Source organism: Centroberyx gerrardi, chromosome 11 (assembly GCF_048128805.1).
Source record: "Centroberyx gerrardi isolate f3 chromosome 11, fCenGer3.hap1.cur.20231027, whole genome shotgun sequence".
NCBI classification, from domain to species: Eukaryota; Metazoa; Chordata; class Actinopteri; order Beryciformes; family Berycidae; genus Centroberyx; species Centroberyx gerrardi.
The window spans coordinates 8,249,522-8,371,533 of NC_136007.1; the positions used below are offsets into that span (position 1 = coordinate 8,249,522).

At 40.7% G+C, this 122,012-nt stretch overlaps 3 protein-coding genes across 6 annotated transcripts; 2 read left to right on the top strand and 1 right to left on the bottom strand.

The window, feature by feature from the left end:
- Positions 1-28,907: 28,907 nt before the first annotated feature.
- Positions 28,908-60,412, top strand: p4ha2 (procollagen-proline, 2-oxoglutarate 4-dioxygenase (proline 4-hydroxylase), alpha polypeptide 2). 2 transcript variants are annotated; one of them, XM_071916335.2, is made up of 15 exons: positions 28,908-28,978; positions 39,176-39,275; positions 40,927-41,023; positions 42,088-42,239; positions 43,742-43,879; positions 46,169-46,408; positions 49,342-49,538; positions 50,532-50,708; positions 51,006-51,076; positions 51,495-51,594; positions 52,842-52,895; positions 53,784-53,843; positions 55,990-56,058; positions 57,914-58,010; positions 59,206-60,412. In XM_071916335.2, exons 2-15 carry the CDS (start codon positions 39,194-39,196, stop codon positions 59,274-59,276), a joined length of 1,605 nt encoding a protein of 534 aa, XP_071772436.2. In that variant the 5' UTR covers positions 28,908-28,978; positions 39,176-39,193; the 3' UTR covers positions 59,277-60,412. The 2 variants fall into 2 exon arrangements, with proteins under 2 accessions (XP_071772436.2, XP_071772435.2); XM_071916334.2 differs by lacking the exon at positions 53,784-53,843 and adding an exon at positions 53,919-53,984.
- Positions 60,413-66,834: 6,422 nt separating this feature from the next.
- On the bottom strand, positions 66,835-85,925 carry LOC139925093 (sodium- and chloride-dependent GABA transporter 2-like). The gene is made up of 15 exons (XM_071916327.2): positions 85,811-85,925; positions 78,652-78,846; positions 78,383-78,517; positions 77,520-77,660; positions 76,965-77,052; positions 76,516-76,648; positions 73,449-73,583; positions 72,767-72,870; positions 72,328-72,452; positions 70,885-70,997; positions 69,811-69,948; positions 69,406-69,508; positions 68,532-68,632; positions 67,578-67,748; positions 66,835-66,975 (listed from the first exon to the last, which is right to left on the bottom strand). The coding sequence occupies exons 1-15, from the start codon at positions 85,923-85,925 to the stop codon at positions 66,835-66,837; spliced, it is 1,938 nt and encodes a 645-aa protein (XP_071772428.1).
- A 17,162-nt stretch (positions 85,926-103,087) lies between these two features.
- jakmip2 (janus kinase and microtubule interacting protein 2) lies at positions 103,088-121,572 on the top strand. 3 transcript variants are annotated; one of them, XM_071916315.2, is made up of 22 exons: positions 103,088-103,216; positions 105,220-105,474; positions 106,254-106,496; positions 106,841-107,074; positions 107,617-107,715; positions 107,922-108,068; positions 109,048-109,188; positions 109,409-109,465; positions 110,475-110,597; positions 111,334-111,462; positions 112,086-112,169; positions 113,113-113,175; positions 113,879-113,977; positions 116,404-116,505; positions 116,727-116,780; positions 117,392-117,457; positions 117,566-117,634; positions 118,096-118,173; positions 118,270-118,320; positions 119,580-119,732; positions 120,304-120,369; positions 121,522-121,572. In XM_071916315.2, the coding sequence occupies exons 1-22, from the start codon at positions 103,088-103,090 to the stop codon at positions 121,570-121,572; spliced, it is 2,493 nt and encodes an 830-aa protein (XP_071772416.1). The 3 variants fall into 3 exon arrangements, with proteins under 3 accessions (XP_071772416.1, XP_071772417.1, XP_071772418.1); XM_071916316.2 differs by having other exon boundaries at positions 106,841-107,050; XM_071916317.2 differs by lacking the exon at positions 113,113-113,175 and having other exon boundaries at positions 106,841-107,050.
- The last annotated feature ends 440 nt before the right edge of the window (positions 121,573-122,012 follow it).

Here is a 122,012-nt window from a genome sequence, read left to right on the forward strand (position 1 = left end):
TGTGTGTGTGTGTGTGTGTGGGGGGGGGGGGGGGGTATGTTTTTTGCCTTTTAGTGGTGTCCTTGTTGTTGTTGTTGTTGTTGTATTGCTGTTTGTAATGTGTTTTCTGTTGCCTTCTGCAAACTGCCTTATTTTTACTAATAATAACAATAACAAATAGATAATTAATAGATAATTATAATATAAGTACTGTTATTAATCAATTAACAGATTATTATCTAATAATAATATTATTATCATTATTATTTCTTTGTTTTATTCTATTTAATTCCTTTCTTTCTTTCTTTCTTTCTTTCTTCATTCTCCCCTTTCCCCCATTTCCCCATCAAGAGGCACTTCATTGTAAATAACAATTTATTCTTAAGTGGCTAAAAAATGAAAATAATAGTTGGGTGGGGGCCCATAGCACAGAACAGACTAAGGCCCCTATAGTGGAACAATCTGGGCATGCACTTAATAAAAGTAGAACACCCCAAGACAGTCAACAGCTTTATCCTGAAACTGAGCCAGGTAGTCTTCAGCAAAGTGCCAAAGGCTTCACTCTCATCGTCAACAATGAAGATGTTGCGCTGTAATTTGGACACCTCACTGGCAGAAAAAGACCTCTCCTGTGTGTCGGCGGATAGTGTAGTATTCTGTCTGCCCCACTTCTTGCTTGGGTCTTTCATTTCCCCAGCCAATTATACAGTGAGTCATTGCGCTGGAGTATGATTTTTCTACTCCAGAAGGTATGATCTCATTCCTGGCCGTCCCTGTTTCAGACAACTGCAGGCATGTGCAGCTCCGTCTGAAGGTCTGAGTCAACTCGAGTCAGACACTAACCTATCCCAGTTATGGCACCGATGTCAAATCAGAGGGATCTCAACATCAGCTGGCATCATCATCAGCGCATCATCAGCGATAATGTTTTTTGAAGTCTTGTCTAAACTTTGCGCAATGAGCTGCGGTGATGCAACGGCGCCGGTTGGGAAAGTAGGAGCTGATGCATACGGCAATAATGACGCAAAGCGATGTGACTGCTTCAACAAAAGAAAAGAAAATAAACAAGTGAAAGAGTGTGAGTCAGGTGAAGTCGCTCCAATGTCTTCGAGGCAGAGCGTCAACCAAACCATATATCAATATAAGGTACAAACCTACAAACCTCTCCTCAGAACATTGGTTTCAGACAAGCACACATTTATTGACAGATAAATAAATGTATTGACATATAATCAGGCAGCAGTAGAAATAAAAGGTCTTGTGTGTGCAATTCAGGACTTCAGGACTAAAAGAGAGCGAAAAAGGAGTCAGGAGGCAATATCCCATGTTGGTTGTATCTGGATTAGGTCAACGTTTCGGTCTGCAGACCTTTTTCAAGACATACAGAGTACAACAATGATGAAGTGCAATGAAGTACAACAATGAGGCCATCACATAGTTTACCCTATATAGGTTGACAGCCAGGAGGTAACCATCACTTTTCAATTAGATGATTACAGAGGGAGTGTCCTCTTTATATATCTTTTACATCTATTTTACATCCATTTTTCAAACATGGAAGGCCAGGGATTCCCGTTAAACTACCTTGGAACAAGCAGTAGCAAAAATATACACACATAATGAGTAGTTTACAAGTGTCAAGAAAGTCTTGAGAAAGGTCTGCAGACGGAAACGCTCACCCAATACAGTTACAGCCAATATGCAATATTGCCTCTTGACTTTTTTTTTTTTTCACTTTGTTTTAGGGATAGTCGCTTTTTAGGAGGCTTTTGCTACTCCCATGTAGCACTGTGACATATTCCTTGTATTAAAAATACATCCAAACATTTATTTTCCCATCTAAATTCATATGTTCTGGAATTGTTGTAGGTGGAAAACAAGCTCTTTGGCACTTCCTTAACCTATAATAACTGGAAATGCAGGTCTGTTTCACTGCAGTACCTGAAAATACATTTAAGCCTCTTGTTTAGCTTCACAAAAAAAAGCTCAGGCAATATATTGTATGTCAGAGTGAAAAAAACTGTCTTCAGTCTAGTAATTTTCGATGTAAACAAAGCCAGTAGTGGGACAGTCGTGTTTCAACAGGTGTTGCCACATTACATTTACAGACTGTTCCTTTAAAATGACTTCTTACCCAGGATACATCAAAGGACGACTATCCAAAGAACAAGAAGAGATGAGAGGACTGTACTCTGCGTCTGCGAGATTTATTGGGCAGATGAACGGGCTGACATTTCGGATATGCATCTTCTTCTGAGCCTGTTCCCAATAAATCTGAGTCAGACTACAGAGAGTTCCCATCTCTCTGTTCTTTTCGCCCTGGACGCTCATCATTTGAAATACCATTGGTAGCGGCTAAGAAGTCCTTTTAAATCTCCACAAATCTGTTTGCGTTATGAATTTTCCTCTGTGTGTTTTTCTTACGGAGCCAACGTGAACCTGAGGGGAAGCAGGTAGGACAAGCGGTGTGTGTTGTAATCATGAGCTGTTCTGCCTCCGTCTGGATTATCTCTGCTGCCTGTCTGGGAGAATGATGTCACCCAAACTGTTGCACAAACTGTGACGGCTCCGCTCCCTCTCTGGAGGTAAACACAGTGTAATAATAATCACTGTTGTCAGACGAAAACCACTAATCTCTAATAAATTCGTTCTCACGAATTAAGAAAGATTACTGATTTTGACTTTGTATTTTTAATCTTATACGATGGGTTTTTAACTTCTTTCATGGGGCCAAGGGTCATGAAAGCCATCCAGCATATAAATGAACATGTCAAATTGCAATTTAGGTCAGAATCAAAGCCAGAATTGCTTTAATTTGCCAAGTACGACGTTTACATAAAGAATTTGACCTGGTTAATTGGTGCTGACACATTGTGAGAAAGTTACTCAGTGCAGGATTAACACAGTAGGTGCAGGACAAAATGTGACAGGAACTCGCATATACTGCAGACAATATGTACTATATGATAAAACAGAACATAAACACACTACAAATATGCATTCAAAATCACAGATGTGCAAAGTACATCTGTAGTATTATAGTGATAGAAACACCAAAATTGGAGTTGCAAGTTTTTACCTGACCTTAAGCTCATTTTTAATTAAAAACACATTTATTATTTTAATTTCACAATCCCGTTTGGCTGTTGCAATAGTTGGCAATTTTGCAATTGCCTGTGGTTTAGAATCACGACCACAAATTTGGGTGAGGTCCAGAAGTGTGCTGCAGGCAACTGTAGCAGCAGATGTAGCTCCCAATTGGTAACATTTTTGCTGCATAAAAAAAAAATACAGTGCTTGTTAGTTCAGTTTTTCAGCTCACATACCATTTGTTAAATTGATGTCCCCTGCGTTGAAAACGGTTGGCTCCTCAGTATGACACAGGCTGGAAACAATGGTGCCACTAACAGTGCCGCTGCCTGGAGCGCCCCGTGGGGAAGCCAGTACTTTTAGGGAAATCATGAAGCTTAATTCATGTGGTTGAAATATTGCTGAGTTGAAAATGAAAAACAGATGAACTCATAGAGTAAGACGACCACAGGCACAAAGCTATCTCATAAGAATGCTGCAGTGTTACATGCTCATCATCAGCGAGGAAATAGAGGAAACCGAGTTGATCTTATTAATATAATCTATTGATACAGGAGGAAAAAGTTAACTTCATCTGTGGAATCGCCTTCCATAAGTGTATCTAATGCTTTCCTCTCCATCAGCAATTACCGATGAGGTGCACTTGAATGAGCTTAACCCCCAGCTGTTCCAGTGGAGCTGCTCAGTGGCTACAAACAGCGGGGTATAAAATATGATAATTTATTTTGTTTACATGTTATCAGCCATTTTCAGTAGCATGTATAGGCATACTTTGGAAGGAAGGATGTGGATTTGGATGGTGTTGACTGTGTGACGTTGTGTGTCACAGTGTGTGCAAGGTCAGATCTTTACAGTAGTCGGTCTGCAGGTTTGTGGTTTCAACATTAAAGATGCACTAGGCAGCTTGGCATCATAGCGAAAGGTAACTGTTATGAATTTTGTGACTTCAAAACCCAGAAATCATGTAAATGTTGCCAAACACCAAAGCAACAGTTTTAGTTTGCAAAGCTGGTAAGAAGATTGGTAAAAGCATAGAAAACATTCTCTCTGCTGTTATCCATCACTTGACATGTAAACAAATGGCTCTCTTTTCCAGCCACACACACACACACACACACACACTGACCAGATGCCAGCAATGAATATTTAATGCAGTGCTTCAGTTATCGTTGTCAGAATAACAAACAGATGTGAAAGGATCTCCAAGTACAGCCATTAATTTTAGATGCAATCAAACAAGAGTAATGCATTCACTCACTGTTCAGGCAGCATGGAGTCACAGCTAGAGAGACCATACTTCCATCGAATGACTTGGGTTCAAGTGCCCAAATGAAATGTCCTTGAGTGAGACATGCTGAGCCTGACCTCTGACCTGCCTGTGAAGATCACTAAAGTATCACATATTCTTATCCTCAAGGATGGAAGTAACTAATTACATTTACTCCCATTACTGTAATTGAGTAGTTTTTTGTGTACGTGTACGTTTTTAAAGTCAATAAGTTTGCAGCCATTCGCAGCGAACGATCAGTCAGCAAAGAAGAGAAGAATAATCTGGCTTTACTGTGCACTTTTTTTGTATGTTTGAATTTTTCCAGTTAAAAAAAAAAAGTTTGAACTCTGTCCTCATCCTTTTAGAGTTACATGGAAAAGATGTAACGTGTTATCTTTCCTAAAAAGTAAATCAGTAACTTTTATTACACAAGTTGTCGATATGTCAACTCAAATTGCAGCTGAACCGACTGGGCATGTTGGCCACACCTTCGCACATCACCTGAAACCTGAAACAATGCGGATAGCACTGCAGCTACGTAGATGGTTGATGTGTCTCTGTCCAGGATTGACTGAAAGAACAGGAAGTGGAACCTCTGGCGAATTCTGTTGTTTTTTTTTCTCTTGTTGGAGGGTTTGGAAAGCAGAATTTTCCTACAGCACCACTAGAGTAAAAGCGTTTCCAGGCGCGTGGTTGTCGTAAAAACATGAGAAGCATGAATTCCAAGACGTGCGTTTCTGTGTGTAGCCACACAGAAAGCATGAAGCAGCCATTAGGTAGTTTTTGGTCTGTGTCACATATTGTCAGGGGGCCCAGAATTCCTAGCGGCGGCCCTGGCTGTAGTTGTGGTTGACCTCTTTACATACATTTTACATTTTAGGCATGTAGCCGACTCTCGGCTACATGCCGTGCAACAGTAGAATGAGCTTAAATTCCTGGATCAAAAAAATTACAAGCGACCAGTAGCAACAAAGCAAAAAGATCAGCGCTATAGAGACCTGACAATATTCCTGTTGCCGTAGAATGATCATTTAAGCGAGAAGATAGGAGCTTAGAAGAGAGAGAGATGAAAGTTTTTTGAGTGCAATTGGAGGCCAACTGGAGGCAGAACACAGAGCTGGGGGCTGGACTGTGACCTGGAGGTAACTGACATGTTACAGCATGTCTCCTCATTATGTCCATAGTTGCTCTGTAATAACACCTTGCAAAGCAGTGGTAGTTCCAAGATCATATAGTATAATAGAAAATGTTCTATTAAAGCTGCACAAGGCAAGATTTTATGTAAAAAATACACCTGTCTTATCAGCCTAAATCACAAAGTGGGGCTGCAACAGAGAAAAAACAATCCCATCCCCACCGAGTGAGAAGCTGTAGATTTCCCGTATTTGCAGAAATTTAATTCTGCTGGCATGGACACTTCTTCCCACACAGGAAGTGATGAATCAGAATTTAACAGCGAAATCCAAACGGTCTCCTAAACAGCAGAGAGCAGCGCTCCGTCCAGAGAAAGCTGGACTCTTCTGCCTCTCTCATCACGTTGGTTTCCTTTTGTATGAAGCATCACAGACCGGCCGGGTTGGTAAACATGAGAGTGCTGTGTGCAGTTTACTGATGTCATGTTAAAGGATTTCTGGGTATTGAAGTTCCAACAGTTTTCAAACCATTACCTCTTGCTGCCTGTCAAACACAGAGCCAGAAAATAATAATAAAAAAAACCCCAATAAAAAACAAATATGGAAACACAGGAAAAAGCAGCTAAAATAAACATCTTTACTTCCTTGGTCTGGTTACACAGATCGGTCTGACCTGCCTTGCACAAGGTGGCAACAATTTTGCAATATGTGATTGTTCCCTTCAAGCAGCGCACCACAAAGGAATGTTCCAGACAAACTGCATCTTTTACACCCACCCTGCCCCCACTGTGGTGACGTTAGGCCACCGTGGAAGAGCCAGGGCATGAATAAAACTACTGTAGTACTGGTTAGAGTTAAATCATATTGTATATAGCAGTGGCTATTTGTTTTTGTTTTTTTACATTTTAGTCATTTAGCAGACATTCTTGTCCAGACCGACTTAGAATGAGTGCAATAGCAGAATAAGCGTAAATTCCTATTTCACCAAAATTGCAAAAAGCATCTATTCTATTCTATTCTATTCTATTCTATTCTATTCTTAAAAGCAACCAATAGTAAGGAGTGCAAAGTGTGCTGACAATATTCCTGTGAAGGAGAGAGGATATGATTCAGTGGGCAGAGTGTGATGTGAAGTACGTCTTTAAAAGATGAATAATTCCAAGGCACACTTATTAATCATATAATTGCTCACAAATGTCACAACCTGTAAAACCCTGTTATGATTACACACCTCACTGCCAATAGCAGTGGTTCTCAAACTGTTTAACATCTGTGTTTGACATCTGACACACTTCCAAGACAAACCTACTGTATCTCAAATCAACATCTCAAAAATGTCACACACTGTAAAACCTGGTATGATCACACAAGAGGAGACAGAAAAATGTATGGATTTGCGGAACAAGTGAAAAAAAAAGCTTTAATAAAGAGGAAAAATGTGATCAACCCTGAATCCATTTCACAATTAGCTTTGCATAGCAGTTTAGGACCATTGGAGAGTAATCCTATGCCACAGAGGAAAGAATATTGGTTTGTCATGCATTTATTTGTAGGCTCACTCTTTGCTTTCTTATATTGTCTCCATAGATTGTGGCATCATTGAATGCAAAAGCACATAGAAGTGTAACACACTCTTTACCTTGCCCTTTTGGTTAATCTCTCTCTCATTCGCTCACTATTTTAGAGAAACACTGAAATCAAGCCAGATCGCTCTCACTCTTTTTGTCTGTATCTCTCTCTCCTCCTCTCTCTTTTACACTAACACACACGTGCACAAACAAATCTACTATTTTTGTGAATAGTCTGTCTCTCTTCATCCTCTCTCTCTGTCTCTCTCACACACTGACTACCTCATTTAGCACCCCGGGATGAGTCATTCAAACCATTTCCACCAAATGATGCATTAGAGCCAAAAGGAGCTGCTGATAACCTCTCTCCAGTGTCACAAACATAAACCCTGAACAGCGAGCCCTCTCATTAACGAAAAGGCTGCTGGATGCTATGAATAAACCTAGAGGAGTTGTGCTGCACTCTCTTGTAAACAAACACATGCAACCAGCGCACAGGCGTATCACAATCAGACGTACAGGAGTATCATTGGGAATTTAAGAGGGCAGTTGATAAATCAAACATGAAGCTGGCTGTAAATGTTTATGAACCACTGAATTCACTTGAGTGGTACATAAATAGTTAGGCTACATGTCAGCAAACTAGCTAGCTGATTACCCTCACTGATGTTGACATTTTACACCTTGACGTCAGATTTTTTGTGCCAGGCTAATTGACTGACTACAATTTTGGTTGCATGTGGAAGACATCAACCGCATAAACCCCAAAGAATTGTGGGATACATCACAACCACTGACCCTCTGTTGCTTTATGGAATAAACCAAGGAACCAATGGCTCCCTTTACACCTGGCATTAACATGCGTCCTGGGTGATCGAATTGTGATCAGATAGCGCAAATAAACACATAAAATCCAGATGTAAATGCATGTAAATGTCATTTGACCACATTACCAAAGCATGCAATGCGTCTTCAATCCGCATACATCAGCTACATTAACAGAAATACGTTTTCTACACAAATCCAAATGAGAAGCACAAGCGAAAGGCAGCTTGGATGGTAACATACTACCAAAAAATGGATTGTCATGGCACAGGAACATGCAAGACAAGGTATTTACTGTCAATTTTTAAGGATGTATGATGATGAAATATTACAAGAGGAAGTGACATACTACACGTACATGACAATGTAGTGAAGGAAAGAGAAATCCAACCACAATATGGATGCATGAGACGCATTTTAACATCAGGTGTAAGTGTAATCTAGCTAAAAGATATGTGGATGCAATCCGGATACGGGACGCATGTTAAAGCCAGGTGTAAATGGGGCCTATAAATTCCCTGGAATAAACCAGGAACTAAAGCCATGCAGTTGGAGAGGAAGAGAGGTGAAAGGAAGGGAACTGATGCCCCCGGCCTAGAATCAGCTGATCTTGATTAAGGCCTAGTTTAATCATTACTAAATGCTCCGTACACACACATTACATTAGATCAACACTGTAACAATGCATTCTCTGTACTCCGCTGGGTGTTTCTAACTAGCGAACGTACACCCACACACACACGCACACACACACGCACACACATATGTTTCACACATGCACACATGCCAGCTATTGACAGCTGAGTTCAGCACTCTCACCGCTTTGTTTTATTTACAAAACCACAGAGTTGAGCGTCGCCGCCACTGATGCCAGCATGCATGCCTGCCTCTCTGCCTCTCTGCCTCTCTGCCTGCCTGTCTGTCTGTCTCTCTGCCTGCCTGTCTGCCTGCCTCTCTGCCTCTCTGCCTCTCTGCCTCTCTGCCTCTCTGCCTCTCTGCCTGCCTGTCTGTCTGCCTCTCTGCCTCGCTATCTGCCTCTCTGCCTGCCTGTCTGCCTCTCTGCCTGCCTGTCTGTCTGTCTGCCTGTCTGTCTGTCTGCCTGCCTGTCTGTCTGTCTGTCTCTCTGCCTGCCTGTCTGTCTGCCTCTCTGCCTCTCTGCCTGCCTGTCTGTCTGTCTGCCTCTCTGCCTCTCTGTCTGCCTGTCTGTCTGTCTGTCTGCCTCTCTGCCTGTCTGTCTGCCTGCCTGTCTGTCTGTCTGTCTCTCTGCCTGTCTGTCTGCCTCTCTGCCTCTCTGCCTGCCTGTCTGTCTGCCTCTCTGCCTGTCTGTCTGCCTCTCTGCCTCTCTGCCTGCCTCTGTGCCTGCCTGTCTGCCTGCTTGCCTGCCTCTCTGCCTGTCTGTCTGTCTGTCTGTCTGTCTGTCTGTCTGTCTGTCTGTCTGCCTGTCTGCCTCTCTGCCTGCCTGTCTGTCTATCTGTCTGTCTGTCTGTCTGTCTCTCTGCCTGCCTGTCTGTCTGCCTCTCTGCCTGCCTGTCTGTCTATCTGTCTGTCTGTCTGTCTGTCTCTCTGCCTGCCTGCCTGTCTGCCTCTCTGCCTGCCTGTCTGTCTATCTGTCTGTCTGCCTCTCTGCCTCTCTGCCTGCCTGTCTGTCTGTCTGTCTCTCTGCCTGTCTGTCTGCCTCTCTGCCTCTCTGTCTGCCTGTCTGTCTGTCTGTCTGTCTCTCTGCCTGTCTGTCTGCCTCTCTGCCTCTCTGCCTGCCTGTCTGTCTGCCTCTCTGCCTGTCTGTCTGCCTCTCTGCCTCTCTGCCTGCCTCTGTGCCTGCCTGTCTGCCTGCTTGCCTGCCTCTCTGCCTGTCTGTCTGTCTGTCTGTCTGTCTGTCTGTCTGTCTGTCTGTCTGTCTGCCTGTCTGCCTCTCTGCCTGCCTGTCTGTCTATCTGTCTGTCTGTCTGTCTGTCTCTCTGCCTGCCTGTCTGTCTGCCTCTCTGCCTCTCTGCCTGCCTGTCTGTCTGTCTGTCTGTCTGTCTGTCTGCCTGTCTGCCTCTCTGTCTGTCTGTCTGCCTCTCTGCCTGTCTGTCTGCCTCTCTGCCTCTCTGCCTGCCTCTGTGCCTGCCTGTCTGCCTGCTTGCCTGCCTCTCTGCCTGTCTCTCTGCCTGTCTGTCTGCCTCTCTGCCTCTCTGTCTGCCTGTCTGTCTGTCTGTCTGCCTCTCTGCCTGTCTGTCTGTCTGTCTGTCTGTCTGCCTGTCTGCCTCTCTGCCTGCCTGTCTGTCTATCTGTCTGTCTGTCTGTCTGCCTGTCTGCCTCTCTGTCTGCCTCTCTGCCTGCCTCTGTGCCTGCCTGTCTGCCTGCTTGCCTGCCTCTCTGCCTGTCTGTCTGTCTGCCTGTCTGCCTCTCTGTCTGTCTGTCTGCCTCTCTGCCTGTCTGTCTGTCTGTCTGTCTGTCTGTCTGCCTCTCTGTCTGTCTGTCTGCCTGTCTGCCTCTCTGCCTCTCTGCCTGCCTCTGTGCCTGCCTGTCTGCCTGCTTGCCTGCCTCTCTGCCTGTCTGTCTGTCTGCCTGTCTGCCTCTCTGTCTGTCTGTCTGCCTCTCTGCCTGTCTGTCTGTCTGTCTGTCTGTCTGCCTCTCTGTCTGTCTGTCTGCCTGTCTGCCTCTCTGCCTGCCTCTGTGCCTGCCTGTCTGCCTGCTTGCCTGCCTCTCTGCCTGTCTGTCTGTCTGTCTGCCTGCCTCTGTGCCTGCCTGTCTGCCTGCTTGCCTGCCTCTCTGCCTGTCTGTCTGTCTGCCTCTCTGCCTGTCTGTCTGTCTGTCTGTCTGTCTGTCTGTCTGTCTGCCTGTCTGCCTGCCTGCCTGTGTGTGTGTGTGTGTCTCAACATTGTGTAACTGTAAGTGTAATTTATCAAGCAATCAACAGAAAAGCATGAACAAATGTAATCAAAACAATTAGGCATCTGTATACTAAACAATGTTAGTATGTATGTTTTATGGCATGCGTGTTTATAGAAATCTTGATAATGAAGCCTGGTGCATGAGTTTGTGTGTGTGTGTGTGTGTGAGACCACCTTCAGGTGTCATCAAGGGTGTCCGAACCGAAAAAGCCATTTATTTTACAGTGAAAAGACTGAATAACCTCAGTACCATACAGTGTGAACTAGGTATAAACTACATTTTCTAACTTTAAGTTGGCAGTTTCTTCACCAGACGCAGGTTTAAAGCCAAAACAAAGGAGTATGCAAAAGTGATCACACAAATCAAACTGTTATTCACATTACAGTGTAATTGCATGAGGTATTTAAATGTAGTTGTGTGTTCTCTGTTCTGTAAATGGGTCTTAAGGGATTTAACAAGCTCATTGTTCTTTAATCCCTCTGTCTGCTAATTGTGGTAAGTAATTGCAAACTGCTTTGTTGGTTACGGGAATGTTACATAGCTCATATTGTAGCTTTGTATTTCATTTGCCTCTAAAACTTCTATGCTTGTACCGTGTTGTAAGTGTTGTGTGTAGTGTGTGTTATGAGAAAGCACAGTGTGTGTGTGTGTGTGTAGGTGCTAGGTACTGCAGAATATCGCCTCTAAAGGAGTATGGTTTGTGTCTACAAAGAGCGTGTTCTCCGCAATACATTTTTTCAAAACCACATCATGGTTTCACTTTGCCCGCTTCAAAGGACGAGCACAAACCGCCAAACAGCGTTATCTTTGACGGCGAGGCCTCACAAAAGGAACAGGTGCTGTGAAGCGGCGCTAAAAGATTACACACATCATAAACCAAAGGGGAAGTCCCCGATAAGCATGTGAGTGCATCAGATTATCCTGTTCATTTGAACCATACAAGGCAATCGTGAATACAGTGCTGAAGCCGTGCCGAGATAAGGGGCGAGCGGCACAGGCGAGATGCTCACAATTTATTTCAAACCTAATTTTAAACCTTTACTAGGAAGTCAACTGATGGATATTAAGAGTCTGTTTTTCAAGAGAGGCCCAAAAAGCCTCTAAAAGTCAATATAAAGATTACAGACAAACAACATGTGACAACGTAAATGAGCAAAAAATAATGGTTAAATAAATGAGTTTATTACATGAAGAGCTGCTAATTTGATTTCCCTATCCAGATGGGAAAATCGGGGCAGGAGAAGTGAATGAGATTTGCTCTCCCCTCCATCAATAACTACTGGAAAAAAATGCCTGTAAGGATTTTTAAATGTTATCTTTATAATATCTCTACTTTTTAAATTCAAGATGGGAGAAAGAGATTGGATGTGAGCAGGATTTGAGCCTGTGAGGTTTAAAATACATTGTATGCGACTTAATGGTTCCCAAACTGGGGTCCAGGGCCCAGTAGGAGGCCGTAAGGGGGTTCCAGCGGTTCCCCAACAAAAGGAGGATTAGTTCAGTTTTATTATTACTTCATTCACACCAAGTTAGCCCAATGAGACGATGTATGACTATTCTGATCAGAGGTTTCACGCTCCCCCCTGTTGTTTCCTCACCTACAGAATTGACAGACAAAATAAAACTAAAATCCAAACAAAACACCTTTATCAAATTGGGGTCTGTGGTCTGAATTGTATCTATTTGGGAAAACATTTGGGGACACCTGCCTTAGCCCACTGGCCCAAACACACATCCCTTCTCCACACCATCAACCGGTCGATTTATTAAAGAGAATGCGGTCACATTCACTGCTTAATAGACGTTTCATGTAAAAATAATCACCGACTGGTCTGAGTGCACCTACAAACTAAGCAATTCCAGTCAATTTAACTACTGGTAGCTGCTAGAAAAGTTCTTACAACTTACGGTACGTCTCAACTAGCTACAGACACATGACCACCCACTGGTGATGACAGACACACACACACACACACACACACATACAGCAGGACATCAGCATCAAGGGTTTGTTGGGCAAGTCTGGTCCTGAATTTGAGACAAGCAATTATATGGTAGACTTAACAGGAAGACCAGGAGGGAGGAGCGGGACTTTCACAGAGAGACAGGACTGCTACTGCCTCAGTGTCAGAAACCAGTGTCCACACACACAGAGACACACACACACACACACACACACAGAGGGGTCGTGTTACCCCTGGGGCACAGCCATAACAGAAATGGCCAGCTAGCAAAAACCATTTCCTACCCTCCTTGAAGACAAAGTGCTTCATGCTAAGTTTTTGCTTTCACAGGAGAATTTTCTTGGTATGGGACCAACTCAACAAGACACCACTGGTATAGAGCCAATCATTTAACATTTCTGTCAACATATTTTAGTGTTGATGCTCTTCAATGAAATAAAAATAGTCCTGGACTCAGTTTAAAGGCCCAGTTTGGAAACGTTACCCCTTCCTGAAACTCTGTCTCCCCCCCCGACTGGATTTGTTTATGTTTTACTGAAGACACTGACTGAGCTTTTGATACAAGGAGTGACAGTGAAATATTTTATGTGTATTTTTAAGATGGAACTGGTTTCTTCTTGTTACCTCCGTCTGTCAGCAGAATATCTCAAAAACGCATGAACGGATTTCCATGAAATTTGGTGGACAGGTCAGCCTTGGGCCAAGGAACGATTGATTAGATTTTGGCGGTGATCCGGATCTGGGATTTCTGCCATTTGTATGTTTAAGGGTATGTTTGCTGATTCAAGATATCAATTTAGCGTAATATTAAAGTGATCTTTCCTGTCACTATTCACTTGCATCTGTCTAATAAAAGCAAAACATGCCCCAAAAAGAATCTAAAGTGACAGGAATGATGACTTTTGATGTAACAGCAAGATGGAGAATTGTTAAGCGTTGAAGGTTTGCACTCTCTGGTTGATCATGTTTCTTAAACAGCAAAGTAACTCAGACTTGTATTTTGCATTTTACAATGAGTTAGGAAACTTCAAATATCAATGTGAATATTTTGATTTGATTTGATTTGATTAATTATGACCAGTTCACCACAAAATGCTTTTTGGCAACAACAAATTCCTTAAAGGATCATTTTGTTTTTATAATTGTGATGGAGTTGGTGGTAAGTGAACCCTGTCCTGTAGTGGAACTCAGGTTAAAGTAAAGCATTTCCCATCAGACTCCTAAATATCTCTGATGTCAACAGACATGCAGTCAGTAGTATGTTCAGCAGTAGCAATGTCCGCAGCATTAGATCATAGTCTGTCTCTCTGAGGAGAACTGCAGTGAAACCAGCAACACTGATGAATTACAGCCAGTGGTCAGCAGCTGCTGTTGAGCACCCGCCCCCCCAAAACACACACACACACACACACACACACACACACATTGATGCATGTAAGTATATGAACACAGAAACATAAATGCAAGTGCGCACACACAAATATACACATGCCTGCACACACATAAACACACACACGTGCGCTAACAAGGACGCACACACACACACACACACACACACACACACACACACACACACACACACACACACACACACACACACACACCGGCAAGCAGACCAATTAAAAACACTCAGGGAGTCCTTGTTTCAACAGAGTTTAGTGTCACAGTTAACAAGGTTTGGCTTCTTGCTGAGTATATTACTATTAAATCTTTCTGTGAGATTATTGGCTGAGAGAGAAAAGCATTTGTGAGGATTCTGAAGACATGAATGTTGAAAAAAGAGATGAATATAAATATGGCTGAGGGCAGAAAAAAAATGTAGTTTTTGTTTTTCCCTTTGTGTATCTTCTATCCCCTCACTTTGTCCCCCCCCCCACCACCCTCTCTCTCTTTCCCTCTCTCTCCCTCTCTCTCTCTCTCTCTCTCTCTCTCTCTCTCTCTCTCTCTCTCTCTCTCTCTCTCTTTCTAAATGCCCAGTCTTTGGTCCCAGCCTTCTTCAGGAATGCCAAACAAAGCTTGTGAGAAAGAAACATAAAAGGGTCTACCAAGAGGTAGCTCACACACACACACACACACACACACGCATGCACATGCACGCACATGTACGCACATGCACGCACATGCACAACCATCCACCCACACAAACATCCACACCCACCACACACACACAAATACACACACAGGAAATGACTTGATGTCTGGCTTTTGTTTCATTTAGTTTCTTACAAGCCTGTTTACCTGCCTTGCTGCCTTAACTCCAGAGGAATGAACCGACCTCGCTGCCTAACTGGAGCGCTGTGAGGACAGTTTCTCCCTCCAGTGACCGCACCGGTAATTTGGAAAATTTCATACACAGCTTACAGTCGAATCATTGGCTTACCTGGCAAAAATCTGATTTCCACCAGGCACAGCTGTGCATCCCTCCCTCGCCGCACATTAAATTTGGATCTGAGGAAAGTGGATAATATTTATATTTTTATACCTTTTTAGTCTGGCTTTTAACTAGGTGTGTAATGTTTGTCATGTCTTAGCTCATCTTTCGTATTCGTATTATTTTATATCATGTCTTATTTTTGCTCTTTTGTTTTACCTCTAACTGTTCTGTGCATTGGTCTCTATTGCTGTAACCTGTCCATTTCCTGTCTTATCTACTGCACTGGAAAGCACTTTGAATTGCATTAATTTGTACGAAAAATGCTCTATAAATAAAGTTTTGATTGACTGATTGATCTGAGCCTCGGTTTGACTAAGATTGTGAGTGGTGGAAGGAATCAGACTTCATTTTTGTCATGGACTGTTTTCAGAAGAACTTATGCCGGAAGAAACAAAACAACGGGATGACAGCTCGTTGCCACAATAGGAGAGAGAAGGGAAGATAGAAAGATAGATAGAGAGAGAGAGAGAGAGAGAGAGAAACTGATTGCAGCCTACTGTCGTTGGGTAATAGATTTCCTTCATCCCGTCATCTTTACTCACTGTACTGTATGTTACCAGCTGCTGCACATCCGTTCACTGATCGACTCTGAGCCATTAAAAAGGCTTGTGTGTGTATGTGTGTGTGTGTGTGTGTGTGTGTGTGTGTGTGTGTGTGTGTCTGAGACATCCTTGAGGAATGCTCCCAGGACCTGTTTACAGCCCTCCGGGGGGGTCGAGGGACTTCAGTGGCTTTAGAGGGACTTAGCGGACGGAGACTGTTTTACCTTCTTTGCATAATGACTTCCAGACTCTCGCCTGTTGCTTCCCTCTTAAGCTGCATACCTCTGTCAGGCTCCATCATCAGGTTTATCCCTCAGCGAAAGCCATCCTCAACCAACTTTATATGGTATGGCTTTAGAGTTTGACTGATACCTCAGAGTAAGGTAAAGTTATTGTAGAAGAAGTGTAGAGGCCACACACAGGGAACTCCATTCACTGCAAAAATCTCCATCTTAACAAGTCATTCAGTCTATTATTGAGTCCTAAAATCATAATTTTCTTCACTTGTTTCCAATGCAAATCAACTTGTTTCCAGAATTTTGTAGAATCAAATGTCATTTTCTTAATAGTAGTGCAGTGATCTGCCTTGTTCTGACAGAAAATTCCTCATTTGCATAATTTTTCTCTTGTTTTAAGAAAAATAAGATTTGAAGACTGAATATGAGACTAAATGACTTGTTAAGATGGATGTTTTTTGCAGTGTTCACACGTCTTTTACTGGTAATGTTTCCTTCCATGATGGATCAACGAAGCAGAAGATCCACATTGGATTCAAACGATGAATGGAGTTCAAGACAACGTGTGCAGAATTTGCTTTTTTCAATCGTCTTTAGACTTTCCAGTTGAGTAGGTCAGCGTTTCTGGAACCATGGTCAGGAGCTAAAATGGGTCAGCTTGAGTTTGAGTTTGGGTTTTGTGGTGGGTCCCCACCTGCCAAGAGTAACAACATGTTTTCATTATACTTGATCCCAGGAGAGACTAAATTTCTCAAATTTGGGTCAGCTCATGTCAAGTTAAATTTATTTCTAAAGCGCTTTTAACAAAATTAGGTTAATCACAAAGTGCTTCGCAGAGCAACGAGGGGACAGAAATAGAGATGAAAACAAAAGGCCCACACAGAAAAGCTTGTGTCCCGGGCCTCAACGTGGTTAGGAACTGTTTCAGTAGCTGAGCTTCAACAATCGGGCCACTGTGGGCCCATTGCAGTCACTAGCCACCCTTTTAATGAGATGTAATGCGGCTTCTGACATAAACATGTAATTGAGTCGCCGCTCCCTCTACCTCAAAGAATAAATTAAATTATAGGTGCACTAACATTTGCCGTTTTATTTGGGTCATTTTCCCAGCTACTTTACGTGAGTCTGCTGATGTCAGTGACATCATGTTGGGATGTTGGACAGCCAGCAGGGAAAAGGATCTCAGAGGTAGATATGACATTTTAGATTTGTGTTTTGTAAGGTTCAGAGTTACAGGATTGGATATATAGAAGGAACCTAGAATCTAACTAATTGAGTCTACACCATCATATCTGATTGGCAAGATTCAAGGCTTTTTCTCTCTCTCTCTCTCTCCCTCTCTCTCTCTCTCTCTCTCTCTCTCTCTCTCTCTCTCTCTCTCTCTCTCAATTTTTTTTCAATTTCAATTCACTGAACTTTATTGACAAGACATACATGTGTATATCTTGCCAAAGCATACAACCACAAAACAACAAATAGGCTACAACAAATGTAAGACAAGATGTGAATATTGGTACGTACATTGAACTCTCTCTCTCTCTGACCCATGATACAGGGGATCTGCGGGTCATTAAAAAGTCTGAAAAAGTCTTAAAATAAATAAATTTAAGGCTTTAAAAAGTATTAAAATGTCATAAATTATAAAATGTCAAATGTCAAATCTCACTAAAATCTTGCTAAGGTCTTGCTGCTGTCAGAAACACGCAACAGCTCTCTCTCTCTCTCTCTCTCTCTCTCTCTCTCTCTCTGTCTCTCAAATGAACTGGCCTCACGTCCTTTAACAGGCTGTGGTTTTTGAGATGCACGGTTTCTGGCCTTAAGTGGTCAAATGCGATTTAGTATGAAACGGGAAGAAGACCTGGGGGCCTGGATTCCCTCTCTAAGCTCCTCTTTGAAAGGTTGCCATCCTCCCCTCGGCTCCTTGATTGCTCCAGCACATGTCCGAGGGAGTGTATTTTTCTATGCCTCCCTTTAGCGTTACCAGTCAACCACCCTCTCCAAATGAGAACAGAGCGCTCTGGACGTCAATGTAATTTGACAGCCAGCAGCAGCACTGCAAACCCCAAGGTCACGCAAAACTATGTTGTTGTGGGTTTGGTGCGACTCATACTTTCATTGCGGAGCGTGATTTGACCTGGTGTTCGATTGTGAACCTGTTGACTTAACTGCCTGTGAGCTGTGAGTCAAGTCAAGTCAAGTTTATTTGAACAGCGCTTAATCACAGTTACAGTCTCAAAGGGCTTCATAACGCCCACATTATGAAACAATAAATGAAAATGACACCCCCGAACCTTAGACCCTCAATGAGAACAAGGAAAAACATGAAAACCTCAATTAGGAAAAAAAAAAAATGGAGGAAACCTTGGGAAGGGCCTCACAGAGAGGGATCCCCCTCTGCGTGTGTTGAACTTTGGTAGTACCTTAGCTTGTGTAGCTTCCTGGACATGATATAACCCCAAAATTGACAATTCTGTTATCTGTTGCTCCGGTAGAGACGATTAGAGAATTGCGTTTTTTTCTTTCTCCATTCACTGCCATTATATGGCTAAACAGGTCTCAAAATCACACTTCAAGCACATAAACAGACGTAAACAAAGCAGATTCTGACAATATATAAAAACAAGCCTCTCACTTTTTTCGCCTATGTACAATTACTGGTAAACGTAGTGTTTTCTTTGTTCCATCGGCATTAGTTTCCTCCAACCGGATTTCAGTGTTACACTTGTTCAAACTGAAAGGTTTAATAAACATGAAAAAAAGCGATTCACTTAACCACAATTCAGCAGCATGACTAGTTTTTTCATATATTGTCAGAATCTGCTTTGTTTGCATTTTGATTATGTGCTAGAAGTGCGATTTTGAGGCCTGTTTCTGCAATTCTCCAATCGTCTCTCACGGAGCCCCAGAGCAACAGATGACAGCAAACAGCTGATTTTGGAGTTATATCATGTCCAGGAAGCTACACAACCCAAGGTACTACCAAAGTTCAACATCACTTCAATATTGATAACCAAATAAAACATAAACAAAATAGACAGAATAGACACTATAAGAAGGCTTGGGTGAAACGCCTGGATGTGGATCTGGTCATTGAACATTATCCGTACCTCACTTCTAACAGCAGAGCGAACAGAAAGCACTCAGCCAGCGTCTGTCAGCCTGTCTTTCTCATTCACATCTTTTATTGCTGTGGGAACTACTGAAACAGCAGACAGGAGGGCGGTTTCCAGTCCTTGTGCGGTGTGGAGTCCACAGCCTGCATGCGTACCCTTTCTGGACCGAGAGAAGCCCTCCAGAGACTCAACCTCCTGGGTCATGTTTTCAAATGTTCTTGTTCTTGCTCGGGATTCCCCATGCGACGGCGGTCATGTTTATGCTATAAACCAACTTGGGGCCAGTAGTTAGAGTAGAAGGAGTGTTGGTTTCAGTGTCAGTGTCTTTCAGATCATAATAAATGATCTATAGGTCGATGTGACCTGGCCAATGATCCTGGACGGAGCACTCATTCTACTTAAGGTGAAAATAAACCCTAAAAGGAGAAGTCACAGATGTGATTTATTGGCTATCTTGTTCATCACAAATAATCTCCAAAAAAACATATTCTAAATTCTTAGCATTTTGTTTTTATCTGCTTGGAGTACCGGGGGTTTTTACAGACTTTCAAATACTTTCCTATGATTGTGTATTTTTTTGTCCTATGTGGTAAACCCCACCCATCTGGAATTCCAAATAGTTTAAAACAAATGCAAATAGTTGCAGGTTGAGAGGGGATGCTTCTCCAGAACATTAAAGTCTGTTTGGAAAAAAAAAAAAATATGTAAAAGAATATATGAAAAAAGAAGCCACAGCATTCTTGTCTTGTAACAGTTTTATAGTTTAGTTAGTTAGTTTAAATAGCCTTTGTTTTTCTATGGCCATTTTAGGGTTAGGGTTGTTTTTAACTTTTGCACACAAAAGAAGAGTCCCTTGGCTTTCTTTTATCCTTTTTTTTTTCATTTGTAAATACAATTCGACCCAAGTTTGGAATGGTAACATTGTTGTAATAACACTTCAAAGTTCCGTTTTTTGGGTGGAATTTCCCTTTAAGTAAAGGCACAAACCCTTTGAAATAGCACTAACTCGCTGCTTGGAGGGGGTTTCTGTTATACAACCCTGAGTCTGAGAGTTGCTTCAAAACAAAGCACACCCACAGGGAGAGCAGCGTTGACCTGGCAGGTCAGCAGTTGTCCTGGTGCGGGGCCGAGCCTCGCCCCTGCGTCCTTCTCTCTGTATTTCACAACTGTAATAGGTAGTGACCTGTTTGTGCTGCCTGTTCTTTTCAGCAGAAAGAGCTGTGTCAATATTGGTGAAGCTGTAACTCAGCGATATGCTGAATGGTTAGATAATGCTTGGGTGACAGGAGCCGTTAGTCAAACGAGGCGTGTGCAAACAGATACACTTCCGCACAATCACACACAAACACGTGCTTACATGCACATACACTTGTACACACAGTGAGAAAGAAGGGAAAGGGAGAAGGAGGAGGAGAGAGAGAAAGAAGGGCATGTACGCAATCAATTGCTACACAAATACAAAGCAAGTTCCTCCGAAATTCAGCATTATGCTATGCATTACGTAATTATTCGCTTTAATTGAAGGTTTATTCAGAGTTCAGGGCTACCAGTCTCTCAACACACAAATCTTTGAGTTTATTTTTCCTTCCAGGAGAGATTTAGATGACTGACAGGAAGATGAGCAATTGGCAGATCTATTGTCTGAAAGGTTGTGTGAACAAAACCTGGATCAAAAAGTATTATCAAATCATTCTTAGCATTGGTTTGAACCTGCTTGGACAGATGGATGAGGTTTTATTTAATCTGTATTATTCAGATAGTTTAAATTCAGCAACTTTCAATAACAGAGCAGTATACTTTTCAAATACTTTCCTGTGATTTCCTAAGGTATCTGCTACTCCGTTAGCAAACACCACCCATTTGGGACTCCAAGCTGCTTAAAACAAACGCTATAGGGATTACTTGCAAATGCTATTTGACATGGGTCTGGTGTGTGAACAGCACTTTGTCGCTGCTGTCCTGAGGGAGCTCATTCTGTCTGCGCTGACAGACGGCTCAAGCAACCCGATCCTCAGGTACCGAGCGGGCAGCCAGTCCTGAGTCATTACTTGGCACTGGAGTCACAGTGGATAAACACACACACACACACACACACACACACATATGAATATGAACATACACACACACATATACCAAACAGACCGCAATAAAAGGCACTGTGTGTGTTCCACGCACATTGTAATGCTTTATTTAAATCAAGTAATGGTTTAAGGACATTTAAGGATGGAAAAAAGCAGTGTCTCTTACACATTACACGAAGACCTATTACAACAGACACACACACACACACACACACACACTAGAATGTCCCCTCACACAGAGAGACTGCATGTTCCCTACTTTGTGTTTTTTATGTCTTTTCTCTGTCTAATTACTTGGCACTGGAGTCACTGGATTGGACACACACACACACACACACACACACACACACTGCATCACGTCCCTCACTGTGCTGTGGAAGCCAGGCTGAACCCCCAGGCCGGAATAAATGATACACACACACGCTAGAGTCACTGTCAAGCCCGTGAGTTCAGCTGATGAGATTTGATTAAAGCAGCTGAAACCCAAAACTCGCCGTGTGTGTGTTCACTTTCAATCACCCCAGCTCACACACAAGCAAAAGGTCACACACACCAGAAAGAAACACACACACACACCCTGTGCTCACTGTGTGTGTGTATCTGCGTGTGTGTCCTCCCTAAATCATCTCTGCAAAACAAGGAGGCATCTCTGACCCTGTGACCTCTCCAGCGCATGACTCGCCAACCGGAGCCAAGTACAGGATGAGCCTGAACGTATGGAAACACTTGAAACATCTGGAAAACCTTAAGCTCAACTAAATGAATGGGTGGAAGGAGACGCCGGCTTTTCTATAGTTATTTTGTCATCATGTGACACCCCAAAGCGCGGCGGCTCCGACTGCAGAGGAACACACAGAAAAATAAAGGTGCGAACCGGAACCGAAAAGTGATGCCACATTTCCGGTTCCACAAAGAACCTTTTTAACATCCCAAAGAACCATATGGGATATTAAAAGGTTCTTAATTCTTAGTTATTGGATGGTGGGTGATGGCATAAATGTGGAAAATAACCAAACCCCTCCATAGTATATATTGTGCAAGTGCAAATGTGGCTATACAAGGACAGATAGACAAAAACACAATGCAGGTGTCTAAGGAAAGGAGTGCAGGAATGGTTCTTTAAAGCGATGGTTCTCAACATGGGGTCCGGGAACCACCAGGGGTCCTTGAGGGGGTTCCAGGGGGTCCCCCAGCAAACTGATGAATTGTTAAACTTCAGCAATATTTCATTTAGAAGTTAACACAATTAGAGAATGTAGAGGAATGACTATTTTGATCATAGTTTGACTGTTATCTCTTTACCTACAATACAGATAGTCATGGAATTCTGGACAAAATCATATTTAGCAATAAAAATATTCTCAGATTTGAGTTTGAGAGACAAAATCTCATCAAATGGGGATCCGTGGCCCTAATGTGAACTAAATTAGGGGTCCTTGATTATGAAAAAAGGTTGAGAATCACTGCTTTAAAGAACCTTGGTTGTGATTGGTTCTTCTATGGCATCACTCTCAAGAACCATTTTCGATTCCAGTTGGCACCTTTACTTTTCTGTGTGAAGCCAGCAACATATTTCACACACTGACGTCACACGCTTGTAAAATGCTTTCCCAGCATCACCAACGCCATGTATCAAACACAAGATGACACATTCCTCGATCTCTGGCTTTCTATCTTTCCACCTCCCTCCCTAATTGGTTTCTGTGTGTCAGGATGCGTGGCATACCAGACATTCAGTTCTTCTCCGCATGCAAATTTACTAAATCACAGTTTCACGGCCGATTTCAGAGCCGGGCCGCCGCTCAGGTGTGAAAAGCACCTGATGGATGGATGGCATGTTATTCTCTGAGCAAAATACCTTTCTGTTTAGCTAAGAGCAGAGACGCCCTGTTGTGTCAACAAGGCCAGATTTATGATAGGATTCATTATTCTGCATTATTGTGGTATTTGTGGGAGAGGTGGCTCGCTATGAATGTGAAATACAACTGCAGAAATGTCTTTACAATTACTCATAATTAACAGTTAATCACAGATTCATTGCTGTAGCTGTGTAAATGTGTATTGTGTGACAGTAATTACACTGAATGTAACTTTAAATCAGTGCAGTGTGGATTGTGCAGTGAGCAAAGAGTGACACCTGCTGACCAAAGCATGTCAGGAAAACAGCAAGAAAAGTTTGTGGTTCATTCTTTGAGTCTAGTAAACTGTTCAGTGTTACTAATAATCTTATTCATTTTTCTATAACAATCCAAGGAATATTTAGTAATAATCTGTGACATTTTCATATAAATAAACATCTGTTTTGCTACCCTCAATCACCTTTTGATATAGCACAATAGTGATTCATCCTATACCCAGTTCATGAAAGATTTAACATTTGCTGTTCTACACACCCGGTGTCTGGTAGGTCTTTCCCGGGTAAAAAATCCTCTGGCGCACAGGAAGTGATGCGTTTTACATTACTGGCAGCAGCAACAGCAGTTTATTGTTTATTGTTTATTGTAGATCCCCATTAGTCGACGCACAAGCGACAGACTGTCTTCCTGGGGTCCATTTTAAAATATCAATACAAAACAGTCAAAGTTAAACATGTATACAAAATTAGAATTACCAATTACAACAAGACAACTGTTACTACCATAGTTACAACAAACTTATTAGGACATACAGAGTACTTCAAACTGCGAGAGACAATACACTGAAATCACATAACATAGAATACAACACAAAACTTGCAGTTTGTTTGAAATAATCAGAAGAAGAACTGGGTAGTTAGCATGAGCAGTGATAGTCACCATGGCTGAACAGACAAAGAAAAGAGTGACACCTACAGACACTCAAACTGCATCGACAGAAAATCAGAAGAAAAAGACGTCACAGTACTGGACACACTGTTTGATTGACAGGTGATCTGTGGAAAGTGCAATGCAGAAACACATCTTTGGTACCGATTAGTTCCAAAGATGTCACCAAAATAAAAAAAAGCAAAAAACGAGGATCTCACAGATATACCACTTTACTGGAAAAACCTAATGCTTGGTGAGAGGCATTTGTTTGAGAATTTTTAAAGAGAAGATGTGTGTTTTCATGGCTGCAGATGACTTTCGTCCATTGAATGCTGCTGACACTCAGTGGTCATTGGTGAACAGTGCAGCTCTACCTGACCAGCAGTTTAAACCCAGAGGGCCATGATCCACTGTAGCATGAACACTGGACTTGTAGAGAAATACTTCATGTTCCCCTCCAAGAGTTTTGATTATGAATCATGGGTGTACCTTAGTTTGAATGAGTCCAAATTCAATCTTGTAGTTTTTATCATTATAATAGAGAGCAAAGATTAAGCCAAATTTGACAGAATCTTTTATGGAGCCATTCAGGACCAATGTCCCCTCTAAGCTGTGTGTGTCTGTGTAAGACTAATAAGTCTAATAATTGATCACATTCACCAATAATAATATGTTGGCAGTTATCAGTAATTGCTCCACTTGTCTCCAGGCTTGTTAGTTTATTGGATGCAGGGGCTTTGCCATACCTTATAGATTTTAGGTATGAAACCCCTGTTTCCCAACTAAATCCTCCTTTACTTGCAAATTATTATGCTCTCCTGTTTTATTAAGGGAAAAAAAACAAGAAAAGAATAACTTTTTCCTACTGTTTTAGTTGGCACTTCTCTATGGTGCATGGTCATTCATTTCAGGGAGGGTATCAGGAAGCTTTTGTTTGTACCCTTGCATTCCTGAGTTTTGGTTGCTTGTAATGTTAGTGATCGTGGAATTTAAGCTCATTCTGCTGTTGCCCTCAATATAAGCTGCTCTTGAAAATTGCATAAAATGTTAAATGTAACTTAAATATCTTTCTATTACTGTAGTTTATAAGTTCACGTTCAAGTTCAAACCTCCAGCTTTTGACCTCTGACAAGAATGCACAAGTGTTAAACATTCCCATATGGGCTTGAACTCCATTTACCCTTTGTTGCTATATTTTTGCTTAGTGTAGCACACTGAGTTTGCGGAAGCTAATTGTGCAATGAATGCCTAAGCAACTCTAGTCATGAAATGTAATGAAATGCGGTTGACTGTATTGTGAAAAGAAATCTAGTAGTTGGAAAGGATTCATTAATAAAGTAATCCACTGACATACTGACATCAGTGCAGGTGAAAGCTGTGATCCCTTATTGATTTCACCTGTTGAATCTACGGGGATGAGACACATCAGACTTCAAGCCCTGAGATAATTGAGACATGATTGCACAAAAAGGAATAACTTTATGTTTATAGTCAGTGTAGGCCTGCAAATGGACAGATTGGGAAACAATCAGGCAGAAAGATGGACTTAAACAAACTCAGAATTGCTGCCAGATGAAATTCAACCACAGCAACATTCACCTTTTATATTCTTGTTGTATATGCCTGTTATATGTTTATGTGACACTGATTTTAATTCATATTACTCGGTTTTCAAGTACAGTTTATTATATTATTATTTAATGAGTTTAGTTGGGGGTTTGGGGGATTTACTTTTGAAGAACAACAGCGACACCTGCTGGTCAAATCCCTTCACAGACGTCATCTAATACAAGACATTGGGCAATGTGAAATCTATGTAGGCTATTACAAGAGAGGTGATCATGTCAGAAATCAAGTAAACCTATCCTATATATTTATATTGGAGTACATATAGGTTATATACATGCATGTATATATATATACATATGTATAGGATAGGTTTATGTGATTTTTGATCAGATCACCTCTCTTGTAATAGCCTACATAGATTTCACATTGCCCAATATGTTGTACACCACACATAAATGCATATAATATAGGCTACATGTATATAAACGGTCTATATATAATGTGCAAAATCTGCCAAATCACAAATAAAACAAAGAAGAAAAAGAAAACCAAACAAAAACAAAACTACAAAAAATACAGTGTGATAAAATCTCTCACTTTCCACTGAATAATGACTCAAAACTATCTTTTATTGCCATATTTTCAGTGAACCACACAGCAGGCTCCTTCATGGTAAAGATGATGCAAGTTCATGCTGCAATCACATCGAAAGTTTCATCAGATGTGTCCTGTCTGTGTACAGTAACAGATAGGACCACACAAGTACAACAATGTGTTGCTTTAGTAAATGTAATAATATGTCTCTCCTCTTATCCTAGTGAAGCAGTGAGGTTATGAATCTTGAGACTCATTTGAAGTTAATGTAGGTGCATAAGTACATGCAGGCTTTAATCTAGTAACATTAGGCCTCTATTTAGTTTCTGCACATAAAACAAAGCGTTCACTAACATCAGAGACATTTTCACAGAACAGCAGAAAAGTTAAAAGCCATGTGCATATTCATTTTGTCCAGATGGTGTACTATACATCCACCGACTACAAGCTCTGGAAACCAAGATCCAAAATGTAAACGTGACGGGTAGCATGAATCACATTACCGTAAATATCATAAAAGATCACACTGTAGACTTAAAAACTGGTTTTAATTTCTTCCATCCACTATAGCCTTCCTCGTGTTCTGCAAGAGCAAAATTGACCTCTTTAGCAATAGAAATGTAAAGACTTAAGTAATAACAAATAGACCTATAGGGTATTTCTACAGCAAAGAGTTGTAATGGCTGTATGATTTTAGAAAGTAGACAATATTTGGGTTTCATTACAAAACTATATATATCCATTTTGGAAAATGTTTGCTACCTGAAATTCATCTGGCAATATTGAAAAACATAAATAACTCTGAAAAAATAACTGTTTTATAAGCAAATGTCTTAAGGTGACTAATTTCAATCCTAACCCATAATGTGCAGAACTTTCATGTCAGCATTCAATATGTGACAGTCATTTTTTTAAATGGTGGATATCTCATTTTGAAGCTAAACTTCATTTTTTGCTATGGTTTTAGTCCATCACTTATACATCAATAATAATGGCATTAATGATTCCCATCATTGGTGATTTGTTGGTTTGATTGTCATTGGAAATCATCATCTCAAACACCATTTAACAGTATCCCACATACTCATTATTTAAAAATGTTGCCAGTGTGTGATAGCCTTAATTTTGACTGTGTTGTGCCACATGACCCATAATGTGGCACAACACTGCCATTATAAAATGCCATTAAAAATTGTAATGCCATTAAAAATACACTGAATGCCATTAGATGGCATTCAGTGTATTTTTTTCGTGGACACTGAAATAAATCTGTACATTTCATGTATTTATCCCTAACTGCATATTCCATGTGCATGGATGGGAGCAGATGGAAACGTGTTACAGTACATTTATTACTTTTGTAAGTAATGAGTACTGTAATGAATCACAGCACCCAAGGAGTAATAAGTAAAGTAACAACACTCCTTTTGAAAGGAGGAAAGAGTAATGAATTACTTTTGGGAGTAACTAGCCCAACACTAGATGTGAGTGAGTTCATCCAGTTGTAAATGCTGCCTTCATGTGCTGTCGGAAATATTGTACCGCAGATGGAACGCACATGAAAGAGACAGAAACACAACTATGTAAATATGACTGGGAGAGTTGTGATTTTCCAAACTACTCTAGTTGCCAAGACATTTGGGGGACAGAGAGCATGGAAGCTATGTCAACAACAGATAGTTGTCATACATTTTGGTCATGCTTATAACTTGTATTTTTAATGCTGAAGAGATAGCAGCTGCAAATAGTATTTAGACTAGAGCAGGGATGGGCAGCCATGTGCCATGGAGGGCCATGAGTCCTTCCAATAGTCAATTTTGCTATATAATTTCCGACCAAAAGCACTTGAATGCGTGATGCTGCCTTCACGTCATGTTGTAAATATCAGAATTACTGTAAGACCTGAGCTGCTGAGATGTGACCTTTAGGGAGCGGAGACCATGTAAACCATGTCAATAACTGAACAAGGTCGCAATGATATAGGTTGTGTGGAAGAAAATTTAACATACATGTAACAGCTTAACTGGTCTCCCTAGGGGAATGCACTGTTTCATGATGAATGGTTACCTCACTGTAACCTTTGGGCCATAACTTACTAGGCCAGAGGTCTCTTGTCACAAGTGGCTCCTGGATGTCCCAGACTATCTGTAGATTCTCTAAACTAAGACATAACATATGATGCTGTAACCCTTTTCTGTGACCTGTTCCCATGTCAGCACATTCTGTGCGTCCTTCGAAGATACATAAAGACCAGTTCAAATCTATTCTCCTTTGAAGAAGTGTATGTAGCCTATGTGCTGTGTGCATCTCTTCCTCTCACGAGACTCCTTTTAATAAATATATACTCAAGTAAGACGAACCTCTGACTCCAGAACTTTTTCCTCAACAGGTTGGTTAACTTATTCCTACATGCCATTCCATGTAAATATAATATCTATAATTAGTGTATGTTTCTGTTTACACTCTTTAACTTTTAGTTGTCATGGTTTTTTGTTGTAATAAAATAAGACAAGATGCCTGACATTAATTTTCTCCACCTCATTCTGTCACCGCAGCACAAAGTAGCACTGCATTGCTTGATTCCTAAAGTAAAACATCAACCACCAAAAAGCTAGTTTTATTATGGCCCCAGTTTTGTTATTATTTCCAACCAAATGCACTTGAATACACGACAAGTCATATTTACAACTTCTGATCTCGGAAGTCGGAGCTTACGAGGAGCACTTGAAGGCAGCAAAAGTAAAAGCTCGACGAGGAATGTAGCTGCGCCTCTATTAGAAGTATTACGCCAGTCCTTCAGTATGAGAGGAGGTTCTGTACGTGGCAGCGAGAAAAACCTCTATCCTTTCCCTAACAGCGGGTAGAATTGCGTTTACAGTCAAAGGTGTGACGTTAATCTGTCAAAACCAGGAAAATAAAGGTAAGATAATATTAGATAATACCTAATTTCTGCTACAAAAGTCTTTCCTTACAGAGGGGAAGCGGCTGCGTGTTGAGCTCTCGTGCCTTCCAAACATGCTGGGATGGTTGTCAATAACAACTGGGTCTAACAGTTTTTTTTTTTTTGAAGGGGGGGATAACGTGTTGCTTGATGCCTGGAGCTAGAGATTTAGGTTACCGAAATTGTGAAATAAACAGGCCGAGCTTGCTTCCCTTTTGTGTTTGTTTGATTTCCGATTTGCTTGTTACAATGTAATGTGACTCCCTGCAAGACAGTCTACAGTGTTGTAATACCGCGAAAAAGGGGAAGTTTTGAAACTTTGCGTGAACTTTGTTTCCAGGGCATCTTAGTGTCAAACTAACGTACATGACACATTACATTTATTTAAAAAAAAAAAGTGACAGTGATTTTAATCTCTAGATCAAAGGGAATCCGTTACCCTCGGTTGTTTTTTAAACCACAGTGTTGTACAGCAGGACATTCATGGGACTCAAAGAGCTGCAGTGTTGGAAATTTCTAGAAACGACACTGTCTTGGGCTGACGCCACCTACTGAGGTCCAGCTGGAGAGGAGATGAGCTAAAGGCTTGCTGTTGTTCCTACCCAGTCCTATTCTCGTAAGATATACTCAAAAAATTATACCCAATTCTACCAGTGTTAGAAAAGTACAAAGTCAAGTTCAGTCTGTCATTATTCTTTATTTGAAACAGCCTGTGGAGTGGCAGTTAAACAACAAGCAGCTAAGATTTCAGAAGGCTTACATGCTAACAGTTGTTCATAGAAAAAAAAAGGCATCAAAGGAGAAGAAACTGGTTATATCCACCTTGAACAAACAGTCCCAAATGTTCAATTCATTGCCCACAGTCCCACTACTAACTAAAGGTTGAGTGCAGGCCAGGTGAATGATGTCATGCCGTGATTTGTATGTAATACAATGGCATCAAGTGGAGTCAAGCCATTGCAGTTTGTATAAATAGAGGGCAACAAATGGAGGGAGGCCATGAAACTGTCAGCTGTAACTGAACTGTTGGGCAGGTGACAGCAGGCTTTCAGAGAGAGAAAGATGTCTGTCTCTCTGATACAGTGTTAAGTATAGATATAGTTAGAGCTATAGGCAATAATTATAGTCTGTCATTGGAATCATGATATGGTGATTTTGGGATATCCTCTAAATTGATGATAACAAGCACATTTTATTTAAAAACGCTGACAAAACCAGGTATGAAACATTTTCAGGAATATTATTTGAAAATTTCAGTTTTGTTTGACATCACACCATTATTATTTGATTACTTGACATTGTGATTTTGCATATGTGAGTCATATCTTGATAAATATCGATATAAAAGATCCTCATGATTATTGTGATATTGATTTCAACCATATCACTGAGCCCTAGATATAGTCTATTGAGTTACACATTACTATGGCAAAATGGTGTCTCTCTCTCTCCCTCTCTCTCTCTCTCTCTCTCTCTCTCTCTCTCCCCTCTCCTTAATCTAATCATTTGTAGTCTGTGTCTAGTATCTAGTATCTTTTTATCATAAATATTGGATAAGTGCCTATCTCAGTGTTTCCTCTGTATTCATTTAGCAGCATTTAGAAAATGTGAAATACAAATTAGCATTGTAATGTAGTCTTACTATCATAACTAAAAAAAGTGCAGTCCAAATGTTTTAGAAGTAATGCTTTTATTATAATTAGAACATTTTTTTTTTTAGCTCTACAGCCTCAACTTGAAACACAAATCAGACCCAAACAGTGACCCATATGGGACAAAACTAGAATTATCCCCCCCCCCCCCCCCCCCACACACACACACACACACACACACACACCACCTGCATGAAATTACAGAGGAAACACTGCTATCTACATCGAGTCGTTCATGCTTATGATAACATTCATAAGTCATTTGTTGAACATGATTTGTATGCGCACTCAATGTTGTCATAACAGAAAAGGCTTTTGATTGTGTGTACACATGCAAGCAGGCTTGTAAATAGTTGTCTGTGTGTGTGTGTGTGTGTGTGTGTGTGTGTGTGTGTGTGTCCATATGGATGCTTGCTTATGTAAGCTAACAGCCAGAGATTCCAAACTTTGAGCTTCTCTGTCTCTTCATGTTAATGAATGGCCTGAAATGAGGCAGGCAGTATAAACAGTTTCCCTGTGGTATGAATATAATTCTTCACACAGGCAGAGATGAACCTCTGTTAGCGTCACAGCCTGGCTGCCACGTCGGGATGCTTGGCGACCAGATGGGGGGTGTTGGGCTGAAAATACTCGCTGATGTGTTCCGTCACACAGCGGCGTGCACAGGCGCTCTCAGGGGCGGCGGAGGGTATATTAAAAAAGGGCAGTGCCTCAAAGTTAAATAGACCTTTTAGATATTTTAAGTTGCAGGCTGTCCATTTCGGCTGCAGAGGTTTTTTCAGCTCTCACAGCAACCAGAAACAAATTTTTCCACTTTGTCATCTACACATGCCCCGCAGAAATATTGGTTGAAAGGTTATGAACCCCTTTGCCATGCTGAGACTTTTGGTGTGTTTGTACACATTCCTTCCTGATATATAGTTTGCAGGTTAAGCTAAGCTATGTTAAAAATGCTCCAGTCTGTTGAGTCAGAGCAGAGAGAGCGAGGGGGGGGGGGGGGGTCGCACTGCTATGGCTCTGAAGGTGAGAGGAAAGAGGAAATAAGGCACTGCCCAGTGTCCGAACAATGAGTTATTCCAAATAAGCATTTATTCTGTTGTTTGATTTACAGAAACTTTGAACCTTTTAACTGGGCTGTTAAAAAAGCCTGGGTTGAAAAGAAATTAAAGATTTTTCACAATTGTAAACACAAACCGATAGTCTTCAAACAAACCAAAGTTTACAGGATACAATCTAAGGGGGGTGTGGAAAGGGGGCGTGCCAAGTTAGCATCTGAGCTACGTAAGCTGCTCATGTGTCGTGACCCAGCTGGGCCTGGCAGTTCTGGCCCAAGAACCGATTCAAACCTTTTGCCTATGATCACAGAACACATTTTTTATGGGCGGTATTCCCCTTTCATGTCTCCAATGCAGAGCGCGCTTTTCAGTCCTCAGAGTTGGAATGTGTTGCAGCACAACGCCAGCTGGCTAACAGATGATGCAGACGACTCGTATTTTGCACCGTCAGAGTGGCTGAACACCAGGTTCATGTTTAGAGAGAATCTGGTGGTCGCTGCAGTGGTGCCGAGCAGTGACCAGTCAAACAGGGAATCCCTTATCTTATTAAGTAATCTCAAATTAAAATCACACTATCCTGTCAGTTAGGTCAAAGACTTGAATCTCTCACAAAATTTGAAAAAGATTAATCTAGGTTGAGAATAGTGTCATTGTCTTCTTCCGCCTCCAGTATAACCTGACATGCACAGACCAACAGCTATGGAAATAATGCAGGTGTTTCATAGAAGTTTGAGTTTGAATCTGAAATTGTTTTGTTTCTGAGGAGAGTTAAATCTCTGAGTCTGACAGGCAGGAATTGTCTCAGCATGTTCATAGCCGGTGGATATGTTTCTGCGTGTGTGTGTGTGTGTGTGTGTGCATCTGTGTGTGCAATCATGTGCGTATGTACGTATACGTTTGTGTGTATTGCTGTGCACATGTGTCTGTATGTGTATGTCTGCATGCGTGTATGGTGTGTCCGTGTCTGTGTCTGCGTGTGGGAGGGACCACACAGTCCAGTATACTGATTAACATCAGTTACTTAGAAAAATACCTGTTTAGCATCAACCATCCCAAGTTTATCTCAGTTTATTCTCTGGTTACAGACTGTACGGTCTGTTGGGATTGTGATCTTTCCATGCTCTGTTGGATTTAATTTTTCTGGACATTCCTTATGAAAACAGATGCCTGTTTTCCACTATTGTTGTCACAATACTAAAGGTTTGTCTTTGGTGCCAATTAAATTAAATTTAATAGGTCTTGGACAGCTTTGTAGCAACTTTTGCACCGTGGGTTTGATGTGTTGGTTGGGGGTCCGTCTTTGTCGGCTCTGTAAACTAAATATTTCCATATTTAGTCAACTGGTTTAGGTGAACTGGGATTCAGGTCCAGATGTTGTGAACTGTTTGATGCTGTTGCCATGTTCAACTGATGGATTTTGCGCTGAGTGCTACAATCCACTGTCAAGAGCCAGATTGCAGCTCTGTCTGTTCCAATCTTCCTCCTCCTCCTCCTCCTTCTTCTTCTTCTTCTTCTTCTTCTTCTTCTTCTTCTTCTTCTTCTTGTCCTTCTCCTTCTTGTAAGTATTCCAATTCACATGTATACGCCCACTGGAGGTGATGTTGAAATGGAAGTTCAGCTTGCAGATCACATCTTGTGTAGATTTCTAAAATTTAGTATTGAATTCAATTGTTTGCAACATTATTGAAGTAGTAATGACATTTCAGTTATCATGACCCCAACCCCAATACTTTTTGGTGTTGCTCTGATCACGCCAGTGAGTTTGTAAAGTCAGAAAAACGATAAAAAGGAAAAGTTTTGTTGTTAAATCAGTTTTAAAAATGAATACTACCTTCCTCTTGAACCAGTTCTTTTGAAATGACCACAGCACAAGTAGAGCAAGCTTAGCCTATCCTTCTGCGGGACGCACTCTATTTATATGTTGTAACCTGTATTCTTCCCAAACTGAACAAGGGATGAATTTTAACAGCTTCCCCAGCTGGCTCTTGTCTGACCCAAGACAGCTGTTGTGTGGAACAGCCAGGATTTATCTGTGGATCTGCTGTCAGCCGAAGTCCAGCAGAACAGAGAAACGAGACCGGCTGAGATGGCAGCGATTTGACTCGCTGAGTAAACTTTTCCTGTTTTCTCAGTTGGTCAGAAAACACTTTTGCTCCCCGTTAAAACCCCCCCATCACAGACCTTGGATCCTGACTGCACTGCCAGAGAGTATGCTACTCTGGTTTGTAGCTCCATTAAGTTTTTGGAGGGCAGGTCTGCAGGACAGGAGGAGAGGCTGGACTGCATTAGGCTGCGTTCACAATGCAGCAGAAAGCGGCCTAATTCAGATTTTTCCCAGGTGACACAGATCTGATGTTTTCTTACCACCGTGAACAGCAAAAATCTGCATGGAGACAAAATCTTTTTCAATTCCAATTTAAACTACATGGATATCTAGACATGCGGCCTGCACGATACTTGTACTTGAATGCTAAAATCAGAAGTTGCCAGTGTTAGGCCCCGTGTCCACCAAAGACCTGTGAAAAAAGCGCTGGCGCTGTTCTGTCATTAATTCCAATGGAAAAGCTGCGCTTTCAGCGCCTACGACCCAAAACAGGTACCTCACCTCTTTACCGCTCACGGCGCTCAGCGCCGTGAGCGCTGGACCTGTTCTCGAGTTGAAACTAGTTCAACTTTTGTGAAGCGCACCGCTCGTCAATGTCACTTCAGAGTTCTACCAACCAATGAGGATGAAGCAGGGGCGGGACCAAGAGCCGGCATCCTGCCGTTTTGTAGCGAATGTTAGCTAGGCTAACTTTTAGCATAGCAACAACACCAGGAGACGTGTTCTCAGCGCTCCTCGCTCCAGCGCTCACCTGATGCGGCCAAAGCGCTCAGCACCAGCGCTTCAAGCGCTCAACAGGTCGGTTGGTGGACACGCCCCCTTACTGTGACAATAAGTAATTGTTATGTCATTCACCTGAGACAATAAATGTTGATGCCCACTGTTGGCTGAGCCAGCGAAAGCATGGAGGAAAACAAGACACAACGATATAAAAAATGCAAAATAGCGGACTTGATTGGTGTTTGGCATATTTGTTGATGAAGTCGGCACCGATTTGCACAAAAATTTAGCAGTATCCAAAGAGCAAAGGCCCATATTGGAGTCCCTTCCATATTAGCTAGAACAGTGATTCTCAACCTTTTTCATATCAAGGACCCCCAATTTAGTCCACATTAGGGCTACGGACCCCCATTTGATGAGATTTTGTCTCTCAGACCCAAATCTGAGAATATTTTTATTGCTAGATATGATTTTGTCCAGAATTCCAAGACTTTCTGTACTGTAGAGAGATAACAGTGAAACTATGATCAAAATAGCCATTCTTCTACATTCTCGAATTGTGTTAACTTCTTGTAAATGAAATAATGTTGAAGTTTAATAATTCATCAATTTGCTGGGGACCCTCTGGATCCCCCACAAGGACCCCTGGTGGTCCCCGGACCCCATGTTGGCAACCACTAAGCTAGAAGACTAGCCAGCGCAGAGAGTGGGATAAACTGAAGTACAAAAACAGATGTGACTTCTTTTGTTATTGTTACGTCTTTTGACATCTCTGTCGGTTCATATTGGTATCGGATGTGGGTTACATCCTAGAATAAATATGAACAGTCAGTGAATATGAAAGCCTGCGGTGTGAACTGCAAACAGTTGCCTGTCATTACAATTACGTAGTCATGTTCAGCTACAGTGAACAAATCAACACATTAGATACTGTGGTCCATGTTCTAAAAATATCATGCATGTTTCTTAAATAAAGGGTTTATTGCTTTAAGGCATGAACAGAGAAACAGATGAATATTTGGACAATAGGCTGTCATCAGTGTAATGACCTACATTGGTCAGAAATAGCAGGCGAGGTTCAGGACTCCAGAAAGGACTTGTAAATGTATCAGCCGTCTTTCCAGGAATGTGACATGGGAGTAAAAGCCTGCAACAACAGGCAAGGCTGCGTTTGGGATGGGCAATGGTTCATACAGGTTGCAACTTACCAGGAGAGAGAGGCTGTGGTCCTCCCATCTGTACTGTAAGACTGTGGTAATGGTTATCTGATCTGTAGACTCACAGCCAATGTGGCACACTCCGCCAAAATAATAGTGTGTGGTGTTATAGTTGTAAATAATAAAACTGTCTCTTAAAGGGATATGAGGGGCAGAGAAAATGCTAGACTGCTGGAAACTTCTGGTTCGTTCTTTTTCCCCAAAATAATCTCTGCTCCTTTTATTATACCACACAATGTTTTTTCAGGCTGTAGCCTAGGACTCACCTTTCAATTCATTGTTGGTTTGGCCCTGTTTTCTCACAAGACACTGGGAAGTCAGAGGCCCTTGGGATGCATGGGAATGTGGGAACTTAATTTACAGGGACTCGTTTGCACCTTGTAAAGCCATTTCACATCCCTACTCCAATAATGCCTACTGTTGGTAAATACCATTTGGCATGGTCGTCTTGGCTGTTTGCCCCATTGAAAGCATCCATTTGTCACCAACAAGCCAGATTCTGCCCACCTCACCATGTTTAAGCTTGGAGAAAGTAATTTCAATTAGTAGGCTTTACTTTGTAGCAAACGTTGCAAACAATGAGATAGTAAATAGCCTTTTCATGGTGTACTAGATATCCAAATTGCAATACTGACTGCTGCTGGATTTTTATCAGTTATTCTGGTGTTATGCAAAATTCCTGGCTGCACACCAGAGAAAATCATATATTTTATTCGGGACGCACTAATCAAACGGCCACCGATCAGGTCAGTTCTAAATTGGTCATTAGTGATCAGCTGAGCATCGTTTCAAATGCATGATCACATTATAGGCCTACATTTGTTATTCGTGATATGCTCTGTTATTAGTAGAAAGTTCAGGTAAAAGGCATTATTTCAGTAGGCAATCAGATTGGTGATCAGCTGATCACACTGTTACAAAATCGGCAGTGAGAAATCGGCCCCAAAAAACCTGATCGCCGCACTCCTGCATTTTATTCAATGGACAAAATCCTTAGCCTTAGCATCCCATTTCTCCCCTGCCCACTTTTTGGAAGATTTTAACAATGGAAAATAAATTGTATTGAAAAAGGGTATTTTATTGTCAATATTGTAAAGTCCTACTGTTTGGAAATAGAAATGATAAATCTTGATTAACATTCACTAAAGTGCTGTTTCATCCCATTTCATACCAGTTAACTTTGTAACTGCTCAGCTCTCTTTAGAGTGGACGCTACGCCCTTCTAATGTTTTAGCCCCAGGATGAATTGTCACATTGACACATACTCTATTTAATGAATGTCCTGTATGTCCTGCGTCCTTCTTTGCACACTGTTGGCTCTATTAATGTGAAGGACAGGTTTCCCTTGAGGCTGATAAAAATTCGATTTAATTTCTATTTCTATCCACAGCGGGCCAGGAAAATGGAGATGGGAAGATGTGTCAGATTTTCCTTGTACTGTTTACAACAACTGTCTCATCCTCTCTCTCATTCTTTGGAAAAAGATTATGTTTTGACTGCTGATGGATATCTTCCTCTTGGACAGCTCTAGGTGTCCACAGAGTCTCCTTGAGGCTCAAGCTTAGAGGTTTGGCTGAATAGATTATCTTTGGCATAACTGATATTGGCAGAAAATAGAAAGTAGACGTGTATTTTGTCAGCAGGTGTCAGATAAATTAAAAGATGATTCTTTTTCCCCTTGAGCAGTCTTCACTGTGTTATTATCATACTAACAATTTAGCCCAATTTTCTACTTCAGAGGGCCTTGGGTAGACCTTGGATTAGATGGTGGTGCAGACAGAAGTGTGTGTGTGGATCTGTGCGCGTGCTTGCATTTGGGATGTATGTGTATGTGTGTGTGCATGTTTAACACAGGCGGCAGTAAACAGTCATCAGTGAGGAATGATGTGGCGAAGCAGAATTACACAAAATTCAGGGGGAGAAAGTAGTGATGTTGAAACCTAAAATCACAACACAATTCTGGTCCCAGAGCTGGACTGAGAATTTTGAATTTCTGCCACATGATGATTTCATTGTCTAGTCTTGTTTTCATCAGCTTAAGCTCTGCTGTTGGCTCTTTAGAAGCTGAAAATCCATTTCAACCTATGTTTCTTTCCCCCTAGATGCCACTGTTGAATCGATAGGACTTCAAATCAGTGAAGGCAATGTGACAACCTATCACAAATAAATCAGAATAAAACTGAATAAATCTAGAAGCAGCTTTTTTTTAACAGAAGCTGGCTGCTTAAGTTTCCAGTAAATGTTGAATAAATCCATGAACACAGGACAGCACTCCAATTTATATTTTATATTCCACACGGACGTTTTGGGCTTGAAATGTCTGTGCAGCATATGAAGGAACCAGATCTGTAACCCGCCGTAATTAGAACAAGGTTAACATTTAGAGTTCCTCCAGAGCAAGCTCTATGGTTTATAATTCTGTCATATGGACACTGTCTGGGTTATATTTAGTCATGGCATTAGTCAGGAACATTTCTCAATAGGCATCTGGCGGCCATGTTGAAGTCTGATAGCATCCAGAACAGAGCAATCAGGAGAGAGGGAGGAGCCTCTGGCTTCACGAGAAACCGATGTTTGGAAAGTTGAAGACTGTGGCAATTTTTTTTTTTTACCTTGTTATTACAAAATTATTACATTTTTTCCCTCCTAGTTGCTTCTGCAAGGGCCAAACTAGAGGAAATAGTGAGGAGAGGACAGGACACCACAAGAGTCCATGATTGGGATTATATAATATATGCATGTTCAGTATGTAAATGATATGTAGATGTGTGTGCTTTAGTATGAAAACTATTTCCACTGTGCCTGTCACACCCCGGTTTTGGCACTGAGTGACGACATTGTCCTCTCGTCATTCTTTCTTCAAGCGACCGGAGCGTAGAGGGCGATGAGGCAGCGTGCCTCCCAGCAGGCACTAATGACCCATTTAGAGGAAACCCACTGGAAACTATGAGCACACAGCATCGGTAGACCATCAGCTAATTCAGCGAGGAAACACAGCATCATGCAAAAGCTGCTGGCTTAGGCTTAGTCTGGCTAACTGCATTTTGCTTGTATGTGTAGTTGAAGATTCATTATGACATTGTTGCGATCGAGAAACAATGATTGAGGTTTCTATGGTCCACTTTGTTGTGTATGTTACATGGATACATCTTTATATGGCCTTTTACATAGCTTGAATCAAAGAGTGTATCCAAAAGAGGCATCACAGTGTATCCAAAACACGTACACATCTTGGATCCGTAGTTTTATACAGCCACCAATTGGTAAAAGTCCCCTTCTGTGCTTAATGCGCTCTGACAGTCTGTATAAAAGTCTGATGAAGATGTATCCTGTCTCTATTCAGGAGTATCTTTAGCAGTAGCAGTGGAAATCTGATTAAATTGATGGAAATCTGTTGTGGCATGATGTGATTATGGTTGTAATTGCAGGTGATTGAAAGAGGCAGAATGAGGAAGTTCCTGTCGTTAGTCTGCTGGACTCTGCTCTGCTGCTGCTGGACCGCACAGGCAGACATCTTCACCTCCATAGGTAAGTATAAGGATCTATGTGAAGGAGTTCCTAGTCTCAGTTTGCCACAAAATCCCTTTTGATAGACTTGATAGACATCAAAAGCAGTAGGGAGAGAAAGTATTAGCACATAAAGAGCAACTATAGTTATCATAATAATAATAAAATGATAGTAACATAATTCCTTTGCTATTGGTTGTATGTAATATCCGTGATCTAGAAAATGAAACTTATTCTACAGCAGCACTCTGATGCTCTGGACAGGAGCATCAGCTAAATGTAACATGTAGTTTTGAGCTCATGAATGCTTGTCTTTTCCTGGCCATACTAAGGGTTTATAAGGAGGAAGTGGCGAGACTTCCCTAAATTTAGGAAGCCAGTAGACCTTGACTTTATACATAACTGCCCTGAATAACTTTAAGGAGGATAGATTTAGGTTAGGTTTTATGCACAGTGCTAAAACACAGAAGCAGCATGCTAAAACATAGTGATACGTTACAATGATAAAAGCACAGAAAGAAGAAAAGTAAATTATTGACTTGTACAGGTGAGATACAGAACCCCCAACCTCACTTCAAAAAAAGCAAACAACCAAAAAAAAGTAAAATTCCAGACTTGAAAAATCTACACACTGCTGAAACCCAAGAAAAAATCCTCTTCACAAAGGCATAGAAAAAATATATTTTGTATTTCTCATCAAAGAGGCTCTAAATATCAAGTGCAAGGTGCAAAAATGCTATACAAACTTGTCAAACATTTCGATTACATCTTCCTCAGCGCACAATATACTGTATAAGAAGAGATGTAAAAGTCTCCCATAATCAATTTCTTTGCATTTCCTGCAATTGCCTTCCTTCATCTAATATGTAAATAAGTGGAATTAACACAATTAATTTGCCCAAACTGCTTCTCAGTTTCACACTAGACCCGTCAGCCTGCATCCTATTACTTGATGCAGTCACTTTAATAGAATTGATTTATTGCATTTGGCTGCAGAGTTATTCTAGCTGCCTGCAAAATCAATGAAGCTGTTTGACTGTTCCTCTTCCCTGGCAACCGCTGCGAGTTCATCACGGTTGAGCGTTTCCATGGAATTGTTTACTGTGCAAACTACAGCAGCAGTAACATCCCAAACCCCTCCCTCAAAGGCTCATGGGTAAAACTCCCACTGTGGTTTGCTGAGTAATACTATACAATCTAAGCTTCAGAGTTAATGGGTGAGGATTTTTTTTTTAACTCAACCAAAGTCTGAGGCAAAATGGTGTTACCAGAAATACATTTTATGGGTCATCAAAGCAAAGCATATATCAAACTTTCTCTCATGACTACAAACAAATGGACAGTCCCGGCACTCCAAATATAAAAATATAACCGAGGAAGAATGACTGTCGTGATTCTCTCTTTTTTTATTCTCTCTTTTTAATGACCACGGATACAGGGGATCTGCGGGTCATTAAAAAGTCTGAAAAAGTCTTAAAATAAATCAATTTAAGGCTTTAAAAAGTATTAAAAATTAAGTATTAAAATGTCATAAAATATAAAATGTCATGTAAACATGTCATAAAATGTCAAATGTCACTAAAATCTTAGTTAAGCTCTTGCTGCTGCAACAGCATTGACACCTCATTTCTCATCTCTCTCTCTCTCTCTCTCTCTCTCTCTCTCTCTGCAGGCCAGATGACAGACCTCATTTACACAGAAAAGGAGCTGGTCCAGTCTTTGAAGGACTACATAAAAGCAGAGGAGTCCAAGCTGGCTGCGGTCAGAAGGTACATCCTGACACTTTACTGCTCCTTTGATGAGCTTCCCTGTAACTTGATGACAATCTTGATGATGACCTGTTAGTGTCTCGGTGGCAACGACAGGCTAGAGCGTGTCCCATGTGCTTGTGATGTTGTGAGTTTGAATCCCACTCCCCAGTCACGTCATCCCTCTTTTTCTCTCTGCTCTCTTTCCTATCATTTTCCACTAATCCTGAAATAAAACATTAACTATCTCACCTTTTGAGAAAAATCGTTGAAGTTTGCCATTGAAAAATCAACAAGAATCCAATTAATATCTGATTAATCAATAAAGGAGCAACACAAAACTCTAGTCTTTGTCAACCAACTGCTTTCCAGACTGTTCCTTGTGACTTTCAACAGCTGACAAAGAGCAAAACCTGCTGCTCCTTTAGCGACTGAAGCCAAATTGGTGCATTAGTTCAGCAAGCGTGTCGTTAAAAGTAGTACTTCTACAATGGCTGCATCTGCATCTGTATCGGGGGCTTTGACAGTAGTAACAACCAGAGGTGTGCCCAAGTCAACTTTGCTTGACTCCCAAGTCAGCCTCAAGTCTTGAGCCACAAGTCTCAAGTCACAAGTCTCAAGTCTAAATGTAGAACACGTCAAATCAGAGTCCAGTATCAATTTCATGTCTTAAAGAAAACAAAATATCTAGAACCTTTCAATGCAAAATGGTTTTAGTAGGATAAAAACTTGGTAACAGCATCATGAGTTTGATTTCTATAATCAGTTTCAACTTCAATAAATTCAATCATTCCATACAAATTCAGAAAACAGAATTTAAATTCAGTCGTCTGCTGGAGCAAATCTCATTACTTTCAGTCCAAGTCATTTGCACAAACAGAAGATCTTTTGTCAAGACTTTAGAAACCTTTTCAAGTCATCAAAGTACAAGTCAGAGTCAAGTCCCAAGTCACCAGAACCCAAAGTCAAGTCCCAAGTATTCTCTTCATGCATCAAGTCAAGTCTCAACGAGTCCGACTCTAGTCCATCTCATGTGACGCGAGTCCCCACCTCTGATAACAACACTTTCTCTGTCTGTGTTTCAGCTGGGCCAACAAGCTGGACGTCCTGACCAGAGTGTCGACCTCCGACCCTGAAGCCTACCTGGCCCATCCTGTCAACGCCTACAAGCTGATGAAGAGGCTCAACACAGAGTGGTCAGAACTGGAGAGCCTGGTGCTGCAGGACCCCTCTGACGGTAGGGAGGATAGGCGCGTGTGTGTGTGTGTGTGTGTGTGTGTGTGTGTGAGTAGAAGGATCTGGTTTTACCCCTGGTTACAAGCACCTCCCCCACATTAACAGAGAGAGAACACAGGCTGTCATCTTTCGAAAGCAGCTGTTCCTTATCTCTGCATATTGCATATTTTGGCCATGTTTTCTATGTGTGTGTGTGTGTGTGTGTGTGTGTGTTCGCGCGCGTGCTTGTAGCCAACATTCTAATTGCGCATGTGTGTGTGTGTTTGTGTCTATATCTGGGTGTCTGTACGTGTTTAGGCTGAAGTCCAGCTGTGTTTGGTAACCTACAGTACATGTGTGCACACGTCTCTGTGGGTGTCCATATCTGTTTGCAGATACCTTTGCAGATTTAAGTGAGTGTGACTGTCTATTGGTATGTGTGTGTGTTTGTGTGTGTGTGCGTGTTATAAAAGTCAGCTTGTATACGTGGCAAAGAGTCAGAGAGAGAGAGAAAACTTGGAGCTTTGGCAATCAGACATGATGAGTAGGCTCAATTATTTATATTCAAGGTGCCTCCTCTGAATACCATTGAGCAGCTATGAATCATACAAAATAAATATTGAAAATTTCACATCCACTGTTGAGATATTCTTCTTGTCCTTTGGGCCCAGCAACAGATGGTGATATCTGTGGGATGTCAGATGTGTGGTGATAAAGTGGGGGAGATATGTGGAGGAGAGCCCCACATCAAATTTCTCCAGAAGATTTCGTTAGTATTAGTCACTAGTTGTCCTGCACTACATGTGACTGCTTCCTACAAGCAGCATGAGCAGCTGAAATGCTTAAGGTCACACCACGGTTTGCATTCTTAAAGTAGTAATCCTCATGTTCTTGTTTGTTTTTTTTTTGTTTGTTTGTTTTTGGTAGTAAGGGGTCATTGCTGTGGTTTTTTTTTTTTTGCACTGCACTTCCCAGAGATCACTTGATAATCAAACAATCACATTTTTTCCTTGGATTTTCTGTTGATAAACTTTGAGTTTCTGTAGTTGGTGCTGTTTTCTTTGTCTGTTCAGCCATGGTGGCTGTCGCTGCTCATGCTAACTACCCGTTCTTCTTCTATTTATTCCAACAACAAACCGCTGTTGCTGCTGGCAGTGTAAGATGCCTCACTTCCCATGGATTTTTCCCAAGAAACACTGACCAGTTTGGAACAGCAAAAGCAAAAGCTTTGATGAACTGGGTATAGGGTGAATCAGTATTGTGTTTTATCAATTGTCATACAGAGTTGCGAAATTGACATTTAATTTCATGAAAATGTTGTGGATTATTACTTTAATTATCTTAATCTTAGGTACATCCCATGCTATTACAAAGGATAACTAATGCTGGGTATTATCCCTTGGTTTATTTAGTGAGTCATTGACTGACTAATAATTTATTTTTCTATCCCAAAACACCCTGACATCCCCCGCGTCTCTCTCTTACTCTCTTTCTCCTTCTCTCTCTCTCCCTCTCTCTCTCCAGGCTTCATCTCCAACATGTCGGTGCACAGACAGTACTTCCCAGATGAGGAGGACGAGAAGGGTGCAGCCAAGGCGCTGATGCGTCTCCAGGACACGTACAAACTGGACTCTGAGAGCTTCTCTAAGGGAAAGCTGCCAGGTAACCTCGGCTGCTCCCTGGAGAGCGTCCATCGATTGTGTTTGTGTGCGTGTGTTCGTGTGAGAGAGAGAATGAGCGTACTGAGAGAGGTAGAGTAGTGGGTATGTGAAAGAGAGAAAGAGAGGAAGGAAAGCTGCACCCACCCGTAATCTCTGGTGTATTTGCGAGAACCAGTTTGAGTTTTAGACCTTTGAAGTGGGGACATTTTTTCGAAGTGAGGTAATTTTGGCCGGTCAAAGTTAGTTTAGGGTTAGGACTTTGGGGTGAATGTTAGAATTAGGAATAGGTTTATGTTAAATTAGGGGATTAACAATACAATTGGTGTTGCATTATGCTTTGGCACAGGTTTTATCTTTCTCAGATTATCTAGTTGAGGAGGAAAAAAAGAGCTCCACCCACATTAACCCAAGGTCAATGGAGATAAGGAAAAAAGACAAGAGGAAGATAAATGTGAGGAGAAGGTAAGGTAAGAGTTCAGGTTGAGGTTAGTTTAGGGTTAAAGGTTAAACGTGTAATATTTCTGCTTTCCTGAAGCATAATATGACAAGTAAATATCAGCAGAGGTTCCCAAATGGGAGTAAGTGAAACAGCGCTGCAGAGATTTCTGCATTCAGAAACACAGTTGTTGTTGTTTCAAGGCCCTCCTACCACGCCAAGGTCCGTTTTTGCCTTGCTTACCGGCAAAAAACACACAGCGGAAAATATAATTTGAGACTTCATTACTAATCAGTAGGGTGTTGTGGTAAATTCCGCATGTACTGTGTATATAATCATCCTCAAATTTTAACGGGGGAAGTGGTGTTACTTCACACACAATATAGCAACTCCTTACCTTCGATATGTTCCAAAAATTCACAGACAATATGAATCGTGGTGATGTCAGTATCCTAATCACGGCAAGTGTCCATCGAATACAGTCCAACCTTTGCTGATGATGGTCTTGCTCTACGGAGGGCAGAGTGTTGTTGTCATGACAACGCTGAACGATAGAGGCCAGCATTGGACCAGAAATTACACATAAACCCTTTAAGGTTAAGATTAGATTAGGGTTAGGACTTGGGTTTAGGGCTAAAATTAGATTTAGGATTATGATTAGGTTAGGTTAAGGGTTGAGGGTTCGGGAATGAATGTAGTCAATGGAATGTGCTCATAAGCATTAAAGTACAAGGATGGGTGTGTGTGCATGTGGCTGCATGGGTGTGTGTGCATGAATGGAAAAGATAGCGAGAATGAAAGATAGAGTTCTTGTGGGAGAGAGGAAGGTGTGTATGTGTACTTCTTGTGCATGCTTCTGCCTGTACGTGTCTGTGTTGTTGAATGAGGCACACGCCTGTTTTTGCATTTGTGTAACTGTGTCACACGACTTGATGTGTTTGCATGCTGAGCTGGAATCCAGCAACATTAGTTATCAGACTCAGTGAACATATCTCAACCTGCCCACCATATACCTTTAAGCAGTGTATAATGAAGAAATTAAAATGACAAATCACATGGCTAGTGACTCAAGGTAATACATTTACATTTTTACAGTTTAGCTGACGCTCTTCTCTACAGCAGCTTACAGAGAGGGAGCAGGTGACAGGACATGATATATGTCTATTGCAGGGATCAAACCTGTGACCATTCATCACCTTGCTGCCCAAAATCCAGTGGAATCTGAGCAATAACCAAGCCTCACTTTGTTTCATATGTCAGTCAAATAAAAGCAGCTCTCATTTTAAATCCAAATACTGTTTGGAGCATGAGAAAAAAAAATGGAAGCACTGTTTGAGTAGTTTTTGTCCAAGTGGTGCCCTTCGTAATGGGTAATGATCACATAACAAAAAGTAAAGCTGTAAAATAAACAAACACATAATAGTCCTTACACACATCCCATTTGTTTGTTGCTGCGTACACCACAGGCATCTAATTTGTAGAGAAATGACTCACGACTCTCGTTGAATGATCCCAACAATTTTACCTGACGAAGGTCCTATTGGGGATTGAAACGTCAATAAACAAACACATGAATCATGAATGAGTCCCACTGATGTGGCAAAAAAAATCAAACCTTTATTTATCCATTGTTGTGAATGATTAAGATAGCAAAGCACCCAGTTGACTTCTGGATTTTAGCTCCCAAAGTGCCTTCGTTTGTAACTGCTGGACATCATTTCCTCCCTCCTCCCGTTGTTTTCTCCTTCTCGAACCCGATCAAAATACTTTTTCCAAGTAAAAAAACCCCTCAACTCATCAATATATTCAATATTCAAATTCTGTAACTGCAGTATTTAACAAATCCTGCCCCAGGTATGCACTCCAATGCCTTCCTGACGGTGGACGACTGCTTCGACATGGGAAAGACGGCCTACAACGACGCAGACTACTACCACGCTGTGCTGTGGATGCAGCAGTCCTTGAGGCAGCTGGATGCCGGGGAGGAGGCGGTGGTCTCCAAGGCCGACGTCCTGGACTACCTCAGCTACTCCGTCTACCAGATGGGAGACCTGCCTCGAGCCATCGAGCTGACGCGCCGCCTGGTGGCTATCGGTAAGGCAGAAAGTGAAGCTACACTCATAGAAGACTGTGGTCAAATCTATGTGTGCGTACATACACATTAGACATATTCAGTCATGCTCTCTCTTTCTGTCTCGAACTTTTTATTTGTTTATATAAAGAAATTATACAACCACACACTCTGAGGCTTTGTAATGTAATCAATGTAATGTAAATGTAATCACATCTATTTTCTTACAGCAAATAGGCTTATAAAAGGAGCGAACAACGCGTTTCACTTGTTGCTTCCTCAGGTTCGCTTATTTATTTGTTTGTTTATTTATTCAGTTCTTGCCCTCTGTCTCACCACTGTGTCAGCCACACTACTATTTTTTACTCTTTTCACTTTTTTTTAACATCATCAAATCATTACCACATTAACTCTGAGACAGTATAATTACTGTAAACAAACGAGACCATCAGCGAGAAGACTGGCAGCCTCTACACTGCATTTTACATTGTGTGCCACCAGGTCGGATTTTGCTTTACAGCACAAAACAGGAGCTGTTTCACTTTGCAATTAACACAACTGTGTTCCAGTTACACTATTCTAACTGCATAGTTTTCTACTTCAAGTTCGCTTTGCTCGTCCGAATACATATTTGCTGTTATCAAGAGCCATTATCGGCTCTTATCTTTCCTCTTGCTCTTAAAAACAAACACATACGGAGCGACGCCAGGGAGGGAAGGGGGACAAGTAGCAACATCAACTTTGCAACAGAAAGCATGGGAAATAATAGTCTTAAATTTGAGAAACATAAAATAGCAGCTTTAACCTTTATTTATCCAGGGAAGGTTGATGGAGCACATTTGAAATGCTTCAGCGCACTCTGTCACTCTTCTTCTACAGTAGCACACACTGACACCAGGCAGCTGACCAGTACAACCGCAGTCCTCTACTGTTGGCAACTGAGCAGACGGGTCAAGTGTCTCCCTCAAAGGGCACCTAGATGGTATTTGGTGGGCTGTCTCTCTCCTTCTGCCTGTCTTTGAGTCGCACCCATTTTCTTACCTTCCCCCCTCTCACCACAGCAGGCTCCTGTGTTTGCCAGAGTCGCAGGGTGTAGCCCGTCCAGAGAAAGTGGTCGTGGTTTCTGCTATTTTAGTCTCGGCATCAAGGTCTGTGTTGACAGCTGTAGGCCATCCTTACAGAGCCTGCGGTGTCCTCGTTTACTTGTCAAGCTAAATGGACCGAGGTGGAGCGGGCTTTGAGCTGCTTTGCACCACCAAATGCTGTCACATTTTAGGAAATGAAGAAGCATTTATACGCAATCATTTGTAAACCTTTCCAATTATTTAGAACCACTTATAAAATAAATGCTAACCTTAATGGCGAGAGAAGTGCTACTGACGGGAAGGTTGCCAGTCGAATCCCCAGACCATTTTGGTAAAACCTGATTTGGAAAAGTGAATGAGTGACGCTCTTCTCACCTTCACCAACAACTGTAGAAGTGCCCTTGAGCGAGATGCTTACAAATTTAACCCACAACTGCCCTAGTGGAGCTTTTCAATGGCCAGTAGTAGAAGACTGTGGTTGGACTGGGCAGCTAACAGGAGTGAATTTTTGTAATTATGTGAATGTGTAGTTTAAATAGTGAAAGTGTAGTATAGCATTTGTTGAAAAAAGCACACATACTCATCAAGTCTGACAATGGTAAGTAAAGGTTGAAACAAATGATTGTGTTTTGCTTTGATTTCTGTGGTCTGACTCCTTGGTATGGAGGTAATTTCAGCAGACTTTTGATTTGTAGATTTCCCTCCTCTTGGGAGCCTTGGGAACCAAACAAAGTCAGTACTTAGGGTGTTGGCATACAGTGTTTATTGTTGAGGTTCCTGTAATTTTGGTACAAGAAGCAGCTTTGCTCGCGCATGAAAATGATTGGGTGCTCTGCTACTGTAATTTCCCTGCTCAGTGAGGATTCAGTGCATTTCCTATGAAGACCACAAGGGGGTGTGCTCTCCCTGTTATCCAACTGAGTGCTTCACTCCCTCAAACACAAACCAAAACTCATGAAGGACACACTATAGCCTTGGGAGTTTTCTGTGGCTGAGTTATTACTGTTTTCCCCATTGCTTATTGTAAGTTTTAAACATATGTGTCTTCACAGATGTGTTTAATCACATCTTACAACAAATATACATTAGAGAATAGAGATGTCCACCAGAGTAATGCTTACTCAAGTAGAGGTATTGTTACTTATAGTCAAATTTTCTAAAGTCAGAGTGAGTAAGCAAGTAAGTCTAGAATATGGATGATTTATGATTTTCACTCAAACTGAACCAAGTAGTTTTAGTAACTGAACATTTTTTTTAGTGAGTCACCCTGTTACCTTTGCTGGAGTGGCTCAAGGCAAGGCAAGTTTATTTATATAGCACATTTCATACACAACAGCAATTCAAAGTGCTTTACATAAATAAAATAAAAATAAAGACATAGATAAAAAGATTTAAAAAAAAAGCTCAATAAAACATACACAAATGAAAATCATTATGATTTTGTGCAAGTTACAAAATCTTCACCCAAAAAACAAATTACCTGTTTTGGTTCTTGCAAACAATTTGATGGGTTATTATCAATCTAAAGTTTGTGGATGGTTCCCATTTAGTTCATATCAACAAAGCTTTAGTATAAGTTGTGAAAGGTAAAGTCCACAATAACTCTTTGACTGTCTTTTGTACAAAAAGTAAAACTTGCTAAAAAAAAACGCCAAACTCTACTCAAGCTTTACTCATGCACATTAATTTTAGCAATTGTAACTCATTGGTTTGCACTTCTCAAAAGTGAAAAAAATGTTTAAAACAAAGCAGTATGACATTTAACTTCAACCAATTTAATGTGATACTCCTCACCTCTAGCTTATTCCAGTACTTCTCAGCTCAGGGTAAATATTAACCAAAAGGTAACTGACCTCCTCTTGTACTGACAGACCCCAGCCACCAGAGGGCAGGAGGGAACCTGCGCTACTTTGAGCGGTTACTGACCAAGCAGCTGCTCGAGCTGAACCAGGCCCGCCAGCCCGCCTCCGAGGAGCCCATCCAGCTGGGGACCTACGCCAGGCCCAAAGACCATCTGCCCGAGAGAGAGACCTACGAGGCCCTCTGCAGAGGAGAGGGGGTCAAATTGGTGAGGCATGGCATTAAAAACTAAGAGATGTTGTTGATGGGACGGTGTGTAAAGGGGAGAAAAACAGGAGGCTTCCTATAGGAGAGAGGGAGTCAGAACACTTGACCTTTGTTTTGAAAGACATCTGACTCTACTTTTCAGTCAGTGTGATTCATGGCCGCTTGTACCTGTTTGTATCCCACTCTAAAAATCAAAAAAAGTTTTAAGTTCATTGCTCTGCATTTTGCACTTGCAAAATCAGTGTTACCTTTTAAGGGTGTGAGCACACCTAGAGTTCATTTTCTTTGGTCCAAATCATAGTGGAAAACTCTACTTTTGTATTTGCTTCTTTTAGGTTCACGCTGCCCAATTACAAGCAAACCAGGACTTAAAAACAAGTCACATGGCCTCACAAGTAGCTCATTTATTGGACAGAGTTTTGGCAACCTGTGATCCCGCAAGTTTAGAGATTTTGGCAGCAGGTGGTTGGAGTCAAAATAAATCTGATTTCCAGTCCCTGTAACTTAAGCTAAGTATGATGGACTTGACTGTACTCTTTTCCGTAATTTACCATCTCTGGTGTTCATACCAGTTCAGAACACATGAAGAATTAGCTGAATTTGAGCATCAGTTGAGACTGAATTTGTTATGCTAGGGTTTCAAGCACGAGTAACTGCTGGATGTCAACATCTACCTCCTTATACCCATAAAAACCACGAACCACACTGTATTTCGTTTGGGAGAGAACAAACACCTGCATTTTCAGGCGGTTATTTGGTGCCACCCGAGTTCGATCTGCATTGTTCTCACCTGCCCAAATGAATCGAACTAAAGGAGTAAACACTCTGGTGTTTGAATAAACCGCTCCAAACATGCTTGGTGTGAAACGCACCCTAAAACCCTTCCTAAAACACATTTTTACAGTACAGACACCCTTTTAAATAATTTGTTTTGACCTATTTGTGGAATATATTTCTATTATATTTTTAACTGTTCACCCTCTGTCTCCACCAGACCATTGCGAGGCGTAGCCGCCTGTTCTGTCGCTACCATGACGGTAACAGGAACCCTCGTCTCCTGCTGAAGCCCATGAAGGAGGAGGATGAGTGGGACAGCCCACACATCGTGCGCTACCTGGACGCCCTGTCCCACGACGAAATTGAGAAGATCAAGGAGCTGGCCAAACCCAGGGTGAGACTCAAAAGACGGCAAAATTAGCATTTTAATTTGCAATTTTTTTTATTGCAATTAAGGACAAGTAAAAAAAAAAAAGATGATACAGAACAAGACAGCAAAACAAACACATTTAAATAGATCGGCCTACATGTTAAAAAAGAAAGGGTGGTTGCAGAGGGAAAAAAGGCTTTGGATAAACCTTAAAGGAGAGTGTCAGAATCACAGAGAATGTGGACTTGAGCTGGACAAGAAACATTTGTGTAAGCTTTCATTTTGTTAATCTCTGTGGTTTTTTTTGTGTTTTTTTTCAAGCTTGCCAGAGCCACCGTCCGCGACCCCAAAACAGGCATTCTGACCACAGCTAACTACAGAGTGTCAAAAAGGTGAGTCCTTCAGGTCAGCGGTTCTTTGGCGCCCTCCTGTGGATTTCATTCATTCATTCATACTCCTATGATAAAATTATGATGTTTTGACATGGGTCATACATTTACCTGGACTATTTTATCATTGGGCAGAATTAAGGGATTTTAAGCTAAGATTCTCACCCAAATTTTCTCTTAGGGAGAATGAACTAGTACTATTACTTCCAGTTTCATATCACCTATAACACGTTACACGTCACATCACATTTAATGGCCACTCTTGCCTTCTAGACTTCCAGGTCTTGTGAAGTTAAATAGACATCACAGATTTCTGGTGCTAAGTGTATGAATGTGTGTGTGTGTGTGTGTGTGTGTGTGTGTGTGTGTGCGTGTGTATGTTTGCATGCACATGTTCACGTGTGCATGTGTGTTTCTCCAGTGCGTGGCTGGAGGGAGAGGAGGATCCCGTCATAGAGAGAGTCAACCAGAGAATACAAGACATCACCGGCCTTACAGTAGAGACTGCTGAGCTACTACAGGTGCTGTAATTTATGCTTGTAATAACAACACAGCATCATATGCTAGATGCATTCATATAAATCCGACTGACTTTTACAAAGCAATTGGATATGCCCTCTTTCACTGTTATAAACAATAATAATAATCATAATATTATTCGAAATTGTATTTATATTAAACAGAAGAAAGAGCACAACGGATGGAAGACAAATAAATATAGCAATGGACAAAAATAAATAAAAAGAAAGAATAAAAATGGATAAAAAGAATCAAAGACAGATTTAGATATGCCATTACATAGAAGAAAGTCTATAGAAATTAACCTTTTGAAGAGATTAAAAAGATGACACTCATTTAGCTAGACTGAGTTTCTTTAGCAGGTTGTTTCTCTAGTTTAGGAGCCCCGGTCAGCTTTAGTCTGAATCCAGGCCGGGGAATCACCATGCCACAGGATCTCATGGATTCAGGTTGATAGTGGGGTAAAAGGTCTTGTAATATAACTCAGCAGCTTTAAAAATAATCAGTAAAATCTTAAAATGAATTATAAAGCTGACTGCAACCAGTGTAACAATGCTAAATTGCTAAAAACGTCTATAGGAGATGATATAAAAGCAGGAATGACTGTCTCTAAGTCGTCCGAGGATAGAATTACCTTAATTTTTGATACATATCCCAATTGAAAGAAACAAGACTGTACAACATCTTAACCTGATCTTCAAAAGTCCAATCACAGTCAAAAACCAAATTTCTGGCCACTGATTCAATGTCGACAGACAGACTTCCTAGCTTCTTCTGAATCATAGTTCTGGATAGCTATATCTCAGCTAAGGGATGCTATAATAAGCAGCAATTTAAAATCTTACTCACTCATCAAAATGTCCCTACCAGGTCATATGACAAGAGAAAATACCATTAGACCTACAGTATGTTAAACCAACTAAACCTGTAATCAACCTACAGGTTAGATGCCTACAAAACAATAGACAAACTCATTTGATTAGTTCCCTCACAGGTTAGTACACACAGACTTGTTTTTCCATAAGATTACAATGAACCTGTTGAAAGGAGGGAAAAAAAGGCTTTGGATAAACTTTGGATAAACCTTAAAGGGGAGTGTCAGAATCACAGAGAATGTGGACTTGAGCTGGACAAGTATTGTTATTATCAACAAATTCTTTGCTCTTTGTTGTTTTACCAGTACATTTTTGATTGGACTGGACCATATTAGTAGTTTTTCTATAACACACCTCTGTCTGTGGCTGACCAGGTTGCTAACTATGGAGTTGGAGGACAGTATGAGCCACATTATGACTTCTCGAGGGTAAGTGCACTCTGTGTATATGCGTGTGTGTGCATACATGTTAGCACACATGTACCGTACATGTGTTCACATGCATATACTTTTGTGTGTATACTATAATTCAGTGGCTCCTTGTCCTGTGGTGACTCTGTTTCTATGCACAAACTGCACACTGCATAAGGCATATCAGGCGAGGGTTCAAGTGAGGCTGACATACTTCCCACTCTAGTTTGCTGGCATGTTCCTCCTGACTCTTGTGCTTAGGTGACCTCACTTGTGTGTTATATCTGGCAGCGATCTCCAGTCATAGTTCTATATGCAGCTGTGCAGTTGCTTGGGGCTTGGCCTTTGGTGTAGCATGATTGATTTCAAAATATATAATATTATATGTCTTTGCACTGAGGTCCTACTAAGGTAAAGGTCATAGCATGAACTTATGACGTTGTTTTCCTTCAACAAAAATGTCAGACTTTGTTATTGTTCTATCCCAAAGGGAGCAATGCATAGTCTGATGCAAATGATTTATAGCTAATGTCTTGTGTGGAAACTCCTCAAAGTATCAGCTGGTTTGATGACTGAAACATCTTATTTAGTACATTAGTCTTGATTTACTGTAAGTGAATTATTTTGAGCAAGCTACTTTTAAGTGAATTAGGGCCACATGTGAAAAATGTATTAGAGTACAGCAGGGATTAATCTCAGAATTCTGAGAACAAAGTCAGAATTCTGACTTTATCCTCAGAATTCTGACTTTCAGAACTCAAATTTTTCACATGGCCCTGATCCTCTTCGTATGTTTCTGACAGATAATGAAATACATTATAATTGATGTGAGTTAGTGCCCTTAGTGGCGGGCTCCTGTGTGAGTCTTTTCAGCGCCCGGTTAAATGTTACAACCATCTGTTGCAGCGTCCTTTTGACGGCAACCTCATGGTCGATGGAAATAGACTTGCTACCTTCCTCAACTACGTAAGTACGTGTGTGTGTGTGTGTGAGTGAACCGTCTACACCATGTGTTTTTACTCTTGAATTTTATCTTCATAGAAAGATGAACCTGATGCTTTCAAAAGATTAGGCACTGGAAATCGTGTGGCCACTTTTTTGAACTACGTAAGTATGCGCGTCGAGTCGCCGTTGTTTGAAGGCCGTTAGCGGCAAACCTCCTTGTAGTCGGCTCCGTCATTCTTCTCATATCGTAGCTTCATGGGCGCATACATAAGCTCTGGTTCAATCTTGGACTTGGATTGATTGACTTTCATATAGGGATGGGATGATTTGCTTATCTCACGATATGACACGATACGCGATATGGGGTTCACGATTCGATACAACGATACGATGTAATAAATTCAAATTCAGTGACAACAAAGTCTGACTGTGCAGAATTATGTTTATTTCTGAGCCACAAGTCTTTCGAGCAATAGGATTGTCTTGCTAGAATGTAAACAACAATTTTAAAATGGAGAGCTTGTGAAATTGTGATAGGCAAGCCGTCTTGTGATTACTACAGTAGAATAAAATGTAGCTAATGTTGCGATTTATTTTTCTGCCCCACGATACGTCACTTTTTTGTATTGCGATAAATTGAATTTCGATATATTGTCCCATCCCTACTTTCATAGTGTTCTGCCAATTGACATGCAGTGTAGCACCACAGTCCTATGGGTTGTAACGTAGCATTACTGGTTGTAATGGGGCAAAAAGCTGTGAAACACGTAAATTTAAGATAGATGAAGTCTTTCTGTCAATCAGTTCCAGTACATGTTGTGGAGAGTCCTGTAGGCCTTCCCCCTTAACACCTAGTACAGAACCCACTTTGACCTTTACCCCTGCTAACACCAAACTGCATCTGTTTCCAAAAGGAGAAAAAGAAAAAGATCTTGTCTCCACAAAAAAAAAAATGTCTTGAGATGGCTGGCTTTGAAGAATAGCAGTCATTGTATTCTGTAATGAGTGATTGATTGTTTTATTGTTCACCCTGCCTGCAGCATGTTATGGGTGTTATGGGTATGCTTTATTACAACAATGATCTCTGTCCGGGATGTAAAACTTGTGTGTTGACTAAATTAAATTAATCAAGGATAAAATACGATACAATGAAACGTTCATGATCCCCGCGGGGAACTTGGGTCGCGGCAGCAAAATAGAAACAGGACACAGCAAAGAAAAATATATAAAACAAAAAAAACAAACAGAAAATATAATATAAACAAGATAAAGCAAATAGGGTTATATAAGGTGAATATAAGTATCACTCCGCAGAAGATATTGATATATCAGCTTAACTGCTAAATATAATAACTGTACTTGAATGGTATTGGCTCAGAGATGATTAAAAACTTACAGACCTTCACAGTATATAGTGAAACACGTGGCTCAAGGAAAACAGGACCTCACAAAGGGACAGTGCAGTACGTATTACGGACGGTAGACTGTTTACATCACCTCAAATACATTTGTGTGACTCCGGAAGAAACAGGCACATTGTGGGACAATAAACAAGTTTATCTTCAACAACGATGACTTGCTTGGCTAGCCACACACCAACTTTCTTAAACACCAGTTCCATGTAAAGTTGTATCATATCAATGGCAGACTGTATGAAACCACTTTGTGCCCACCTTGTCTCTAGCAGGATAGAGGTTTTTGATGCAGGACTGCAGTAGTTGATCTTGGGCAATAATCCTTTAATAATCCTTGGGACCTTGTTGTTCTTCATCATACAGCTCACATCAAACTATAACTTTAATTTTTATAGTTTATTCGAATAGATATGGCACGACATGGACACTTTTAACATTTCATCTGTCAATTATTTTCCCATTGGTATTCACAGATCTACACCCATATTCTCAAAAAAAGATGTATTTTAAGCATCATTACATTTGTTTTACTTTTCAGCTAAACGTATGTTAATAGCAACATATACTGTATCAACGTGTTATTATAGTTGCTCTGAAACGTAAATCAAATGTGTTGTCCTAAACCGGATACACAGATTTTTTTATAATAATATGTCCTTTGTGGGTCATTGAATACCAATGTGTATTTTTTAAGAGTGCAGGAAACCCCAGAGAAGGTTTCCAACCAGGTTGTCCTCTCTTCTCTCTGGCAGATGACCGATGTCGAGGCAGGAGGAGCAACGGTCTTCCCCGACTTCGGAGCAGCAATCTGGCCTAGAAAGGTGATACACAACAGTCTGTGTGTGTGTGTGTGTAGGTGTGAGTGTGTGTGTGTGTGTGTGTGTGTGTGTGTGTGTGTGTGTGTGTGTGTGAGAGAGAGAGAAAGAGAAAGAGTCAGAGATTAGAATAACATGTGACATTTGGGAGCTGGTCATAATTGCAAAAAACCCCAACAGGGTGATTTAAGACACTAATGTGAAGCTCGCTGTACATTTTCCCAGTTATTACATGGCTGCTTATCAAAGACATCCATCATTTGACACAACGTTTGGATGTAAAGTGATTTAATTAGGCTACAAGCTAAAGTAACTTACAAGCTTCTGCCAAACATAGTCCAGCAGTAACCAAGGAGTAACGTCTTTTTGGAACAAGATGTTGCTAGTTAATTTGATTAGAAATAAATAACACTGTCCAGACTTGTTGACTGCAGATTGATATGATTAGATGTGGAACAGTGGTCTGTTAGTCTGTTATTCAGACAGAAATAACAGACCTCACAATGTGTTTATTGGCCAGTTTGAATTTCATATTCAACAAAGTCATGTCAAGGTTATTTATATAGCCTTTTATCACAAGCATGTCTCAAAGGGCTTTACATATCCTATACCAAACTGCATCATATACATATCCTATACCATACTACATCATATACATGTCATATACCATATTACATCATATACGTCATATACCATACTACATCATATACATGTCATATACCATACTACATCATATACATGTCATATACCATATTACATCATATACGTCATATACCATACTACATCATATACATGTCATATACCATATTACATCATATACGTCATATACCATACTACATCATATACATGTCATATGCCATACTACATCATATACATGTCATATACCATACTACATCATATGTCATATACCATGCTACATCATATACATGTCATATACCATGCTACATCATATACATGTCATATACCATACTACATCATATACATGTCATATACCATACTACATCATATACGTCATATACCATGCTACATCATATACATGTCATATACCATACTACATTATATACATGTCATATACCATCCTACATCATATACATGTCATATACCATACTCAGAGGTGTGACCAAGTCAACTTTGCTCGAGTCACAAGTCTCAAGTCAAGTCCCAAGTCTAAATGTAGAACACCAAGTCATGTCAGAACAAATCCAGTCCAGTATCAATTTAAAAAACTAAATATCTAGGACTTTTCAATGCAATCTCGTTTTACAGTAATCGGATAAAGACTTGGTAAGTGCATCATGAGTTTGATTTCTATAATCAGTTTCAACTTCAATCCATACAAATTCAGAAAACAGAATTTAAATTAAATTGTGTGGTGGAAGTCATTTACACAGACACAAGATCTCAAAGTCATCAAAGTACAAGTCAAAGTCAAGTCCCAAGTCAAGTCTCAAGTATTCTCTTCATGTATCAAGCCAAGTCTCAAGCAATTAAAATTGTGACTCGAGTCTGACTCGGGCAATATAGGACCACAGAACTCAAGGTTCAGTGTCCGAACCCTGAGAAACCTGGGGAATATTTGACTAGTGTTTGTTTACATGTGTGCAGTTGTGTTTACTTGCTGTGCAGTGCTTGTGTACACGTGCTTTATGGTTGTGTTTGCTTGAAGAAGACTTGGTTCGGTATTTTGCTGCAATAAACCGCTCTCAGCTTGAATCCAGTGCGGGGACATTTTTCCACTCGTGCTCCAAGTCGACTTTTATCTAGCATCTGTCCCGTTACGGATTGGATCGTCTCTCTCCTGCTCCTCTTCTTACTCGCTGTGTGTTTCCCTCATGTTCCTGCTTGTCTCGTCTCTCCGCAGGGGACCGCGGTGTTTTGGTACAATCTGTTCAAGAGCGGGGAGGGAGACTACAGAACCAGGCATGCAGCCTGTCCTGTGCTAGTAGGAAGTAAATGGGGTGAGTGGCAATTCAGATACATTATCATTAAATATGAACTTAATGAGGTGGATTAGATTCGGATTCATAATCAATACATAGGGAGTAAATGAGGTGAGTCAGATTTTGATTCTGGCTGAAATTGAATTGACAGGAATTTATTAAATTCCCATCATTATTTGCTGGGAAGAGAATTAGATGATTCTCAATCCAGCGAAATTGATGACAATGAATTGAATTTAGAATTAACTAGCAAGATCTGGTAACATTTATTTTCACTATTCTGTATTCTTTTTCTTTATTAAAGGACAACCTAGGCCACAGTGAATGTTAAGTCCATTTTCCAGTGAGCCCTCTCTCCTTTCAAAAAATCCCAGTGGATTTCTATTATCAGATGCAATTATCAGAGAAAAAATTATCATGTGATTTTTTTTCCCTATCTCTAGATGCAATTATCTTTCATTCAATTCCAAACGATATCAAAACCAAATTTCTGAGATTGAAAATTAAGTGTAGTAATGTACACAAAATGTATGCTAGGCAAGCATTAAAAAACTTTGGTGAATGAATAGTAGTTCCTATCCAAATACACAATAATAATTGAACCATTTTCAATTAGTGCACACATTCAGAGAGCCCTCATTGGACGAACGGGGCAAGAGCAGGCGTGTTTATGGCGTTAGGCGAAAATGGAAACATTGGAACAAGAACACTTTTTTGTTTATATGGGAAGTCCCGCCTTAGACAGCACTTTTCACCAATCACTAACCTCCTCTGCGGTTACATCCCGCCTCATTTCAAGCCTCTCAGCTGAGGAAAAGAGTTTTTCCATCTGAAAGTTGTTCTTGTGAAATGGATTACAGCAAGGTGCTAAGTAAGCAAGTTTTATTCTTCAACATGTAGTCAGACAAATCAGTTGGACCTAATGAGAATAAAAAAGCTTGTTTCTTATCTACTATGAGACCTGTTAAAAATGTAGAAAATGTACGACATCTAACCCTAACCCTAAACCTTTAGCTACATGTTACCACAAAAAATAAAACAAAACAACAAAAACAGGAATTTCATAAGGGAGAGAGTGCCTCTGGAAAATGTGCGTAACATTCACCATGGCTGGAATTACCCTTTAACATATTATTATTATTTGGCATACTGTACCTGTCCCTCTACTAGCTTGGCTATTCTTAGTACTTACACAGTTTCTCTCTATTCTCAGTGTCAAACAAGTGGATTCACGAGCGAGGACAAGAGTTCAGGAGACCCTGCGGCCTGACAGAAGTGGACTGAAGCTCGCCTCATACCTGTTGAACACACACACACACACACACACACACACACATCAAACACCAAACACCGGTAGTGCCTTCATTCCTGCAATCATGTAACATGCAAACATACAATACATACATAAGCGTGCTCTCCCCAGACTTGCCTTTTATTATTTACTAAGATTTTATGAGGAACATTTCCAAAAACGGGATATGAGAGTAAACTTTGCTGGCTGGAGAATAACTTTTTTTGTTTTATCAGAAGAGGCAGAACTTATTTCTCTTAACTCCTTGCTTTGTCATGCATTTTTTCTTCTAAAGTTAATTAAATTAATCAATGAAATTTAAATTTATATAAATGCAATTGACTAACACAAGGTTGTATATGAAACGTTATCATTTTGATCTGCTGATCTTGTTTTTATAAACACACAGACACACACACACACACACAGTCACGCATTCGTTTTAAATCTTTTATCAGCATTCACTGAATTAAATCATAATTTGTTCACTATTCAGATATTATAGAAGTTGAAGATGGTTTAAGGACATTTCAGGATCCAAAACGTGTTGTCATCGCGCTCACTAATGTCACAGAGTCTGAACATATTTGCTAGTTGTTTGGCAGTTTCTGGGAGGTGTGCTGCCAAATCTCAGGAGTATCAGCTTGCAAACACACCCAGGACTTCTGACATGTTCGGTATAGCTGAGGGCTGTTGATCTGGGACGGGTTTTTCCTTATAGAGGTTAATTTGGCAAACCATCTCAAGGATAATAACTTCCCTCTGCTCTTTACTGACAAGAAAAACATCAGGGAAAATTGGGAGAAACATCTTGAGTGACCGTAGACCATCGAGACACACACACACACACACACACACACAAAATACCACAAAAAGGCTCTAGAGAATGAGCAATAAGAAGACATAATGACAACTTTGTATTATGATAAAAAAAAAAAAATGGCTCTATTGTCCTTGTCACTTTATTTTCTATTGTTTGTTTGCTTTTTTTTTATTGGCACCTTCAACCATTACAGAGAATTACATTTCATCCACGCCCATTACATTTTTATTTATGTAGTCTGTTTAAATTATTACACTGTTATTACATCTGTTGCTCTTTCTACAAGATGACAAACGAGGAGCTCAATAAACAGTGTCTTTTATTAAAAAGGTTTACTGTCTGTTTTATTTTTTTTTAACTGTTTCTCAGGTAGTTTCTCAGCCAATCATATTTATCATATCATATTTTTACCCAACTTTACCCAATCTGACAGCCTTTACTTCTCTTTTACTGAAGCCAAGCAGTAGCCTACTATTTTTTTTTTTTTTGGACTATACCTCTTCAACTTGCTCATCATTGCAACTACTGATCTAATGAAGAACTAATAGCCAGAATTCCCCAAGTGTATTTTCTAATGCTTTTTTCAACTCTTTGTTTCTCCATTTATTCATCATAATTGGCCATATTGAATGCAACTGTATAAAGCTGTGGAGTGTTAGTCTGGATCATATATGGACTACTTCACTCATTTTTTTCTCTTACAGACCATGAAAAGATGTCAAAATGTGTAATCACATTTTCATTGGACTCATTTTAGTCATTGCACTAAATTTTGAGCATCATCTGATCATTTTAATTTTTGTGCAACTACAATATGAATCATGACATGAATGGTGACAGTGAGTAGAGAGACCGTTTTACAACTGGAGCAAGACACTGAATCTGACACAGAAGTTCAGAACTGATTTATGCATAATCTTGAATAAATGAATAAAATTGATCAATTCCAGCCATGGAGTCTCAGGGGAAGGAAACAGGGTTTTCGGGGTGACCACCCAAAAATGCACCACAATTACATGTCACTTAAAGATGTGAAGTTGCAGGTTTTATATGATGTTAGGGGCAGAGGATTGTTTAAAAATCTGTGATTGGGTTGGAATTTTTATGGAAGTCTACCGGGACGCCACAATGTGACCAATAAAGATAGGGCATTTTCCAGGAAGTAAAAGTAATGGGATTTTGGTATAAAAATACGAGAAAACAAAAATGTAAAAAAGTTTTTTAGCTGTTCTTGTTAAACAGCTGTACATTATGATATAGACAATTAGCCAACATGGTTAAAAAGTCATTTTTCATTTCATTGTGAAGTATAACCTTAAAGGGTAACTTTGGTATTTTTCAACCTGGACCTTATTTTCCCATCTTTTTGTGTCTAAGTGACTAAAGGGGACAGCAATTTTTTTTTTACCTTTCACTTGATCCGGTCTGTGTGTAACCAAGTCTCGCTCAAGTCTCGCAAGAGTTGAGTTGTTGCAGGAAGTTACACACAGACTGGATCAAGCAAGAAAAACGTTTCATTTCTCTGTAGGGTCCTTTCCATAATGTTGTCAGACACTTATAATAACAATCTGAGCCTGTCAGTGGCAAAAACAAGCACTTTTAGTGGACGTACATTGACGGTGCGATTTGCCCCGTCCGATTACATTGCAGCTCGTTTCGCGGCAGTCGGCTGAAGCGATCTCGCTCAATACTGGACCAATTTAAACAATTGTTGTCCCCTTTAGTCACTTAGACACAAAAAGATGGGAAAATAGGGTCCAGGTTGAAAAATACCGAAGTTACCCTTTAATAATAAATAATAATTTTTCGAGCCTGTTTTAAAGGTTTCCTCATTCTATAAAAGATAGAACCTCAGAATATTGCAGCTTGAGTATTGAAAATGATCTATTCTGTTGCCTCTTGTTGTCCCATCACGGTTCTTTGGCTGTAGCCTCCCTGCTACAGTATGTAACCGCTCTGCTGGCCTCGTGCCCCTGCAGCTCCTGCTTGAAGGGCCCAGTCTGTTAACAACTTCAGCACCTGCCAGTTCGCTCTCATAAGAGGCGAAGTCGGGTGAGAGTCTGTGTGGATACATGAGCTTAACTCTGTCCTCTGCTCCCAGGCAGATCAGTTTCGATCCGAGTCAAAAAGACAGACGCACAGCTTGACTGTTTGTAATTTTGTCAAAGTACTGGATAGATATAGGCTGCTTCCTATATAAACGCTCTCACAAGACTACAAACAACAGACAAGTAACCGTGAAAATATTATGATAAGATCCTGTGAGAGGGAGGTTGTTCCGTGAGAGGTTGTTGTTTTTCTGCGTTTTCCCACTTGTTATGCTCTTGATCACATCCCTGGGTTCAGTCAGATAAAATGAGATACCCAAGTGATAGGATTTCATTAAAAGAAATGTGTAATCTATCAGTCAATGTTTTTATGAAACCATGACCAAAACCTTACCCCGACCTTAACCAACTTGTTTTAGTTGCCTAACTCAAACCAAAGTTTTAGTTGCTTAAACCTAACATTAACCCTAACCTTAACCGAAATTGTCTTACTTGCCTAAACCTTGTCATGTGACTAACAAAATGGCTTGTCCAATTTATGTTCTTGTCACATGGAGGAGGAACGTCATCTGTGCTTCAGAGTTCATGCTCATTTCAAGAAATTGTGCGAGACCGTTTTTTGCTTGAGATTCAAAGTTCGAAACTTTGGGTACTGTGGAGTGTCAGTGGCGTCCGAGCACTTCCCGGTTGCTGAAGGAAAGGCTTCGGGACAGCAACCAACCACAGATGATCAATACTAATGTTTCTCAGCTGCTTCCTGTAGGAATAGAGCACAATCAGGTGCTCTTCCCTGGAGGAAGTATCCCAGCGCACCACAGCATAAAAGCATGTCTTACTGGTTGTGTTAGACCATGCGACAGAAAAAGGACAGCTAACTTACTTCTGTTTAGCCCGTAAACAGAACTGACAACCTGAACAAAGAAAGGAACAAACAGCTGTATTTATTGTGGCTTTTGGATCCAAACCTCTCCTGTTTTTCCCATGGCCTCGTCACCCTTTCTCCTTTGATTGTTTTGGATTTGGAAGGATTGCTACGCTGCGGCTTGGCAACGCTTTGGAGATTAAAACCCAATCCAAGTCTGTGGCAGCATAACATCCCCTTAGAAACAAGAAGTTCACTTCAGTGCACTTTTAATCTAAGAACAAGCAAGTATACTTTAATTTTTTACACACTCTCTTTTTTTTTGGGGGGGGGGGGGGAGGTCACCTTGGTGCCAGATGGTTGGGATTTACCACTAACATTATGACATTATGCCAGGAGGAGTGCAAATAGTGCAAATTCTTAGCTATTTTCATTATTAGGAGGAAGGGTGTCATCATGTGCATGTGCTGGTGAGAAGGTCGTTGCAGTCATGTGCTATTTTGTTGGAAAACAAACCCGGAAGACGTACGATGAACAAACGTGGAAGTCAAATGTTAGGTTAGTCTGGCTATGCAAACTTGCAATAAAAGTGCATGGGTATGTTGACTGGCACAATTTTTTGGCCATGTTGAGAAGGCAAAAGGTTATCATTGCGTCATAACTGCACCATCCAACTTTGGAGGGCGTTCATGTGAAATTTTCAAGTGGCAATTATCTCCTGGCAGAGATTCCTCTAAAGACAGCAGCCCAAGGCCCAATGCACACTCTAATCCTCGAGAATTTAAAATGTACATCAGTGCACATGGATTAATCAACAACAACAACAGTAAAGACACTAGGTTGATCATTCAATATTTGCTTCTGTGTTGATATGATGCACCATGTAGCGATCTGCTCCGTTCTGCAGCCACACAGCCAGTACACCGAACATGGATTAAACAGTACAAGACATTTCACAATCATGAGTTTTGTAACAAAGATCATCAAACTAGTTCTGCTCCTGTGTTTTCCAATTCATACATACTGCATTTACCTGCCTGTTGCTTGTCATCTTCACTCCTTACACTTTTGATATTTGATGCCTGTAGAGGAACAAGTTTCTCCATATAAGAATACTGCTTCTTTTTCAAACCTTGGCGGTCTTTATTCAATTCCAAACCTAATGAAACAACACAGCTGAAGAGAAATTAAAGATTTCACTTTTCTCTCTCCAGTCAACAGCTGTCAACTCCAAATAATTCTCACTGAAAATGATCACTTATTAACAGTGGAGAATGTGCTGTGTGTGTGTGTGTGTGTGTGTGTATGTGTGTGTGTGTGTGTGTGTTTGTGTGTTTATGTATCACAAATCAAATTATAGTTCAAATCAAGTTATATTTAGGTGAAATATCCCATCACAACTCCATATACTGTATGTAGCTATATGGCACAAACCATAGTGTTAAGAGGTTTATAAAGAGGAACAGGCTATAGCATTATACAGGGTGTATACATATTTATTTTACAAATATATTGCAGCACTACACAGATCAAAGTTTCCAACAGCACCCAGTGATTGGTTGAAAACGTTTTAAAATAATACAGTTTGTTCAGGGTACCAAAATTGGAGGTAAATCTTTCAAAACAATTATGAAATTAATGTCACTGATGATACTTCAACAAAATACAACACATGATTTTAACATTGTTATTTGAGATTTTTTGCATTTTTCTTGGGCAAAGATATGACAAAACTTTGAAAATACAGCCCTGAGACTCAGCTATAGCCCTGGGTTGATAGGCTTGCTATTATTATGTTTGGTTTAAAAATCAAGTGAACTGAGTAAGTTTAATACCAATGATGAAGAGTTTAATTCCAAAATGAGACATTAAACATTTTAAAAAGTGGCCCCCTCTTTTACAAAATTATTGCTGACATAAAGGTAAAGCTAGTAGCCTTCCTCATGCCTTTACCTACAAGATACCCACATTTTTAAGGCTTGAATCATCTGTAATTAAAAAAGAAAATTAAGTATCATCTTCCAGGAATCAAATCTCAAACGGATACACAACATTTTGGAATGAAGCCTTTCATATCAAACACGTTAAGGATTTTGGTGTAACAGTCATTTATTAACCATTAGAGGATAAGACTGAGGTCAGTGTGATACTGAGAGGTAATGTGAAGGTTGTCGAACGGATGAAATTACACTCATAAAGTTACTGTGTATTCCTTGCTATAATGTGCAATAATGAATATTGCTTGTTTTCCGTGCCCTCCTGTACTTCAGGTTTGGTTTAGGTGTCTCACTCAGATTACTTCCGAGAGATAATGTCCCTTTCTTTACATGAAAACCAAGGAAATAGCTGTATAGGCAACCATTTATATAGCTGGCAGTTCACAAACTTAAACAAACAAAAAAGATAAAAGAATACAATACATCAATCAAAGGTGTGAGGGAGACTTATCGTGAGGTGAGAGTGACAGCGAGGTAAAGCTTATTATTTATCACTCATAAACTGTAAATTGGTCACGATCAACAAGTTGCCGGAAGTCCATTAATTTCCTGTAGAGCTGAGAGACCAGGGAAACTCGACTGACGGTCAACAGGCTTGTTGGCCGAGAAAAGTTGGCCACAGCTGAACTTTTCGTAAAAAAAGCCAAACTGTAAGTATTTCATAACTTAGATATCCTTAACATACGATCAACATATTTTCCTGACTGGCTCCAGTTAAGAGTTATTAGTGATGTTGGGAATGGCACATAATCACAAACACATAATCTGTCTGTCTGTATAGACGTAAATGGTGATTCATAATCATAAACTGAGGGTTGTACCCGCAAAACACAGGTTTACAATCCTGTTGATCGATTTACAGAACTGACTTTGGGTTAGTTAATTCGTTTTTTACGATTGAACCATCTCACAATCTTGGGTTTACGTACAATTTGTTTCGGGGGAAATACAACTCCGTAAAAACCCAAGTTTTACAACATTTTCAAAGAATCACCTGCAAACATGATATTTTTGGAGTGCAACTATACACAAGATACATAACAGGACATATTCATAATTTTACGTGTGGCAGAGTAGAAATGGAGGAATGTCTTTGTTTTGTAGGCACTAGTCACTGAGCAAAAATACCCGTCATCGATCAGCTCGGTTCGTTCTGTGGCCAGTAAAGGAACGCAGCAGGTAGTGGAGCTGCTGCATCTCCAAGTGTGAATTACTGAGGACTGGTTGGGGAGAGAAGATGCTCCCTGCTGTTACTGACTTTATACTTTGTGTCCTTAATCAAACTTTACTGTACAATGATAGACTCAAATACCACACACACCTGGTGACACACTCACACAGGCGTGCACCAACAATGATCCAAACAACATATTCAACTGTGAGCCAAGTACATGTCGCTTCCAGCTCATTCGATATGTCTATCGAGTAAATATGTCTAAATGACATAGGGTATTGCCACATTTTTGCAGTAATGTGCATATGTATTTTATGCCAAGCTACCAGTCTTGCTTGCTTGGCATAAAAACAATCACTATGTTCAGAATATATACTGTCAGTCACAATATAAAAACAAGTGAGTCTGATATATGCACGCTATAAAAAGGTTTTCAGGATTGATTTACATTTTGTGAATCTTGGCATAGGCCAAGCTCACCTTCAGGAGCAACACACAGAATCTCCATCTTTACCAAATGATGGCGCATTTTCATCATAAAGGAAGAAAAAGTAAAAACCCACAGCCAGAGAGAAAGGATGCTGTAATGACCTCCGTACCGAGCCACAGACTAACGTACATTTCTCAATCCAAGAGCCTCTCTGTGTTCACTGAGCGAGCCTCTCTGCCCCAGTGTGGGATAGAGGTTTGAGTTCAGTGTGGGCAGCGGTGCCGTTGGATGCCCGTGCAGGAGGACATTCCAGCTCCATGGGAAGGTCGTCCACGGGACGGCACAGCAGCAGGAATCGCTGGGGAGAGAGACGAGTAAAGTAGAATTCAGCAGGTAGGTGAGAAGAAGGTGAAAATAAACATTTTGCAGTACAGCCTGGCCAACAAGTAGTCGTTTCCACGGAAAAAGGACTTGACTCTTCATGTAGACAAATGAAAGCTCTACAACGTGAAGAAGTAAAAGAGCAAACTATCTTTCACCAATAGGGGTGGCTAAGTGACTGCACCAGAAAATACATGAGAATGTGTCTTCTGACAATTTGTGTACAACCTAGACAACTGGAAGCTGATAATTTCCCAATAATGTACACCTGTGATGTAAAAGGGGGCATGGCTTCCTACAAATCTTAATGCAAGCAATCCATGTAATCCTAAGGGTGTTTCTTACAAAACTGTTCTTGTGAAAAACAAAAGGAGTAGTGAGAAAACCTAATGCAGTATACTGAGAAATCTTTGACAAAGCACAGGAAAGGAAAGACTAGCACAAAATGATCACAGTATATCTGCGGGGATGTTGATCAACCACCGACACACACACACACACACACACTCACAAACACACAACTTGAAAAAGAGAGAAAAACAAATACAACACATGGTTTTTGACGATGATCATGCTCACCTGTCGAAGCGTGCCTTTGCCTTTCGCCATTTTACACACCACAAACAGAGGGATGAGGGAGAGGGAGACGGAGGCTATGAACCAGCCGATGATGTTCGCCCAGGCTGGATAAACGTAACTGTTGCTGAACTTCAGCGGGGAATGTTTGATGATGGAGAAGATGAATGTTCCCTGTGATGTGGGGAGAGAAAGTGGATAAGTGTTACTAACATTATTAGCCAAAGTTATCTATCTATCTATCTATCTATCTATCTATCTATCTATCTATCTATCTATCTTTAATACCTCTACAAAGCTCCCATACATTCTTCCTCTCCATAAAATACAGTACATCCTTAAAAAGGTGATGTAGAAGATGAATCGGTCGAGTGGTGGGTTTAGAATTTCCTTTTGCTGTTTCACTTCATAGAATCAATATTGAACAAGACTTTCTTAAAGACTTTAATACTATTAATACTTTAAAACTCTAACCATATAAGCATTGGGAGGGATGATATATCTTTACAGATTTATTAGTCTTTAAATCACACTAATGTGCTGCAGATTCACTCGTGTTGTGCTTATATATGAGCTTGTAAAGAGAGGAGTTGAGGTTGGGAGTTCATGGGTAGGAAGGCAAGGGGGGGGGGGGGGTAACTGCAAGAGTCAAAGGAGCAGAGGTGAAGACGAGTGCTATAGGATTAAGTCAATACAATAAATCCGCTGTGTGTGCGCGTGTGTGTGCACAGCTGTGTGTGTTATTGTCTGTGAGTATGTGTGCATAACGCGCGGATCTGCAAATAGCTCTGAGTACAGTAACTATGTGCATTTCTCTTAAGAATGGACACATTATACAGACTCTCAGGCTAATCAGTGTGCATCACTGAATGGAAAGAGAGACAAACACAGTGAGAGAGATATACACACACAGAGGAAGAAAAAAAAAACTAATTAAATGTATGGCTGAACCCTTACAAAGCAGACGAAGGGAGTGACGTAGAGCCAACAGTATTTCATTACTGGGTACGGACGGTAGCCAATCATGTCTGTGATGTTGCCGTAGAAACGCTCAGCACCTGCAGGGCAAGGGAAAGGTATGTGAAAGGTAAATTCTGGGTTGGTCCTATTTGGGATGAACTGTTTACATGCATCCTTATATCCCAAACACACATATCCCTGCCCCATTTAAAGTCGAGATGAAATGAAAAATGCCTTTTTAACCCTTTTAGATCACATCCCCGGTCATATTGTGCACCTATTTAACAATATATGCCAAAAAAAATTGGCATATATATCAAAATTCAATCATGTTTTCTTCCTGTAAAACAAAATATGCCGTGTGCTCACGTAAGCATGCCCATAACCAATTTCAACCAATAATATCATGACATCCACCCATCAATCAATCTTCAACTTTTAGCGCACAGAGCTAAGATTCATTAGTTAGCTAGCTAGCAACAGCATGGTACTTGGGTGTGTCTTCGGGTGTTATGACACGCCCACTTTTCAACGTTTAAATCAAATTCCTCCCAACGTTATGTCCCGCCTGTCTTTCCTGTTTCACTCGGAAATACGTCACGATACGGAAGTTAGATACTCTCGAAATGCCGTTTCATCTCGACTTTAAGGAAACTTGGGCTAACATAGACTCCAAAAACCAACAGTTACTGGGTTAAAGGAATAGTTCGTCCCAAAATGAAAATTAAGGCGTATACATGCCTCAGGATTTGTGGTAAAGTATCTTAAGTATCTTATTCAGGTTTCTCATAATCTCTATAAGAGCTTTATCTGGGTTATTGTAAACAGGATAAGGTATATTGACATGGTGGGTTATAATGTGTATACTGACCATAGACCCATGCGATGCTGACAGACTGGCAGAGAGAGAGGAGGAGCAGAGTGGTGCCACTGCAAACATGATGATCCAACAACTGGAGCAGGTACATCCCTCCCTAACATCAACAACAATCAACATCAACAATGACAACAATAACATCAACAATGATAACATAAACAACAACATCAACAACGTCAGTAAACACGTCAACAACAAAAGTTTCCTCACCAAAGATCTTTGTTTAAAACATGAAAAAAGACCTCACAACCTGCACTTTTAACTATTATCTTATTATCTAGTATAGTGACATTACAGTGTATATGGAAAATGGTAAATGTATATATTTCAAAATGTACACAGAACATTGTGGAAGTGTTTTTGTAACTGTATGTGTCGCTCCATGTGTACCGCACCAACCTCGGTGACCAGGGAGAAGCCCAGCAAACAACACACAGTGCAGATGGCCAGCAGAAGCAGCTCTCGCCTGAAGCCTCGGCGCAGGTAAGTAGGGAACAGATCAACCACCGAGGTCATCAGACACTCCAGACCGACAAACTGGAAGGAAATGAAGGGAGGGAGGAGAGTCATTTCCCTGTAAATCCATCTGCATGGGATGTCTTCAGTCGAGTTATGTTAATAATGTTCATTTTAAACTTCGAAAATGTCATGATTTCTCTACTGATCTCTGAAGGATCCCCTCCATCTCTCTCCTTAGCTCTTAGTCTATTTCTTATCCTAGCACTTTGCTCTTATATGATTGTAGGAGCCATTGTGAATTTAGAATGAATTATAAATGGATAATTTTGTGTTGGTTTATATTTTGGTTATTTTGGTTGTTTATTTGTTATTGCACAATCACGGTGATTGATATAATCAGGTCACATGGATATGGGCGGTGATATTCGTATAGTTAATATCAGCACCTGTTCACCTGCATGGCAGCTGATAGAAAGAGAGAGAGGGTGAGTGGGTCGCCGTATTTTTTGTTGACCGCTGTTTTTTTGGCTCTGATCGCTGTGATTATTTTGAGTATATTTTCTGCACGTTATACTAAGTTGATAACTTTCATTAATAAAAGTTAGAAAACGTATATTTTGATCTCAGCGAATCTTTTTTGGTAGCGCGTCAGACAATCAGCAAACAAGGCCCTATCTCAGCCTCTCAGCGACTTTTTACTTTGTTTCCAGCAGGCCTGGTCGCTACAATGATTGTTCTGTAAACAGGAATATTAAGGACTTCCTTTGCACTCCCTCTTTTGGTTGCTTGTTATTTTGGTGATCTAGGAATTGAAGCTTATTCTAGTGTTGCGCACAATGTAACTTGCTCTGGACAGAATGTCGAAAATCTAAAAATCTAAAAATGTATAAGGGTGTCTCCTTGATGTGTAATCCTGGAAGACTAGCTTAGTGGGGATACAGATAAAAATATGTTGATTCAGTCATTAACCATTCATTCAATCATTCATTCATTTGAGAGAGGTTGTGTGGTTACCTGACTGTCCAAGCCCAGCAGAATGATCATGATGAAGAAACACACCGACCAGACCTGAGGCATGGGCATCATGGCCACCGCACGTGGGTAAACAATGAAGGCCAGCCCTGGACCTGCACACACACACACACACACACACACACACAGACACATTCATGCACAGAGAGGGAAAGGGAGATAGATAAAGAGGTTTAAAACAAAGACTTCTTTATACCATGCCCCTTTTTAAATGCTTAATAAAACATTAAACATTAAATTGCAACACTATCAAAGCATACGCTATTGTATTCCAGGAAGGAAAATGCTAGCCAGTGTTGGCATGGTTGCCGCAAAGTCTGCATGCAATGTTGTCAGCAGGCATGGTAGAGTAACAGGATACAAACTAGTGACTCTCAAGCTTAAACGAAAATCACAATTTACCAAGATACTAAAAAAACAACACGTGCACACACACACACACACACACACACACACACACACACCCTACACACACACTCACTTTCCTGTTTCAGAAAAGTGTTGAGGAGAGTGTGTGTTTTCCATTAGCTTGAAAGAGACTTTGATTTGAACTAGGGAATTTGACTCTTCATAATACTTTCTGTTATAAACATCAAACAGTCAAGCAACACTGAGAGGGCAATAAGAACGATTTTTACTGTCCCATCGCACACAGTGATCATAATATCAGCGGGGAGTTGACTGGGTTGTTGATCGATACCAATGACTCAACGATTTCTTTGCCAGGTTGCTGAGATTTCTGGCTTTCAAAACCCACTGCTCAGCCCAATGTCTGGTTTGGAGCAAAAACTCCCCGCCCCTCCTCATCAATGGAGGACGGTGCTGCAAAAGCCAAAAAAAGCAAATGACAAAGTATTACTTTTATTACCTTATTTTGCATGGTGATATACGTATTACCTGCTCACTAGAAATGTGTGTTGGATCTCTGCTCTAAGTAGCTCGCTTTCTCGTCTGCATTGTGAAATGTGATTTTATTGTTTGTGTGTGGGAACCTGTTGATGTTGTTGCAATTCCTACTGGTCGCCAATAGAGGTCAATACAACTTATAGATCACTTATGATGACAATAATGTCTGAAAAATCTGCACCCTTAATAAACCAAGCTCTTTAGCTCTGCATTGCTACATTGGAAGGGAAACAAGGGAAAACATCGAGAGAACAACACAGTGACAAAAACAAGGTATTTGGCCTGGCGAGAAGTTTCTGAGGTCAGCAAGTGAAAAGAGAATTTCCCTAAGGGGATAAATAAAGTATCACATGATTTGGCAATGGTACGCTCCACAAAGACTGAGGTAAGTGTGAATGCAGGATACAGCATTTCTTGGACTAATTTAAATTGCCCAACAAGCCTCACAGGCAAGGTATGACATGGTTCACTCTAACGCTTCCTGCATAATTAAAAGAACAAAAATGAGTCAATACTTGCCTGACTCTGCCACCTCAGCAATATCCACTCCTTGTTCGTAGGTCATAAAACCCAAAACAGAGAAAATGGCAAAGCCCGACACGATGCTGGTAGCGCTGTTCAGCAGGCAGAGGTAGAAACAATCCCTGAAAGGAAAAGGGAGACGTTTAAATTAATGCAACTCTAGAAAAGTTTAAGTGAGTAAGCAGTGGATGCTCATCATAGAATTCTGAATTGTTTTTGATCTACTCGAGACTTTAATTTTTCCTTTTAGACTTTTTTTTTTTTTTTCAAATTTCCTTAAAAGCGGTCAAAAGTATTCACACCCAAAAATAGTGGAGCTGAAGCTGCAGAGAGATTGTGGAAAAGACCAAAAATCTTAACACCGACATTTTCCTTTGCAGATTACACTCAGAAAAGCTGATCTGATTTTGATTTTGATGGATAAGACTCAGCTTACTTGTAGCAGTTGTTGTTGTAAGTGTTGTAGCTGCCGAGAGAGGTGAGGAACCCAAGGCTGATGGCATAAGAGAAGAAGATCTGAGTTCCAGCATCCATCCACACCTGAAAAGTGCAGAAGAAAGGGTACGTGCATGCATGTGTGTGAGTGCGTGTGTGCATATGTGTAAAGGAAACATAGCAAACTGGATACACACTCTGCTCGGTTTGGGGTCTGGTCTAGAGATTGGATATAGTCGTTTACTGGCAAACCAATTTCAAGTTTTTGAATTTTGATCAGAACGTCCTTCCTGAATTGATTGAATCTGAAGCACAAGATCTTTGAATGTGAACTGAAGTGTCACTGGAGTTTCTGGTGTGACTGTAAACTGTAAAACTGGTGGTGAGTGGCGCCAACAGGCAGGGGAGGGCCAAAACAGGGCCAAGATATTGGCAATACTCTAAGCAAACATCGGCAGTTGCCATTTATTGTGGGTTAAATGCCATCGTTTTATTTGTTTGATACAGCAGATGTGGAACGGGTGCATCTGTGACAGCATATCTCTATAATGAATGCCACATACTCATTATGTGTCTCTTGCATCACTGTTATTTCCTGTTTATCTGTGGACTTAAGTAAATGTGTATGTGTGTGTGTTTGCGTGTGTGAATATTCTATGTGTTTGTGGGTGTGAAGGACCTACCTGTGGATCTGAGAGGCGGGAGACATCAGGCCAGAGGTAGTAGATAATCCCATCTATTGCCCCCGGCAGAGTAACACCACGCACAAGCAGAACAAACAGCATAATGAAGGGGAAGGTAGCTGTGAAGTAGGCCGCCTGGAGGGAGAGAGGAAATCATACAGTACATGCTGTGAACTGTCACTTAGTCTATTGTTTTTTTTTAATCCATTTTCTTCACTACATCTGTGTTCCAGCAGCGATTCTACTGAGTAATGAACACATCAGTGGCATTTGAGGTATACGAGTCCACAGAACCTGTAGTCAGCTCTAATCTGAAGTAATGTATTGAGTCAGTCCTATAGGTCAACTGACTTGGTCCAAGATGGCAACATAGCAACAAAAACTAATGACTTATGGTCTAACTGCCTGGTTTGTAACCATTACATTATTTAACTGAGAGGGTGAAATGTAAAAACTCAAATACAATCTAACAAAATTCAAAAACATTACAGCCGGTGATTGATTTCACTCTGCCATTAGGTTCACATTAGTGTTTATTGCGTCTGGCTTCTACTGCGAATATTTGCCCTATCTGTAAGAACTTGGCTTCAAAGACACACCCATTTTCTGGTCCCTTGGTGTCCCATGAAAACATGACTCAAGAAGTTATGACTTTTTCATAACATAATTAATAAAAATGTTAAAAAAAGCATTGCCATAGTGTGCCTCTTGTTAGGCTACCCAACCTGTGACAGTGATATTTAATTGAACTTGCCTAATACAACCCATTAGTCAGACATACCAACCCAACCAAATACACCCACACTTGGATAGACTTGACTGCTGTAAGAAGAGAGTGTTCAGGAAGAGATCCAAGCCTCTGGAAACAATACACTTATTGTAAAAGCAGAATAATTGTTCAATCCAAACGCTTCACCATTTCTTGGAGTGATTCCTGCAATGGTCCAGATGGTTCCAACATGCAGAAAAAACAAAACCAGTCTGCCAGGCAAATCTATTCACCACCTATCTCAAAGGTAAATCAGTTAAAAGACTACCTCAGCACTGCAGACTGGGAGGCCTTCAGGTGTATAAGTGATAGTTCTGACACCTACACAGACACTGGCTACGTTTTCACGCTCTGGACATGCACCTTTGATACTGTGCGATTGACTATCCATGTTGACATGAATAAACCCTTTCACAGAATATTCCTGTCCACAGATAAAATGGTCCATCAGCAAAAAAAAAAGTATGAAAAGGTGCAGCTGCCAGCCACCCTCTTTGACTGAGCCGTGCTCTCAATGCCTCTCAGTAATCCATTTAATATCAGAGTAAGCCAGGCATCTTCACCGCGTTTCTTATAACTGAGCGTAGCCAGGTTATTCTAACCAATTGAGCATTTATGTGTCAACCCATAACTGGGTTACTTGAGTAACATAGACACTGTCAAGTGCAAAAATGCTAATCAGTGGGAGGGATTTGTACTGCATCATACTCTACTCCCGATACACAAACGATTGGCCCTCCAGCCACCTGTGCATCACACTACTCAAGTTTGCAGATGACACCACTCTTGTTAGCCAGTGAGTCCATTTTCGAGCTGAGCCACAGCTTCCCCACTATCCCAGCTGCTTTCTCCCGGCAGCTTCTCCTCTTTCATTTTCTCTGCTAGCTAGCTACAAGCTAGCTGCAGATTGAACTAAGTGACTCTTTTAACTCACAATGGCAAACCCCAAACTGCTCTGCTTTGTCCCCTGCATGCTTTTACAATCCTCTCCACAAAGACTGTAAAATGTATGAACATGTTTCATGTTTGCGCAACCCGAGACATGCACCGACAATATTTGTTACCAACAGTTCCCTATTGGCTACATAGATATGGCTTCACTACAAACTTTTTTTTACTGGCATTGTATTCATGTTACACCAGTTGGTTTACACCTCATTAAAGTTATCATCTGATCTAGATTACAAAAAACAATATTGTAATCTGGGAATTCTAAGGTTCTATCTTGGAGGAGTTCAGTTCTGAGATATTGAGCATCAATCCCATCTGGCAAAAAAGTACTTTCTGTCTTTTTAAACATTTAACCTCAACGGTTCTTCTTTAAAAAAGTAACATTCAAAATCATTTAAAAGTATGGTTCCAATCCTGATATGCTGGTTATCACTGAAACATGGTTAAAACGAGTATTTCTGACACTGGTATCCACCTGTCTGCTTATTATCTGTTCCAACAAGATAGATCATCTAAAGGTGGTGGGGTAGCAATCTATGTAAAGGATCATCTACAGTGCTGTTTTGGCCAAATCTGTTCCCAAATAATTTGATTTACCGGTTATTACTACTTTCACATCACTCCTGTGTAATGGTTTCTGGGCTCTCACAGCCCTAAGCTGTCTCCTGGCCCTTTACACCTAATATCAATTTAAACACCCAGACAGGGTGTTCTAAGTGCGCTCTAATTGATAAAGTATATCATGCTACTAACAACCAAGCTGAACAATCTCAAAACTTCTGCCAAGACAAATTCTTGTACTTGACGATGAAGTCAAGTCAAATTTATTTGTAAAGCCCTTAATCACAGTTACAGTCTCAAAGAGCTTTGCAACACCCACATTATGAAACGATGAATGAAAACGACAACCCTGAATCTTAGACCCTCAATCAGGACAAAGGACAATCAACAAGGCATTTTATATGACTTTCTTTCTCATATTTCCAGTTCATGACATTATGTATTTGTTTGTCTGAAAGGTAAGATGGTAAGGAACACATTATCTGCAATAAAAGTGCATATGAACCAAATAGCCTACTGTGTTTCTGATGTGAAATGGTTCTCTTCTAAAGGCAACAAAAAGCCTTAGGTCTTGTTATCGGGTTATATTGTTATATATGTATTTTTCAAAACAAAATATCAGATTAATCAAGTGAGAGGAAATAGCCTAGATAACTGGAAATTACTTAAAGTATGTTGTTGAAAATGTAACTGTTTCACATATTCAATAGGTTTTGGGCCAGTATTTCAGGGATTTTCTTTTTTAAATGTGTGAAATATTCATGTATGAATGTTTCATCCGCTCACCTTCCCTGTGGACTTGATACCCTTCCAGACGCAAAAGTAGCAGATGACCCAGGTGAGGATGAGGCACAAGGCCAGTTCCCACCTCACGCTGCCCACCTCCTCGATGCCACCCGAGATGTTCAAGACCCGGCGCCTGGACAGAGGAGACAGGTGGAGGTGGGATGGAGAGGGAAGGGGGCGGGAAAAGAGAGGGAGAGGGGAAAAAAAGTGAATGGCAGGCAGGGGAAAGGGAGGGTAAGAGAGGTGTAGGGAGGGAGGAAAGGAGGGTGTCTGAGAAAGGATGAACAAAGTGAAAGAAATCAGAGTCAGGTGAAATAGGAGTAGAGATGAGAGTGTGGTGGAGGAGGAGAGGATATGGAGTGAGAGGGAGAGTTGAGAAGAGAGAATGGGCAGAACGAGGTTGAAAGAAAGTGTGCAGTAGAGCATTCTGTGAGGAAAGTGCTGCTTACTGCCAGAACTCCACAACAGGAAGAGTTGCGTTCACTCTGGATGCCATGCTGACGCTCACATTCTCATTGCTGAAGTCCATGCATGAGTCTGGTGCAAGAAAGTTCAAAGTACTACTGTTAGTATTTGATATTGTTTCAAACCTTGGAAAGAAATTTGGAATATGACATTTTACATCTCTCACAGATAAATGAACATGTGAATGACCCCTAAGGGTTTGATTGATATACAAAACATTTCATTAAGCTCCATAACAGCAACAAACTCTTTTGTGACAGACCCTATGCTATCATGGTCCTAAACAAAGCTGCTGTTGATATTGCCTTCAAATCAGAGATTGTTGTGGTTGAGAGTTTTAATATAGAGAATAGAGAATATTTCAGTGGAATATTATTGGGAGAAATGATCAAATCCCTCTTTACTAGACCAAAAAAGAAGTTTTCCATGCCAGAAAAGCCCAACCCCAAAACTCCCTTAAAATAATATCTCATTACCAATAACGTTACTGTATAAGCCCGCCTCCCAGCCCCTCCCCACTCGCTGCAGGACCAGCCTACCTGTGTTCCAGTAGTGTCCACATTTGGCCCAGGGCAAATCGGCGCTGAAGGAGGAGAATAAATAAAAGAAAGCCCACGCCAGGATGACAATGTAGGAGGTGGCGCTGAACGCAATGATCAAGTGACTGGCATAGCCCATGCCTGGAAACAAGAACAATACAACATGTATGTACAATGTGTGGACGATGCATAGATAGAAAAGCGTTTTACTAGTTAATCTGAATTTCTTCTGTTATTAAAAAAAAAAAAAAGTTTTAGTGCTGCACTCCTCGCTCAGCACTGTATCTGTGAGCGCGTTATCTGACTCAACAATGTCAAATATCAAGAGCTTTTTTTGGTCATGCATTGAGGGTTATTCGCCAATGCATAGTCATGCGTAAAAAGCGTGCCAATTAATCCACATTCATAACAAATCACAGTTGTCAGTTATAAATGATCATTTAAAACTTCCACATTATGTTTTGATAAAAACAAAGTACAATGTATACGCATTTGCAGACCGGTGTCCGTAGGGTGTCTCAGTCCGGTCGACTGACAAGCTGCTCAGTTACGCTCATGGCCACAAAGCGGAGACTTCGTGCGTAATTACGCGCGTCGCCTACATGGCATATCTATAAATCCAGCTGGATATATGAGAACGCAAAAACATTTTCCTGAATATACATTTGCAAAGGAAATTGCGGCGTGATACATGTGTTGCCTGCGGTACAATCCTTCCCCCTGCGCCAATTAAAAGTTACACCCAAAAAGTCCGCTGTCTATCACGCTCCACGTTTTGATTGTTTTACAACCTCTGTTGATGACTGCATATTAACAGAACCAGAAAAGGAACCAGAAATACAGAAAAGGTATTTTTTTTCTACCTTCGAACAGTGGACAAATCCTCCTCCAGCATGTGATCCCCCCCTGGCTGGTGTACTGTCCTACGGCAGTCTCAAGGAAGAATAAGGGGATTCCGCAGGTCATCATGAACAGGATGTATGGGATGAAGAAAACACCTGCAAGACGAGAGGAGCTTTACTTCTAAATAGCTCCCAGAATAAGGACAGTGCCCGGGAATATTTGTCATTTTCCCTCACAACTCCAGTCCCCTTTTGGAAACCATTTAGTGTGAAAACTGAAGCCAACTCACCTCCGCCGTTTTTGTAGCATAGGTAAGGGAACCTCCATACGTTTCCAGGTCCGATGATTGCCCCCATCACAGTCAGGATGAACTCGGCTTTGTTCCCCCAGTTCCCCCGTCCCTCCAACTCTTTATGCTTCTTTGGGTATCCATTTGGCAAGGAAACGGTGTAGGGGTTATTCTTTCCGTTGTTGACCATGCTTCCTGAAAAAACGTGGGCAGTGAAAACAAATTTCACCTGAAGCCACTCAAAATTTGTGCATTTGCAAAATCCTCACACTGCAAAATGTGGTTCAATGGCAGCCTGGAGGAAAAATAGTGGTAGATAATATGAAGTTGTAAATGTCCTGTTGAAGTGGACTTGTGTCTCGATGTGTGGGTGGTGTTGACTGAAACAGTGGCATTTAAGTCATACCTCTTATGTGTGTGTGTGTGTGTGTGTGTGTGTGTGTGGGGGGGTTAATAGAGGGGAGACAGACTACAGAGTGTGTGTGAGAGGGTGGAACAGATCGACCGTCCTGCCTTCCCAATGCAAAACAGCCTTTCTGGCTAAATTTAGAGGTTCAGGCTCTGGGTAACACCACTTGGTAAATACAGGGAACTGAACTCTCTGCAGGCTGGGGATGACAAGCTTTTCTTGGCATTTCTTGCTGTGAAAAGTTATGTATATGCATATGAACAAATATATGGTGTAGTTCTTTTCAGATTTGAATATTCACAATAAGAAGTCGTGCTAGGCTACACCTCTGTTCATTTACTATAGACTTTCACTGTTGCCACTTGTTTGATTTAACCCTCCTATTATGTTTGGGGTCAATGACCCCATTCATTTTTAGATTCATGTATCTAAAAACATGATTAACATTATTTTTTCAGCTTGATACTTCATGGCTTTTCCTAATTTAATAAAATGGACAAACTGCTGCTGCTGGTAAGGACAAATAGAGACTTTTCTCTTTCTTCTGTTTTGTGCTTCACAGAATCGTGGCTGACTGAAGCTATACCGGACTCTGCTGTACCACTGCCAGGCTTCCAACTTTTCCAAGATGACCTGCACTCTTGTTCAAGGCCAAAGGTGGAGGAATCACTTTTTATATATACACAAACTGGTGTAACGATGTGACACGCTACTGCAGTTTTGTTCTCCTGACCTGGAGTCATTCTTCATAAACTGTAAACCGTTCTACTCCCCCCGGGAATTCACCTGCTTCATTCTAGTCGGTGTTTACATCCCCCCGCAAGCTGACGTGTGTGAGAGACAGCGTCAACTCGCTGACCAGATACTGAGTGTGGAGAGAGGCAACCTGGACTCCTTGGTTATTGTCTTCGGGGACTCACTAATTCACTTTATCCCTGCATACAGGCAGCAACTGAAACTTGCTAAACCTGTGGTGAAAACATCAAAGCAGAGAAGCAGGGAAGCAGTGGAGGAGGTGCGTGAATGCCTGGATTGCAAACCATGGTTTACAGCTAAACTCAGACAGTTGCTCCTGGAGAAGGCTTTGAAGAGTGGAGGCAGACACAAACTCAGACGACGACTCCTCATCAGTCTGGAAAGGGCTACAGGAGATTACAAATTACAAGACCAAATACCCTCACCCCATGAATAATCTACAGCTGGCCAACGACCTGAATGGGTTTTAATGTAGATTCGACAGTTAAGCAGCACCACAACCGCTACAACCAAACCCCCATCCCCCTCCTCCAGCTCTCCACTGTGGATACTCCTCACTCACATGCACCAGACAGCTCTCCCCCTCCTGACTATCTCTCTCTACCTGTGAGAGTGAGGTAAACAGGCTGTTCAAGAGACTGAATCCCCCCAAGGCAGCTGGACCTGACTCTGTCTCTCCCTCTACTCTGAAGCACTGCACAGACCAGCTGTCTCCGTTATTCACAGACATATACAACACCTCATTAGAAGAATGCAGAGTTCCTGCATGCCTCAAAGCATCCACCATCATCCCAGAAAAATGCCAAAAAAGCCAAGAATCACAGGCCTTAATGACAACAGACCCGTCGCCCTGACCTTTGTGGTAATGAAGACCTTTGCTAACCTACCTCAAGACCATCACCAACCCCGCTCTAGACCCACTACAGTTCGCCTACAGCGCCAACAGGTGCCCTCTAGCTTGCCCCCCCTCTCCTCTTCCCCCGGTACAGTGCTGATATTTTGGCCCCCGGAAAACATAACAACTGATATGTTCACTTGTGACTGCTCCCATATCAAGCCGGGACCCAGTGTTGCTGGCCCACCATCAACATCAAGAGACTTAACGTCAGTGCATGGAGCTCTCTTCATTCCTGTTTTGACTACGAACAGGCTAAATCAAATGTACTGAACTCACTCATGCAAACCTATCGAATTTGATATGTATCCATCAACATTCAAAATCCGTTTCACGCCCTGTCAAAACTACAAAATTAGCTTTACTAAATGTTAGGTCACTAAGAAACAAATTATTTTTAGTTAATGATCTTATTGTTAATTTTAAATTTGATTTCATGTTTTAACGGAAACTTGGTTAGATGAAAATAGCAATGCAACACTTATTGAAGCATGTCCTCCAAATTACAACTTCTATCAGTCAGTTAGGCAGGGCAGACGAGGGGGTGGAATACACTCAGATCAGTTTAACTGTACAAAGGTTGACCCAGGAGAGTTTTCGTCTTTTGAATATCTGGCCTTTGTCCTCAAGGCTGAAGCTCCAGTACTTATTTTAACACTTTATCGGCCACCTAGGCAACTATAATTTTTTCTCCCAGAATTGGCATCACCTATTATCACCAGATAGAATAATTTTGAATGGTGATCTAAACATTCACATAAATAATATGTCTGATTCGAAGGCTATCCTACTGAATCCTGCCCCTGTCTCTGACATTGTAAGCCAAGCCTCTGATGCAAAATGTGAGGAATTTGCTAACTTTTTTAACAACAATATCACAACTATCAAGTATATACTAGTATTGCTTCAGGTGCTGGTAATCTCAATAATCAACCATGTAAAAGGCAAACATCCATGAGGGCATTTACTAGTATTTCTGTTGCAGAACTTTATAAGTTTGTAATAGAGAGTAAATCTTCCACCTGCTCTCTTGACCCTGTCCCTACTACATTTTTAAAGAGGGTTTTCAATAGTGTTTCAAACTCTGCTCTGAAAATCATTAATACATCACTTGAGGCTGGGGTTTTTCCTGATGCCTTTAAAACCGCTGTTGTGAAACTGCTGTTGAAGAAATCACATTTGGACTGTGGGGTCCTAAGTAACTACAGGCCCATACCAAACCTTCCTTTTTTAACCCTTGTGTGGTGTTCGTGTTTTTGTGTTCGCGGGTCTGGTGGACCCACAACATTATTGGGTTTTTTAAACAATACAGCCATAACAATTTATGTAAAAATAGGGTCAATCTCAGACTCTAAATTTACAGACATGATCCTCATATTCGAAAAATTATTCATCTTCCAAAGTGGAAGACGCTCCTTCCACACTAGCTTCTCTCTCTGCAACAATGATTTTAAGGCCCTCTGAGCAGAGATTCTTTTTGCCATACTGATCGATTGTGGTAAGGAGCCACACACACAAAGCTATTTATCTGTTGTGCGTCTCCCCCAATTTGCACCTGGCTGGGGTAGAGTGTGGGAAAATACTGAATGTTTACAATGTTTCAAAATAACATTGTGCAGGTTCCCGCAACATTTTTTGTAGTTTCACATACTACAGAGGGTAAGGAGTGCAGGAAAAGTGGGAGCAGAAAGCTTCTTGGTGCTATGTTGAAACAGCAGGCCCAGGTAAGAGGAAGACAGAGTGAAGGCACACAGCAAACCCTTTTGTTTCATTTTTACTTGTTTTCACCGACACACACACTTTTCCACACTTTTACTACCCTCGGGTCCAGTGGACCCGAACACCACATATGTAATATAAAAGTGTAGGGAAAATGTGTTCTTTTACATGTTCTTCACAGAAAATGAGGCCAATGAGTCTGAAAAAATATTCATTTTATCATTTTTCTTTTAGTAGGCTAAACATTGAAATCGGGTCCCACAGACCTGACCACACAAGGGTTAACTAAGATACTTGAAAAAGTGGTTTCTAACCAAATTAACAACTTTTTAAACAAAGACAACATTCTGGAGAAGTTTCAGTCAGGTTTCAGAGCCAGCCACAGCACAGAAAGGGAGCGTATCTATGTTCCCAGGGTCCTAAGTTCCACCCAGCCATCACAAGTCCATGCCTGGCTCCGTAAGCTTGCTCTAACCCTAACCTCAGTGACCCCATGCCTCAACCCAACCACCTCCTCTGCCTGGGAACCACTCAACCGCAAACCTGCCCTTATCTCAACCAGAGGGACTTCAGGACCCTGGGAACATAGGAATGACCCCCACAGAAACTGCTCTCACCAAAATAGTCAATGATTTGACACTCAGCACTAATGCCAACATTTGACACCATCGACCACAATATTCTCATAGATCGTCGCGAGGACTGGGTTGGTCTCCCTGAATGTGTCCTAAACTGGTTCAGAACTTTTTCATCTGTCTTGGAAATCATGTATCAGAGAAACATGATCTACCTTCTGGTGTTGCACAAGGAAGCTGTCTTGGCCCCCTGTTTTTCTCACTATACGCTTCCACTAGGAGATATTATCAGAGAACATAATATCAATTTCCATAGCTATGCTGATGATACACAACTATACATTTCTATAGAGCCAAATCATGCAGATGCCTTAAGCTCCCTCACTACTTGTCTATTGGCTATCAATGATTGGATGAGTACACATTTCTTAAAACTAAATGAAGATAAGACAGAAATCCTTTTGGTCAGCCCCCGAAGCCAAAAGGGAAGAACTCTCCACAAGACTTGGGAACCTGAATCAAATCAGAAGTAACAAGCCTGGGTGTTATCTTAGATTCTGACCTAAGTTTTAATTCCCATATAAACAAGGCGACCTGAACAGCATTCTTTCATCTTAGAAATATTGCCAAGGTGCGGCCCTTCCTGACCCAGAAAGATGCCGAAAAACTAACTTGCGCGTTTGTTACAAGTAGACTGGACTACTGCAACGCTCTTTTTACCGGCCTCCCTAAAAAGTCTATTGAGAGGCTTCAGTTTATCCAGGACTCTGCAGCTAGACTTTTGACAAAAACAAGGAAGCGAGAGCATCACTCTGGTTTTAGCTGCATTGCACTGGCTCCCAGAGTCCTTTAGAATTGATTTAAAAGTTCTTTTACTTGTATAATGCAAAGCTCTTAAGGCTTGGGACCGGCCTTCATTACAGAATCCCTGCTGTTCTACATTTCATCAAAAGCCCTCAGGTCTTCTACTGCTGTCTTTTTTAGAAAGACAAAACCCCACCCCAGATTGGGGATGCAGCCTTTTACTGTGGAACACCCTGCCAAAGAATATTAGAGGCGGGCTCTGTAAGCATTTTCAAATGACTGCTTAAAACATATCTTTGCAGCTTAGCTTTTAATTAGCCTTCATTTTAACTGTTTAAATTGATTGTGTTCTTTTATCTTTCTATTTTACTTGATTTGATTCTTTTATCGTTTTATCTCACCTGAAGATTTACTTTTTATTGGTGTTTTTTTCATTATTGACTAAGTGCTATGTGTTACTTGCTGATGTTCTGAAGTGTAAACTTGGGTAACACTTTCAATTGCAATCATTTTTTGTAGGTTTAAATTGCTGGGGTCAATTTGACCCCAAACATAAAAGATGTCTGTTCATTTTAACATAAAGGAGGGTTCATTAAAATTATGCTATCATGTTGCAGATACAAAAACAAATACTTCACACACTTTGTTTTCCTACTTGATTTCTGAATGGCAATATCTAGTTAATCACTTCCAGTGAAACAAAACTGCCCAAGGCTTTGAAAGCACCTTGAACAATTTCTTTTCACTCCAACTTTCTGCCAGGTCCAAATTACATCTTTGCCGAAGGCAGAAATCACTACAACACTGGTTGACTGTTTCCCATCAGCTCGCCTATTTAGTTTATTTTAAGCCTTATGCTTGAAAGCGAGTCATGTCACATCCATAAACAGCCATTCTCATATATATTTTATTCAATACTCACCCAAACTCAGCTTATCCACCTTTTTATTTGCAGAATATAGTTAACCCACCTTTTTTAAGATTGAGATAAACCTTATACTGACTAAACTTCAGATATGGTTCAGCAAAATCCTATCCAGTGGAGCCTGAGCTGATCCAGGTACACTCCCATTGCCACTGAATGGGTTTGACAATTACCCACAATTCTGAGACCAACCACGGGGTGGCACTTAATTCTCATTTTATCTCGTTTAATTTGTATTGAAGCATCCATACAGCTCACTGCAACCCATAACCCCTCTGCCATTGACAAAAACACATGTTAACAATTCAGATTGACCCCCCACTCCCAGATCAACTTTTCTTTTGGAACCAAAATGAAAGTGTATCTGCTGGCACACATTTCCCGTCCCGTGACCCCCGAAATATCCCGAGAAAAAAATCCCATGATCCGAGTTCCGAGGAGACGTTTTATAATGCTATAGCGCCGATAAATTGGCCTACATTTTATGTTTCAAAGCCTAGTCACTCGTTATGTGTCAAGGGTGACAAAAAATTCCCAAAAGGGGAAAAATATGAGACATTAAAGCCTACATTAAACACTAAAATCACATCTAGAAGACGTCTATCAACGTCTATCAACATCAGTATCTATATATTAAATAATTGGCTAGATGACCTCCAGTTGGTGATTATAAAGCAAACAAACACCAACATGAACAACAATCAATCATATTGTCAGAAAAATAATTGCTTTTATATTACTTATTTGCCATAAAGACTAATTAAATTAATCTTTAATTAATCTTTAAACAAAATCTGCAAATAAAACGATTTAGCCGGGTTTTACATCCCATATCATAGTTGGTAACAATGTAACAGTAGTCCGGCCTATCCTCCAGACTGGATCGTCTTCTAGCCCTTCAAAAGCAGTGATGGAGTAAAATACCATACAGTAGGAAGGGAAGGGTATTTCCCATGTCCCAGGCCTGGTGTTTTGGACACAGAATATGCTGTAAATTGGCTAAACGGCATTTTGTAAGGAGATCGAAGCCCGCCGTGAAGCAGCTGGGCTTTACTGGGGCTTTACTGGTGCTTTACTGGGGCTCTGCTGGAGGAGGAGCGGGGGACTGCGGCGGTACTGGAGCCGGCTGCGCTGGAAACCAGTGAGCTCATTCTGGCTGCATGGGGAGGAGGGCGGGGCTCCCAGCAGCATCACCCACCATCACTGCTTCATTGTACGGGCTGCTGATGCTGAGGTCCTAGCGGAGGAAGAAAAAAAAAAAAAACATGCCATGGACACGGTTCTACACAGATTAGACCTGCATACATGGTGGCAATCGATTCCAAGGTAAGGCGATGCACGGGTTTTGCAACTGCTGGTTGTCGTGAGTGGGTTTTAATGTCGTCCAAACTGGGAGAACTGGGACTAGCGGGCCTGTTGGTTTGTGTCAGGTTGATCATCTCAGCGAGCGACATATTGTAGCACTGATCCGTGTTTCCTTTTCATTTCACCGCCGCTTTTATTCTGACGCGTGAGGATGGCAACACTGAAACAATAGAAGCTGTCACCGTGTAAGATGATGTGCAGGCAGAAAAGAGCTTTAACACGGGCGTGTAGCATCGGCTAGCCTGCATGTCGGAAGTGGGAGATCTCGGCCTGTGCGCGTAACAAGCCCTTCAAAGATGACGAGGGTATTGCTTGTGTCCGCTCAGGGATTTTTTTTTTTTTATTATTATTATTGCGAGGGCCATTTTAAAAGATGGATGCACACGATGCGTTGACAGCAACTGTCTCTGTGTTGCTGTGACCTGTAGCCTTTCCAGTAAGCTTCCAGGTGTTGATGCATGTGCCTCGGGGAAAGACAGATGCGCATTGGCTTCTCTATGGGATCATGTAATTACGCCTTTGTGGGATACAGGATGTTCACGCTTCACTGCTGGGCAAGGCGACTCTTCAATGCAGTGACAGGACACAACACATTATTAGACAATATTTTGAAAATGCTTTTTTTGTAAGCCATATCGATGCCACAGTAAGCTGCTAGCCCACATTGCTGGTACAGGGCCTCCAGACTGAGCCACAGTGTCCACATCCTACATCTGCCCCGGGGTGTTACACTGGCCCAGTTAACACACTCCATCCCTGCTGGGAAGGCATTTGTCATAGTATTGTTTTAGGGTCAGCTCAGCTGTATTGACAAATTAACGGTTTATAGATTTAATGCCGAAAACAGGAGCCATTCCAGACCACAGCCCACACCAGAGGAGCAAAATGTCTCTTCACGAAGCCCAGAATGCCAAGAGAAGATCAAATATAAAGTAATAGGTAGAATAAAGTTTGACAAAATCCACATAGAAGTGAGCAGGAACGTGTAAGTGCTCATTGTCACAATAATAATGGAGTAAACTCCTCTGTAAATGCAGCCAAGCAGTATGATTCATCTACGGCCTTAATGTCCTTCTGCCTTTTGGTTAGAAGTGTCATATTGATGATACTGTACAGTGTCAGCCAGGATATTGATACAATTGGCCACTGATCAGTTTTGGAGGATTGACTAGATATGAGATTAAACTGGTCTTTAAGTGATTGGCCTGCTGTGATACTCATATCCAAGTGTGAGAAGTTGAAAATACGATATTCATTTAGCTACATTCTTTATCTAGTGGCCACTTGTGTTACATTCTATTCCATCTATTATCCATCTATTGACCACAGGAGCATTCTACCATCAATGAACAGTTCCATCTATTTGTTCACATACTACATTAAGCACTAGGTTAGCTCTCAGTCATACTGCACAGCAACTTACTGCATTAGAAAAGACAATTAATGAAGGTTAGAAATTGTGAAAAATACTGTATATTGATGAATCAACATAAAGTTGGGATTGGACAGTCGCGTTATTTAAACACTGTTGATCCATATCAGCACAAATAATCCCAACTGGAACATTCCTACAGGCTTGGTATTGATAAACGTTAGGTTAATGGATGCTACTGTACTGTTATTACGGATTGTGATTATATGTACTTGTATAAAATAATAGTATTTTCAGCTATCATTCTGTTAAACTCTGAATTGGGCCTCTATATAATTGCTCACCTTGGATTATGGCACAAGCGATATTAACATCATATCCTGTGTATTGATAAATGCTTTCAAAACATTATGTAATAATTTAAATCACATATAAGCAGTGCAGTAGGTATGAACCTGGACCATATTGAGTCACTTTTTGGCCTTATTTGCAGCATCCAGTACAGCTGTCCTCATACACTGGATGGTATTTTGACCTCAGGCTGATGGATTAGAAGTGATTTTTTTTGGCCGGAACTAAGAAGCAGACAAACATAATCCCAAAACAAGTAGGAGAGTGGTTCTTCACCCCAGCTCATATAATGACACTTTGGACAAGCTAACGTCACCACCACATCCCAGACTGATTAAACTTGAGTTGTTCTTTGGCATTGGTGCAGAGCCGGCGTTGGTCTGACCGACTGTTTGCCTAGCTGCTTGATTGCATAACCTGGATTAGAAAATCAGAAAAAGAGTCCAGAAACCTACGATTTTGTTTACTGTAAAGAAAACAACAACAACATAGATTAAGCAAACAGTGCCTGCTGGGTGAGCAGCAGTGACGAACACATGGACGTCAAATCAGCGATGGGACCGGTCTGTCTTGTCTAGCTCTGGTATTAGCGAATGATTGGATTCCTGCCCCACATGTGGATGGGCAAAATGGTAAGCTCTCGCTCTATTTTTGTTTTGTTGTTTTTTGTAATTTATATCGGTGAAGCTGAATTCCAGGGGTGATGCAGAAAGGGAAAATATACTGCCAAACGCTAATTCTGGGGTTCAAGCCCATATGGGAATGGTATGTTCATATAAGATTTTGTTATCTGTCCACTGAGATTGTGACAGGTACTAAATACAAGCATCTATATTAACTAGACTAAACATGCAAATTGCTACCATTTGGCCCTACTTGGATAAATTTGCATGAATTATGATATGCATGCATCATGTAGAGTTTCTGGCAGGTATCATTGCGTAAACCCTCTCTGACTTATAAATTGTTATGTGATAGCCCATGCTCACATGCACAGATCACAACCAGATATACATTAAGAGATACTCAGCTCTTGGGCAGGTAGGCCAAAGTTCTTCTTCATCCAAATCATCGCTTTTAAGCACTTTGCCACCTTTATTTGTCGACATGAAAATGACTCTACATTGACTGACTCATAGTCTTTGATAAACATAAGTTTCATGATGATTGGAGTGTGTCCAGTATTAAGGGCTTGTGTACTCGTGTGCTTGGCTTTGACCTTGTAAGCAAAATATAGCAACTGTGAAATATCTATGTTTTTTAAAGCATAACACTGGCCATTTTTTACTATATTTTCCTATAATTTTCCACCATCAATTGTGACCAAAATCTTGTCAATTGCTTCACTATAGAGTTACTTGTGGCTTGCTTAGCTGGGTGCGCGGCTCTCCAATACAGTCCTATACGGCCAGTGGAAACTTGCAGAGTTCCTGAATGCGTGCGTTAACATGAAACGGTGAACAGAACTTCTCTCAAGATGTAAAAGTTTATAGCCTGATATTTAGCGTTCTGATAGACGACTCAGGAGTCGTTTTCTTTGTGTGGAATTGAATGGGGGTGAATGAGCCTGAGAGGTATGGCAAAAATGATTTTTAAAATATTGTTAATCGTGGTGCATTAGGGTTAGGGTTAGTTTAATATTCAATATATTGCAATGCGAAAATGTGGCAATATGTATCGTGGGGCAGAAAAATGTATCACGATATTAGCTACATTTTAGTCAGCTGTAGCAATCTCGATGACATTTTGACATTGTTGTTTACATTCTAGCAAGCCAATCCCATTGCTAGAAAGATTTGTGGCTAAATAAACATAATTCTGCACAGTCAGACTTTGTTGTTATTGAACTTTTATTTATTACATCGTATCGTAGTTGTATTGAATCGTGAACCCCATATCGCATATAGAATCATATTGCCCCATCCTTATGGTGTATGCATGTAAAGACAGTCAGAATGAACATTAAATGGATGGAAAACATTAAAGAAAATGAGAAAAAGAATCCGATCACACTGAAAAGGTGCTTTAAACCCATCAGCCACCACTCATGTCTAGCTAGCTTTTACCATAAGTGCTCAGTGCCATCAGTCAGAGCCACAGTTTCCACTCAGTCCAGTGGACTGGTAATCAGACCCTGCAGGCAGCAGAATACTGTATTTATGTTTCTGTTGGCATGTCAGTAGAATCTGTCTGCAGAATCCAGCAGCAGCAGCACGCAAATTTGATGTCCATGGAGTCGAAAAGTGGGTCATGGTGCCAGTGTGCTTCATGTTGTAGTATTCAATGCAGCATTCACACACACAAGCACACGGATACACCAACTCTGAGATACACCCAGACACAGTGCAGAGACAGCCAGAAACACACACACACACACACACACACACACACACACACACACACACACAGTCTGAGCAGAGATAAGAAGTGGGCCATTCTGCTCACCGGAGTCTCCCTGACTGCCTTATCCCTTTTCTTGCAGCCTCTTTAGCTCCTGTCTCTGTAATCTTCACTGCTCTTTCTGTTGAAACATTGGGAGCCAAAAATTCTTGCACCTTCTTCTGGTGGGTGCAGTGTACACTAGCCAAAGACCATAACTATCACAAGCTATAAAATCTCCATGGTGCAATGTTAGCTGGTAGGTTTATTAGCAAGCTAAGTGATTGCTTTTTTTTTTTTTTTTTTTTTTTTTTTACCATCGCCGAAGAAGCAGTTCAGATGAGCGATTGTCACTGACATGTTTTACGATTGGGTTTAGGGGTAAAATGGGGTTCAGGACGGCTTAAATCAGGGTTAGGATTACATAGTCACTTCCAGCAAATAGGCAAGTGAGAATTTGTTCGAACATCTACTTTTTGTCACCTGACGGTTGAGTGTCAACATTGGACGATCCAAATAAAGTGATACGTAAGTGCCTTGCTCAATAGCGCCTTAAAAGTGGTTGGAGAGAGTGTTACTGGTTTGCTTTCTCTGCCCTTATTTTCCAGCCAGTCCAGGCTGCTACTACTGCAACAATTATATAAAATAATTTCAATGATATGACAAGTGTGCCACCTTGGTCATGGAGCCCTACATCGGATATCCAACATGAACTGAGACGTTTGTCAAAATGTAGTTATAAAAGATGAAAATAATACAGTCCACCACTGTTGTGTGCATTGTAGAGATGATGATGATGGTGAGGGGTTTAAACCCAGAGTTGAACAGCCATAAAATGGAATCATATAATCTCAATAGTTAGAAAATAACACTCTAAAAGTCTTTGTACTGGACAAAACTCTCTATTCAGGCACTTAAATCCTTTCTGAAAAGCATCCAGAAGTTAATGAATGTAAGGGTTGGTGAGATGTTCTACTGGAGGGTCAATTTAAGGATAATTCAAAGGGTGGCAGTATGATCGGCGCATGATCTGCTTGAACTGCTTTTTTCAAGATCTGATTCTTAAGACTCTCCCTGGCGTGGCAGCAGCGTAATTCCATTGAAGTTGTTTCAGTCTCTGAGGTTTCTTGGGAGTCTTTATTAATGTCCTTCAGCTGTGTCAGACGGTGCCATTTCCTCTTGTCCGAGAAGCTTTTGGATGGCCAAACCGTCTGCTCTGATAGCTCCCAGGAGTCTTCTGTCAGGTACTGCTGCTCTTACATTTTTCTTCTTTTATATCCTTTCTTATTTCTTGGTTCCTGAGTTTGTCGATGTTGACTTGCAAGAGGTGTTATGGGGGGGGGATGCTGGCTGGCCTGTTGGTGTTGTTTTAGCTCTGTTGAGTGGCTCTAAAGTGTTCAACCTATCGCTGCAGCTAATCTTCCTGCTTAGTATTATAGCAGTTTTTCTTTGATTGACCTGTCATCATGTTGGAGCTTTCTCATGTCTTTCTCATGTCATGTGAAGCAGTTGCTTCCCCAGCTTGTGTTGCAGGTTATGAAAATTGTCGTGGCTGATGGTTAAGTATTATTTTGTCTTGTTCAGATCTATTATCTGAGCGTTCTTTTGTTCTGCTTGAAACAGGTTTATTTCTTTGCAAGAATTAATTCAGGCTGTCTTCATGGTCCTCGATTTCTGGTCCAGAGTTTGTTGTTTGTTACTAACAAATAGGTTAATATATAACAACAATAAACAACAACAGCATTGGTTGATCAGTAGTGGCTCTCCTGTGTTCTTGTCTTCTGAATCCATTCATATTGAATCTTTCCATGGTTTTCCTTCATTTGCCTGTGAATTTCTTCACTTTCAGCTTGAGTAGTACGAGTTGTATTCCAAAGCTCTATATATTGATTTTGGGGAAAACAACAACAAAAACAAAAACAATCTCCTTTCTTGCTTGATGTTAACCATTTAATATTTCTGAAATATAAAGGAATGTATGTATATATATATATATATATATATATATATATATATATATACTGTATATACATGAGGTCTGTTAAAATGATTGCATTTTGTCAATTATTGAAATTGACAAAATGTTTTCAAACATTTTCTAGTTGCAGCTGCAGGTTTCAGGGTCATGTGTGCAACGCGTGCTTCATGTCTTACAGCACTGGTGTTGAAGTCTGTGAGGTTAAGAGGTGGAAAGTACAATGAGCCTGCTGTGTCACTCAGGGGCAATTAAGGTTGAAAAAGCTAATTTCTGGGCCAGTTAAATAATTCAGTATCGGCTACGTGAACTCACTTGCTTTGGGTAAACCCTGTCTTTAAAACAAGAGAAATCTGCTACTGTAACTCCCTGTGTTTAAATATTAAAGCCACTCGACACGCACAGTCTGTCAGGCTGAAGGAGGGGATGCTGAGTAAGGATGAGCCTTGGACTCTCCTGGGGGAGAAAATAAAGGAGACAGGGAGGGTTAAGATTTCTGCAATGGTGTCATAGAATTATTTAAATGAAAGGAATGAAATGAAATAAGTAGTTAAAATGTAAAGCTAAATTGATTCGCTTGATTGTTTTCACCTTCAGTACTACTGAGAGAGGAATAGAAGGGTTAGTCCGAATCCCGCACACTGTCTGTACTTCGGTCATCGGACCTTCGTCAGGCAAACAAAAATGTTTGCCTGACGAAGGTCCGATGACCGAAACGTCGTATTAAATTATCTTGCAAGTACAGACAGTGTGCGGGATTCTATTCCTCTCTCAGTATCTACCTTTTTGGTTGTGGTCCTACGCACCTGTCATCTAAAGACCTTTAGGTGTGCAGAAATGTATTTTTTCTTGACCTTCAGTACTACTGACATCACTTCTGGCTGTTGAGAAGGCGAGCATTGAGGGAAAGTGACATCCTGCGACCCCACCTACCTCTGTAAAGCACTTTGGTACAAACTTGTTTTGTTTTTTAAAGCGCTATATAAATAAACTTGAACTTGAACTATAAGGAGATTTAATTTCCAAAATTCCATATATCCTTCTCGGGGAAAAAAGGGTAGAAAAAAAACGAAACTAAAATTCATTATTTCATTTTGCATAAACATAGAAAATCCACCCTCAGTGTTATCCTTTTGTCAGCCAAGGAGTTACATGGCCTACTATCCTTCAAAAGTGCCATGACTGTTTATTTAAACTTTGTGCTATCACTGGGAGACACCTTGCTTTGTTTGGTGGGTATGATAAATTAAACATAAAAAAAAAAAGGTTTCAGTTGCAGTTGCCTGAAGTTAAGAAGTCATCTCTTTATATGAGGCTACGACTGCTCTCTGACATTAAAACAGATTGAGAAACGCTGGCATATTAAACCGCCTGAATCTCAACAGCAAAGTGACAACACTCTGAAACTGTTAGATGACATTTCAGTAGGCTTGTAGTGAGTGTTTTCCGAACCCTACCCCTATTCCTAAAATCAGTTAACGGTTGCCATGGGGCAGTGAAAGTGCAGCCACTATAATACAGTTATAAATAGAAACGTCAATTAAAACAGGCTGGAGAATTGAGGCTACATCCGGTGCATGGCCCAGTAGTGTCCGTGATGTCTGTCTGCAGCTGAGTTATATTCATAGGACTAGCCAGGGGATTATTTCCCAACACAGTCTGAAAATGGAATATGACAGTAATCAGATTGACATGGACACACAGCAAATTCATATCGAGCCTACCCCGAGTTCAGAGCGGTGTCTGGCTGCTGTGGATGGTTTGTAGGTTAATACAGCATTAGCAGTCATGGTAAGTTGGGTGGCGTTGTACAGTGGTGGTGTGGATACAGTAACTGGACCTGGATGTAGTTCAGATAAGGTGAATCATCGTTACCACTGTAATAAATGCTAATGTTGTCTAATTTTTGGTGTTTTAATCTGTGTGGACTATTTTTGTCCCTTGTTAGCCAAATTAGTGTGTTTTTTTTCCCACAATTAACAACCATTAAAGCTATATTCCGGAAGAGAACTTGAATTACAGAAATCATTTTAAGAATCGTACACAAAGCTACAATTACAGCTGACATGATCAGACCATCTTGACAAGTAATTATCGGCAACTTTTTCATATAAATAAATGTCCGTTTTGCAACTCACTTTTGCCAATTGATACCATACAATAGTAATTGAACCTATATCCAGTTCATGAAAAGTGAATGCCCCTGTAATATTTTTCCAAGCTAATTACGCCATTTTGTCTAAATATTGGGCAGGCTCCTTCTTTGACATCCGCAGATTAGTCTCAGCTGGCAGCAGGCTGAACTGGCAGCAAACAGACTGTGTTGCTAAATGTTTGCAGTGAACAAAACCAAAATAACATTTGCTCTTAGAAAAGATTAATGAACAGTCTTGTTTTTTTACTTCGTCTTTTATTTTTGGCAAGTGAACTATACATTCTGTGTAGCCTTTGTGATTGTGGGAGTTTTCCCTTGCTCCCTGTGAGGGTCGGAGTGTGTCGTTTTAATAGATAGTTTTCATAATGTGGGTGCCGAGAAGCCCTTTAACACTGTAACTGTGATTAAGGGCTATACAAATAGACTTGGCTTGACTTGGAATGTGTAAAGGTTAAAACAAAGATTCTGTTTGAATTGCCCACTATGTTGTGGATGTGAATTTTGTTTTAGGGTGGATTTTCCCACTCTCTGGTTTTCCACTGCTCTCTCTATACTCTGTTAGTACACAGTGTCGTCCTAGACAAATTAATATTGATGTTGTTGTGTTACCCAATATGTTGTTGTCTGGCCAAAAATCAATGTCTAAACAAGATAATAGATAAAATATAGTGCTTAAAAACCCGGCCAGTTTTTACTGTTAGCTGTCAAAATTCTTTTAAAAATAAGAATTTCCTGCACAACAACCTAAAAACGACAGAATTTCATGACAAAGCCACTTGCGAAAATGCGAAAACACAAAAAAGTGGAGTAGGCAGCGAGCGGGCGTGTCTGTGATAACGGATTACTCATCTCTCTCTACTTGGGGGCGATAAAAATGTTTTGATTGCAAGGCGTCTGATGCTGCCAAAGGCAAAATAGCTGCCTTAACATCACCGATTGAGACGTGGCCAGAAGTGCAACATGTTTTAAAGTCCACAGAGAGCAGTGCAACAGCAATTTTCTGCCCCCCTTTGAAAAAAAAAAGAAAAAAGCAATATGTCCATGAAATCAAACTCAATAATCATAGCACTGAATTAATTTGACAACGACGGTATAGCACAAGGCATTTCATTTCTGATGCACTTACTGTTGATTTCTCTCGGGGTTCATGCCAAAACTGGCAGAAGGTCAGTCCATGTCTCTTTAGAAAGGCCTGGCTACACTTTTCCTCTGATCTGAGTTTCCTTTGGGTGGATTTATTCCCTTTTTCCCTCCCCTTCCCTAATAAGCTTTCCCTATCAAGCAGTGCCATACTGCCCCCCCCAACGCTGAACACATCCGCTGCATGGGTTAATTTGGATTAATCAGGGAGGGGAAGGAAGCAGATTCTAGGGATGTGTGTGTCCTTTTGTGTGTATTTGTGTACATGTGCGTGTTGAACGAGAGAAGTGTGTGTGTATGTATGTGTGTATGTGTGTGTGTGTGTGTGTGGAGGGGTGTTGCTGTTGTGCTCATGCAGCAGTCTGTATCACGCACCATATGGTCAGGGTGTGCTCATAAAATGTCCTCATATCACAATTATCCTCCTTTACAGCATGTTGTGAGGGGTCGGCTGGTTAACACCAACAGAGTATGAGCGCACACACACGCGCACACACGCACACACACACACACACAAGCTCAGTAACATTTATAAAGGGACAATGGTATTTCTCCATTGTTTTAGTGTAGGTGGCTGTATCTCAGCTAAAGCACTGGCATCATTTCCCTTCATTAGCCTTTTGGTGTTGAAAAATTCACTGTATTTTCTGATCCAATTTGACAAAGTATTATAGAACTGTATTTTCTTTTTTATGGAGAACACAGACGGGGGGGGGGGGGGGGGGGGAAGCATAATCCTGGATTAAATATAGATTCATTAACAAACTAATAAAAACAGGGATGAATTTGGGAACAATAAAAGTTTGCAGTAATTAGTTGTAAAAAAACATTGTAAGATGTAAACAATGCTGAGCAGTGTGTGGGAAGTAGTTTAAATATGTGTGAGTTTGGTCTTGTGTTGAACAAGATGACATTCAAGTCTTGTAAACGGCTTGCTGCACATTTCTAATGCATTTTTAGCTTGCACATATCATTTATTATTCTTTGGACATTTGGTTTGACTCCACTCTGGTTGTGACCTAGGTTTTTGTTGTCTTAGTTTGGTTAGGTTTGACGTTTTCTAGGTTGTGGTTAAGATAAAAGGCCAAGTTCACCAGATAATGTTTATCATGCTACATCAGTGCTCTCAACTCTCAAGTGTTAAATACTGAAAAATATAGAAAAAATATATTCCAGCTGTATTAAGACAACAAAATGTACATTTCTGAATGTAAAATGGATTGCATAAGGCCTGCAGGTATTCACTATTGTCATGCCTTAATGATAACTTGCTTCTCATTTATACAACAAGCTCTGATGTTTGTCATTCAGTGCAAGGTTCCTTCAGAGGCCAAAATGTCCCAGTAAATGTTGAACCAATAGGTTGTGCAACCATATGTGTAACTACATATTTATGTACGTGTATGAATAAGTCATTAATTATGTCTGATCATCTACTGTATGTAATGCAAAACTACTGCAGGGTTGATAGTGGAGCTGCAGCTTATGGTTTGGGAGACAGGCAGTCTGCCGCAAACAATGAGTGTCATTGATCCACCATGTGCACACTGGTAGTGATTGGGCATTGATTTCCATTTCCATGCCGAGTGTCGATACATTTCTGTTCCACTAAAGAAATACTTACAGTATAGTGCTAGCTTTTTTGAGCACAAGACACATTTTCTAATTTGATCAGGAGTTTCAGGGACAATATGGTCCCAGGAACAACTATGCTACATCTTATGTCAAGGCACAAATTCCACATCTTGTAAGCAAACATACACTCTGTAACCCTAATGCTTTCTGCAACACAGTGTAGCCACTATACTGTGCTGCAGAAGGTAGGGTATTTGTGTAGCCTGTGATTTGACAGGGAAAATAAATGTGACATTGTTTACAAGTAAAGATCTAGCAAGTTAGCTGGTTATGTAACCTGCAGGCTCCACCACTACCACCGTCAGGCATTGAGGGAAAGCCTCCTTTGAACTCAGTGACAGCTGCTCCACTGCCTGCCTTGCATTCATGTTGCATTTGCATTGCATTCACGTTGCATTCACTTCCAAGCTAAATAATAGCTGAGATTCATTTCTCAATAGCTGAAACGCACTCATACTAACTTAATGCATTGAAATAATGACAAATATAATTGATATAGGTTGTTTTCTGGTGTAATGACTCAGGTAAAAATATCATAAAATTAATGGCAATCTGCAATTAAAGGCCTATAGTGACAAACATACTCTATAAAGCAGATCATTGTAACCTGCTATACTAGTGTCTGGCTGTAGTCTGTGGCTGTTTTGTAGTTTGTTTCAGTTCAGCTTTTGTTTACATTAGCTATACTTACAAAAGCTGCAGTATACTTACACATATAGAGGCTTTCCCCCTCTGCTCCTCTTTCAAAACAACATGCTCTGTGGAGCAGCTCGGACAACACAGACGCGATAAGTGCAATACACAATCACAGGCAACATCATAGACGGTAAACCTTGCTGACACAGCTTTAGCGTCCTAGTTTCCTTCCTAAGTTCTTTGTCACTATAGGTCAGTGAGTTGCTGCTATTCGCTCGAGAAGTGAAGTAAAAGTTCCCATCTCCAATCTCATGTCTATGATAGTATGATGGAGGAATGCTCATTTTTCAAGGTAACTGTCTTATCCTAATGTGCTACCAAGGGAAAACTCATGTCCTGTCACGTTCTAAATCATATTCTCAAATTGTTAATTTTCTCTTACTTAGGTATAATGTGCTGACAAATACAGTATGTTATGTACAGAAACAAATCCAGACAGTGGCAGCGTTTCCTTGGACAGCCTCCATAAGTAATACTTAAAAGAGCAACAGCACTTTAAAAACACCGCAGAGTGAAATCTGCATGTACAGTAAAACGTGATGATGAGGACTGTGTTCTTCAGCTCAAAATCTTTAGCTCAAAATCTTTTAATCAATGTTATGTCATAACTCTCTCTCTCTCTCTGTCTGTCTCTCTCTCTTCCCACCCATTGAAGACATTTAGACTTACTGCTGCCACAGCAAAGTGCTCAGCGTCATCTTGCCTCTGCCGCTACCGTGATTTACCAGAACCAAGGCAAGGTCCCAGAAAGGTTTTTAGCCTCAAGGTGTACAGCTAGTGTTCCAAGTGGGATCAAACCCATGCACTTCTGTTCTGCTACTCGTAGTTGTCTCCCAATGTGTCGATTTGTGTATTTTCTTTTAAAGATTTTGGGTTACCACCATCATCTGTCATCACAGGGAACAATGCGGAGGGTATCCATGAAAATAACCTAAAAAAACCTAATTAAACAAACGCAACTGGCTACCCAAAATTATGTCTGACACGGGAGTGGCCTTTGTGTACTTGAGCCACTGCTTAAAGACCTGCTAAAGGCTGCACAGGAGCAGTCTATTTGGACTAGCCTACATAACAGAGGGTTGGCATAAACAGCCATTTCACTGTTGTTAAACAATACCTGGTTTAAAACATATAAGATATATTTCACATTGAAATTGAGAATTGAGGAAAAAATTGAGCCAAGAAATCATCTGAGAGCCACGAGCATACTGGTCACATATTTTTTTTAGATTCTTTCAATGAAAGTGAACAAGAGAAAAAAAAGCTAAAACCAATGCGTTTCTGCAGCATTCCTTCATCAGGCATGCTACCTGATTTACTGCATCAATAAAAAAAAATTTGAAGAGCATCCATCTGCCTCCAAGAGTAGCTGGCCTCTTTAACATCTAAGAGCTTCTAGTGTTCAAATGCAGACAGCAGTACCTCAGGCAAAGCAGTGGCATTATTCACATTTGGCCTTTGGATTTTCGCACGCATCCGATGTCTTTTTACACCCAGCTTCACTCTGAATTTCTTGAGTCATTAACTGTTGTTGAGCCTAATCACAGCTTAATCTCAAGTAGAGTGCAAGTGTCACGTGTTACAGTAATTTCTATAGTACAGTAATATGATGTTTAACCACATATTGTTGTTCCATAGGAAGTGTGTGGAAGAATAGGTCAGTTGTTAACTTTGATCGTGTTGCGAGGAACCATAGCTTATGGTTTTGGAGCCAGTTGGTGTCTCACAGACAAAGAGAACAATTCATTCAGACACTAGGCACAGATGGGAAGTGACACAGTGACACAAATGAATTTCCATGCCGAGTGTCAGTATATTTGCTTGTCAATTCATAATTATTCTGTAGCGTTAATGCTCGGCCTCTAACCACGTTTGTCTTAGCTTGCATGTAATATTCCTCTAAGCAGGCTATTTGTTTAGACCTGTTTGATCCCCTTGCTGTGAGCACAAACACACTGTAGGAATCAGAGCTCAAAGGTTATATTATTTAAAAGGGGAAATTATAAGTTATTATTACCGTATACATATCCCCAATAGACAATCATTCGTCCAGTGAACCAATTGATATAGGGACCGGTATCATACTACATGGGAAAAGCCCTGTCGGTTGGCCAAACACAAGAGCTTTGTTGTTCTTATGGTTACAACTATTATTGTTATGATTATTATTATTAATATTGCTACAGTATGGCAAGGGAGGGCAAGGGAAAACAGGAGGGAGGGCAGGAGGGAGGACAGGAGGGCAAGGGAAAATGTCAACAAAGCAGTATATCATTGGGAGAGTTATAGGATGAGAATGAAGCCAGATTATTGATAAATGGAGGCTAAAATGACTGAGATCTATAGTGATTGTTCCCAACAATCACTATAGATCTCATTGGAATTCCCTGTTCCCTGGAACAGGTCATATAGTTTGTAGTCCTTTGTTACAGTGTTCTACAGTAGTCCTTTGTTACAGTGAGGGGATTCCCTGTGGGTCGCGGTCATGCGAGGGTGTATGTGTCCAAGTCATGTTTATGGTAGTTGTTTATTGCCAGTGGTCTGAGTGTCTGGTGACCATTTGTTCGTTAGTCATGCTGGGCTGACTGATCACGTATCAGCCATCAGCACACCATGGGAACATGTGCTCTCTACCAAACTGTTCACGTTAGCAGGTGACACCACCCTGGTGGGCCTTGTCACCAGCAATAATAATTGCAATGTACACTGAGAGAGATGGACGACTTCATGTCATGGTGTGTTGCCAATAGCCTAAAGTTGAACGCACTCAAAACTTTGGAGCTGTGGATTGACTTTGAAAGCAATGCGCCTGCTTATCACCCCATGTAGATCAATAGTTCACCTGCGAACTCCGTTTTCATTCAAGTTCAAAGGTTCCACCATTACCAACACCCTCAAATAAGACAAGAACATCTCTGTGTAATCAAGAAAGCCCAAAAGGGAATGTTCTTTCTGTGGCAACTGAAAAAAAAAATGCGTTGTCTCACAAACTATCCTAGGCCAGTTTAACTGGTCAAGAATCAAAAACTCCTTCTAATAGCCTGGATTTACTCTGAGACAGTGACACAGACTCCGGTGTGTCTGCACCACTGAGCAGCTCATTGGCTTTCAGCTGCCCTCAATAAGTGACTGCACAACACATGGGCAGAGACTAGGGCAGGAAGGATTACCGTCGACCCTGCACACCCAGACAACCATCTGTCCCAAAAACTTTCCTCTGGCATGGTTCCTGTCCATTATGATCAGGATCACCTGTCACCTCAACAGCTTCTTCTCAAGAACTGTCACCCTACTGAGCCAGTTCACCTAAGTCCACCTCAATCACCACACTCCCTCCTCACCGCCCCCATACAACTGTCTGTAAACCTACTGCTGTTAACTGCTTACGGCCATGCTATTTATTTTTCTATTTTTGTCATGCCTCTCATCATATTGAGTAACATGGTACACTGGACCAATGCACTATAGGACGCTCTCCTCTACAGCTGCAACCATATTATATGGCATCTTGCCTAAATGTACAGTCGCTGAATGCTTAATGTGTATTTGTAGAGAGATACGAGTGGTATATCTTGCTCTGTCCCTTTGCACTGCATACAAGGTCCTGTTGGCCTTGTACTTTGTGTCAGCATGTACTGTTCCATGTCAGGTGATGATCTGTCTCTGCACCAGTGACAACACAACAAATTCTCTTACATTAAATTCCACTTAAACTGGTGAATAGAGTGATTCTGACTGATAAAGTTATTCTAAAGTGATGCTATGTCAGAATTGATTGTCATTTTGTACAAATGTTAGCTGTGGATTCAAATTTATCCTGAAAGTTTTTTCTTTTAACTTTTCACTCCAGATGTAAACAAACTGGATTTGAAAATTTAAAAGGCCGTAACACCACAGAGAGAAAAGTGCGTGGAGAGCAAATGTGATGATGACGATAATGTGGACTGCCTTCCTCATCTCAAATCATCATTTTAAATCTTCTAATCTCTTAATCGTCATTATGTCACTCCTCTTCAGATTATAAAGGAGACCATCCAACTCTGTGTGTGTGTGTGTGTGTGTGTGTGTGTGTCCTTAATGCTTCTAGAGTCTGAGGCCTTCAGGGTTATCTTTCTGGGGTTTCTCTTTAGTGCAGAATATTACATCATCGGCATTAGACAGAGCCAGACCTCGGTCAGATAGCATATGTACTTTTCATAGTTTGTTTTGGCCTGCTTAGGTGCTGCATGGTTTGTCATATAGGACAGTACAGTACAGCAGAGAGGTACAGAAATCTAGAACAGTCACAAAGTATCTGAAAGTCAATTTATTGAAAGATTTATTAGATTGACGATTTACCTCACACCATGCAAATTGTCCTGTTGCAGTAAACTTCACGCATCTGGTACTCTGGTACAAGGCAAATGCTAAGAATTATTTACTAAAGTCTTTCGGACTCAATAGATCATCTAGCCTCCTCATGTCTGCTTTGTTAATTTGAATAGTGTGGTGGCAATTTTTGCTAGTATAGCTGTAGCATCTGAGCAAAAAGGATCTGGGTTCGATTCACTTTCTATGTGGAGTTTTGCATGTTTGCGTGGGTTTCCTCCCACATTCCAACGACATGCAAGTCAAGGTGAATTGGAGACTCTTCGTTGCCCATATAGGTACAAATGTGATTGTCTGTATAACAGTGTTAGCACTGTGATGGACTGACAGCCTGTCCTGCTTTCCGCCCAGTGTATGCTGGGATAGGCTCCAGCCTCCTGTAACCCAGGAAAGGAATAAGCAGATAGAGAAAATTCCCAAATGAACTGTAACCAATTGACTTAATTGACTCATTATTGTGTTCTTTCCATGGATGAATGCACGTATATGAATTTGTGGGGGTTATATGTATATGTCGCATATGTAATGTATGTATTTTTATTATTCCTAGAAACTGAGGGTGATCTTATCTGGAAAATTGTTCTGGAAAAACTAAACTAAATTCAATTCAATTCAGTTACATGAGGCTTTATTGGCATTACCATATACAGTACAGTATTCCCAAAGCATATTCCTAAGGACAGTAACAGAAAACAAGTAAGAATAAGAATGATTAGGCCTGTTAACTGATTAGGTTCTCTCTCTCTCTCTCTCTCTCTCTCTCTCTCTCTCTCTCTCTCTCTCTCTCTCTACCCGCAGCCCTTGTGTCTACTAGAAGAATGAGGAAGAGGAGGAACTGGAAACCTCGGGAGGGCCTAGGAAAGTTTCTGTGAAGTCTCAATGAAAGCATCGGAGGAGCTTCTCTAGTATTTGACTCAATGGCCAAGAAAGGGCGTGCGAAGGGCGAGAAGCCCGAAGCGCTCATCTCAGCCCTACAGGCAGCCAACGAAGATCTCAGGTCCAAGCTGACTGACATTCAGATAGAGCTGCACCAAGAAAAATGCAAGGTACGGTATCAGAACTCACATGGGTGATCTATAAACAGATGTCTGGCATGTACCAGTTCTCATTTTGATTCTGTTTATTTTCCTTTGGCACATGCATGGCAAAGTTAGCTTCTGTGGCTTTGCCCTGGGCATTCAAAGGCTTTTAGGTCACTGCCAATATAAACTAATTAGAGCTGAACCCTAATGTGCCAACTTTAAGATCGGCATTGCCAGGGCACCGAATATAATCCCTTGTGTAAGGATGACGCTACAGTGTTTTTGATGTTTCAGTCTGGGCTATTCTGCTTCACAAGAGCAGTGGTTGAGAACTTATTTTAAACTTCTTTTGAATCCAGAATAGCTATGGGCAGTTATCATCTATCACCATCTGTAAATCCTTCAACATAATGCTTGGAATTCCATCTAGAAAGTGGCATGAGCATATCCATTAACAGATTTACAGCATGTGCCAGTAAAACTATACCTTGAATAAAAGTGTGTTAAGTGTCCAAATTGCTTTTTAAATCGTACCATCTCACAGCACAGTTTGTTTGTGTGGTGTGTTGATGGGTAAATCTAACATCATGGTTCCAACGCTGGTCTGTCTCGAAACCCAGTAGATAAATTAAAGCTACAACCAGTGTCTGTGTCAGTGTCACGTCAGGAATAGAAAATCACAGTAGTAGCAAGAGATGGTGGAAAAAAAAGAAGAGTAAAGAAAGGAAAGAGAGGAAAAAGAAAGGCATGTACACATTTTTTCATCAAGAAAGGTGGGTCCACTTGTTAATTCACTGGATAGCTGTGCTAGCATAGTTAGTGGCTCTATACCAGATGTGGATTCCTGTGCAAATTTTCGCGGTGGTTTCATGCAACGCTGCTCAGTGGATTTACTCTGGGTGAGCCCCAACACATTACTTAGATTGACTGTAAGGCAGTATTTTACCATGAAAAAGTTACATAATGTAGATTTAAAGTCAAACTGCATTTTGGGAAATGAACAGGGTCCTAGATGTAGAAGGCCATCTTGTGACAAGATATATATGACAGCCTTGTCTTTAGGTGAACTGCACATATGGCACATGTTCAGTTAATGGTAGAACACTTGTCAATGTTGATGTTTTACTTGACATGGCACATATGCATTCATACAGTAAACTATTATATATTGCCACATGACATAACGCACAGCTACACCATACATCTGTCTTATTAAACCCCTTTTTAAGTACTTCTTCTGGTTCTTCTGGGTTAAATATTTAACCCAAACCCAATTTGGACACTAACATTGCACATACATAAAACAGTGTTGTCAGCAAATTTTACGTTGGCACATGTATAAAACTGGCAACATCAGCAAAGGCAGGTGGAAGTCCTTTCTACTCACAGTATGACCACCCTCTTACTGTTTTTTTCAAATGAGGCTCCATTTCCCAGGATAGTATGACAATGAATTAACTTTGATACTTGCAAAACCCATGGCTGATTTTAAAAGCACATGGCATTATGGCCTAGAGGTTAAAGAGAAAGTTCTGTAACTCAAAGGTCCCAGCTTCGATCCCCTATGACCCCAAGTGTCCGCCTTCATGAAGTTTCCTTTAGCAAGCACCTACCAGCTTCAGGGGCATTGTAGCTGATTCTTTGCTCTGACCTCCTTGTGGAAGTAGGCAGGCACAAAGACAAATATCCCCTTCTGGGATATTTATAGTATCCCAAACAATTGTTAAAATAAATTTGCACAAAAGTGGCTTTTTGATTGGGCAAGGCCAGTGCTAATAATTTTTGCTTGACCTTTGAGGATCCAGCCTTGTAGGATTGTTGCAACCTGATTAACTAATCCAAAGGTCCAAGGTCCAGTTTAGCTAAATCAAGGAAAGAAAAAAAGTGTTAAACCACAAAGCCAGATGTTCTTAAACGATGATTGATGGCTGCATGGAGTGAGACAACTGAGATATGGATAGTAGGTATGTCGAATAACGCTACAACCTGATTCCTTCACTCATCTTTCTGTCTCACTTTCCCCAAAGGTGAGCAAGCTGGAGCGCGACAAGGTGCAGGAGGTGAAGCGAGTGCGAGAGCAGGAGCAACACCGCCACACAGCCACACTAACGGAGCAGCGGGCCAAGTGGCATGAGGAAAAGCAGAAGGAGCTCCAGGCTCTCAGGGAAAACCTGATGCGGCAGCACGAGCAGGAGCTGGCCCGCCACGCCAAGATCAAAGACCAGGAGAACCAGAGACTCAAGGCTGCCATAAGTGCCATGCGCGATGGCAGCGGAGAGAAGGTGAGGTTGAGCAAGGAGAGTGGAGTTAGCGTTTGATTCAAGAAATGATGGGCTTTGCAGTTGCGTCTCAGATCTCATAGCAACCACAGCTGGCATCATCATGGAGGTCCATTGGACAATTAGCTTTGCGCAAATAATGGCTAATAAGTAACAGCTGGGCTAGAAAAACAAAGATACTGTGAATGAAAAAGATAGTTGTGGTGTGGGTGTAGGTCCATTCAGCTATAAGTGAATGTAAGTGAATGTGAATTTAAGTAAAACTGAATGTAAGTAAAAGTGAATGATAAGGTAAATTTGTGTTCAAATAGGTTACTGTGAGTGTTTTGGAGTAAAGGCTAAGTTGTCCTTAGCCTAGTTGTCACTGAGTTGCAGCTTGAAAAAAGTCAGCTCAGTTAACCTAAACAGTTTTTTTTTTTACTTTGTTAGCAACTCGTGAGCTAATTTAGCCAAGCAATGTTATTGTTAACATGCCAATAGCCTACTAATGCTAGCTGCTAGCTACTAGCTACTAGCTACTAGCTAGGTAATGAATGGCCACTGTGCCAGATGTGTGCTCACTAGATATTATGGTTAGTTGACAATTTATAAACATATAATTGATCAGATGTACTGTATCAGTGGTTGCATTTTTATTTTCATTCATAGACAGCACAGAAAGTAACCACGTCTATTCAATACTGTTGAAGTTGTGAAGATCCATGCAATCCGCTGTTTTCAGCCATTGCTGCCCTTTCTCTTTCTCTAACTTGCTCCCCCTCCTCCTCACCCTGTTCCTATAGGTGCGCACCGCGCTGACCCTTGAAGCCAAGGAGGAGGCGCGCCGGTTCTTCGACCAGGAGAGGGTGAAGCTCCTGCAGGAGATATTGGAGCTGAAGAGCACCAAGAAGCAGACGGACGAGGCTCTCAGCAACATGATCCAAGCCGACAAAATGAAGGCCGGCGACCTGAGGGTGGAGCACCAGCAGCACCAGGAGCAGATCTCCAAGATCAAGTGGGACTGCGAGAGGGACATCCGCAGACTGGTACGCACAATTGCTGCTAGTGAATACAAATCAACACCCTCCTAATATTTCAGTGGCACCCATTTTTACACAGTCCCTGCCACACTTGTCCTCAGGTTTAAATTGTCAATTGTCCCCTCCCTATATGTACATCTCCCCTTAATCCCAGAAGTGGATTTAGATGGTGAAATCAATAAGGGATTAAAGTTCTCACCTGGATTCATTCATTTAGTCTATTTTGAGGAAAGAGCAGGTACCCCTAATGTTTTGTACATTCTGTGTAGTTATGATTAGTAACTGATTAGTGAAACAAAAATCTGCAGATTCAAAGTGATCTAGCATCATTTCCTCTCTCCTCACTGTAGGTGGATGAAATCAAGTCTAAAGACCGCACCATCTTTGCTCTGGAGAAGGAACTGGAGTCAACAGCAGGTTTCCTACAGAAGCTGCAGCTGCAGAAGGATGCCCTGGATGAACAACTGTTCCTCGTGAAGGAGGCCGAGTGCGGCCTGGGAAGCCCCAAAAGGGAAATCCCCGGGCGGGCAGGGGATGGTGCCGAGCACTGTGGAAGCCCAGTAAGTAGGAAGCGGGAGCTAAATGTGGGATTTACTTCCTAAAATAACTTTTCTTTCCCTGTTAGACTTTTAAGATTTGATATTTATTAAAAAGTAGGTTATATACACTACCAGTCAAAAGTTTGGACACACCACATTTTTCTTTATTTTTACTATTTTCCACATTTTAGAACAATAGTAAAGACATCAAAACTATGAAATAACACAAATGGAATTATGCAGTGACCAAAAAATGTTAATCAAATCAAAACTATCTTATATTTTAGATTCTTTAAAGTAGCCGCCCTTTGCCTTGATGGAAAGGCAAAGGCTTTGGAAAGAAATTCATACATAGGCATCAATTTCACTATTTATATTTGTCTAAGAAACAAATTTCAAGCATTTAAGCATAAGCCTTTAGATCAAAATGGCTTTAAGATAATGAAAAACTTAGTACATTCAATCAGGTGTGTCCAAACCTTTGACTGGTATTGTAACATGCATTATTATTATTATTTTTTTTTTACCTGTGACTAGTGGCTGTATTAGTGAGACAATTATTGTTTCATTTTGTTATATTTCGTCAGGACCTGAGGAGAAATCAGAGGCGTGTTGCTGAACTCAACTCCACCATACGCAAACTGGAGGACCGCAACTCGCTGCTAGTGGATGAGAGGAACGAACTGGTATGACCAGCTAATTAACATGGATCTCTATGATCAAGAAACACATGATTAAAAAACCCTCAAAAGAACTTAAGACTTAATCACGCCACCTTTCCTCTGTGTCTTGGTCTTTCCTTTGCTGTTTACCTTCCTCATGCCAGTCACTAAAACTCTATCGCTCCCTGTCAGCTTTTTAATTTTTCCCTGTGTCCCTTTCTCTCTGCCAGCTGAAGCGAGTGCGGGAGTCGGAGAAGCAGTGCAAGCCACTGCTGGACAAGAACAAGCTGCTGAGTAAGAGGAATGACGATTTGACCCAGACTCTCCAGAGGCTGGAGGACAAACTCAAGAGCCTGGCCAGGGAGAACCTGGAGATGGTCAGCACCAAGTCCTTTCTTTTTACACAGATGTTGGATTTTTAATATCCAAAAAAGTGAAAAAGTAGCGGTCTTTCTTCCCTTAAGGTGCCATTGAACATGGCACTTACTTAAATCTGTTGCTTCTAGTACAATTGCTTAAAGGTCAGTGGAATACGTGTGACTGTGTGTAATTTTATGTCAGAAGTTGTCAGAAGTCCACATTTGTATTTCTGTCGTAAAGTGGAACAGTTACATTCAGTTATATTCAGCATATATTCAGTTATTATTCCTGGGAAAATGTGAATGATATGCTAGATATGTATGATGTTTTCAATGTTAAGATCTTTTCCAGATCTTTTCAGTGTTAATTGTAACGTGCCTTGTGACTTTTTATGTGTGCAGAATGGCTTGTGAATACAAATAGTAGCCTTAGCAAATCTTGAGAGTGTCCACAAATTCAACCTGCCAATGGAGCAGCATAAGAGTAGTCTCAATGATGTCCTGTCCTCAAAGTGGTCTAATAGTATTAGTGAAGTGTTTGTAATCACATTTCATGTTTAAATGGTATTCTGGCACACTACCCACCAGCAAGGTAAGTGGAATGGGCAGTTAACACTTGGGAAAAGAAGATCCTGCAGTGTTTACAGTCCTGAGAACAATAAAAATCATTGTTCTCAGTATTGCAAGTACTGCAGCAATCACATCTTCTTAATGACCAAAGTTCATGTCCTCAAATTTCTTTAGACATTTGCCCAACAGCTTATTACAGTACATGACACTTATTTGCCATGTTTTTATCCAAAGCACCTCACAGTACATTTTATTTCTAGCCTAAACTCCTTGACAGCAGTCACCAGGCTTTACCCATTCAACCACTTGGCGTATCTTAGTTTGTTTTACTGCAGATTGGTCTGTGGGTACAAGAACATTAGTGCAGATTGAGTGACTGATGTAGTGATGTTTAGAGGTCTTCTCTCTGTGTTGCCTCTGTCTGCAGAAGGAGAAGATCAGCTCCCACCCTCCGCTGAAGAAGCTGAAGTCTCTGAATGACCTGGACCAGGCCCATGATGACCAAGAGATTGCCTTTCTCAAGCTTCAGGTCCTGGAGCAACAGAGCATGATTGATGAGCTGACAAGAGTAAGTTCTTCTATATGGGGGGGGGGGGGGGGGATTTGAAATGGACCACAAGGCAGGATCTATACTATATTGTGCGTAATCACTTAATGTATTAAAGAGAGAACGCCATGTGCAACTTGTTGAGCAAATTAGTGTCTGTTATGACGTTTTCTAAGAAAAAAAATCTTATATGTATTTATATACAGTGTGTTAATGCTTTTTCCATATGTCTTTTTTCCAGGATAGAGAAAAACTTTTAAGAAAGAAGAGGCATAAACGAAGTTCCAGGCCAATAAAGGTACAAGAAATTGAATTGTTTCTGGCTTTGTCAACTGAAAAAAGCTGTTCTTTTGGGTTTGTCTAAACTCTTATGCAACTGGAATTATCTCATAGCTTGGTTTTCCAGTAAGTGAATGTCTGTAACCTAACCCTAACCCTCATGTCTGCTGATAGACACACAACGTTTGCTGGTGTTACGTGAATCCTTAAGTTACAGTATATGCCTTGTAGTGCGAAGCCACACCCACTGCCACACGCCCCTTTGGCCAATCAGTGTGAAAAGTGAATCAGTTGTTGTTGACCAACCTTTCCACAAAGTTTCGTGCAAATCCATTCATAACTTTTTGAAATATCCTGCTAACAGCCAAACAGACATAACCCACTGGAGCTGGACAGGGGTTTGTAATAATAATAAAAGTAGGAATGAGGCAGTGAGTATACACACTTTGATTCAAAGCAAATCTCAATGTTCTACAGGGACAAGACAATAAAATCAGGTAAAACAGCATCCTAAAAGTCAGTTTTGGTGGAAATCCTTTCAAGAAGTCTTTATCAAAGAGGCTTATCATGATGAATATATACATATGAGCTGGATTCAAATAATCAATGAACTGAGGAAATGGTATGGAAATGGTAACGATCCCATTAGAACACTTTTTATAACTTTGTGTAATGCTGATATTGTTCCTAGGCTAATGGTTTTAAATGTAGCTATTAAGCAAGCTTGTAATTCTTGTAGAAGTAGAGCCGGTAGAAAGGTTAATAACATAACACAGAAAACAAAATTCTTGTCACTAGAGTTATATTATGCTAAATACAACAACATAAAAAAAATCATTCTGTGACACCCAGGAGTGAGGACAAAATTAACACTTTGACCTGAGGTTAATAAAGGATGAAATAAGGATAAAATAAGGTACAATAAGATGCAAATAAGGATATTGGTCATCGGACATCTGTCATCAAAGGTCATGAGAGAAATCTTGAGATTCATCGTGAGATAAATCTTTCGTCCGTCTCTTCTGCAGAGGCACATCGTAGTGGACACCTTCTTCGGCTATGATGAGGAGTCGATGGACTCGGAGTCTTCCTCGGTGGCTTCGTTTCGGATGGACCGAACCCCCGCCACACCTGACGAAGATCTGGATGAGGTGAGAACTTGTCTGGTATCCATCACGTCAGCATGAGCACGAGTTTATCTCCTGTTTCTGTAGCTTTTGAGCATCACAAAGACTGGAACGCCATTTGGACTCATCAAGTGTGAAACTGTGAACCTTGGTTCTCAGTCTGGCTTCGCTATTCTAAAATGTTTGTTTTGAATTTTTGTGTAGTTCCTGACTTCTGATGGTTTTGTCTTGTGTTGTTCCCCCTTGTCTTGCTCATTGAGTGTCACACAGATTAGTATGTTGATATTCTGTACCTTGGTTGTACATCAAGAATGAAAGTGAAGACATTGTTCCCTATCAATCGGTTTTCGTGGTGTAACTTAGGCTCAGACTATGTGATAAACACTTTGCAGAGCCAGTGTGTCTGTAATCACGCTTCACTCTGACATGGCTATTTTTTCAACTAAATCATTTCAGATGTAGGCCCTTACCTCTGCTTATGTTTTGTAGTTCTTTATTTATTGGTGGCTAGAACACCTGTGTTGTTGTAGTTCTTTATTTTTTCTTTCTTTATTCACTCTTCCACTCAAAACTTTGGACTTGCATAACTCAAACATACTTCAAGATATCAGCTCCATTCAAACATTAATGTGCAGCTACTACTTACAGAGATGTGCAGAATCAATTATGTCAGCAATATTCCAGATGGTGGTGTAGGCTTATAAACCCAGTACCAAAGCAACCCTAACCTTTGACCTTTAACCTGTGTTTATCAAACAAGGGTTTGGCCAATGAGGAGTCGGAGCTGCGTTTCCGTCAGCTGACCAGGGAGTATCAGGCCTTGCAGCGAGCCTACGCCCTGCTGCAGGAGCAGAAGGGAGGCATACTGGACGCCGAGATGGAAGCCAAGGTACAATACTGTATTGACGAAAAAACAGGTCATTAAGCAGGGCAGTTAACTAGTGGTGATGGTGGCAAGAAAATTCTGGTTAGGCCATAATTACATAATGATTAATTCCAACACTGCAAGAGACTATGACCACGCACACAAACACAAGACACACACACACACACACCTCCCGTTTAACAGCAGCTGACGTTTGAGAGTCAACATATATTGTACACAGCAAATCATTCAATATCTCCAGGATCCAGTCTGTACAAGTTTTATCACTTTGTCAACCAAGGACTTAAAAGTCCTACTGTGTTAGTGGCTGGTTGGGTTGGAGGTGCTGAAGAAGTTAAAACATCGTTGGTCAGTCTTGCTTTCTCTGGATAGAGCGTTTGCTCACTGCTGTTTAGGAGCAACTTCTGTATTTCACTCTTACCTGACACCAAAATTTTATTTGGGCGAATCCATGGTACAAATTTAATGTAATTAGTGGGGGTTGGAATGCTCTTCTCTGTTGCAGCCCCTGGTTGTGATTTAGGCTGATACAACGGGTAGATTTTCACGGAAAAATCTCACCTAGTGCAGCTTTAAGTTTCCTTCCTTTGGCTAATGGGTGTGTTGTTGTTTTGCTGCTGTTTCAGGCTCAGGAGCAGCTCCATGCAGACGTTCTCAGGTACAAGGCCAAAATAGAGGACTTGGAGAAGGAACTGACCCTGAAAGGACAGGTAGAGAACTCACCACTATCAGACACACACATGGAGAGACACACACTCACATACACACATCTACAAACACACACATACACATACATGCACGTGCACACACAAGCACACACACACAGACAAAATGTAGCAATCCTACCAACACACTCCAAAGATTAACTTATTTTGGAGATAGTGAGGAAGTGAGTGAGCAAGTGAGTGACCACCTGGTAGGTTGAGTTAGTGCGTGCGTGCGTGTGTGTGTGTGTGTGTGTGTGTGTGTGTGTGTGTGATGTGTAGGCCTCTATGTGAAATTTCTTTCATGCAGCCAACAACCTGAAGCCTGTAGGATGTTAGTCTTGCTCTGATTTGACCCAAGCATTAAGACAGTTTTTGAGTTGAAGGGCACCCTCACATGGGCCAGGTTGCAGTGGAGACCATTTTTTGTATCACCATTTAAAACTGAATGAAATAATATCGTTCCTGCCTGGAGCAGAACATGATTGGCATGACATGAAATCTCAATCCACTGTTTGAAATCAAATTAAACCGTACAGTTCCGGCTTTGGAGTGAAACACGTTTGGCGTGACAAGAAATCTCACTTCGCCTTTCTAGACTGACAACTCTCTATAGACCAGTGACTTTGTGACAGATATGATGTTTTCCAACTGAAGAGTTAATTTCCAAAACATGATATATCCATGTGGGGGAAAAAATAGAAACATTACCTGAATCATTCAGTATCTCTAAAATATAGTGAGTTGAGACAGATGATGAATGATGAACTATCCTCTTAAAAGCTCCACAATTGTGATTCCAATTCAATCCTGATTTCATAAGTATGTGCCACGTTTTTTCTAACTGGGAATACCTCTTGAAACTAAACACTTCAAATGACATTTTCCAGTTGTTTTTCTTTTTAGAAATAGTGTTGATTTTAACCATTAACTGCTTCTGCCCCATCAGGACTCCAAATGGGTGGAGGAGAAGCAGCTCTTCCTACGAAGGAATCAGGAGCTATTAGAGAAGGTTGGACTCAACTTACTGTTTTGTGATAATCACATAGCTGCAGTATTCGGTCTGCCTTTTGTGGTTTTGATAAGTTTGTAGTTATCACTGTTTTTTTTATATATTTATCTCAATTTTCCTGCTGTGCTGAACTGTCTGTATTTGTTATTGTTTTGTTAATGTTATATGTTGTTTATGTAATGCTGCTGGGTGACACCCAAATTTCCCCCCATGGGGATTAATAAAGTACATCTGTATCTGTCTGTATCTGTACAACAGATAGTTTCATCCAAGTAATCTGATTGGTCAAATGTGTGTTGAAACTGTGCTGATAATCCCTTTGTTTTGTCTCCTGAATGGTTAATTTCACCTCTGTGTCACATCATGGATAATTCCCGTAAATCTCATGAAAATTTTATTTTTTTCATAATTCCCATAAAAATTATGTAATGTTTTCAGTACAATTTGAACACATCTTTGATCAATCAGAACACACTTTTGGCCAATCAGACTGGCCGAAACAACCCTTTGTGATGTTAAATCTTTTGGCAACTAGGAAGTGCATGACCTTGTTTTTTTTTTAACTTTACAGACAGTACACTTGGTTATAAGCATTATATAAAAGCCACAATACCCTTGAAGATGTTCTCTAATATGATTATGGACAACCTGCCTCTTCCTCTGTAACTCGCATCGTTAATTCTGATCTCTCTCTTGTGTCCAGGTGGACAAGTTGGACTCAGAGTCTGGTCGGCTACAGCAGGAGCTTCAGGACTCCAAAGACCAGAATGAACTGTTGGAGTTCAGGATACTGGAGCTAGAGGTGAGTTCCCTACTGAGCTCCAAAACACATTTTACTAACAGGATATAAGTTCCTGCGAGATGAGCCCAAATGATTGTAAAGATACCGTCCCAAGTCCCAAAACTCATTTCAAGTTACTCAATGAACAGGTCGTGTGAGGTGAACCCAGGATACCCCACTGACTTCCAAAAAACGTTTTACTAGCCTGAAAAAAAATGTCCTGCGATGTGAGCCCAAATCATTTTATAGATTCCCTACCAAGTTCCAGAAAGACATTTTACTAGCCTGAAAAGAGGTCCTGTGAGGTGAACCCAGATCGTTTTGCCAAGTTCCAAATGTTGCCGGCGCATTCATCATGTAAACATCCCTCTCATGACTGAAGAGAATTTGCTCATTCTCTCATATCAGAATTTTACTTCAGAATGAAATGGCCTTCCCTGGTATTTATTTCAGTTATGTCAAGGCCCTTGTCCAAATTGAATTAAGCAAAAAATTTGATCTTCCCGAACAAATCAGAAAATCTTGGCTATTGAATAACTGAAAAAAGCTGTTGCACTTTTGGGTTTGCCTAAGCTCTTATGCAACTGGAATTATCTCATAGCTTGGTTTTCCAGTAAGTGAATATCTGTAACCCAACCCTAACGCTCTAAAATCTGATGGTGTTACGTGAAAAGTTATATGCCTTTTAGTGGGAAGGCACGCCCACTGCCACGCGCCCCCATTGGCCAATCAGTGTGAAAAGTGAATCAGTTGTTCCTTGCCCCATGACCAACCTTTCCACAAAGTTTCATGCAAATCCATTCATAATTTTATATAACATAACATCCTGCTAACAGACAAACAGATGGAATGGGGTGAAAACATAACCCAGTGGAGTTGGACAGGGGTTTGTAATAATAATAAAAGTAGGAATGAGGCATTTTATCATACAGTATACACACTTTGATTCAAAGCAGATCTCAACTTTCTACAGGGAAAAGACAATTAAAAGCAGGTAAGCAGGTAAGAATGTGAAAATAAGGTGCAAAGCAAAGAAGTGGCAGGCTGTTTACTAATTCGCAGAAGATACTTTTCTGAAAAGAGAATTCAAACATAGCAGCAATGCGAGAGAGATGCTGATTAGATCCCACCTTGCATTTCAGTTTTTCCATAGTTCAGAAACAGCAGTTGTTTCTAAGGCCTTCATGTACATCGTATTGCCTGTTTGTCCCTATTTCCCCCCTTTTATTTATGTTAGTTTGTCATCTTTGGACGTATCTGAGCACCCAGTAGTAATGAAATGCTTCTTGGTTATACCGACATGTCCCAGTGAGCACCCGGATGGCTGAATTTCTGCTGACTGAGCATTGTTCGAGTTTGGATTGTAGGGAACATAAATTAGACCGTACATTATGGAATAGAGATTAGATTTGATACTTGTGGCACAGCTTTAATGCATTAAGTCCACATTAGACTGGAAATCAATAGAGTCCCATGTTGTGGAATGATTCTAAATGTACACACACACACACACACACACACACACACACACACACAAACACACACGGCAACTGTGTCCAGCCACATGTAGGCCATCGTCGTGCTGTGCATGCCAGATCAGGGCCTACAGCTTGTCACCCATCACTGTCGGTAATTAATTATGTTTTTCTCCTCTGTTGTAACCGGCTTGTCGGCTCAGCCATTCAGCCATACAGACAGGCAGGCAGCCAGTCTGCCAGTCAGTCAATCAAGCAGTCAGGCGGAGATCTAGCTGACGGTGGTCTTTGTGCTCGCGCTGTGCTGCAGTGCAGATACAGAAACAAGATTGTAAGGGATAAAGACGCCACCTAGTGAGCACAGAGGAGAGTGACCTGCTCAAACATCACAGCACAGTGCTGGACTGAACACAGTTGTGAAATGTTTGGTAGTCAGTAGATCATTTTTGTTTGAAGAAATGAACTCTACATGGTACTGCCATTTATATACCAAGGTTTATTTAAAGTAGTTACATATTGAAAGCAGTGGGAGGGGACACCAAACGTATTTCCCAGAATTTCCTTCATGTATTGTGATGATAAGACACTCAAACTTCAACAGAAAATCCAAAGAAAAAGACATCACAGTACTGGACACACTGTTTGATTGACAAGTGATGTGTGGCAAGACATCTCATGGATTACCACTTAAATTAAATATGCTCTACAGGTCTGCATTCATACAAATGTGTAAAGAAGTTTTATCATTGTTATCTCCTTGTTCATTGCATTGTCCTATGTGGCAACCCGCACAAACCTGGCACCTATAAGCTAAAACAAGCCATTAAAAGTGTAAATACTAATTCATCCAGGTTTGATACCAGTATAAAGACAGTAGAGATTCATAAGATTAGAAACAGAGACTAAGACATGTTTTATAATTTCCCTTAGTGTAATGAAATCAACTTTACATGTATTTCTGTTTCTTTGTAGGAGCGTGAGAGGAGGTCGCCTCCCTTCAACCACCTGAGGATGCATCCCTTCTCTGAGGGGGTCAGCGCACTGCAGATCTACTGCATGAAGGAAGGGGTCAAGGTACGCAGACAGAGTAACTCCTGTTTTATCATATTAATTACTTAGGAAAATAAATGTTTTTATGCTTTTGAAAGAAGAATATCTTATTAAGGCACCTTCAAAGTTTTGGATAAAAGTTCAAATTATATGTTATTGCTATTGGCATGATACCAATAACCTGATAACCTGACAGGTTATTATGATGATTTCTGATGCCAACTGTGGTTTTCCCTTCTTCACAGGACGTGTGCATACCTGATCTCATCAAACTCCTAGATATCCTGGGTGACAATGGGGTAAGTCAGATGGATTTTAACAGCACAACATATCCACAGAACGTAGAACCATACGTGGCGAAAAACCAACCCAAAAACCAAAGATGTCTCTGTGCTCAGTTAAGGTCTGGTACTTCACCTTTAGCCACAGAAACAGGTGGATTCAGTGGTAGCGCAGAGCAGGACAGTTGTTGTTTCTCTTATCTGTTGTGTAAGTAGAAATTTAAAGTGAAATCCATTTTGTGTTCTACCCATATATGATGAAATGAGGAGTGTGCATTTTAGTAAAATGTCTTCTATTTATGTGGATATCTTTTGGTTGGATGATTATGAAAGACTGAAGTTATGTTTCAGAAAAGGGGGATTATATGTGGCAAACTTTATTTGTAAGGCATGGGAAAAAATGCAAAATACTTTGTGCATATGACATTTGAGTTTTTCATATTGATATGTTTCTTTTTACATTGTACACCGATGCAACTGAATGTATAGTGTCTTGTAAGTCCATGTGGGCTGGGCACTTTGTGCATGACACTAAAATAAAATAACAAATCAATCAGATAACAGTGCTATTAAAACACTATGTAAATCATTTATTATAAGTCATTAAACCTATTTTTCCCCTTGTATAGAACTTACGAAATGAGGAACAAGTGGCCATTATTCAAGCTAGCACTGTTTTGTCTCTAGCAGAAAAGGTAAGTGCATCAACCAGTTCCTCTGATAACAGTGATTTTAATTGAAGGTACTGACTGGCTTTTGCTGCATTGACCAGACTTGTGTTTTTGCTGTTTGTCGCCCTCTAGTGGATTCAGCAGATCGAAGGGACGGAGGCAGCGCTGCACCAGAAGATGATGGACCTGGAGATAGAGATGGTGAGGAAATATGGAGCTTCGAAGGCAGTGATACACAACATAACTTTGTGGTCAACTGTTATGGGCAGCATTGTTGCTTCAGTCACACAGGAACATGTTGCATCTGGAAAACATCTAAATAGATTTTTGACCCTGTGTGTCACTTTGTTGCTGGTTGTCCACTGATGGAAATTGCCTAGTGTATTACCATTCTACACACAGAAGCAGTTGGTGCAAACCTTTTTTTAACTTTATAGTAAAGAAATATAGCTTTAAATGGATAATGAATGGTTCTATATACAGTAATATACAGTAGTACCTGATTTGTTTCTTCTTTTATTCATAAAGTCACGCAGTCAAGCATTTTGGAATACAATATTGCAAACACGTAGTGAAATAGAAAAAAGCTGTAGATGTATGTTTTGTTCTTGTCTTGTTGTGTTTTTTCTAACCGCTGCCCCTGACCTGCCCACCCTGTACAGGAAATGTTCTGTAAGCAGAAAGGATATCTAGAAGAGGAGCTGGACTACAGAAAACAGGCCCTGGACCAGGCCTACATGGTGAGAGAGAGGGAGAGAGAGAGAGAGAGAGTGTGTGTGTGTGTGTGTGTGTAATCAGAAGTAGTAACCGCTCTTCTTCTCTTCTCCTCTCCACAGCAAATTCAGGAGTTGGAAGCGACGTTGTATAACGCTCTGCAGCAGGACAAGGTTATCACACACTACTGTGCAACATTTTACATCCAGTTAAATTATATTCTGAGAGTACATTTTCAAAGAGGATAGCTTCTTCAGATTGTCTTGATGTCTTGTCGTTACTTTATTTTCCAGGTCTGCTATTTCTTAATAATTTCCTAGAAAGGAGTTGATATGTAACTGTTAACTTCTTGAACCATGAACATTGACATTGTGTACTAATTATAAGGAAAATGTAGGAACCATACAATTGGTAGAGCTGATAAATACCTGGTAATTTCTTTAGGAGTTTCCAAGAAAGAACCGTGAAATTATATGAGTTTCCTGGAACTGATGAAAGCAAAATTATAAACTAATTATTTGAAAAGTAGAGTCAGAGGTTGATTTAGTAACGTGGTCAACATATCATCTGAACAGGCAAAAATTGTGTATGTCCATCTTCTTCTAGATTACAGATAAGTAAATAACTCAACAATTACCAAAAATAACTTCTTCCTCTAATTTCCTTATAAGTGAATAATTACTTTGGTTACCAAATCGACCTCTGCCTCTGTTTTTCCAATAAATAGTTTAAAATGTTGCAGTTCTTTCCAGGAAACTCTTTCAGAAATTAATTAATTTTTTTATTTTATATATAACTACTACATAATGTCATGGTTCCTTCTTGGAAACAGATCTGTGTCAAATAGCACTCATGTATAATTCCTAGCATGTTTTCATCACATGCCTGGAATACCAGATGGGTGAGGTTCATCAAATCAGGACATCATTTCAGATGGTATCAGGAAGTTCGTCACAGAAAAGGATATTAAATGGCTTTCAAAGTACATTCCTGTGATTATGTAAACCTTATCGACACATTCATCAATATTGCTTTGGCAAACCCCACCCATCTGGCACCTAAGTAGGCTAAAACATATTAAACTATTTAGGCTAACTCAGGTACCAAAGCCTGTTTTGTGCAGAAATTTATCCTTGAGTCTACATGACATTTGCATGGTTTCTTGGAAATATGGGAATGTTAGGAAGACTATAGAGACTCAGAAGATTATGAATACAGATTAGATTTATTAGAATAAATAAGGTTATGAATGCAAATGAAGACAGTGGAAACTCATTAGATTGATAACATCACAACCAGAAACTCGATCCAAGAATAGTAAGACTGAAAATATCACTCATGATGTCTGGAGAACTTTTTTGTTTTCTTTTTAAATCCACCACAGTATCTACTCTGCCTGACTCTCGAAACTTGAATCTTCTCCCTGCTGCAGGTGATAAAGTACGGCGAGCCTCTGGACGAGATGCAGCGGGACGAGCTGCGGACGGCGGTGGAGAAGCTGAGGAGGCAGATGCTGAGGAAGAGCCGGGAGTACGACTGCCAGATTCTCCAGGAGAGGATGGAGCTGCTGCATCAGGCGCACCAGGTGGGACCCTGAGTGTGTGTGTGTGTGTGTGTGTGTGTGTTAATATGATGTAGTTTTGTGGAAATTTGTTTGGATGAGTCACATTAAAGGGGCATTAAGCAATCTATGACCTCAATTGGCAACCAGTACAAGCTGCAACAACATTAATAGAATTTCTCACTACTCCTTGACACAAACAAAAAGTCATATTTCCACAATAGAGAAGAATAGGTTAGATAATTCCAACAGAAACATCTAGTGAGTAGGTAATATATCACAATGCTAACTACTGTAATAATAATACTGCTTTGTCGTTTGCATTTTTTTGGCTTGTGAACAAGGATTTTTAGCCTTGAATGCAAAAAATAAGAATATATTAATGCTTCATGTAAGCACACAAATGAACAAAAGCGCATAAGTGAGCAAGGGACGAACACAAAAAACACAAAAAAAAAAAGGCTTGGTGATGAGTCAAAGATTCGACTCCTCACTGTCACAAGTACATGGTGTTTGCCTTCTCCTGCATATCCACCAAGACGCCTCTTCCTCTTCCTCTTCCTCATCTGACCTGCTTCTCTCTGCTTGTTTGCAGAGAATCCGTGACCTTGAAGACAAGACGGACATCCAGAGGAGACAGATAAAAGACCTGGAGGAAAAGGTAGGCTACTTTTGAAGGTTTTTTTTGTTGTAAAATTCAACTTTCAAAAAAATTATACATACACTGTAAAAAGACCAATGGCTTACAAGTAGGGCTGCAACTAACGATTATTTCCATTATCGATTCATCTATTGATTATATTTTCGATTAATCTATTCATCATTTAGTCTATAAAATGTCTAAAACAGTGACCCATCACAAGTTACCAGAACCCAAACTGATTCTTAAAATGTCTTACTTAGTCTGACCAGCAGCCCAAAAAAATCCCAAAGCATTAATCTTATAATGATATAAAATGGAGAAAAGCAGCAAATCTTAGCATTTCTGAAGCTGTAACCTGCAAATGTTTGGTATTTTTACTTGATAAATGACTAAAACGATTAGTTGATTGTCAAAATTATAATTGATTCGTTTTCTGTCGATTGGCTAATCAATTTAGCACTACTTACAAGTAAAACTTATTATGAGATAGTGCCAAGTTCATTAGTTCTCTGAAGATCAGCACTTCAGATGATGTTTTCACCTGAAATCAACATTAGATAGGATTTTAAATGTCAGGTAAGAATTTCAGACTGTGTACATTCACATTTTGGCCCAGAATAGCCAATACATTTCACATTTCCCCCAAAAAATCTGTCTCCCAAAGGAACTCTATTTATGGAGTTTGGATAAGCAATATTCTACTGAACATATGACCCACTGAACATCAAATGAACCAGACATGATGGGGTGTGCAGTAGTAGTGCTTCTTGTTGTATTATGTACAGGAGACCAAACCTCATGATTTGTGCCATGAAGCTGCAGTAGCTGTTCATATGAGTGACTACAACTGATGCAACTCAAGGCCTAAAGTAGTTTTGTCAAAACTGTTTTGTCTATTCAACGTCGGATTAAACATGAATGGTGATTTGAAGTGTGTTGAGGTTTGAAGTTCTAATCAGTATTGAGGTGTTGAAGTTACAGGTACTCTCTGAAACGCAGCGCTTCCATTATTGATACTGTGCCTGTTTCCGTGTAACATGAACCTCTCTGTGTCTGCCTCTGCTGTCACTAACATGTCTGGAGTGTTCCTCTAACTCGCTCACTCTCTTTCTTCCCTCTTTCTCTCCTCTCTCTCTCTCTCTCTCTCTCTCTCTCTCTTGCCTTCTCCAGTTTTTGTTTCTGTTCTTGTTCTTTTCTCTTGCCTTTATCCTTTGGCCTTGAAGTCTTTGGCGTGTCCTGTAGCAGAGGTGAGTCCCGCGGGCTTCGAGGAAAAACACAAAAAAAAACAACCCATCATCGTCATCATCTCTCTTCCAGACCGCGGTCAAATATTATTCTATGCAAATGAAACCAAGGTGCAGCAGTAGTTCAGCAAGCATGAAGTGAAAACTACTACTCTTTGAATTTGAATTGTCCTGATTACTTGCACCCATGTGGTTTTCCATTGTTTTCCCACGGATAGTCAAGTGGATAAAGAACATCACTCTCCTTTAGAAAGCAAAGTCTAAAGAACACTTAGAAATATTATTTGACCCCGGTCTACTCGCTCTCCCTTCTACACATTTATCTGCTTTCATCTTGCTTTCGCTCTATTTTTGTTGTCATCCCTACTTTCTCTTTACATTCACCCTTTGCCATCTTGCTTTTCTGTCTTCATTCAT

Excerpts from the sequence above, each read along its gene's own strand:
- p4ha2 (XM_071916334.2), top strand. The coding sequence starts at position 39,194 with ATGAGGAAGTTCCTGTCGTTAGTCTGCTGGACTCTGCTCTGCTGCTGC. Across the intron at positions 51,595-52,841 it reads AGACTGCTGAGCTACTACAG|GTTGCTAACTATGGAGTTGG; the intron begins GTGCTGTAATTT and ends GTGGCTGACCAG. Across the intron at positions 58,011-59,205 it reads GCTAGTAGGAAGTAAATGGG|TGTCAAACAAGTGGATTCAC; the intron begins GTGAGTGGCAAT and ends CTCTATTCTCAG.
- LOC139925093 (XM_071916327.2), bottom strand. The coding sequence starts at position 85,925 with ATGCTGCTGGGAGCCCCGCCCTCCTCCCCATGCAGCCAGAATGAGCTC. Across the intron at positions 72,453-72,766 it reads TACAACAACAACTGCTACAA|GGATTGTTTCTACCTCTGCC; the intron begins GTAAGCTGAGTC and ends TTTTCCTTTCAG. Across the intron at positions 70,998-72,327 it reads TGCTGAGGTGGCAGAGTCAG|GTCCAGGGCTGGCCTTCATT; the intron begins GCAAGTATTGAC and ends GTGTGTGTGCAG.
- jakmip2 (XM_071916315.2), top strand. The coding sequence starts at position 103,088 with ATGGCCAAGAAAGGGCGTGCGAAGGGCGAGAAGCCCGAAGCGCTCATC. Across the intron at positions 109,466-110,474 it reads GAAGTTCCAGGCCAATAAAG|AGGCACATCGTAGTGGACAC; the intron begins GTACAAGAAATT and ends TCTCTTCTGCAG. Across the intron at positions 111,463-112,085 it reads ACGCCGAGATGGAAGCCAAG|GCTCAGGAGCAGCTCCATGC; the intron begins GTACAATACTGT and ends CTGCTGTTTCAG.